The sequence below is a fragment of the Papilio machaon genome, chromosome 19 (assembly GCF_912999745.1).
Source record: "Papilio machaon chromosome 19, ilPapMach1.1, whole genome shotgun sequence".
Classification (NCBI taxonomy): Eukaryota; Metazoa; Arthropoda; class Insecta; order Lepidoptera; family Papilionidae; genus Papilio; species Papilio machaon.
The window spans coordinates 3509685-3621760 of NC_060004.1; the positions used below are offsets into that span (position 1 = coordinate 3509685).

General features: G+C 33.8%; 4 protein-coding genes across 6 annotated transcripts; all 4 read right to left on the minus strand.

The window, feature by feature from the left end:
• Positions 1-1423: 1423 nt before the first annotated feature.
• LOC106715237 (motor neuron and pancreas homeobox protein 1) lies at positions 1424-16187 on the minus strand. Its single transcript, XM_014508474.2, has 5 exons — positions 16003-16187; positions 13546-14113; positions 13036-13257; positions 2654-2811; positions 1424-1835 (listed from the first exon to the last, which is right to left on the minus strand). Exons 2-5 carry the CDS (start codon positions 14072-14074, stop codon positions 1473-1475), a joined length of 1272 nt encoding a protein of 423 aa, XP_014363960.2. The 5' UTR covers positions 14075-14113; positions 16003-16187; the 3' UTR covers positions 1424-1472.
• A 14367-nt stretch (positions 16188-30554) lies between these two features.
• LOC106715143 lies at positions 30555-67875 on the minus strand. Of its 2 annotated transcripts, XM_045682375.1 has the most exons (32): positions 67505-67875; positions 44201-44782; positions 43322-43392; positions 43007-43204; positions 42559-42701; positions 42299-42390; positions 42008-42071; positions 41847-41902; positions 41486-41615; positions 41006-41136; positions 40601-40700; positions 39930-40059; positions 39691-39783; positions 39342-39465; positions 38875-38973; positions 38392-38528; positions 38197-38304; positions 38046-38109; positions 37706-37800; positions 37198-37412; positions 36822-37125; positions 36321-36462; positions 36090-36166; positions 35934-36018; positions 35529-35625; positions 34931-35021; positions 34429-34545; positions 33696-34102; positions 33541-33623; positions 32729-32964; positions 30862-30910; positions 30555-30724 (listed from the first exon to the last, which is right to left on the minus strand). In XM_045682375.1, exons 3-32 carry the CDS (start codon positions 43379-43381, stop codon positions 30672-30674), a joined length of 3780 nt encoding a protein of 1259 aa, XP_045538331.1. In that variant the 5' UTR covers positions 43382-43392; positions 44201-44782; positions 67505-67875; the 3' UTR covers positions 30555-30671. The 2 variants fall into 2 exon arrangements, with proteins under 2 accessions (XP_045538331.1, XP_045538330.1); XM_045682374.1 differs by having other exon boundaries at positions 36822-37412.
• Positions 67876-86753: 18878 nt separating this feature from the next.
• On the minus strand, positions 86754-93472 carry LOC106715216. 2 transcript variants are annotated; one of them, XM_045682453.1, is made up of 4 exons: positions 93104-93472; positions 88740-88909; positions 87173-87311; positions 86754-86929 (listed from the first exon to the last, which is right to left on the minus strand). In XM_045682453.1, the coding sequence occupies exons 1-4, from the start codon at positions 93402-93404 to the stop codon at positions 86805-86807; spliced, it is 735 nt and encodes a 244-aa protein (XP_045538409.1). In that variant the 5' UTR covers positions 93405-93472; the 3' UTR covers positions 86754-86804. The 2 variants fall into 2 exon arrangements, with proteins under 2 accessions (XP_045538409.1, XP_045538410.1); XM_045682454.1 differs by lacking the exon at positions 93104-93472 and adding an exon at positions 89457-89479 and having other exon boundaries at positions 86755-86929.
• Positions 93473-95806: 2334 nt separating this feature from the next.
• LOC106715144 (UBX domain-containing protein 4) lies at positions 95807-101186 on the minus strand. The gene is made up of 11 exons (XM_045682452.1): positions 100925-101186; positions 99946-100083; positions 99621-99746; positions 99241-99438; positions 98844-99013; positions 98361-98471; positions 97779-97874; positions 97478-97634; positions 97043-97170; positions 96690-96858; positions 95807-96339 (listed from the first exon to the last, which is right to left on the minus strand). Exons 1-11 carry the CDS (start codon positions 101004-101006, stop codon positions 96068-96070), a joined length of 1647 nt encoding a protein of 548 aa, XP_045538408.1. The 5' UTR covers positions 101007-101186; the 3' UTR covers positions 95807-96067.
• Between the last annotated feature and the right edge of the window lie 10890 nt (positions 101187-112076).

The following is a 112076-nucleotide window of genomic DNA, read 5'->3' on the forward strand; positions in this document are numbered from 1 at the left end:
TAAAATGTATAATCCCGAAAGTAAAACTGTTGATTTATTAATTTTAATGATATAGGATATAGGTTTAATTCTGAAAACTGAACATTAAAAGAGAAACACTCTGGGATAAAATTAATTACTCTTTATCTTTCAATATATACTAGATTATGGGGGAAAAATAAATGTTGACTATCGTTGTAAGTGTGTAATTCCATTTTTTGTTCATTTCCTCCCACTTACTTCAGACAATACGTACTTTTTGAAAATTATGTTGGTAGGTTCACAACTTCACAAGGGACTAACCCTTGTTTGTATAAAACCTTTTATTCACAAAACATGTTTTTATACCTCCTCCGTTTTTTATGGTTTACTGCAGACTATTTTTTAAAGACTGTCAATATAGGGTGATGATATAAAGTAAAAGAAAACATATTTTTCAACATAGCAACTATAATTTTAATCCATTTGCACATAAATAATTTACAGTTACAATTAAGTGAAGTTAAGTTATTTTATATATCATACAAATACTTCACATATACAACTTAGATGTCTATAATATAGTATGTAGTATACTTAGTCCGTTTCCTTAAATAGATAAGTTATAGTTTTAAAATAATTTTATACTAGTGCAGTAAATAGACAAAAAAAAAAATATGTCTATAAAAAGACCAGATTTTTTCGTACATTGCAGATAATTTTTTATACTTGTTTACATTTTTTGTCATCTGATTTGGTCTATGCGTTATTCAATGTCTTCAGAAATACATATAATTTAGGTCACAAATTCTCCAAAATTACATTATTGCCTATAGTATAAATATTATGCGACGTAATTAATTTCTGCACCTATCATACTTATTTCTACTCTTAAATTAACATTATCTATACTTTCTTTACGTTAAAGCTAAATCAAATTGTTTCCTAGGTGGGAGTGGGACAATCCAAAACATGCTATTCTAAGAAATAATACTGGTTTTAAAGATGCCTTTTTTAGTTTAGGAACAATTTCACTTACATATTTTCACTTTCAAAGAAATGATATTTAAGACTTGTCTAGAAATTTAATGCATATACAATAAAAAGGTTACATTAAATTGACACAAAAACAAATAACAACTGCAATCGAAATATATACCATTCTTATTAAATTACAATTTAAAATATTTACATATATATAATATATATTATTTATTACTAAATTAACACTAAAACATATCATTATGTTGACTAGATAAAGCATATTTGCATGTTATTTTTAAAATAATACCTTCATAAAGAATCTAAAATGATTTATACTAGATTTTGTGCTATTAATAATCTAGTTACATGTTTTTATGTTATACGATACCCTAAGCGTCTGTCATTAAATCAATTAGACAATTTCGAATAATTTTAATGCACATTTATCGTATAAACATTTGTAAATGTACAGACAAATCTTATTATTATAGTATAAAAATAATGAATAACAAATAAAAAGTTTTCTAATTTCATACTACATACGGCCTAAACATGTCCATGCTCGGTCTAGCGCCATCTTGGTTTAGAACGACCAATCCACGTCTATTGTTTTCTAAATTAGAATTGAAATTTGCCGCTGCCATAGCTCTTTCCCTTTCTAACGCTATAATTCTGTCCCTATCGAGCATTTGAGGAGGCTTGACAGCTGTCAAATCTGCCGCCATTTGCTGCTGAGGTTGTTTTTCAGGTTCCGATTGCGGTAGAGGGAGTTCTTTCTGTTTGTTCTTCTCTTCGGCTTGATGACTGACGTGACCATCCTTTGTTTTCGTATCTTGTTGCGCTTTCTTCGATCGTTTCCATTTCATTCTTCTATTTTGGAACCATATTTTTACCTATGAACAAAAATACTTTGATTAAATTAGCACGGAAACAGATTTTTTTAGATATGTTAACAATCTTTTTCAATCTATCTTTTATTCATCAAAAAGTTCTAATCAATCTTCATCATTTCGTAACCATTGTAAATAACATAGTTATTATGTATATAGTTTTTATATAAATATGTTATTCATTAATAAATAAAGAACAATTAATCCATAATTTATGTGTATCATCAAGTCTTCTTTGTTTTTGCGATTTACTTTTTGCGCTGCACCAAACCACTTCGGAGATTACAGCACATCAGCGTAATACATCAAAATGCAAAAACTGTACCCGCGGGTGCGAAGAGATTAATCTTTAAACCCATATGAAACGCCCCACGCAATAAACTTTATGGCTAACATTCTCCTCCCCCATAATCTTGTCAGGACATTTGTAAGCTCAAATCCTGGCCAAAGCATCACTCACACTGACATTTTGCTTGTGTCAAATAGAGGTTGTTTTACGTGTCATGACAAAAACATTTTAAATCGTGTCAACTTTTGTTATAAAATTGGTTGAGCTAATGTTTTTTATTATGAACACATAGTTAGGAATACTAAAAGTATACTTATTCTGATTTTTACTTAAATTACAGATATTTTTAGTTTTTTTTAATTTTTAATTTAGTTTACTTGTTGTTAAATATTACAATTACAATTTACAATCTTTAGGTACGCGGATTAATATATTTGCAATACTTTACGGTACTAAATGCCACCTTATTTCCAACCTTTCAAGTTCTAACCTCTAAAGCAAAACTATTTAAACTCAATATACGTGTTATTACCTGAGTTTCAGTCAGCATAAGACTAGTCGCCACTTCAAATCTCTTGGGCCTAGATAGGTATTTGTTCATGCGGAATTGCTTCTCCAGTTCTAAGAGCTGTTGTGATGTGAACGCGGTGCGAGGTCGCCGTGTCTTACCGAGCAGTGCGTGTGGTGCTCCTGCGAAATAGTCATTGTAGTAAATCGTTGAAATCTTTTATAAGAGTGCGATTTATTTTCATATCCATGTAATTGTTCCTTAACGTTTCAAATTCAAATGACTTTATTTTGTTGAATAAAAATTTGACCTCACTTAATTTGTAAACTAGAGGTTTCTTCAAATTTGTATGTCTTTTTAATTGAGTATACTTAGAATTCAGCATGTTGTGTAAAGACATTTTATAATTTTTGCATTGTTTACGTTTTTATGCATTGAAAATTTGGATTTGAACGACAACGGGGGCGGATTGTCAGTATGTCAAATTCGAACAGATTAACTAAATTCATGTCGAAGCTAGTGCCATGACTTAATAAATAGTTAAAGAGTCAAATAAGTAAATCTCAATAATATCCAATGTAGCACTCAACATTCAAGCGTTTCATTTCAATTGATAAGCAACAGGGAATTGAAATTACAAATCTAATTTATCACACACAAAACGCGCCGCCGCAAAACTAAACCTATAAAAATGATAATTATCAATTAGCTTAACAGGATTGGCCGCGACGCAACATTTGGTTGTGTTTGCACAAGCCGATAAATGCGCGCCCAAATCCACGCATCTGTCAACTTTCGGCGGGAAACTGTCATTGTGACGTATTGATTGGTCTTCTTTACCAAAACGCATATCTATAAAAGCTCTATAGAAGATTATGAATGACTGTTAAAATATTGTGTACAAAAAAGTATTAGAATGTAATTGTTTTTAAATCTAAGAACATTTAATTAGTATAAATAGTTTTGAGCATAGTGAAATATCAAATAAAGAGGTTTTTTTTTATAAGATTTATTTTAACGATTTTCAATCTATTTTAGTGGCAGCAATAACTGCAGTGGCCAATGTCTTTGTTAAACAATTTAAAAGGTTTTAAAAGTTGTCTTTTATTTTAAATGGCGGCGTGTTCTGGCTGGAGTTTAAACATTCAAAATATATTTAAAAATACATTAAACGAAGGAACGCGTCCGAGTTAAGAGAAGATCGTGCTTAAGAGTCCAAATTGAAAATCAACAAATAAAGATTGTCATGTTGACTGTACGTGACTTTTCTTTGAACTGTTAATGGTTGTTTGAAGTGTTCCTGTATTATTATAGTTATAATTCTCTGATACTACATGCTTATTATTATAAAATTCTATGTAATGATGTATGTTTATCTGCTTGTTGTCTTAATGTATTCTTAATTTAAATTTTCTTTTTTTTAATTTATGTTTATCGTATACTCGTATTAAAGTGTTTTCATGAAATGTTTGAGAAATACAGATTTTATTGTACAAAAGATCGGCACAAACGTCGTCGATAAATCCATTGAGCAATAAAAAAGCCCTAACGTCCTCAGATTAAATTCTACGTAATCGCTGGCTTGTATTCCGCTGGCAAACCACCTAAATCTTCTTCCCGCTGAAGTTCAGCGTGCAAGATACTCTACTTTAAAAAACTGTATTAGTTTTAAAGCTAATAGATGAGCAACATAAGACAGAGCAAATGCTAATCTTACTAATATTATAAATGCGAATGTTTATATAGATGGACGGATGGATGGATGGATAGATGAATGTTTGTTATCCACAGAACCGCTAAACGGATCTCTCTGAAATCTAGCGTAAATGTAGTACATAGTCATGAAAGAACACATAGGCTACTAATTATGTTTTTTTTAATTCTGCGTGGACGGAGTCGCCGGCAACAGATAGTTTAATATATAATTGCGTTATAAATAACTCGCAAACGCTATTCTTGAATAGTTACATAACAAATATAATAAACTATAGCCTAGGTCGATTGGTGAGGTTATGGTGAAAAATTACATATTAAGATATATGTGTAATGGCATTACAACTTACAATGCAAAGAAATTATCAATAAAAGTAGTTTGGTGTAACATAACCAAAGTAGAGCATCTTGTATGTCAGCCAATTGGAAGTGTAGAGTCGTGCTCGCGAAAGACATTAATATCGGAAGACGCTACCGATATTGAAGGCAAAGTTTAGACATCACTTGTTCAATGTTTGGTAAAGTAAACGATATGTTGTATTCAGTATACCAAAGTTTTGTTTATAACTAATTAACACCTTAGCTGCGGCAAGTAAAATCTTAAACCTTCGTCTGGTGCGGCGGCGGGCCAAAGTGTGCCCCCAATGATTTTTCCGCCAGTGCGTGGCAGGCCTTTCTCGACCCACCAGCATAAGGTTAGATTAAATCGCTATAACTTTGCGAAAACATAATATAGGTGTGTACTTTTTGGACTGTTAGAAAAACCTTGAACCCACCTTCTTTAGAGTTGATTCGCCCCGGGATCTGCCAAACAGGAAAAGATAATTGAACCAGGGAAAGTGGCGGGTCGATATCGACCAGCACCGCACTAGAAAGTATTTTTAGTAGTGATGGAAAGACAAAAATAAGGAGATATCGAAAATAAAATAGAATTGTAGAAAAGAAATGAGAAATAGTTTATTTAATTATTTATTTATGCTTGTCTTTAAAACATTTCGCACAAAGATTTTGTGTGCACATCCTATTTTTTTTTTCTTGAAGGAAAATATCTATTTTTTTCTTGAAGGAAAATACATATCTATTTTTTTTCTTGAAGGAAAATATTTCCTCACTGCTGTCACTATCACTTTTATCTGCCTCGCGAATTAGTTTATTTTCCAAAATTTGTATTTTTCTTTTGTTTCCTGCCATCGTGCGTCGTTAATTTTACGAAAAGAAAAAACGCGACGTACAGTTCAGTGAGATGGCTCAACACTAACTAGCGAAGCGGGGCGCTCCGTGCGGTATCGGGTCGCCAACCGCCTGTTGGGACGGCGGGCCGCGATAGACCCCTGCCGCACCGAGTTGATATTTTTCACCGTCAGTGCGTGGTAGGCCGATAAAGGCCTGCCGTGATTTTTTATGAGATAATCGTTCCGCACCAGTGAGAAGGACATAGTTTTCTTCGTCCGCACCAGCTGAAATTCCGCGGCAGGTCGATATAGGCCTGATCCGCAGTGAACGTGTTAATAAACATTATCCAACAAACTTTTACTAACATATCAATATAACAGATAAAATGTGAATATATAGATTTGGTAGTATTTTAAGAAATAATTAGTACATAATACGTAAGTTTACGATCATTGTGCGAATGTGAAAAGAGTATAACAAGTTGCCGGCGTTACTGTTTCCGTTCAATTATAAAATGGCTTTCTATAGCTGAGAAAATATTCACTAGATATCTTTCGAATACATAAGATTTCAATTTTTAATTTAATTTTACTTTATAACATTTTCAACATAAAATAATATTTTAGAAACAAAAGTTCGTCCCAAAAATTAACTCTCGACATCTTTTATCTACTAAATAAGCCAGATACCAAGACAATTCGCTTTAGACATACTTCGTAAAATTTCAGCTACTTCAAGCTGATTTCAACATAGAAAAGTAAATATGTAATAACACATGAAGTGGGCTGTTTATATCTTAACTGGGGCTCCCGGCGCCGGCGGCGGGCGGGGGCCGGCAGATAAATCAAATTACGTTGATTGCAAGTCTTGCGCTCAGCGGAGCGTCGTAATTTTATTGTCGTGCGTCTGTGTTTGCTCTAATCTAACTAAGTGATACAGTTATTAATAATTATACGTACAAACGCGGTTGTATAATATAAATTCTATGTATTCTTGAGTGTGACGGTTGACTACGATTGACTTCTTCAATTATTCGACCCGTTCGGTGATCGTTACTTGGAATGTTTACAATATTAATATTATTAATTTACAGTAGTTTGTATATACATGTTTGGCGTAGGATATTTATTTCATATACTTAGCCCAGTTCTAGTTATTCTGAAATGTATAGTTACATCTGAATTTGATTAGAATGAAAGTATGAAACGTAATTAGTACTTAAATGGTAATTTTATGTGAAAAATACTTAAATAGATTTCTGATAAATATCCTATATAGTCCAAAATCCGCCGCGCATGGAGTTTCGAAAATTAAATAGTGTGTTGTAAATCAAGCGTAAAATTAGTGTGACCATCCCCTAACTTGTTAAATGCTAACATGTTGATCGTAAGTTGAACCTTTAATAGAAAAAAATCACCCTCTATAAGGTACCATTTTATTTAGATACTTGCTAGCATTGAAATTACCAACTCGTTTAGTACATTATAATTTGGACGTATTAAGGAGGGGTGGTATTTATTTAATATTTATTGGGGTGATTAGTTTAATGCTCTAAAAGTGAGGGTCGTTTAATTCAGAGCAGGCGCGAAATTTATTTCTGTTTATTGTTCGCTAATTTGTTTGTTTATAATTTCGAACAATTAAGTTCTTCGATGGACGATGTAACACAACTGGTCGAATTTTAATTGTTGCCTTGTTATTATTAAACTCGTTTGAAATAGTAATCGTAACGTTATTTGTGCAAAAGTTCCTAATGTTTTATTAATCTATATATCTATATATATAAAAGAAAGTCGTGTTAGTTACACTATTTATAACTCAAGAACGGCTGAATCGATTTGACTGAAAATTGATGGGGAGGTAGCTTAGAACCAGGAGACGGACATAGGATAATTTTTACCCCGTTTTCTATTTTATTTTTTATTTCGCGCAGACGGAGTCGAAATAAAACATACAATACATAAAGTACATTAAGTTTGGGATGAAAAAAAATATAAAATTGAAAGGTCTAAGGTGTCTCCAAAGATTGTTGTAACGTAATTACAATCCTAAAAAAATCTACATCCTACAAGTAATAAACAAAATTTAATTAAATTTTATAGTAACAGTCAAATTATGTCTTCTAAACTTTTGTCTTTGACTTCGAATTAGTAAGGTCTTTTAGTATATGAAAGCTGTTTACTTATGTTAAGTATAATTCAAAGCGTTAATAACCGGAAAATAATGAATGTCATGGTACAAGGTAGTGCCCCGTACTTCAATATTCCTTACGTTAAGTAATAAATGGAGGCGTCGTTTGTACACCTCTTGAGTACATAGAGGTGACTAGAGGGCGTGAATAAACACATTCGTACTTTATAGTTGTATACCAACTAGAAAAACAATTTAATACCATAATGAAATTTTAAGTTTTCTTTCGTTGAATTATTAAATGGCATTAAACAGCTGCCTACGCTAAGATCTCCCTTAGTGAGCACTTAAAGTATAAGGCAATTATATTTTTATTTTAACAGAACTTAAGTAGTTGTATCTGTATTCCGTTTTATTACATTATTTATATATTGAATTAGTGCTAGTGTGTAGACCACTTTGAATTTTAGTACAAGTTAGCGATGTAAATGTAACTAAAATGAAACTGTTAAGAAAAAGACATCAACGAGTTTCTCAAGGAGGTCATGAAAGCTTTATAAATTATTTCCGTATTATAAAATACGTGTTTACTTATTTGCTTAGTTTATTTACATTAGTTTTATACAAATAATACTTACACATAACAGATATATCTATTCCTAAAATTATTTTGTATGATACAGACTCAGTGCCTAACCCGGGAATGGAACGCGTAATTACATATTATGTATTTAATCCAATGCTGAACATTAGTCCTTTTTCTAGAACTTGGTTAAGGCGTGGTCGGATAAAGGCCTACTTTAAATGAAAAATAATACTTAATACTTATTTTTACTGTTTGTAATATATCGATTTCTTTACACAAAATTCTTTAAGCCCAATATTTTCATTACATGTTCGAGTTCATAAAATACTTCTGGTCAAACATAATGACCGCTTGGCCAGTACTGATTAAATAGATTCCTTACTGAAAATCCACTCTAAATTGTCCCTTTTTCCGACAACTTAACGCTACGCTTCACTAGTGTTGGACTGTTGAATTGTCGATAACATTTTGTAATTGCGTACTTGTCGATAATTTTCATGAAAAAATAATGTTGCAAGTGCTGCCTAGGAAAACTCACTACTAACTAAAATGTTGATTTATATTTACGGTGTTTGAAGAGTTTTATTGAAAGCATAAAAAAGAGACATTATAAATACGAATGTAAAAGAATGAGAAAATAAAGACAATCTGTAATCACTATTAGGTATACCGTAATTATCTTGCTCTTTTAAATTTAATAATCGACTATTACTTAACAACGTATTAAAACGAAATAAAACAATAATCAAGATATCGATAGAATAATGCCACGTTCCTTCGCGTCTCTACACGTGGATCTAATTTGTCAAGGGCCGCACAGACCCTTTGTTTGTGCGAACAAATTGCTGCCTGATAATTGGCTTAGGCTCCCCTGGGGCCGCCGGCGTCGGCCGGATGACGACACACTGCCACTACGAATGCTAAATGCTAATGTATATTACTTATTGTGTTTTTAATCTGTTAAATTTAAAACTGCTTAATTAGCATAACATAAAAACCCCTGATTAATAAAGAAATATTGTAGTAGAAAATATAAAAAAGCGAAGCAAAAGAAATAAGTTTTTGTTGATTCATGTGTTGGTCTATCAACTCGAAACCTACTGAATGAATTTTAATAGAAGTCAAGGGAAAGCTTAGATATATTATAATGAAGTTTTATAAATTAGGGTAAACATAACGCAAAGGGTTAATAGGCTTTATAGAAGATATGCATAACTTTAAGAGGATATATAGATATTAATAAATGTAAATAAAATCTTGAATTATAGTTAATTTAAATAAAGCGCAAAAGTAGAATTTATGAAATGGCAAACACTCTGTCCAGACTTTTGGCGTTCGAAATCCCAAAACCGCGTCACAGGTTAAATTTTAAATCAGATTAAAAAGAGAAATGTTTTAATTAACAAGTCACGGCTTAATTGGGAAGTGATTATTTAATTTTGGACGTTATATATATTATTGATAAGGTTTTAAATCGCCTGATAATTGATAATTTGATTAATTACAATAAAAATACATAATAATTAAATTTAATAAAGTCAATAATCCACATATTAATTTAGATTTTAATAGCTATTAATTTTGTTACAAATATTCAACTTTGGAAGTTACATTCATTAAAATATGTCAATGATTTCATTATTTAAAATTCATTAAAAACATTAAAACTACGAGTACGTACTAAATTCTACCTATTATTGATGTGCATTAAATAAAAATGTTTAAATTTTCAAACTATAATATAATATGAAATGTAATTTAGTAATAAATGTCGGTAAGTAATTTTATTGCTCACTTTAACATTAATGGATCGAAGCCCTAATTTCTGGGGAATAAATCACGCAAGATTTGCACTCAACACCCCGCCAATAAAATGCCATCCAGGGCCCTAAAGCGGTGTCCCGACCCGACATATGTGATAGCTGTAACCATCAAATGGTGCTTTTACTTAATGTTCATTCATAATGATACGTATTTCTACGTCCATAGATAATAGAATATTGAACAATAAAAAAGATAAAAAAGGAAAAAAAAATAGCTCGCACTAACCTAACCTCGATTAGGTTGAAATTAAGTCGATCACAATTTGACAATCGTCGACTTAATTTTAATTATTTATATTCGTTATGAAACGAAAGTTCTTAACCATAGGTAATAGAAATTTTGAGAGCAAAAAGGTAATAAAGGCAGTTTATCATTTTAAACAAAGCGTAGTCTTTTGATTGTACTTCTTATCCTTCCATTCAACAAGTGTAGAATTATCAGATCATTCTTAAAACAATACTTTTATCTCCGGAAATACCCTATTTCATGTCGTAATTTATCAATCAACTCAAGACTGAGAGGCTTAGAGATTTCTGATACAAAAACAAGATACCAAAGATCTTTACAATCTAATCCATCACGCAATTTCCGCTGCTCATACTTCAGCGTTGTACTGGAGATTGTTATTTAGTCAAATAATTTTATTAAGAGTGTTTTCAGCCAGTTAAAATTTTCTTCTTTTTAAAACGCTTTTTTTTACTGTACTACGAGTATAATTATTTTAAAGTTAGAACATAGTAATAAAGAGGTTTCAGTTAATCTAAAAGCAACTGAAATAATTTTCAAACGTCCGAAAATGTTTTTTTTAGCAAATGTTGTTATCTATATAATCTTAATAATACTATAAATGCGAACGCTTAAATGGATGAATGGATGGATGTTTGAAGCTATATCCAGAACGGCTCAATAGATCTCAATGAAATTTGGCATAGGTGTAGAACATAATCTGTAAGAAGACATAGGCACATATTTTGTTTTTTTATATTTCTGCACGGACGGAGTGGAGGGCGACAGCTAGTAATATACAAATATATGTTACCGTTTGCTAAAATATTAGTGTGAAAGTCTATCCATGAAAATTAAAATTACACATAACGTCAAATAACTGTTATAGTTTTGATGTAATTAGAAAAAGAGGCCCAAAGTAAAGAAAATATAATTTTTCGATGAATTTTTGGCGATAGGTGTGACTTTATCATTGTCTAAATATTACCTATTAACCGCATGAGTTCTATTCACCTTATCATTTTATTCTAGCTTTTATTAAGATAAATATATTTCTGTAGGATTCTGTACGTTATCGTGTTACTTGGATTTAATACGTCTTGCGAAGACGTACTCGATTTTAAATGTATATGATTGATGAGACATAGATTAGATTGAAGATATATTTGTGTTTATTACAATTACAGTCATATTATATTTTACATTCTTTGTGACGTTGACATTCTTAAGAGACTTTTACGAAGAATGGAAGAGAAAATTATTCATAAGCTAGGCCATCAAATTTTCTATCTAAAAAATTAAATATTTTGTACATGGAAAAATTTTTCAAACAAAGCTAATATAATTTCAAAAGCAAAACATATGACAAAATCTTCTACGTTTGTCAGATATCTCACGAATGTTTATTATATTCTTATTTATAACCTAAAATATTTCTAGATATAGTTAAATAATAGTATAATCCATTCAGTTGTAATGTTGTAATAATAATTTACCAAAAACCAATAATTTCGTAAACATTTTAATACTTCTCTGTGATTTGTGTCCGACTTGTTTCAGATAAAAACTGTCAATACAGTGAACAGTACCGTTTGTGAGTGTGATCAGTAGATGAAAGGGGTGTCGAATGTGAACAGGTGACATGTGTGGACAGCAAACAGAGCGGCGCGGAGGGTGCGCTCGCAAATACCGACTTAATGCTCTCGCTGATTTACCCACTGTACCAAGCTCGGATAAAGCTCACAAAACCGTATTTATGACATGTCCACAAAATTATTATTCATATTTCCGTTTCTAACATTATTAAATTGTATATAATCTATAAAGCAGACGCCTGATATATCGTTCGAGAGAGATTTAAATATTTACAAGGGTCATATTACAAATTCATTTTTTTCATAGAAATTTTACATAGCTATAAAACGTTCCTATACATTTTTGAATTAGAACACAACCTCTACCTTGTTAGTAGCCATATAAGCCGTAATTTCTAGTAAAAACCCCTAAAACTAACTTACTAAGGTTGGCAAATATTAATACAACTTGCACTCTCAAAGTCATGGCCCAGAATAAAAAGACTAAAGAGTGATAATCCACCTCATATTATTTGCAGTAAAAAAAGAATGTAACTTCTATCCACCCAAACTATTCTTATTCTTGGGAACTCGCAAATAATTTAGAAAGAAAATATTTTGCAAAGCTTCAAAACTACGTTGCTTTCATTTTATAAAAGTATTACGTAATAGGGCTATTACAATGCATAACTATTTATACAAGTCCCATATAAATAAAGATCGTAACCCCTCGGATTTGTGCAGGTTGCTCTGTTTGATGATCAATTAACACTAAAAAGCGCCATGTGCTGCGACGGCTCCCTAGCGACAATCATCGGAAAACCACGTCCAATGTTAGGGGAGAGCTTTGGTAGTGTTAAAAAGTTAAACTAATTATAATCGTTAAAAAAACTTAGACAAAAAAAATGAGTCATGACGTTTGTAAATAGTTTGAAATTATTTTTTTTTGTTATTGCACCGAGTTCTTATTGTTTTCGTTATTCCGTTTGAGGAGCTTATATACTTAATCTATAAGTTTTTAATCAAAATAACTACTTTTTTTGGCAAATTGTTAAGTAACCGGAAGTTTATCAAAACTTTTTAATTGCTGTTATTTCTCCGTTTGTTGTTAAATGAAAAAATACATTAATATTTTTCTACAAACATTACAAACTAAACTAACTAAAACCCCTTCAACTAACCTCCCAATTCCGGTATCCGATGGTAGAACATCCCAGTTCTTGCCAACCACTCGAGCTGCATATGATGTAAGACACGGTCGCCGGGGTGGTGGAAAGCGGACGGTAGAGGTGCCCCCGGAGGCAAAGCCCCGGGTTGCCCCAGCTGCGGGTAGTTGAACAGCGAAGACTGAGCTGCGACCAGTGCGGGATTCTGCGGTAGTAGGCCTGGTTTCGGAATTATACCTGACGGAAAAATGTTTATGTTAGTCACTAGTTCACTTGTCGACGTCAGTATGTCAAAAACAAAAAAGACAAGCATTTCATAGGTCGCGTTCTATAAAGTGTGTGGTGGTTTGATTGCACAATGATTTTTACCACATAATCACATCTGACGTATTGAGGTCTGGTTGAACTCAATTTTTATTTTGCGTGATGAAACGAAATGTAGCATTGAAGCAACGTAAACCAAGTGTCTGAATCTTTTGAATTATACCAATAGTATTTTACTGTATAGATCTCTATGTAACTCACCAGGTCTATATGTTTCATACTCCTCGGCCGCGCCCTCAACTCCCGGGGAAATGGGGGGGCTATAGCTCTCCGATCTGTTCCCGTCGTCCGACCCCGGTGTACCACTCCTAGGACTACTCTGTCCCGACCGCGGACTCTCACTCTCCACTCTATCGAACCCCTGTTCCCCACGATTCTGACATCTATCTATAGTATTCTGTTCTATCTGACTCTCGTAATTCTCATTCTGATATCTCGCTATGTAATTCTTATTCTGTATAAACGATAGATATTTTTGCTGTGCCATTTTGTCCTGTATAGATGTCTCAGGTTCTATATGACGTGATAATAGCGCGTCGATACAAAACGATTTCTTTCCTTGATTTATTATTGTTTTATCTTCGTCGATGTGTTTGTAATATTTCATGTTTTTCGGGCTGTTGGATTGGCTTCTGTCCGGGTTCGAATCCTGGTCTATTTCCAAAGGTTTCTCCTGCATTTCATCGGAGTCGCGCCGGTACATAGCTTGAGGTAGAATTTGCGATGACATGATCTTCAGTTTATGTATTCAATATGTTTCATTACTGTCCTGAAATAGATTAAAACATTGTAACCGTGGATTCACATTGCCGAATCAACTGTACATACAAACTCATCTTGTCACTCTCATTCTCTTAAAAAGAAACAAAGATAACGATATGCTTTTTTTTCAAGTCTTTCGCCAATGAAAACCTACGGTTAATCTAACAATTTTTAAATCTTAACTCTCAACTACATCCTAGCAGTAAACTAGACTATAAACAGTCAAATATATAACTGATAAAAAAGGAAATTATTAATCAGAAAAGCCATACACGTTAAATCGACTAACCATGCCTTAATTTTCCCATACTTTTACCAACAATATCAATTTTATTAAAAAAAGATAAAAAAGTAATAGAGTGGTTAACGCTTAATTAAATTATATCAGAGCTCAACTGGTAATAAAACCATCATCGTATTTTAATATTCTGTTATCGAGTGCAATGGAGACGCGACACGCGACGTCATCAGATACGCGATATTAAAACATATAGTTCAAATTATATACTAAACCCTAATCAAACTACATAAATAATATGAGTATATAATACATAACACAGTGTGATAGAGACTTTTCAGCGATGGAAAAGCTATGAAAAAAGTTTAAATCATTAATGAAGTTTAAACATTAAATAATTTTCCAGAAAAAAACTTCGTGTTTTTTTGAAGTAAGATCACGTAATCACAGATATCACAAAAGGAAACATACATTTAGAGATTGTAATTGACTTTATTTAATGTGTATCAAAATGTTCAAATACAAGCTCGTTGAAACTCTATCCTATGGAGTTAGATCGTAAGTAACATACTCGTAGACATATCAATGAATTCTATGTATAAGGGCCAAAGTAACAAATTGATGATTTTTACTTTTTTGTGTTAAAACTATCTCTTAGTTTAGTTAATGAAGTAAAAGGTCGTATACGCTCTATTTTCCTATATGGTTGAAGCTTTGAGAGCCTCTCCTGAAAAGTAGTCAATTTGCACATCGGCCCTTATTCATAGGAGCCATCGATATATATCCTATAGATACCTAATGCAGAGCATAAAAAAGAGGCGAGACAAAAGGCCTTTGTTGTCCTAAATTTCCTCAGTTTTGTCAATTTCATTACATAATTTACCTATAAGGAAAATTGTATATAATCCCATTTCTTATGTTTATTTTTTGCTTGCTGTTGCCTGCGATTCCAACCGTGCGGAATAAAAAAAAAGACTTAATAAGAAGCCTGTGTACCTATTCTTCTAAACTATGTTCTCCATCTATGCGAAATATCAGCGAGTCCAGCGAGTGTTTGTTAAAAATTTATGGGATTAAATTTGTTTTTAATTAATATGATAACAAAATAAAAATATTTTAGTGTATTTTACATTTCTTTTTTAAAGACTGCATTTTTCCGAATTTGGAAAATAAATCATTACACTGGTATACTTTACGTACGTCACGTAGGTACACTAATGACATTTCGAAATCGCCCCGCGTTTAAACGCTAAATATGTATGGAACTATCCATCTTACTAATATTAGGAATGAGAATGTTTGGATGGATGGATGTTTGTTAGAAGGTATCTCCAGAACGGCTCAACTGATCTGGATGAAATTTGGCATGGATATAGAAATATAGATATATAGTCTGGAAGAATACGTAGACCACTGAATAAGTTTTTTTTATTTCCACGCGGACGGAGTCGCAGGCGACAGCTTGTGGTTTGGTAAGTAAATTAAAAATTGATGCACAAAATTCAAAGGCACCAAGGAAGAAGGTGTTGTTAATTAACATTAGGTTTATTTCACAAAATATTTTTATTGTGTTTAAATTACGGTGGTACAAACTTATCAAAAATATTTTAAAAGCAATTATCTTCTTGAAAAGCAACTATCAAACTACAATATCTTACCTTCGTTAAAAATAAATAGTGAATTAAAACATCTAACAACACACTTTTAAAAACACAACACAAAATGTTCTAAAATTTGTGGATGAAATGGTCCACTTCCTTTTTAAACGATTAAAAATTTAAAAAAAATTAGAACGCGATCTGTCAAAATTGGCGCGCTGCTCTGTCTGAAATCCAGTCCCGAGCACTAGTTACAAACAACTGGATTATTTTATTAAAGCGACTGCTATCGCCCATTATCGTCCCATATTGTACCGTATGTGGACAAAACGACGGGGCGTTACTGTATCGCCAGCTTAACACGACCCATAGACGCCTTAATATATTTGAAGTGCGAAGTTCCTTTGTTGCTGGTAAGTGTTTACGCCCCACCCTTTTTTCGGCTATCTCTTTTGTATTTCGGTCATCTCTTTCACTCTTGAAAGCGATGATGTTTCCGTACGAGTGGCTTCATGACTTAGCTGAGTACTGGTTTTAACCGCGATACTGGATTCCGCATTGTTTGGACTTTGAACACTTTAGAGCTTTCGTTTACCGTTTTAATTGCCATTTGTACGGAAAATAATTGCACGGAAAATTTACTATTATTTGTTACAATAAAACTTAAGTTATTTTGAGTACTTTACGTTTACTTTTTCCTAATAATTATTAAGCTTATGACTTCAACTTTTCATAAAAATCAATTGATATCAAAATGTTCCAGTACTTAATTTAGTTCAAAATTTCAATTCGAGTTCTTTTTAGTTCGGGTTAGAGTTGAGTCGATTATTACAACATTTTACATAAAGGTTTAGTTTTTTTTAAACAAAAGTATGTTTACGAAATATACTTAAGTAAAAGAGTTTTTATACGAATAATAGCTCAGAATACGACAAAGTTAAAATATACAATCAATTGAAAATTAAATATTTTATTACTGATTTTTTTAATTGAATACTGAAACTTTTACAATTTCGGTATACAATTTAAAAAAATCAGTGGCAGATCTGCTATAAACCAGATTTTTTTTAACTAAGATAAGAAATATATTACAAGTCGTATCCCTGAAATATTAAAAGTTATTCCATTTTATAAATCGTAAATTTATATTACCCGCTCAATTCATTAAAGACACACGTATAAATAAATTCAAGATGTAAAATCTCCATAAATCCTTACAAGCTGTTCACAATCAAATTCATACGGCGCTCGCGAATTCTAGTAATCAAATAATTTCATTAGGCGAAGAAATTTCTACTTAAAACAACGTTTGCACACGTTTTCTGAACGCAGCCGGTAGACAGGGATGGGTATATTTTATTTCTTTTTTCTCACTCCATTGTCTCTATAATGAGGGGCGGAACGAGAAGTTTTCAAGCCAATAGCGCCAACGGCAGATAAAGATGGCAGGATACTTTGCTTTACAACAAAGACAGAGAGATGTAGGGTTTTTCTTTGACATATTTATAGGTTTGACTTCCAGCGATGAATAACTTCCGAATGCAGTTGCCGCCGAACGAATTAAATAGATTGCTTTGTACTCGTAGTAACACTTGTTTCTGTAAATATTTTGAACTATTATGTTCATGTTTTATTTAACTTATGACTTTATTATAAGTCTAAGTATTTTATCCTTATAAAGTAAGACCCTTTTGATTATAAATAAAAATTCCAACAATCTCTACTATACCTCGGCGAATAGACTTTGAATTCTTGATTCTTGCGACAGGATTTGTGCCATTCTACTGTAAAATTATAATTGTAGACTGTTTACGTGCATTAGTTATAGTAGAAAAATAATGCTAATAGAGCCTTTACAAATTTATCGAAATCCAGCAACAAAAAGCGTCTTAATGGATGTAAACATCATATGAATTATACCTATATAGGTACCTACGGATCAAGTATTCGTATGTTATATACGCATGAAAAATTATGTAAAAGATAAGGAATACGTCAATTATGAAGAGTTATAGCAGTAACCCTGTATAACGTATCCGATGAAATAAAAAGATAAGTAGACAGTAAAAGCGTGACAGAGTACAGCCTCAGTGGCTCCTAACGCAAAAACAACATGGCGGACGTTATTTATGGACAAAGTTTCGCGCGCAAATTGGACTCTTGACGTTTAAATACGATTATAATGTTTCCCAAATTGCTTGGAGAGGCCCAAATTAATTCTATTCCATTTGTTAGATGAAATAAGTCAGAGGGTGTTGAATAATGTATAAAATTAAATGTGACATTTTTTTAATTTTAATTTTTGATTAAATATAAATTTTGTAATTATCAATACATAGTATAAAACAAAGTCGCTTTCGCTGTATGTCCGTATGTATGCTTAGATCTTTAAAACTACGCAACGGATTTTGACGCGGTTTTTTTTAATAGATAGAGTGATTCTTAAGGAAGGTTTGTATGTATAATAAATGCATAATATAGTAGAGAAACACTGATAAATTTAAAGGTTTCTAATGTGAACGCTGTGAACGTTGTGTATAAAGACATTCTGTAGTAGGTATATTTTGCATTGCACCCAAGTTGCATTGCACCCATATACCAAAGTTAAGTCCTTTAAAAGGGCATGCAATACACGACCCATCTATAATAATTGTCTAATTTTGTTAGATCTTTTCCAACCATATATCGTAAAAAAAATTCGAGTATGCCTGTCCTGAGAGCGTCGGTGGCTCAGGGTTTAAGCACTTGACTTGTAATATGCAAGTCCTGAGTCGAATCCCGCCATGTACCAATGTCCTTTTCGATTTACATATATGTACGTTCTGACGGTAAAGAAAAACATTGTGATGCAACCTGCACATTTCTACGAGGACATTTAAAGATATGTGTGAAGTCAACAAACAGTCACTGGGCCAGTGTGGTTGACTATGGCCTAGTCAATGCTAACTTGAGTAGGCTCCGAGGCTCTCAGTGGAGAAGTATAGTAAGCTGATGATGATGATTCCTGTCCTAAGTGCATTAAAAAGTTATTTACTCTACTCCAGCGTATTTTCGACGGTAATTGAAGACCGGTCCCAGAAAAATAAGTAAAAGAATAATAGATAGTGTCTATTTGTAGTAAGAGAAGTCTAAAGTCTTAGGGAAGTGTTTCTGTTCTTAAAGTATGCACCCTTGTTGCAGTGTTTTTATTTATTATGCGTGGCACAAGGGGAACAAATGTAAGCATTTTTTCTGTAACTTATTCTGATTTGAGATTCGTATACTTACGCGTGTTTAAGAAAAAAATTGGACGCCTATACAAGTTTAATTTCACCACAAACAGAAAAAATACAGATCAAGGGAGAAATGTATGAACACAAAAGCGAATTGGAACAATATAATTTTGAATATATACTTATGGGATTTAACAGGCGTAGAGGCCAGCACCAACAACAACATCTGTTGCACAAATGAGTCGGCTCTCCTGGTGAAATACCACGACTACACAAAGGATAGGCGTGAAGTGGAAGCAATTCCGCGTTTCTTCCGATGAGTGTGGTGCCGGAGCCGTAACTTTAGTCCTCTTTCCCTTCCCACCCTCTTCTTATTACGAAAGGATGGGAAGGGGAAGTGGATTAGACGGGAATGCATAGGTAGGGTAGGGCGGGGTTAGTTGAGCAATTTTTCACTTGAGCGGATGTAGCTCCTCAATGATAAGTCTCAATGAGTTGTAATGCGGCTTGATGGATTAGTCATTTATCCCTTAGCAAAAGTGTTCATAGTAATTTTTTGTAGCAAGTCGATTTTAAGAGCTACAGCTGTTTAAATGCGGAAAGTCAAGTATGCTCAATGTACCCCATAGGTGAGGTAAGTTGAGCAAGGGTATGGGGCAAGTTGAGCACTAAGAATGTCTAACCAAACTATGAGTTCAATGTTAACTAGAGATGAAGTAAAATACGTGTTTGACAATCAGCTCTTTATTAATAGTCTTTTAGTGACAGAACAACAAAAACTTAGAATAATTTTCTTTGGATAATAAACTGAAAATAGAATAAACAAAACATCAACGAATCTTAAGACTAACTTCAGGATTAAATTCAGTATTTTTGTTTAAAATCAGACTTAGATATCTTAAAAAAAATAATAAGATTTTAGCAACTAAATAAGTATGTTAGTATTGCAGCTTTCCTTTCTTCTGTTAGTCTTATCTGCTTCTCTAGAACCAGCCTTTGAGTATGGTCGTACAATTTCCGGGGAAAATACTGGACAAAGGTCGTCTCGTTTCATTATTTGTTGCTTGGACAAGCTTCGGGTTCAGCTTCACTGGTTGAGGCACAGGGAGTGGGACTAGGATCAGTACTGGACACCACAGCTTGCGCTGGATGATCTTTTTCCGACTCGATAGTTTCTGGTTCAGAACGATCGATTACAAATGATGGAGAAAACTCATCCTCAACAAAAACGTTTGCATTATACGGGAAAAAGCCTGTCTTTTGGAAACCGTTAACAATATTTATACTTGTTTGAACAGACGGCAACGAATTAGCCACTATTTATGGTTTATCATAAATAGTGAGGGTTTTCCCCGGGTTGTTTCGTCGTATGGTAAGTTGAGCAACTATAGCTCAACTAACCCCAACCCGGAATTTTAAAATCAAAGCGTCTTTATAAATAAATCGTAAGAATTGTACCCAGAATCTCTTTACATATCAAAAGTACAATAACTCTATAGAAGATTAATACTTACCTGGTTGAAAACATTCAACAATTGACTAATACAGACGAAAAGTTGCGATAAACGACGTATTTACTTTTTGGTCACAAAATAAACAAAACGCTCTGGTGTTTCACGCGTTCGTCCAGCCACCATTAGCGAACGCGTGGTGATTATCCCTCCCGAAACTCTTTCTTTTCGCCATACAAAGCTTATGCGTACAGTGAATAATTTGCGAGATATTTCGATTGCCCAACTTGCCCCTATGCTCAACTAGCCCCGCTCTACCCTACGAGAAATATTCTTTTTCTATGCGTAGGAAGAGAATATATTCGTGAGTAGGGGACCTCTCGATTACAGGTAGGTAACGCATCTGAAATTGCGGATGTCTATGGGCTCGCTCGTTTGCCACCTTATGATAAAAAAGGTACAAGTATTTCAAATTTCTAATAAAATACTAACATTATTTATTGATTATCTAAAATCCCACAAATCTAGGAGATAAGGATTCTTTTAAAAAGCAAATAATTCACACTTAACTGACGTTATCTTTGACAGGTGTCAGATGAACGGACGCCATCTTAGACATGTGTCAAGCGCGTCGATGATTCATAAATTAACGGTGTGATTGTGAACGGTGAGATGGATGTTGTGAGATGGCATTATCTGATGATAACGTAATGTCGCTCTTTACGACATTATTTAACTTGTTGGTGGACATTCGTGTCAGATAAAATGAGGATATGATTATTTGCTCTTTGGTTTTCTGGTTGGCTCGCCATAAGATCTTCATTTATATTTACTAAAATTAAACAAAATATGTAAGTTTTACTGAGTAAAATTTACTCTTAGCATAACTTAGGTCGACAAAGGACTTAAGAGTATTTTATATGGGAAAATTTCATGATTAACTTAATTTAACTTAACAAAACGTACTTGTTTAAAAAAGACTAGGTAGGTACACTCTACACATACAAAGATTTAAGCAATGTGGCACTCTATGAAAATTCCACAAAAACTTTAGTACCATCCTTGATTTTGGTTTACATCCTGCCGGTTATTATACAAATATTTATTACATCTTTTTTCATCCATGTAGGCTATTAACAACGATTAAACGTATTCTGCAGTATAAGTATTTATTATAGTTTCCTCTAAAGAGAACGATGCAAACTTTTCACTCACTTAATATTTGTGTATAGGAATAATTATGAAGTACTTTCCCACAGCAACATAGCTTATCGAAGCCATAATATGTTGACTCTCTGCGTGTTTGTTTGTGTGTTTTGGCAAAATACGGCGATAAAGTCGACCGCGGACGTTCACACGCGACTGGGTAGGAGACGCATCTTCGCTGATAACGTCTCGGATAGTCTGATTTCAAATGAATCAAATCCAAACAAAATATACGCTGATTTACGTTCACTAAATATGTGCATGCATGCTCGTTTAATAGGCAGGAATATAATTAAATTATGAATCAATCTTTTACTATATCTGTTAAATCATTGTATGAGATTTTAAATTATTAGTCACTCTTTTGAGAATTCAAATATTATAGTATCTTGGTGTATTTCAATAAAAATCCAGTCTTATTTGGTTTTGTTGAGTTTGTGCCGTGAAACTGAAGGGGACGTAGACTTCATTCTATTAAATGTTGAATCTAAGTAACCACTCATACTTTTTTATTTCAAAACATAATACTGTTTTAAACAACATTTATTTGTCCCCTAAATATAAGTAATGCTTAAATTCAAATATATTCATATCTATATAATTTTTTAAGTAATGAAATCCTGCGAAGTCCTTGGATACTTACTTTGTTCACCTTGTTAATAAATTTTCTTGTAAAAATTTTAACAAATTAATTTATTAGGACAAGTCTCATATTACAGTTGTCCGTTTGGTCAACACAGTTCAAAGTAAACACATAGATTAATTCTGACAGTAACAGGTTGGTGAATTACAGGCACCTAAAAATCAATATAGCGTTTTAAATGATTTCTAGTGTATTCAAATACAAGCAAATTCATAGTGCAATAATATACGCACTTACTTATCTTGAATAAATATTTAATTATTATTTTTATTGCTATTTCCCACACTTTCAAATTCCGTACAGTAAAGGTTTGATATCAATTGTAAAAACTTCAAGAAAACTTACGATAAAACGTTGTTTATGGGTAATGCAGATATTCCAAACTGCATCGAAATTTAAAATTAATTATTAATTATTAATTGATACATAGATAGATATTTATAAAGACTTTTAATTAATATTTTCTCGTTTTTATAGAGTGTGATCCTCGTTTGCATGTGACATGATAAAAAAATCATCAGTTGCATGATTAGGTACCTGCACAAATTACGCCAACCCGTGTAAATCATTCAATCAAAGTTAGTATCATTATCTTATTATTAGGTATTATTAACTAAATCTGCTGCTGTAGCCAGTAACAACTTAAAAAGTTACCACGTAATCATCGAATATGCGTAAAGTGTACAAAAAATTATATTCACGCAATCAAGTTAACTACGTCTATTGCTTTTCGTATCCGACTGCCACATTCAAAGGTTACTTAAGACATCATGTAGCGTGTATTTTCTCATTTAATAAATCCATACTAAGCAACACACTTAGATATCAATTAAAGAATAAGGTCGAAAGTATTCCAGAAAAATACTTCTGTCTTGAGACATTGCGGTTATTTAAATAACCAACATGGACAGAAACTACATAATACATAAGACTATTATGATTATGTAGTTTCTGTCTATGTATTATTATTAAATTCTGAATATCTAAAAATAATTTCGGTAGTTCTCTAACAGTTGTTTTTTCCGCTTGCGCTTTTAATATTTTATCGCTTTATCAACGTTGCATAATTGACAGTAAGTGACGCTAAGTGAAGGTAAACAGTGGCTACCGCAATGAGATATATTCATAATCTCTTGATATACATATTCGGTATGGCACTGTTTGTTTGTCACGTTCTAGTATTTTTGAACAAAACAAAAAAAACTTTAATTATCAATTACTAGTTGTCGCCCGCTACTCCGTCCGCGCGGAATTAAAAACATGGTCTATTTGTTTTTCCATACTATGTTCTACATCTATGCCAAATTTTAACAAGTTCCGTTCATTCATTCTGGAGATATCTTCAAACAAAAATCCATCCATCCATCTATCCATCTAAACATTCGCATTTATAATATTAGTTAGATGAGGTGTCGCTGATTTAGTTTTAAACTAGTTAATAAATTTTCTGCTCAAGCCTCTGTCTTTTAAAGTCATAAAACCAACTACTGAATGCGTTGCAATGTAGTTTAATTACACTAAAAGTTTAGATTTATACGCTGTTAATCACAAAAAAGTTCATTGTTACAAAAAAGAAACGTTTTGGCAATCGTTACCAGATGCTACAATAGTTAATTTTCGGTTGAAGCTCGATCCAATATAGCGTTGAGTTTATTTCGATATATCTAATACCATATAATGAAGTAAGCCGGGAAATACTATCACACACTAAGTGCTAATGGACACTAAGTGCTACTGTATATCCCAGTAACAGATAACGCGTGTTAGTAAATTGTTTTGATTACGATATTTTGTTACAAAATGATACGATGACGTCATCGACCATATAACAAAAGACGGCATAGTTATCGTCCAGTTGTAAATAATAAAAGACGATTGATCTTTTTACTTGAGAAATGTTCCAGTGTCGATGTAAAAATTCGATACCAGGTCATCATTGAAACTTCACCGACAAAAGATCCTAATGTCTTGACATCAGTTTTTATAGCCGAAAAATTTTTATAAAATATATCGTCATCTCTCAGATTATGTTTAAAAAGATGAGAAAACATGACATGTTTCCATTTATTATACAAGCTGTCGCCGCGACTCCGTCCGCGCGACTTAAAAAAGTAATTAAGCCTATGTGTTCTTCCAGGCTATGTTCTACGTGTGTGCCAAATTTCATCAAGATTCGTTTAGCCGTTTCGGAGATACCTTCCAACCAACATCTATCCATCCATCTTAACATTCTCATTTATAATATTAGTAAGATAATTCATACAAGATAAAGCTCATGAATGCAAAAAAAAATATCAGAGACAGATTAATTTCCTTTGAGTTTTCATTTATAGCAGTAAAGAAGTGAGTAGACGGCAGACCTCAAGATATAAGGGTGCGTACACACTGATGTATATAAAGCGGATCGTACAACAATACATAACGATAGGTAAGTGGGTGCGATTAAAACAATTAGCCGGGGATGAAACTGAGAGAGTTGCCGCCTGGCCTAAGGCATAAGAGCAATGAGGTCCACTAAATTAATAAAGTTTATAAACAAAAATTAAAAAAATATAATGAAACCCTATTGACCTTTTTCTTTAATTAATTCCATATTAAGTTAATACATAATTTGTGTTTAATTAATTTGACTACAAGTTTAGTTAATTTACATCTTCTTTTATACACATTATGAAAGAAAATTATATACTTGATGTTAAGTACCAAAGTTCAATAGTGTAATTTGAAGCGCACTTTCCCATGATACAGCTCATATTGATGGCATGCTTTTGACGCAATAATGCAACCACAATTTGACTCAGCTGCGTGCTGAGTTAAAATAAAAACGGCCAATCTGACAAAAATATCACATTTCTTACGAGACCTCTTTGGACTGTTTCGAAAAGTTTGTTTTTTTTCAAATGTCTTGAGGAAAGCTCGTGACTTGTGACGCTTGGTGTGCTGGGTCGGGGGGAGGTGGGGGGTGGCGCGGGCGGCCGTGGAGCGTAATTCGCCGGGTAATGGCTCCCCCGGCATATCTTTAATCTGATCGCTAATTGGATGGAGTACAGGGCCGAACTCGAAACGAGTAATATTAATTAAATTTTTTTGTTCGTATTTTTATTAATTCTGGTAATTTTATGTCATGTGTTGTAAAGGTAGGCTTCGCTTTTTTGGTTTTGTTATATATTTTTAATTATTGATAACGTAGAGTTTTAATGGTAATACAAAAAAGCTGACGATTTTTACTACATATAAATCATATTTATATCTTATCAGTGGATAGTGGATATTTATAACCAGTGGTTTTACATTCGTTCAACTAATTTAACTTTGTCAATACTTAGTTTCAACATTTAAGTAAACCTATGAATTCTTAAGTTTTATCAAGAAAATTGTATAAGGTTTTCAGTCACTTGTATCTACCGAAATTAAAAAGAAAAACAACTTAAAGATCCCTTTAAAGTGTCTTCACACCCTAAAAGACAGGCGAAGATCCATTTATCAGGCAAAGACTGGCAATTCCGCGCGTCGACTGCAATAAGTGCCCATTTTCACTAATTATTGCAATTAAGCGTCGAGCGACGACGTACTGGAACGGCGCTTATACGTATGTTGCATATAGTCTAAGAGACGTTAAAATGAAATTGACAGTATTTTTCAAAAATTTTTTTTTAATATCTACAGTTGTAAAATTTTCTGTACTAAAAGCAAATTAAAGGTTGATTTTAAAGTGTGAAATATATTAGTGCTGTAGTTGTAAAGGTACAGAAAGTTAGTATGTTGAGTTAGATTTTTACTGAAAGGTTACTAAAGATCAATACTTTATTTTAAACGAAATTTAGATCATCCAAGTAAAGTTTTCAGTAAAATTTCTAACAACCAAATTGCACAGAGAATAGTGACTGCCTTTTTGTTAACATAAAAAACAAAACTTCTTGACTGTACAAGAGACGTCGAGAAGAACTAATTAAAGACGGTGACGCACGCAACATAGTATACTTAAGTATAGGCAATCAGTTTAAATTAGTAGGTGGTCGCGAATACGGTTTCTCTGATGACTGAATTTGAAGTTTAATTAAATTCTACACAGTTAATTTTTAAAGTAACGCTAATTAGACTAAGAATTAATAACTACTCTCTTGATCATTTCACTGAAAACTTTACCGTGCATCTGTTAAAAATCTCATCATTTTTAATAGTTTGAAATGTTGCCAGTATGATCTAGACTAAATGTAAATATGTGGTATACATATTGTTTGTACTATCATTGTAATAACTATCGTAGAATCGAAATGTGAATGTTAAATTATGCGCATTGTAATTGACAAGCTTTTATATACAAAAAGCTCTGGAATTACATTATAATTTAATTAATATATTCATATTGGCATATAAAAACATATTTCGTAAATGGATCCAAGATTTCGCGGCATCAACAATGGCTGCGGTAGAGCTACTGTCGAGTACGTGAGAGATAGACTATTTTCAGTAACGTGAGAGAAAAGGACGGTAGAGTCGGCATCGCTAATCAACTCTCTGTTGTCCTCGATGAGCGGCAAGGGACGTATTGAGAGTGATTTAATTTTTGTTTCCTGTGATTACTTTTTGTTTTATAATTTTTGCAAGTTTCTTTATTTTGCATGCTATAAATTTTAGTATATACGAATTTAAGATGAAGTAAAAAATTAAAAACAAAAAATTCTTATTTCCATTGTCCTTCTGGATTTACGTAAAGATAAATGTACGCCCTTAGGATCATATTCTTGTCGGTTACTAGCATATCGCTTGTTATGTTACTTTTCAAAATATTGTATAAAAATTATAAGATTTTATATCCAGGAAAAAAATTCCGACAAGTTAAATAACCTAAACATCTCATCCCCTGTAGTCTGTGGAGATTTATAGCCTAATCTTGTAATTAAATATGATGACATCGTTAGCTCGCTCAAGAATATAGAAATGGGTAATTAATAGCATTATTAAAGGTTTATATGCGGAGCTTTGACGATATAAAATCTTTTATATCACCGTATTTATGGTTCACTTATTATTTTATCGAGCAAATATGTGACCATAATAGCGTATCTAGCTTGCTATCGCTATTATAAATAGAGAATAGGTTTATTTTAATAGTTTTATTTATGTACTCTTTTTTATAGTTCTTTATATGTTTGTGAATATATTTCCATACCTATACGTACATTTTTCTTTAATAGTGAATAAGACATCATTTGACCACGATCCCACCTGATGTTAAGTGATGATGTGATCGAAAAGATGGCACGTATAGCGTTGCCAGGCGTCCGGATAAAGCCGAACATTCGGTTTCCGGTTTTTGTAAGGCTTTTCACATTTCCCAAACAAGATTGTACCTATTAATATTGAGACAAAATTCTAAATAATATAGGGTGTGTCCGACCTTTCTGCCCAAATGTCCGGCCAAACTGGCTGATCTGTCCGGCTAGTAGGTTTGGCGACCTGGCAACCCTAGGTACGTACAAGATTAGTAACTGCCTATTCACTCTACTCTTGAAGGCCCCCCACGTCAACTGTATATAAAAAATAGTATGATTTGGGGTCTATTTTAATAATACTTGCAAATCTGTACGTCTTTCAATAAACCTTTTAAGAATCTTTATCTTTTCGATATTAGTATTTGAGGACAAAAAAATTATAGATTTTGCTATGTTTAAATAGACATAAACCGTTTAATAATATCTATTTTTATTTTCTTTCAAGGAAGTGAACAACAGTACAAAGGTGTTTAAAATAAAACACATTGTTTATAGGCTAAAATCTTTAATATTAACAACGATATACTCTACAAGTTACAATAAACTTCCATATAAATTATACAATCTAAGGGACATCATCTTGCATTCATGTCACGACTCGGCCAGAAACGGCGCACGTTGTTTACTTGTAAGTACTGACGTCACAACTTTCATTAACATTACAAACACCAATATAAATCAATTAACAATAAAAGAAAACCTCAAGTATAATAACTATCCCATCAAATGTAGTTGACAAGTCAGAGTAATGGTTAGTCAATTTGTCTATGAATTATTTAATTTGAATTTATTCCGGGAAATCGATATTCAAAAATCTACTATTAAAACAAATATTTTGATGTATCTTGGTGTTTGCATATTAATAATAAAAGCCGGATCAGCTCGTACTTCATAAGACAAACATGTAAGACATGAAAGAATCACGATCTCTTGCATAGGTCAATGTTGCGTTTGACACTGACGTTGAGAATGACTAAAGAGTGACATTGACAGTGCCACTGCCACTAATATCTTAAGTTGACTATATGAGCGGGAACTGATTGATATTGTCACAACTCAATATCAATGAATTATGAAAATGTCAACTGATACACATTCAGTGTCAATTATCGACATTAAGACTGTAACTAACATTCAAGGACATGTGACATTGACATAGTGGCACTGTCAATAAGAACAATAGTTACTGTTAGGCATGTTATTAAAACAGACAAACAGTTTTTATTCTGTTCTCAGTGACTAAATCTCTGTAATAAAGAAGATACCAGATGTGGATACATTCATACAAAACACCAAGCAACCGACTACTATGCACGAGTTATTTCTTGTTGTTTTTAAATCAACGTATTGTACCACAGTTGAGGAATAGCGTAAAATATTTTAAGAGTCAATAAAATCAACACTCAACGGCAAAATTAAAAAATCAATACAGTTTTATATATTTATTTTTCATTTTAAAAAGCTATTGTATAATTATTAACACTCAAGAAAAAAATAACTCCTAAAATATTTTAAGTTACACTTACGATTTACGTAAATTTTAAGTTTAACCGAAAAATAAGTATTTTTCAAATAACTTAATTGTACAACGCCGCTTCGTAGTTACCTAAATGATGTTAAAACGCAAATGTTTATCCAAAATTACTTAGAAGATGACAATTTAACCAGTAGTTAATAATTTCTTAAGTAAAGATAAAATTTACATTTGCGATTTAACAAAATTACAAACTATCTTATGTAAGAGATAAACTTAGTTATAAAATAATTAACAAACATTACGAGAATAAGCAACGTGAATTAAAACATTCAATTTAAAAACTAATAATGGTAACACCGCGTGACACCTGTCAAATGTCAGATTTGACAGCCAACTGACATCTACGTCTGTCAAAATACATTAACCTTGTAATCTTGCTTCACCTTATAGTGTTTTAATTCACGTTTTTTAATCTGTAAACCTTATAAAAAAAAGATAGGGAATAATAACAGATCCGATGTCCGTTACAGCGGAAGGAAGCTTGCGGACATCCGAAAACTAAACAATTAAAAAAAAATCACTAAGTCTAATGCTTCGCATTGTGTTTTATTTAAAAAAAAATGACTAGCTCGCGTTTTATGTGAGATCTTGTCATGTCCGAAGATTCCTTCTACTTAATATAAACCTAAGACATATATTTTGTACGGGAGCAGCGAAGAATTTGAAGCCGGAAAGAATCATCTAATCACATCTATATTTATGTTTTCTTTATAATTTTATTTTAATTCTGTAATTTAACACAGTTATGAGTTAACGTATTTAAACGTCCGCCATATTGTTTTCCGTGAGTTTCCACTGCCCAAACAAATTTATAAAAACATGTTATGTCAGATTTTTCAATTACAAACTTAAAAGTTGTGAAAATACAAAGTTATTGTAAGTAACTGAAAAATAAGATTTCCGAATAAAAATTCCGTACAGCGGATTTCACTTAGTAAATAACAAAAATTAGTGTAATAAAAAATACTAGTGTATGTATGGATTTAAGATCGTTAGTTACTATTTAGGAAATTAATCAGTTGTCAAATAAATTAGAAAAAATAAGGTAACAATTTTAATTTATACGACATTTTTAAGGTTTATTTATTACTGTTATATATTACTACTGTGACTAAAACATATAATTACAAGGAAATATATTTTCATATATATATTCATTATTCTACTCAACTACTCTAATTATTGACTTCAAAAATATTTATTTTACGACTATTTATATATAGATATATATTTTGTTTACAATATTGATGTACTTTTTATGTAATATATTTTTTACAATAAGATTGTTTTATATACTTTTATACATATATAATTTGTATTTGTCGTGTACTCCGCTGTACGGGCAAAGATATGTATGTATGGGTTAATTCTATTGTATGTGATTGTCAATTTAAATTGTTTGGTTTAACGTCGGCCATTTCTCGTGTCTGGATGTGGCCGCCTCGGATGTCCTAATACTGGAAATGCCAAAGAAAAATTAAAATGTCAAATATTGATGACAGCGCCATCTATTAGTCCAGCGAGGTCGAGAAAACTTATTTTAAAATGTTTTCGTATTTTGACGATAGATGTCATTAACATGAGATTTATTTACCTGGATGTACCGGACCAGGTGATCGCCTGCACCATGCGCCTGGTGACATCTGATACAATTGAAAAATATAAAATCTAATAGCTTATTGATGAATAATAATTCAATGTATTAAAAGGAAAATAATTGTCTAATAATATAGACTAATAAACAGAGCTGGGCATTAACTCGTTAATCCGTTAATCGTTAATTAACGAAGTTAACATTTTGCTTAACGGATTAACTTTTAAGTTAACTTCAAAAAGTGTTAACGCTTTTGTTAACTTCCGTTAAACTCAACTTCCGTTAATAAAAGTCCGTTAATCGTTAAATTAAAAACTTGGGACGTGCTGTCATTGTGTTTAAATTACGCGCCACGCCACGCTCGTAAGTTCAACTACTGTACTACTGTTGGGCGACTGTCGGCGACTCGAATGGTGAACGAACGAGTTGATAATTGGTATATGTGAAGTTCGTGTGCAAGTGTGATGCATCAGAGCGTCCGGGAAAGACGTGACCAACAGGACAAAATCAAAAGAAGGTTCGAAATAGTATATTTCATAACGAGTATGTAATAGCCCACATTCCGAACGCTCTTCGTCCCTGCAATACGCCACTTTTTGAGCAACTGTAAAACACTTTTTTACTCGTGCTTTTTCGTTAGCTTTTCCAAACTCGTGCGTTCTCTTTCCCAGCTGTCAAAATAATGTCTATTAAAAAGAAAAAACCAACCACGAAGTTTTTACAAAAAAAAAATCATTGAAGTTTTTATGATTCATGCAAATATTTCTAAAAAGAAGCTCCTAATTTGTTGCAATATCAGATTTAATGATTTGATTCAATGAATTAGGTTGGTTTCATTTTATTTCATCTCATTAAATTTCATTTTCATTTCATATCAATAAAAATAATCTACTGAAGACTTCACTGTTTGGGCATAGTTCCCTTTGCCTACCCAGAATGGGTGAAGAAAACAAAAAAAATCTCTGTTTGTATTTTTTTACGGTTGGCGCCATTTTCCAAACATTTTAGTTAGTTGAGTTTATTGTTTTTATTATTATATTAAATTGCTTCATTTTTTCGCAACTGTATTAAAAATAGTTAATTAATACATGGGCGGAACTGTCATTACAACTTGTGCCAACTGTCAACCCTCACCTTCGGCTGCGCCTCGGGTCGGGTAGATATTTGTCGGAACACTTTGCAATGACAGGCTTTCCGCACTCGTAATGAAATTAATGCATTCATACTTGTCTCTAATACTAATGTTTTATAGAATTACGATTAATTTTTATATTAATGAAAATTAATTTTATATTAATTTTTATAAGTAAAATAATCAAATTAATATTTTAAACAAGTGTCGCCGCAATAAGTGTGAAATTAGTATGTACAATTTTGGTATGGTTAACTGTTAACGATTAACTTTAACTTGCGTTAAATTTTCGAGAATTTAACGCTTTAACGATTAACGAAGTTAAATTTTTAATTAACGAATTAACGATTAACGAAGTTAACTTTTCGATTAACTGTGCCCACCTGTGCTAATAAACCTTAGAAGTGTAAGTAGTGACAAGGAAACATTTCTGTGACCTTACTAATATGTTAAATGCGAATGTTTAGATAAATGAATGGATGTTTGTTTGAAGATATCTCGGGAACGGCTGAACGAATCCTAATAAAATTTGGCACAGATGTAGAAATAGTCTGGAAGAACACTTAAGGTACTTATAACGGTTTTGTTTAATTTAGCGCGGACGCAGTCGCGTGCGAAAGCTCGCAAAGGAATAAAAAAAAACGATAGAAAAAAGGTAATTAAATTTGTAAAATATTATGAAGAGTAGTGTGCCTGGGGCTTGGCAATATCCCCGCCGAGACATTCAACTCTCACCTGTCTAAGCAAATACGGCGGCCGGTATTGAAACGGTAGTGGATTGAAGTTCCTATTGCGTGGTATGCCGTCGAATCTCCTCTCTCCATCTGGTTTAGCGTCGAAGGTGTCAGCCTTTTTGAAGACCGGCTTATCCTTGTCATCTCTGTCATGTCTGCGGCCGCGATGTGCGCCATCATGTCTCTCGGTGCGGTATTGAGAACTGTAGTCGAATGTACGACGACCGTCCTGATGATCTGTATATAGATAAAGAATTATAGATAACCCAGTAGAATTATTACTTATTATATATATGAAGTGTCGTTAATTCCTTTTCTTGGCTTTATTTTTTTACATAAATACACAAAGGTTCTAGTGTATTAGTTCACAGTATAATCCCGATAGTATATTGAAATGGGGAGAAAAACTGCCTTCTGCTGTCTACAGATGTCAACAAGATTAAGAGTAAAAGAAGCACTAAATATACCACATATTTACAAAAAAAAACTTTATATACTCTGTGGACTATAGTCATAGCAACGACTTCCATAAAATTTCACTCAAAAAAAAATTAAAAAATAAACAGTTTCATTTGGATAGTCCATTAATTATTTATAAGGAAAAAATTAAAAAAAAAAGAAATATTTTGTAAAAAAAAATTTGCTATAATGAATTATAAGACAATGAACAGACGACTGATGCAGACACTCTTGACAGTAGCGCCATCTACTTAGACCTTTCAGTTTTTCATCCCATTAGGTTGCAGCAATACAATTTAAAATGCATGACTGAACGCTACATACATAGTTATTTAATTAAAGTTAAAAACTCACAATTATTCCTGGCTTGCATACTGCGTATAGAATTAACGATGGCGCGTGCAGCTGAACTCAACTGAGTTTCATCCGCTGGTCGTCTACAAAACAATAATATATAAATATTTGTTTACTAAATTTTATAGTTTTTATTTAGAACAGTGTATACTAACCCCATAACTCTACCATTAAAGTTATTGACAGGATAGTTGCCCAGTATGCCGCTGCCACTATTCCGTCTCTTCCATTCATCTCTTCTAAAACTCCTATCATCTCTTTCCCGTGTATTGAGTTGTGACATTTGCTCTTTAATTTGTTGAATTTTGACTGCAATTTCATTAGAATTCTGTCGACTTAGATTACGAGCTGGTTCTCTATTTTGTGGGTTCTGTATATTTGGTTGGTTTTTATCATCAAAGTCTTTAGGTTTCTCGTCAGGTGTGTTACGCGCGGAACCAGCAATGGAGGTTTGTTTTGACAGTCTGTGGTTGCTGGCAACACTGTTGCGACGGGGAGGTTCACTCGGCTTCTCTATGACTGGGTACATCGGCTGACATATCGGATATGGCTGCTGGAGCACCTGTAAAATATTTAAGATACTAAAGACTCAGTGTGCGAAGTGTTTTATTTAATAAATTATCATTTTTCTTTATTTTAAAGTAAAGTAGGAAAAACTTTTTACACTCAATATAAACATCCATAGAAAAACTTCGAAAATAAGTAATACGGTTCTTCGTCGAAATATTGAGAAATTAAATATCGGGAAAACCTTCATTAATTTAAAATATTTTTTAACATCTTATATTTCCATATAGATAAAGATTACCTGCTTATAATCTGCGTTAAATTTAAGAAATGTTGATATCTTTCAACAAAATCTATATTTCTAGATATTATTATGCTTACCGGTGGATAGACCACATTGTACTGTGGATATACATTGGGGTAGACGAGCGGGTAGACCTCCTGCACCAGCAGCTTGGGCTGCGCTGGCTGCACACCCCACGGCACCGCCTCACCGTACTGCACACAATACATAATAAATATTGCTAATCTCTGTCTCTCTCAAAGAGAGATACACAACAATATTGTTAGGACTGTTGAGGGTAGCCACACAAATGTTAGGACTGTTGAGGGTAGCCACACAAAAAAAAGGATTTATAAGGAAGCGTGCGCTGCTGCTCGAGACAGTCTCTTTCCATCCGGCATTGCGGAACGACTGACATTTTTGTTTATTTACGTTCGGTTTGAGTTTATCCTATTGCGAGGATTATTTAGAAGTAGAGTTAAATTCACTATTTCGCTGTTAATTTATTTCTTTTAAAATACTTTTGCATCAAATATCTAACAATATATTAATACAGTCGTTTCCGTAGTGGAAAGTATTAAGGACGTCTTTGATACATACACCAATAGGATAATGCGGCATCTGTTGTGGTACGAGCACGTTACCGACCGGATACTGCTGCATCTCCACCTGTCCGTACGGCACGTTGTAACTGTGACAAACAATAATCACAATCAATTGAAGTAATTGAGGAACATCCAGTACCCGGAATTTAATTTGACACGTCGATAACATGCGTACTCTCAAACCCGACGTGCCAACTCAAGCGCCTCATAGTATAAGCAACATTATTAGTTTAGTAAATTTGCTAAAAGAACGCCGGTGGCTCAGGGGTTTAGCACTTGACTTGCAATCTGCAGGTCTAGGGTTCGAATCCCGCCATGTACCAATGTGTTTTTTCGATTTTCGATTTACATATGTACATTTATCCGACGTTCTTGCGGTGAAGGAAAACATCGTGATGCAGCCTGCACATATCTGAGAAGAAATTCAATGATATGTGTGAAGTCAACCCGCACTTGGCCAGCGTGGTTGATTATGTCCTAGTCACCCCTAACTTGGGGTACACTCCGAGCCCCTCAGTGGGGACGTATAGTGAGCTGATGATGAAATTTGCTATTACTTAAATTAAGTGCGTAAATATTTTTTTTGAATGTACCCGCGAGGTGGATGTTGCATATTGGGGTCGCAGGCACCTGCGCCTGCGCACGCACCGCACGCTGCACTAAAGTCCGCCGCATACGGGTAACTCGGATCTACATCAGATTAAATTAAATAAATCTAATAAATGAATTTTTAAATCTATATATATAAAAGAAAGTTGTTTAGTTACACTATTTATAACTCAAGATCGGACGAACTGATTTAGCTGAAAATTGGTGGGCAGGTAGCTTAGAACCAGGAATCAGACATAGGATAATTTTTACCCCGTTTTCTATTTTTTTTTATTTCGCGCGGACGGAGTCGCGGGAAAAAGCTAGTTACTAATATTGGTTCAACTTGAAAACTGCCCAAAAGTAAGAAGTTGGACTAATTGATATATTACAACAGAGAAAACACCTACCGATGCGGAAGGTGTTATCGTTAGAGTGCTTCGGCTCCTCTAGCGGAGGCATCAGCTGCGGGTATACCGGCTGCAGCGGCGCCTCCTGACACAAGATAATTCGTGAACATTATTAAATATTACTATCAATAATAGTTAAATCTAATAAAAACTTACCATTCGACATTGATTAACGTAGGGATAACCTTGCGGCATCGGCGACGGATAAACAACATTTGACATCGACATTGGACCTAAAACATAAAGTTACTTGTAAACTTAGATATAACTAGCTAAAGAAGCTTGTTTGTTTTTAACTTGTTTACCGTCAACTTAAAACGAAGGACTCTCTTTTATTTTTTTACCATAAATAAGGTTTTAAAACTACCCTCCTGTGCTAGTACTCACGTATGTTGTGGTCTGGCAGGGGCAGGGGTAGAGGCACAGGCACTGGGGTCAGCTTGTGCTGCATCATGTGCACATTGCTCATGTCCTGCTGCAGGTACGCGGGGCCCATCACCTGCGCCTGCGCCTGCGCCGGTGACGTCACCTGCACGCACATAAATACAAGCTCTCTTATATATATAAAAGAAAGTCGTGTTAGTTACACTATTTATAACTCAAGAACGGCTGAATCGATTTGACTGAAAATTGGTGGGCAGGTAGCTTAGAACCAGGAATCGGACATAGGATAATTTTTACCCCGTTTTCTATTTTTTATTCCGCGCGGACGGAGTCGCGGGTAAAAGCTAGTTAGTAATAGGTGGAACTAAATGATAATTAGTTAAGAAAACTATAAATTGTGAATGATTCCGGTTTGGAATGAGTGAAGTTCACAATTTGCTTATTTATAATATTTCTAGTCAGATTATAAACCAACGAAGCTTACAACCGAAATATAAAATATACCTCATCATTCCGATATCCCTGCATATAGTTCGGGTGATGTAAATATTGAACCATCTCATGTCCATCTTGTGACATTTTATTTGCCAATCTCTGAGCGATTGCTTCATTTCTCTGTGCATTTTCGAAGGCTTTCTGTTGTTCTAGTGACGGTGTCCTATGGCTGGGTGAGCCGTATTGATCATATTGTTTTTGAGGCATTTCGTACGAACGTTGGTTATCGAACATTCGAGAATTTACATTGGGATCATATATTTTTTGTGTCTCGTATGATCGTGGTTGAAATTCTTTTTGCTCGTATTGGTTGATTGGTTGTTGAAATTCTTTCTGCTCGTATTGATTGGTTGGTTGTTGAAATTCTCGTTGCTCGTATTGGTTGGTTGGTTGTTGAAATTCTCGTTGCTCGTATTGGTCGGTTGGCTGTTGAAATTCTTTTTGGTTTTCGTATTCGGTGGTTGGTTGATTGTTTACTATATCGTTTTGCTCATATTCATTGCTATCAATTTGTATATTATCAGTATCAATAGTTTCTTCCTGTCGACTTTTACTCGGGCTAGGAGGGATAGAGTTTGGTTTCTCCTCTTGTGTTGGTGCCTGTAAATTAATATTTTATTTATTTAAGTCTGACGTTTTGATACAAGAATATTATTGTAGCTTTATTCTATTCTCACTCAATCACGAGCGAGTAATAAAATAATTTCATTGGCCTACACTATCCAACATAATGTTATAAAATTCCACGTCAGATCACTTCTGGAATTACTTTCTTTATGTTTTAATTTTTCTGTCGTTTTTTCGAAACCGAGAATTTTCAGATATAATAAATATACCTCAATATTTCAACGTACTGAAAAAATAATGTAATGCATTAAATTGTTGTTACATACCTCATTAGTGTTACTGGCGGTGTCCTGCGCCGCCTGTCGCCTGCACTCACAGCAACACTTGTTGCGACAATCCTCCGCTGATTGACACTCGCCTTCTGTTATAAAATATAATTAATATTTATATACTAGCGGTTGCTCGCGACTTTTCAGCGTTGAATTAAAAAGCAATAGACTTTGTTATTCCCACATACATCAGATTATCTGAAACGTGATTTTTTATACTCTAATTTGATTTCATTTAGTGCGAAACATGACTTTATTCCTAAAACATTTAGTACTCATAATCGGAGTTTATAATAGTGATTCTACAATAAATCTCAATTAAAAACACAGTATTTACCATTATCCATGAAGGAGTGTTGTTTCTCTAACCTGCCTCTTCTCTTCTCGTTGTTTGGATCGATCTGTCAAAAAACACATCCATCAATTACATAACAATTTAATATATCACCTTTTTACTGAGTTATAAATTAAAAAATTACAATATTAACCTTGAATTGATCATTTGGTAAGAAGACGCTGGCATCATGCAGTACTGGAGGGTTGGCGGGGTCGAAGTGGTACAAGCTGCCGTCAGGATTGGTCAGGGGACGGCCCGTCTGAAATATACACAGTATATAGAAAAATAAAACGTTCAACGTCATCATTAATATATAACAATGACATCAAATGTATGTATGTATAACCTGTGGATGTATGACTAGTGCGCCTGGTGGCACCGCGGACAGGTCCGTCACCGCCCACACCAAGGTCCCGCCCTCAGCGGACTCCACGCCCAGAGCGCCCAAAGCGCCCAAAGCACCCGGCTCTGGACTCGCGCCGCCTAGTGACAAACACATCAAAACTTTGACTAAATAACACACAACTATAACTCATTATTATATAAAAAAACTAACTGTCGCCCGCGACTCCGTCCGCGCGCAGTTAAAAAAAAAATGAAAAATAGATGTTGGCCGATTCTCAGACCTACAGAATATGCTCACAAAATTTCATGAGAATCGGTCAAGCCGTTTCGGAGGAGTACGGGAACGAAAACTGTGACACGAGAATTTTATATATTAGATATATAAGGTATAAAAAAAAATTAAAGTTTTTGTACAAGTATTTTGATACACACAACTAAGTTATTATGGTCTTTTACAGAATGTTTTTACGGTGGTATCTTTTACCTGTAGGCGAAGGGGTGACAGAGTCGGTGCTCCTCAAACTGAGAGTCTTGTACCCTGAACTAGAGGGAGACAAGCGCCAACTGCTCGACGCGAGGTCACCTGTAAGCAGTATATTATTTTTATTAAAAAAAGTAAGCAAAAAATCGCATATGTTCTTCAAAACTAGCCAAAGAAAGAGAACAAAAAAATAGAAAGAGAACGGTGAGAAAAGGAACAGAGAAAATTTTAAGCCTACCTCACATTTAGATCAAAACTAATTATTTAGTATTTTTTTATATCAAATTCCAACTAGTCCTTAAATTTTTTTTATAGCATAAATTTTATCCGACGTCCATTGATATCCACAACGCCAGAGAAATCGCAGATGCGTTGCCGACCTTTAAGCGATAAGTACGCTTATTTCTTGAATGCCTCTAAGTCGGTAACTAATTTACACATCAGCTTATATTAAATGGTAGAACTATGACCTTGTTTGCTGAGCAGACGTGTGTTGGGCGGCTCTGCGGCATACCCACCGAAGCTGTGACTCTTGGAGACAGCACCACGAGCCGCACGAGGAGGTTCCCCACCACGACTCTCCAAAGATTGTACCTACATACATTTACAAATTAATAGAAGTAATACAAATCCTATAACGACTGCTTTACAAACATGTTGTCATCACTATGTTACTACATGAGTGCTTTAGCATAAACTTAATTATTTATGGTACAGTGCCACAACCTTAACAATATTTAAATCTATTTCGTGTTAGCAGAGCATAGTTTTTGTTTTTCAAAATATATTACTTTCGTAATTTAAAGAAAAATCGCTTACTTTAATAAGTTTATTGCGTCCTTCGGAGGTCAGAAGTTTGACAGGTCCCGTAGAGAGCCAGGGCCACTGTGTCTCGTCTTGTGTGCAATTGTCCTGAAATAATATACATGTAACTATATTACTTTTAAGGGTCATACAATTTTCTTTATTTAATAATCAATCTGGGTTCAGTGAGTCAGTCTGCATTCAGCTTGTCAGTGTGTACTCAGCTTGTCAGTCTGTACTCAGCGTGGTCTCACCGAGCTGAATATACGTCGTCGCACGCGCTCGTACTCTCGCTCGCGCTGCTCGAGCGACTTGCTGCGCGCCGCCCCGCCCGCCGCGCCGCATGCTTCCTCACCCGCAGCGGAAGAACGCTTCAATATCGACCTAATTACATACAACATAAGATTTAAATTTGTATAACACTGCGATATCTCATTTTTAAATTTTAGTTTATTTTTCCAGTCCAACAAGAAGCTCATTTATTTTTATACATATACCACAAATATTTAGTACTATTTTTTTTGTTGACCAAAAAGTATGGACTTTACTTTTTATTTTATTACTTGTTTTATTTAATTTATTTAAATCCTTACTAATCCTTACTATAATATTATAAATACGAAAGTAACTCTGTCTGTCTGTCTCGCTTTCACGCCAAAACTAATGAACCGATTTAAATGAAATTTGGTACACAGATAGTCTAGAGCCTGAGGAAGGACATAGGCTACATTTTAACGCGAAAAAGGGTTGTAAGGGGTTGAAAGTGGGGGTGAAAGTTTGTATGGAGCTATCGTCATTTTTACAGGTAGAAATTTATGTTTAAGGCTGCTAGCTGAGGCTGATATTTAATGATATAAATGATATATAATGATATCACGCGGACGAAGTCGCGGGCACAGCTAGTAATACAATAGTTATAGAGTACTTGGCGAGTGTATCGTCACGGCGGTGTTGTGGGCTGGCGGGGAACACAGTGGTGCACCACTCCTTGAAACTGGTGCACGGGATGCGGCCGCCACTGGTACCTGACAACCACAACGATACGACATACAATACTTAAAAAGATAAAGTGATAAGAAGAAAGAAAAAGGGAAGTAGGAGAAAGGAATATCTATGTAAATTTGACACAGTTTTCAAATAGTAATACTAAAATCAAGAGACCTACGAAAAAATATAGTAAATTCGATGGTTGCGGTAGTCCATTTTCTAATTAAAGTACGATGTCTCAAAATTCAAGCGACTTAGGACAAGCAGTTGTACAGCAATATAGAATCCAACTAACGTTGTCTTTGCATCAATTTTTAGTGGAACTTGAAGTTAATATACTGACCAGTCTTGGAGACCATGACGCAGGTCTTGTTATTCTGGTCGATGTGGTGCGACAGCTGGAAGAGCGCGGCGCAGCGGTGCACCAACATGCGACCGTATGACGTCATCACCGGAAACCGTACTATGCAACGTCTGTAAAAAAATATGCGCATTTTCATTTATTATGCGAAAAAAGTATTTACTTGAAAGAATTATTTACAACTAGCTGTCGCCCGCGACTCCCTCCGCGCGGAATTAAAAAATAACTTAATTAATAGCATATGTGTTCTTCCAGACTATGTTCTACATCTATGCCAAAATTCATCCAATTTCGTTGATCCGTTTTGGAGATACCTTCTAACTTATATCCATCCATTCATCCGTCCGTAAATGCAAACATTCGCATTTATTTACGAACAATATCGTTAATTTCTTTACAAGTCAATATGAAGTGTCAATTTAAACTGATTATTCAACATGGTTAACTACATTTGGTACTTACCCCGTATCATTGACCAGATTATGCAGCTCCTTCTCAATCTTGAGCAGCGTCAGTCGGTCCCGAGAGTTCTTGTTCAACGTCTCCTTGATGAAGTCCACCAACTCGGGACCGGTGGGCTCCAATTTATCATCTATATTAAAAAAATCACAAAAGTTCTTCAACCGTCCACTTTTTCTACCACTTTCTTTAAAGGGACATAGGGAATGTTTACGACTACGATACGTTACGATACAAGCTTTTTGCCTATTTAATCCAGACAATAAAAATATATGACCAAAAACAAATGCTAGAATATTCTGGAATTTCTTTACATTCATTTATGATTATTAACTTTAATTAAATTTTTACATAAATTACTTACCAGAATCAGTTCTATTTAATATAATAGTCCTAGGTTTCTCTTTTCTCTCTGGACACCTAAAAACAATAAGATTTATAAAAAAAACATGCAAACAATTAAAATTTAGCAATTAATATGAATAATAATAATTATTTATTTTGTTGCAATTTGATGTAACTAACCTGCAATAATAAGTATCGTCTGCCTCGAGACTAACAGATTTCTTCTGAACCTCCTTGGGACTACCTAAGGATTAAGAAAACAATACATATAGTTGAATTCAATGCAAATGCGAAATTATAACAGACCTATCTAAAAAAAAATATCACAGGTTTTTTAAGAACATGTTTCTATCATCAATTTAAACACTGAAATTTTCCAAAATAAATCCACAGACATCTGTATTTCATAGAGAATGAGATGCCAAAGTGTTTTTGTACATTGTGTTTCGGCAGTATAAAGTGGTATGTTACCTGTTTGCTCCGAATCTGAACAGTCCGGGCACTCATCAGAACAGACGATGCCGGAGTCCTGCTTCGGGCACACCGGTTTCCGTCGTCGCCCTCTGGAAGAGTAAAGACATATGTAAAGTTAGTATTTACTACATTACTTATTACTTAGCATTCTTTATTTCACATTGTAACTAACAGTGGACGAGAGTGGAGAGAGAGAGAGAGAGAGTTATTCTTCGTAACGTCTATGTTAACTATTATAAGGATAAATATGTACTTACTTGCAGTGCGGGCAGGCTGCGCAAGCGCCGCAGACGCAGGCAACGCGCGGGTTGTATGAGAGCAGGTCGGGCGCACGGCCCGGCCACAGCTGCGCGCGCTGTCGCTGCTCCAGCTGCTCGCACTCCCACCCACCCCCACTTATCTGATAGGGAAGTTCATTGCGATTCATTTGAATAAAGGATTTCAAAATACCTATTTGAGTGAGTTTTCACGAATTAAGATGCTTTGATTAGCGAAGGTTGACAGTAAGTTCTGACATTTACAAATCACATTGTTTTTTGCAAAAAACTTTGGTGTCCATTTCAAATGATACGTAAAAGTCTCAGTGTAATCTATGAAAAATATTTTATTTCATTGCTTTTAATACGAGTTTAGTTTAGGCCTTTGTCTAGATTAAATTAGGTCTGTTACTACTAGGAACAAACTAAAGTCTTCATTGAGTCTCACCTGTATCTCAACATGTTTCTTCCTATCGTCGTCCCTGCCGAGGTCGCTGGCGGGGCTGGAGGCGTCGCTGGCGTCCCCGCTGGCGCAGGGCGCGCGGCGACCAGCGCGAGCTTGCGCCGCGTGCGCCGGCGAAGTGTGCGGCGGCGACTGAGACTCGCGTATTGCCTGACTACGCACCAGCTGCTTTGTTTTGAAACTCTGCAATATAAAATTAATATAGTATGATGACTGACGATGAAACTAGAACTAAGTAATTCGCCTTAGTGTCACTCGTGTGGACAGATAGACAAATAATAATTATGAAATCATAATTACCCGACTCCTACTAAGCGGTCCATCTTCAAGGCAGATATTTTCTACCTCAGACTTCTCCATTGCTATGTACCCTGAAAAATTTACTATTGAGAACTTGATAATAATTACTAGACTTCGATTGGCAAGCACATAACACAAATCATGTAGCTTGTTCTTGGAACAATTGCGGTTAGTCCCACTACGTTTCTTTGGTGATCTCGGGACTCACACCAGTTGCACTTGATGATACCCACCGAGGGGATTTTATTGAGTCAAGTCTCACATAACCCTATCTTTCCTCCAGAAGGCAGGGCATCTTTTGAAGATTTATTCCCCCCCCCCTCGATCTGCCGTTAAATCTAATTATTCTAATGTAACAAGTATGTGTATGTATGTAGGGATTCATAAATATTTTTGCGTACCTTATAGTCTTTGTCTTATGTCTAGTGAATCAAACAGTTGGTAGCTATCGTTTAATTTACTTGATATATGATATAATCAACATATAACATAATTTTCCTAAGATAGATGATGACATAGTAAAGTGCTTTCACATCGGATTGAAATCGACAAACAGTTGGCGTTGTGCCAATCTTTTGAATGTACTATCGATGTCATGTCATTACTTTTAAAACTCATACTAACAATCGGATACATAAACAATATTCTTCCGTTTTATAAATAACGATATAGAAACAAGATCTACTAACTTACTCGAAACTCATAGATGTAAGCTAATTAATAATCGAGTATTGTAATACAGTCTGGCATACACAGATATCTTCAAGGAATAAAAACCTATCACCATACACGGCACGATAACTTATAACAAACATCTATCCATCCATCTAAAATTTCGCATTCATAATATTAGTAAGATGAATACTAATGGATACTCACCTTTATAATCGTATTCAATATATCACTTCTCTAAAATAATCGTATAATTTCACACATCAATACATTATTCACTGAGAACTATATTAAATTTATACATCAAAGTTGTTGGACCAACGAAGGTATAGACACTACGTACTACGATTAGAAGGCAACTATTTTTTTTTATTTAGAATCTTCGTCCAAAAACACTAGTTAAAGCTTTTGTTCAGAAAAAAAAGATCTAAAACTCCCAGATTTCAACGGGAGAAACTGTGGTCAGTTAAAAAAGTTAGATTGTCCTTAAATTTCGAATTCCGAAGAACACAGGTTCGGAGTAACTGTAATGTTTGTAAGCTCGTCGTTTTTCTTTTTTTTATTTTGATTCGTCAAATTGGAATTCTTTTTAATCTGTGGCTTCACTACCCGGGGGCTCGTGCTAGTATTCGAATCAGATTTCAGTTGCGGTGGACGGCGCTTGACGGAGCACATTGTTCGATATCGTTAGCAGTTATTTTGGATTATTCCAAAACGCTGTAAGACTGGTACGAGTATGTCGGTACTACTTTTATGCGATGCTTCTTCACTATCCTCGAATCCATATATCTGAAACAACCAAAATTACCTTTCAATTATATCTAATGGATATTTTTAATAGGGTAACAGTCAAATGTGACGATTGATGGATTTGGCAATTTATCCACGTAGACATATTAGAAATAAGTTCCGACTTATAACGTTGTGAGCCAGCATCTCAAACCCTTTATTTTAACCTGACGAACAAGCTTGACTAATAGCTACATCATTTGCTAATATACACCGCCGCCGCCAAACTAAACCAATCGCTCATTCTTATCGAGCCATCGCCGGTAATGTTGCCCACGGTTAAACACGTCACGAGATTTTTTTTACTCTGGTGACAAATGATGAATATTTAAAATATTTAATTTATGGTAACATCAAGTATAATGTTTAACGCAGTGATATTATGATATTTTCGCGTGGTATAATAAAAATAAATCCGTCAACAGACAAATCCACGCGCGACTTATAAATTCTACGTTAGGTTCGCACAAAGTGTATCTTGGCACACCAATCAAATTCCTATAACATTTACATTTATTAAGTAACAACTCAATTCGGTAATATCGTAAATCGTTATAATCTTTGATGGTTGTAATATTCCAGTAATATCGCCCACAAACTTTATTGATATTATTTAAAATACTAGGAGATTTTTTGTAAGATGTAGATTTATATATTAACTCTTAAATCTTCAACGGGAAAATCTTCAAAAATGCCCTGCTATTTCAGGAGAAAGACAGAGTTATGTGAGATTCCTACTCACTGAAACCTCCACGGTAGTCATTTTCAAGTGCGACTGAGAAGGTCCTAGTATCTCCAATGGAAAACCGGGATCCTCTACACTGAGCTTCTGCACGACCCCGAGAAAATACTTCCTCGTGCCTTCAAACAAATCGCCAATACGAGACCACGCAATGTTGCCGTCTTATCAGGATTTTGTTACTGAGCCTGAGCGATATTTTTGTCCAATGCGATTGTAATCGAATTAATTTTAGAAGTGGTACAGGTAAATACACGATGACGCCATACGCATCGAACTTAGAATGTGATAGATTTCGACAGAGATTCGATTTTAATAATATAAAATTAAAAAAAAATATCGAGAAGTAGGCGTTAATATTACCTTTTATCATTGATGGCTATATCGAAAAGTTAACAATAAATGTAATTTAATTTCAAACATTTAAAGTTAAGGAAGAATCATTAACAAAATGTACAACGTCAAGGGATAATGGAAACGAACGGTGGCGTCCCTGACCCAATGCCCTTGCCACACAAGCTGTCAAGTTCGTGACTACGCCTATGCGTCAGCCCTGATTCATGGACCTTTAGAAGTCTATTTTGTAAAGTAACGTGATAAAAGAAAGTATAGTACAGGAATGGCGAACCAATGGAACGAGTTACATTAATGTTACATGACACAATATTTTGCACTACGGAAAAAAGTGTGAATTGTGTCATTATAAAATAGTAACCTACTTCACATATTTTTATGAGTAGAAAAGTGAATATCCGTACATTGCGGAATATTCCCAATTATCGCAAAGTTAAATAATTTGATGACACGTCGTTAACCCAATAAATATTTATAAAGAAAACGGCACGTTGATACCTAAAGGTTCGCTATCCCTGGTAATAGTATGATGCTAGGATTTTAAACACACCTTGAGTTGACAAAGGCTGTAATTGTTAAAGGTTTTACAGCACTTTGAAAGTTATAAAGGAGTACTAAGTAAAACAATATGCATCTGATTTGCAAACTGATATGAAGTTTTATTTCCATTATTCGATTTATTAAATGACTAGCTGTCGCTCGCGATTCTGTCAGCACGGCATTAAAAAAAACTTAACAATTAGCCTATGTATTCTTCGAGACTATGTTCTACATCTATGCCAAATTTCATCAAGATCCGTTGATCCGTTCCAGAGATATCTTCAAACAAACAACCATCAATCCATCCATCCACCTATACATTCGCATTTATAATATTAGTAAGAAGTAAGATAAACTACTTGACGTTCTTCTATAAATGTATTAAAATATTTCCTTTCGTATTAATATTACCACCCAATACTGAAACCTGAACTGTCGATAGTCTCACCTTGTCGGGGATGAATCAGCAAAACTTACGATGTCCTTATTTGAGCTTTAGGCGGAAGCTATATGGTTCAATACAATATTCACAAGCACTTCACAGCATTGGTCATACGTTTAACTAATCCGATAGATTTGACCGCTATTTAAATGGCAATAGTACCCCTATTACCATTAGGATTTGTTCCGTAAATATAAAATGTACTAAGTTTGTTGTTAATTGTAACTTAAATGTTTAATGTGCTAAGTGGATCAATATTAAATTTTGCATTTTGCAAAAGGTATTATTCATAAAAACCGTACAGGAAAAGTATAAAACAAGACATATTGCAATAGGCTTTGTTTGTCATAGTTAGAATTTTTATAATTCAATGTAAAGGGCATCAAGACTGTTAATACAATTGACCTTAACAATTTTACTTCTACATTCAACATAAATCATTTTACCCTCAATGGACAAATTGTTACCATGAAATATGACAATAGTTTAGTTTAACATTAAATTCAATAGTTCACTATGCTATTACCTTTCCCTGAGTCATGTTAAAAATGTCAATACCAAAGAACTTGTCACATTTTAATAACACCAGTATAGCGAAAAATTAAATTACAAGTGTATATAAATCTTACTTGATTTTACATTTATGGATTAGGAGTGTTCACTATCGAAAAACATGTAGAAAAACATAAAATTATGTAATATTACCAAAGTAATTACAAAGGACCAAATACGAATTTTTGCGACACGCGCTTTCGTAATGTCATCGAAAATATGTATGAGACTTGTCGCCGTACTTTACGCCTGGCAGGGGCGCTGCACAAATTTTCAAACTTTGTTGACGTGTTACGAAATCGTTCTAAGGAATATTCGTGCTAGACCCTCTATTTCTGCAAACAGTCGTAAATCTGACATTCGGCTGTCGAATTTAGCAATACTAATTCGTTGTGTATTTCAGTTGTTAAAAATTAAGGCAGAGGAAATAGCTGTTCAAATTCATCTCAAAGACGCCCACACCCACCCACATAGAAAGAACGCATAAAGGTTAAAGAAGCGCGTCTTACAAAAGAGTCTATAATATTACGTATTTTCATTTGTTACGATCTTATTACAGTGCTCTTGGTAATGATGTCTGAGAGCTTATTATGTTATCGATCAGTCCGACATACGAATTTCTATTCTTGTACATTCACATTGATTTTTATAACAACCAACGTAACGATGTGGCTTTAGTCACACGACAACACAGATGATAAGTCTATATCGGCTGGAGCAGATATTAAATAATTTATTGTAGTAAAATCTATTCCCTGGCACAGGCTTGTTATAGATCCCTTGTAGGTTGCAGCGCGCGTTGCAATCGGGTGACCTAAATCAGGGTGCGGGCACGGGGGGGAGCCGGGCAGGACCAGGACGCAGCCTCCGCGGCCCGCACCGCTGACCTACTGAACTCAGCTCAATACACAATCATTGTATACACGCTTAACGATCTTCGGATGAGCGGTCGATCAACGTGTTATGATGTTTTGAAACTAAATAATTAAAGCTTTATGGTCATTAAACCTTAATTGCAGCAATGACATCTAAACCAAATCTTTGTAATGCGAAAGTCTGGGTAGATCTAAGGATGTTTTCATTCAGCCGTCCTGGCTGAACGGAACGAAAATAATTTTGAAACAGAGATCATTCGCAGCTATCATTCATAAGTCCCCAATCAATCTTATCGCACATGTAAATTCCCAAGATTACTTGTATGGAAAAGCGATACATTTTTTATGATCTTCCCGCAAATTATTCGGATTTAATTAAACTCAGTCCTAAGCCTAGGCCTTGAGGAGCATGACGGTAAAGCATAGCTGTCAAGGCGCAGTAGGAAGGCCAAGGGCAAGTGATTCATACTGATATGGCTCTGCGGCTAACGATAGTAATCAGGCCTTTCACGGGCTTGCATGTACACTAATTTGTGGTAACATAAGTCTAATTTGATAGGCTATGTGGCCTGTAACTTTACCTATAGAATAATATGCAACGTCTATTTATAAGTGATGCATATTTTACATCCGTAGGTTTCTAAGATCTAAATCTAGGTATAAAACATATCGTCATTTCACTTTATCTTTGACAAAACAAGAGACAAGACAACAATATGCTTTAAACGGAGATTTTGTTCTCAGAAATCCACGTTAAATATCGTAATTGCCACCATGTGTGGAGTTTGACGTGCCTCTGGTTACTTTAAGATTTCAATCGAAACGAAGGACACATGTTTGAGTTTGGCGAAACTGACTTGTTAGAAATGATTACCACTCGCACACATACATCTTGCATTATTTATTTTATAAAGCAAAACACAATTAATTCAACACGAGTAGAGCATTAATATACTGCGCCGGCACTTATTTAGAGGCGATTAGTTCATGTTATTTTAAGACGTGAATAAATTGAGGACGCCTTCCCGGTGCGATAGGTATATTGGCAGAGCAGTTTTCTGCAAAACAACCGCCGTGTTTTGTAAACAAAAAACTAAACGTTGGTTTCTGAGACTACATGGATCTCTGTTTACAACATATCGTCATCCCTGTCATCATCTTTGGTAAAACAGGTAACAATATGTTTTAAAAGGGAATTTTGGCCTCAGAAACCCACGGTAAGATGTGTTTACTTTCTTAATAAATATACCACAGAGAACTCGATGACTATGTACGGGACTGTTATAATAATCAAGAGAGCAAGTTGTTTTTGTGATAATTCGATGCTCACTAATGCAGCAATCAATGGTCACATCATTCCAAATCAGAAATACAAAAAGCAGAAACATTGTTATATATTAGTTTTTTTTTTTTCAAATACAACGGGAGAGACATTTACTTAATTCTTTTCATTCAATATTATGCATTTGTTAAAAAAAATGGTAGGTTAAAAAAACGTGTTCTTTATTACAGTATACGACAGTACAAAGTAAATAAATGACTTAGCTGCCATCATTTAACTGAGAGAAGTTCTAAGCTTGTAAATAAGTGTCCGCAACCCTTATTAAATAACACGCACGGAGGTAAAAACTGTTAACATGCATTCGCCCACCGCGTAGCTAAATGAACAATTTAATATGATTTTCCATAAAGTAATGTAAGAGACAATTCCTTGTACATGAATGCTTTAATAAAAAATTATAATCAAACCTATAAACTAGAGGCGTGGGCATTAAACATTGCATTTGAGTCCTAGCATATAACATCTATGCTTCTATTTTCCACTCATCCATATTCCATGAAGTTACGTGTAAGTTTGTCGGTAAAGCGTATCGACTTTTTTAAGTCTCGTAGTTCTGAAATCTAATTTCATGTGAAAATGGTACCTCAATTTCTAATTAAATCCATAAAAATACTTGTATTTTGTTTCTTTGTTTATATTTATTTAAAAAAAACTATTCTAAAATTAGCTATAAAAACTACACGTTTCTATTTTAAACGTGAAACTAGTATACAAATGTCGTGCAAGGCACACATTAGGTCGCGAGTTGCGTTTCCCGAAGCACAATCTTTATGGTCAGCTCTATGGATAATCTTGATTTGCATGGTCATTGACGTATGAAGCAATTTTGTGGGAAAATGGATGTGGCACACATGATTAGCGCGAATTAAACTAATTACATCGAAAATTCAATTTACTATTTCTAGTAGAGTACTAGTAGTTATTCAATTAGCTAGTCAATTAAAACAAAGGCAATTTTAAACTCTCACTGGATAATATCCCCCATTCATACATACATAACATGTTACCTACAATTAGCTCAACCCTACCCTAAGTACTAAAAATACAAAAGGATCCATCTCTCTGACCCGTTTACGCGCAATATGACCTTAGAGTTGTCGATATGGTTTCTTTATATCTTTATTACTAAACACATAAAGCAGCTCAATTCTTTTCTTGTTCAGAATGACGCACCTGGCCTACGTCAGAAGCTGAACCCTTTTATAGATTGTTCAAAATACACCATAAGTGACCCGAACGCTCTGAGAATAGAGAGCAAAGGTGTATTTTAAAACATTGTCAACTTTAATTTTAGCAACATTATGCGATTTCAACTTTAGCGCAAGCTAAATCAATAAGTCTGAACTTTTTAATCTGTTTCTACATAGTTAACAAAACTTATCACGAATAGCATTTATTATTTGTTATTTTGTATACATGTTAACAGAATTATTATTTAAAAAAAATACTGGCTGGTTGAAATTTGACGAGTTAAACAAAGTATTGATATTGCTTTACTGAAATAGTTCAGCTATTGGTATATTTCCGTTCCTGTTTTATGATACTGACAATGTATCGGGATCTTGACACTGTATATCCTGCTAATAACACGAGATACTTATACAACAAATGTATACATTTATTCTCAATGTCATCAGTTCATATATGTCCCCACCGAGGGGCAAGCCTACCCGAGTTAGTGTTGACTAGGCCATAGTCAACCACATTGGCCTAGTACGGGTAAGTTAACTTCATATCATTGAATTACTTCGCTGATAAGTGCATGTTGCATCACGATGTTTTCCATTGCCATAAGAACGTCAGATAAATGTAGGTACATATAAATTTGAAAATCGAAAAACACATTATTACACGTCGGAAATCGAATCTGAACGTGATTTCTAAAGCGAGCGGTAACAACTGCGCCACCGACGCTCTCAGTACAATTATTCTACAAACGTAATATTCTGCAAAGCTAACTAAAAGCATCTTCAGTATTGTGAAGATTGACTAACGTGAAATAAAGAAAGAAAGTAATAGCATTTATTACCACACAAAGAACATAAAACTTAAACTCACACAAGGCACAAACTTGATAAAATATAAGGTCTAGATTATAGATGGGCAAAGAATAGATCAAAGTGTGGCATTTGTAGCCTATAAATTCTGCCTACCATCTTGTGCCACAGTACATAAATTATGCACTAATATAATTTCATAATAACAGGTTTGTACTAACATGCTTGTCTTGACTAACCAAATATTGTTTAAAGTCGTGCATTAAATAATTTGAAGGGAAAGCTAAATAAAGCTACAATAGACGGTGGGACTTCGATTGCAGGGCGAACCTTGTTCGGCTATTTCCGTGACCCTTCGGGTTTCTCCGGTGCGTCCCGAACGCATCCCGGCCGGTTAGCGGGTCATTGGGGCACCGCACACGCGCCTACAATCCATCCCAAGGGAACGATCCAACAATGCAATAAACACTTTAATACAAGTAGTGTATGGCACATATTAAATTAACACTGTTGCAGAAATTCAATAAAAGCTAACGATGCTCTATTCTACATTATCAGGTATTTAATAAAATCAATTTGGTTCGTGTATTTCATTGTTTCAGTAATGTGTAAAAAGAATTTACATATTGATTGAAGTGTACGACTTCGAATACCACATTTTTGTAAGAGAAAGGTTAGTCGATCCATAAGCAAGAAGTGTACAAATAAGTTAAGGCAGTGTGGATTTAATATTCGGAAAAATTTATTTACTTTATCATTTGAACAAATAACCATCCTTAATTTAACTTCCCAATTAGAGGTCTCGTCATGCCAGAAATCATTATGATAAACTTCTGATTGATTCTAAAATATAAATGGGCGTGCTGCATATTTCCTGTTCCGGATGTTGGGACGGTCGCAGTTTGGCGCGAGGCCAGGGCAGATGCGCGGGAATCGAACCTTACGTCGTATCGAAACATTCGCTCATAACAATATCGTGTTCTTTCCCTTTAAAAATAGATTATAAAGTGTGTCGGAGCGCATTCACGACCTCTTCCTAGTTTGTTTAAATGAATCATCATACGATCAATAAATATTCAATCCTTAATGCAATAGTAGTAAATTGATTTATATATTGATAAATGGGAAATATAAAATAAAATCAATAATAAACAGTTGTTTTTAAAATGCGATACCATGTGAAATTTAAATAAATAAATCAGTTTAGTATTCCGACACTTGTGGTAAATAAATAATGATGTCTAAGCGATCTAAAAAAAACTAATCTACAAATATAATTTGAATATACAAAAAATTCAACACAGGCGTACTACTACCTAATGTTTATAAACCGAATTAACATAATTATTATATAACGACTATATTAGAAAAGCTTTTTGGAGCTTTGAGTATAAACATAAAATTGGTAAATTAACATCAAAGCACTTTCCTGTCTCCTAATCTGTACCACTTATCTGTTCATCCTCACTGTATATCTAATTACATCCCTAAAATCGAACATACCTAAAGTCAGATAGAAAAGATATCTAACACGTTCAGTGCCACCGAATCGTTGGCAAATTCAATTTAATAAGAAAAATTGCAGTCGCATAAAACGTGTTAGAAACCTGTCGGAAATATTGTATCATTTATAAAGTGAAAGAATCAAAAACAAATCAAGATCGATGAACAAATCGAAGCAGCTGATGTACGCTACAAGAGCGAATAAATCTTAACGAATCGCGTGCGCCGGCGCAAAGACGTCAGTGAATTCTAACAGACTAAAAATATCTTTGACGTCGCTCATTCAACGTTCCATAGACGCAACGGCCGATGTATTGCCAGCGAACCGTTGCTATAGACAACGGACGTGCTGTGGCATGCCTGTGGGCGGCCGCAAACATAAACATTTGCATTACTTAAATATTTTATTCATATAAATGCGCCATTGACACCCATCCGGATTCTTAAATCCATCTAATTGTATTTATTTATTTATTTTATTTATTTATTTATTTTATTTATTTAAACTTTGTACATACACATGAAGTATTGTACTGGAAAGCTTAACTCTAAAAGAGTTCTCTTACAGCTTACCATTATATAGAGAGAGGTTGTTTAATGGGTAATTTATTTATTTATTTATATAAATAAATAAATAGTATATAATTGTATTACCAATATTTCATAAAGACAAATCTATTCCGAAGATATGAAAAGGTCATCTGATTTTGCTAGAAAAGCATAACAGAGTACACAAAGCAGAGAAGGTATTCTTTGCTTTATTGCTGGATTCGGACTTAGGACAGTTAGCCCATCAGTGCTGTAATAATTAATGCTTAGTCTCGAGGAAAAGCTTTACTTCGAAAATCTAAAATAAATTTCTTGTAAGCAAATCTGAATCTTATCAACATAAACACTGGTAACATACGTCCGATTTTCGCACGTGATTTGCCTACATCAATATTTTGTAACATACAATTCATATACAACAGGCACTAAATAATAACGGAAACGTGTCTCATCCGACGCCCAACAAAATCCGCTCTTACTCGTGGAGAATATTTATAAGATTTGTAGAATATAAAATTGTAAATTAAACTGTAATCATGCAACAAACGTCTATGCTTATACTCCTATACGGTGAGGAAAATATGTAACCATCAATTAATCAACGTTTGAGATCTGGTTAAAGCAAATAAATAACTAATATCTCAGAAGAAATTGCTAGCATCAAGTGAACCGTTGATATATGATTTTCTTCTATTTCCCTTTATAAAATCAAAACTAACCAGTTGTTAATCATCACACAAAACCGTTCACTGGGTATAAAAAAATACAATAACATGGTGACGTCAGCAAAAGATAATTAACATGTCTTTAAAACTTTCACGTCCTGTCAAGCGGGCGTGTTAAATTTGGCACGGGTATTTATTTATTTATTTATTTATTTAATTCTAGGAAGACCAACAGCCATTTTAACAAAGTAGGTAAGACAGTAATTAATACAAACATAGCCAATAATAGGTCCTCACAAATAGAAACAATTTAAACAATTCTTTTGCGCGAACAGAAATATAAAAATACAAACAAAAAGTCAAAAGAAACTACAAAGATTACTAAAAAGAGAAACTTGATCTAGTTTAATTATTATAGTTTACAGTTTGTTCTTAATGAAAAAGTTTCGATAGAATGCCTGTTTTACAGAATTAGTTGTGGAATTAAAAATATCTAAACTAGAACTTTTAGAGTAACTGTTAATAAGAAAGCCAGCGCGCCACATAAATGAATTTTGACGATAGTTAGAAGATGCCATAGGGAGATGGATAGGAGTGTGGTGACGTGCTGATTTCTTTGGTACAATAAATGATACGTTGGTGAGAAGAGAGGGACAGTCAATATTACCATTTATAATGTTTACCATGAAGGTTATGTCTGCTACTTCGCGTCGAACAACAAGAGGGAGAATATGAAAATTACTACATAAATTTAGATAATCTTGTGAACGATAATTGTAATTTAACCGGAAGCATAAATATTTAATAAACTTTTTTTGAATATTTTCAATGCGGGAGATGTATATATTATATCGCGGGTTCCATACTTGACTGGCGTACTCGAGTATGCTGCGTACATAAGAACAGTACAATATCTTATAGGTCTTCGCTTTCTTGAAGCTATGTGACGTACGCATTACGAATCCTAGAGCGTTATATGCTTTGGATATGATGGCCTCAATATGATCATCGAACAATAATTTGTGGTCGTGAATAACACCTAAATCTCTAACTTGGAGACATCTTTGCAACCTTGTCTGTTTAATTGTGTAATCAAATGAGATCGGGTTAATTTTCCTGCCGTATGTTACAACCATACACTTCGAGGGATTCAAGTCTAATTTATTTTGGATACAGTAATCGCTAAGGCGATTTAGATCAGACTGCAGTGCAATGGCGTCGTCAAATGTTGAAACACAAGAAAATATTTTCATGTCATCTGCGAAACAAAGAAGATGTGAATAATGGAAACATTTATCGATGTCGTTGACAAAGATTAGGAACAGTAGAGGCCCGAGCAAAGAGCCCTGAGCTATACCGCTAGGCAATGGTATCCAGCTAGAAACATAGTTATTTATGACAACGGCCTGCGAGCGATTAGATATATACGACGAAAACCATCTAAGAAGGTCTCCACGTATGCCTATCAGTTGTAGCTTGTATAGCAACACCTTATGGTCAATTCGATCGAAGCATTTGCTGTAATCAGTGTAAACCACATCGACTTGCTTTCCATTGTCCATCGCTCCAGTTATGAAGTCATTAAGGATGACGAGATTGGAGGTGGTGGACCGACCTCGAAGGAACCCATGCTGGACGCTACTAAATGAATGTTTTAAAGCTGCGTATAGCTGATTGTATATTATTTTTTCAAGTACTTTAGCAAGTACACACAATTTTGAAACTGGTCTGTAATTGGTCACATCGGTTCTCGAACCTTTTTTATGAACAGGCGTAACATATGCACGTTTCCACAATGTTGGGAAAGTACATTGAGACAAGGATTTTTGAAACAACAGCGTAACCGGGACAGACAAAGATTCGGCACAGTTGATCAAAAATATCGGCGGCAAATGGTCCGGGCCGGCAGATTTAGTGGTGTCTAACGATTTTAGGTATTTCTTTACCGCAGCGTATTGTACTTCGATAGTAGCGATATCAGACAACGGATCACAAGCAATGTTTTGGCGACGTGCATCAAAACATGCTTGTGGCGCTTGAGAGTATGTTGAATTGAAGTAATTCGAGAATAAGTTACACACTTCGATGCCGTTCGATGCCACTTGGTCGCCATAGTAGACCGACTCGGGGATTCTTGTTTGTGCTTTTTTCGTTTTAACGTATGTCCAAAAGTATTTAGGGTTATTCTTAATAGACTCCTCTACAGTATTGATGTACTTGTCATAACACTCTGTCTCTAATTTCTTTACCCTATCCCTAAGTAGCTTATACGTTTCGTAATCGGACCTGTTATTATATTTTTTAAATTTCATGAAGTATTTGTGTTTCTCTTTAATACATTTTTTAAGTGCCGGGGTGTAATGGGCAGGAAATGATTTACTTTCATGTACAATAGTCTTAGGAATATACTTGTCTATTAAGTTATTAATAATTGAATAAAAGTGATCAAAACATTCGTCTACGTCAGTTGAGTAAAGTTCGTTATACCAATTGACATTTGAGATTTCTTCATTAATAGTGTCGTATTTTCCCTTATTGAATAGATATTTGAATCTTGGGGCAGGCTTTAATATAGGCACATCAATGGTCGGCACGTAGCAAATGATGGCCTTGTGATGAGGATCAATGGGAACTAAAGGTTCGTCACACTCTGCGACCTCAACAAACTGATTTGCTAGGACGAGGTCTAATAATCTTCCGTGCATGTTGTGTACGTGATTGTACTGGGCTACGCCTACCGTACTCATCGTATCGAGCAGGGCGCACTCGTTTGCGCCGCTCGCGTGGCCGGTCAGCAGAGCGCCCTTCTCGCCGTCCTCGCTGCGCCATATAATGCCGCTCAAGTTAAAATCTCCCAAAATAATAAATTTGTTGTTTACGTTATTAAACATAGATTGTTCTAATTTTTCCAAAAAATTATTTAACTGACAAGAAAATGATAGTCCGAAGTTTTGCGAACATAGATACAAAACACAAATATTAATGTTATAACATAGTTTACCGTCCGCATTTTTAATAGGCAATGTTATCCACAAGTCCTCCGCCGACGAAGCATAGTGCGGTTGCAGAGAGGCGGCGAGATCCCTGCGCGCGGCGATGAGCACCCCGCCCCCGCGCGTCTGCCCAGTGATCGCATACTCCCTGTCTCGTCGCCATACTAAGTAACGATTGTCGAAAAGTTCAGAATCACTAACACCGTCGATTAACCATGTCTCCGTTAAGACTATAATATCATAGGTAAATAAACATAGGTTTCTATAAAAAATATGAGTCTTTGAACGAAGTCCACGAACATTTTGATAATAAATATTTAATTTGGCCGCATTATTGTAAACAATCGTTTCATTAGCCATTGTTGCTGTGTGATATTAATGTCACTCCAAGTAGCAATACAAAACGGAGAAAAGGAAAAATATTAATAAAAAGTGATGACAGCGAGACTAGTTCATTTACGAAGTAGCAGCGACTGAGCATTAACTGCAATAGTTGTAAACGAGAGCGGTTAGCAATATAAAAGTTAAACACGGAAGCAAACGAAATGTCTAACCTCTCTTTCTCACGTGATAATTGTATATGTAACATAAAGTTAGTGAGCGAAATGAATGGTAAATACACACAGTGATTGGTTACGTAAAATGATTGAATTTGTAATGCGACGACGCAACGTAAAATTTTAACGAAACATGTTGCCGGTTCGGAATAAATACCCACAAACATAATCGACATTTTTCGTATCTTTAATATGAAGGCAAACAAGACAAATAGAAGAACAACAAGATTTACGACCTTAATACTTATATAATAAGGCATAAAATTACAAGATAGGTTTGAAACAATAATAAGTTGGTAACAAATCAAATTATTTTGTTTAAATCGTTGTCTTTTAGTATAGTAAACACAGGGCAAGTATCGTTCTTTCTGACGTGAATCTTACAGTATTTTACCCAAACGTATTTGTAGCCCTTCTCGAAGCAAAGTCGCTTCGTTTTAGTAAGTAGGGCTTTGTGATGCGGCGTGAGATGGTCATTTATGAAGATCCGTTGTTTATCACCCTCGAAACCGATATCTTTCGCATACAAATCCTTGTTGGCCCGCGCCGCGGCGGCGAACTCCTCTTTAACATAGCGATTCACAAAGGTGACAATAATAGATTTAGCACTCCCAGAGAAAGACGGAACACGGGCAATGTAGTTTATTTGAGATTTATTAAACGAAAAACCGATCTTCTGCTGTATTAATTCAATCAAAGAAAAGAGGTTCTCGTCTTTCTTTAAGGGCACTCCTTTGATTTCGATATTGTTGAGTCGCGACCACTGCTCCTTGTTGGTTAGTTCGGTTTTTAGGTTAGAAATTTCTAACTGGGCTGATTCAAGGGCGACTCGTAATGGCACAAGTTCCGCAACACTCCGCTCGACTACTGTAATCCTGGATTCACATGATGTTATTTTTTCATGATTGAATTCCAATGACAATTTTAAGTCGGCAATATCTTTTTTTATGGTCTTCACGTCGTCCGCGAGGGAATGAATGAATTTAAATTGCGCCTTCAAGTCGCGGATCTCGCTGAGGACTACTTCGATGGACGCAACTCCGATGTTGGTATTTGGCGGCGATGCAGCCAAGGGGGGCGCCGACGAAGCTGAGGCAGGGCTGCGGCACTGAGGACATCTCCAGGCGGCCCTGCGATCGGCGCCCAGCTTCCTGTAGCCCGCCTCAGTGATGCTCGCGCAGCCGAAGCACAGTTCTTTATTGCACCATCCACATTTGACACAGTCACTCACCACCGACTTGCATAGCGAACAGTGCATTATTGGAATAATTTCTTTTCTACGTTTGACTTAGGGTAGTTACGCACGAGCGTATCGTTAGGCGTTTCGCGACTGACTGTATAGATATAGTATTAGAACAATAATAGGACCAGCGCGTCACACATGATTAGTCGCTGGGCGTAGTTACTACAACCATGTACTGCCGGACAGATCAATCATTTTATTTGTTACCTGTACAAATATTGCTATCTCTGTTTTTTTCAAAGAGAATGATAGGGATAACAATATTTTTGTACAGGTGTTTAGACAGTGGAAACTGACGGTAAGTAATTGACTTCTCGCAATGTAAAAGGTTTGTGTAATACGTCACCAGTCGATGACTGCCAAGGTCAATGTCGATTTAATAGAGATGTGAAATTAATAGAAAATATGAAACATCGTAACTCTGTAATACAAGCAAATGTAAATGCAAACGTTCAAATGGAACACTATATAATACATTTTTATCGATATTTTTTTTACAAATTAATCCACGGCATTACCTTAACTGTGGTAAACTAGTGTCGTGTATTCGTAAAATTATGTATAATAGTGACAAAGTAATTCTTTTTAATTAATTCTACTTTATAACAATGTTTACACAAGTGTTTAATAGCTTGCTTAATATCGTAGCAAAATGCTAAAACACTTGCGTAGTTGTTTATTTCACTGTTTCATAATTCCTTTTCCAAGTAAGACAGCACCACCTTAAAAAAGCGAAAAAAACTCACTCTCATTTGTCATATTGGACGCCTTATAAAAAGGTTCCAAAGTAGTTGGCATAAATATTAATATTTCTATCGATATTTTGTAGTCCAGCACTATTTCGTTTACAGCGGATATAGAGTATAACTAAAAATCTAGTCAACACCAGATGTTACTCCGTGGGTGTTGCTGTAAAACACAATTTGACAGAGATAATGCGTAAATAATTCGGAATTTAATATCTTTATTATGAAGATTAGAATGTTGGAAGTTTATTACTTTTTATATTGCAAATATTTACATCCAATAAAGTAAAAGATTAACCTAACATTATTATACTGTAAGATATTTGATGCAAAAGTATTTTAAAAGAATTAAACTAACAGCGAAATAATGAATTTAACTCTACTTCATAATAATCCTCGCTGTAGTATAAACTCAAACCGAACGTAAGTAAACAAAAATGTCAGACGTTCCGCAATGACGGATGGAAAGAGACTGCCTCGAGCAGCAGCGCACGCTTCCTTATAAATCCTTTTATTGTGTGGCTACCCTCAACAGTCCTAACAATACATATATATATATTGCAATATTAATCTAATTTGTTGCTTCCTTGGAAGCGGAGGTGGCGCAGTTGTTAAAACCCCCCAGGTTCGATGTGTACCAGTATTTTTCGAATTTCATATGTACATTTATCCGAAATCGAGAACATGAAGGAATACATCGTGATGCAACCTGTACATATAGGCGAAAAAATTCAAGGATATGTGTGAAGTCAACTAACCCGCACTGGCCAGTGTGGCCTAATCAACCCTAAATCGAGTAGACTCTGATCCCTTCGGTGGGTACGTATAAAAAGCTGGCGATGACTCCTATATATTTGTCTGGTCGTTTAGACAGCAAGATGACCCAATAAAAGGGCCTGAAATAAATATCCGCAATATTATTACTCTATAATCGAATAAACAGTGTAATACGACACGAACAAGAATAACGCTTTCAAAAAGCTTCTTCCTGGCGCAGTAAAATCTAACTTCATAGAAAACAACATCTATCTGAGTAAAGTTCTCACACGATACAATGTCGAATAGATCCGAAATCTTAAATTAGAAAAGAAAATATATAGAAGCTATCGACAAATGTTTATCGTTTACTATAAGCCAAAAAGGATGAGGCTAAATATAAATTAAAGGTGTATTCACACTTGAACAGTGCGAACATTTTAGCTGGTCACAAGTAAAGGAAGTTATGTGAATAGTCAGCTTAAAACAAAAACATAGAAAACAAAGAAAATATTACATTAGATAATACAAGATGTGACGTTGGCTAATATTATCTACATAAATAAATTATAATAATTGCACGTTCATGGAACTTATGCATGTTAAAATAATGCAGCTCATGAAACGTAAAATTATTTTATAATTTGTATTTTCCTCGTTGTCTTTGACATGTTTTTTTTAGTATAAAACACGGCAATAACAAAAACGGTTGCTAATACACGATGTGTTATGACTCCATTGAATTAAATTAAAAATAAATGTTTATAACAGTGTTAATAAGGCTATATCTCATTCGCTTTAATGTAGACACATCTTTATGTACAGACGGCCAGTGCACGCCGTTAAATCTATTTCAGTTTAGATCAAACACTGCGAACTTTATAACAAGTTTTATATACATCTTAGATCATTCCCGTGTGAACTAAACAGAGGAGAACTAAAACTAAATGAGGGGTGCGGGATTTTTCAAGCCAGACGCAAACGCAATTGAACATTTAGCAAAATATCTCGATACTTAGTTTTAATAAAATGCTACACGATATACGATCCAAAATCTCACCAAAAGAATCATATAGATCAATTTATATACACAATGGTGACAACGATACAGGTTACGGTACCTAAAAACTAGATCAGTGATTCACAAAGTTTTGAACGAGAAATATAGCGGTAAAGGCTTCATCATAATCAGTGAAAATGAAACCGCAGTTTACAATTATCAATCCGTAACTCGAATCCAAGACAGACGTGTATTTATGTAATATAACAGAAACCTGACTGCATGGATTTGATGTATTAAAATTAAATAATGGGGTACTCCATCCGTGACTAGGGTAAAGGCGGGATAGATGCCCCACTTTTTGGAATACACTCCTAATTAAAAAAATATTAATTTTATATAAATAGTGTTTATTAATATAGCTAGTTTAATTCTTTATCTTTTACTATGATTTGTCTTTTTGGGCCTATAAATGACAGATTTTGCAGATTTTAGCTTTTTGTGGACCTCGATTTTTGAGGATAGATGCCTACCCGTACGGATAGTTGCCCCACCATGAAAATACTAACAAGGATAGATGCCTGCGGCGCGGGATACATGCCCTTCATACTGTAAAATTATAATATTTATAATGTTTTATTTTTGTCTTTGTCTTTTTTTATTTATAATGAAAAGCATCTTGCAGTTTTTAAAATCTTTTAACTGTCATCTTTACAATTTAATTCTAATTATGAGATCAAATAAAATTCTAACATCATTTGTTCAACAAAAACACAATTTCATGCGATTTTATTTTATTCTAAATTCTTATTATAACTTATTAATTATTAAGTTTCAACACGCATATTCATAAAAGCCTTTACTAAAAAAAAATTAAAATACACAAAAAGATCTTCATCTTGTAATTCTACTGAAATGATACTTAACCGGATAGAACTTTTAGTTTTCCTCATCTTGAGCAATAATTTCTGAAGAATGTACATGTTTCATGTAGCCAGTTTTGACACTCTACACATTGTATCCAGTTTGGATTGAGACTTCGTATATTTATAATTTTCAAATCATTCTGTGCAGTTATCTTTGTTTGTATCTTTAGGCTTATGCTGTTCATCTCTTTTAGTTCTCTTTACCGCCAAACCTTTAGTTTTCTTCCCCTTAATTTGTATTTTTGTCCAATTCCTCGAAAGCTGACTGTAATTGTTCTGTAGTCCAAGAACATACTCGAGCTCGGACTCCTTCCTTTCTTTTGTATTTTCGTGGCATAGTTCTGCTACAATCAGTAAAAAGTCTAAATATAAGTATCCATAAACACATATAAAATATAATAGAACATAAAAATATGTTCAAAGCGCATTCAGTACAACGTGGTGAATGGAGGGATAGATGCCCCTAGGGGCATCTATACCGCAGAAAATCAGGGCAACTATCCTTTTTGATAGGGATAGATGCCCAAGTAGTTTTTAAATAAATAAAAAACAAAAGAGCTACTATTTCCATCTAGATGCATACTTGATGAATCAGTATATTAACGTAATAAAAAATATAACGGAATTAATAACTACTTATAAAGATATACAACAGCAAATACTTACCTTTAAAACTTTGACGTGTTTGTTAAGTTCGCCGCGGACATAAATCCACAAATAAGCGAAATGCATCTTCACCGCACCACGGCCCATTGCTAACTAAGGTGCAGGGTACCTGCGGCTCTTAGTTATACTATTGATTTTTAGTCGCGAGTTTGGGAAGTTAGATTTTATGAAAATGAGGCATCTATCCTACTGAGGCATCTATCTCGCCTTTACCCTAATTCTAGATCGTGACTAGGCTCCGAGATTGTACTTATGGGAGCTCTTTAGAACATAAATTACTTATTTAAATAATAGATATAGAACAAACCTAAGATAGTATGATATAGAAAACGTATTATTCACTTAAAATAATGTAACTTGGCTAGCTAGCTCTCTATAATAATATCTCATTACAAAGGCTAAAACATAAAATACAAATTTCTAATTTGTGCAAGCATCACCCACTTCTTAGAACTCATGTGTAATTTGCGCGCTATAACCTCATTTAATGTTTCCTGAAACGAAATTAGGGCGTGATTACACTGTGACTATGGTATTAAGGGCGGGGGGTGGGTGGTATTGTGTGAATCAACCCTTCGCCTTGCAGTGAGTCACGTCCCTGACATTTGCCACGTGTACACTGTGACAGCACCTCCAGCGTTGTTTCCTTTAGCTGTTTTACGATTGCGGGTCATGCAATGCACGATCGGAGTTTCGCCTAATGTAAAACAACACGAAAATCTCGAGATACGTGAAGAAGTTAAGTCGTTACGTTGAGTAATGAGTTAGTAATTACTTTTTAGATATTAGACGTACTTTTAATACCAAAAATCACACTAGGCATGATCACCTACAATCTATTAAACCACTCTTCGTTATTAGAAATAAAAAAACAGAGATATGTTAATTACATTGTGGCTTCAATATTAATCTTACGAATAATATAATTTTTCGCTGTGTTTTAATCTTAAGAAAATGATTTACTAATATTAATTAAATTAATTTAATATTTTGGAAAGTTATCGCCAACAAAGCAATGTAAATTCTCATACGAATATTAAGATCGTTGTTGCTTAGCGTCCCGTCGCTCGAATTAATTTTCATAGCATTTTTATGGCGTCGATGAAAACGCTAATTGCAAATTCAAGTGCTGATTTACCACGACAAATATTGACGATTTGATTCGAAACATTCGAGTAAAATGAACTTGACTGTGACGCTCTTTAATGTTAAGGCAAATGCGAAAAAAAGATGAGATATAATTCATACAAGAAGAGCATAAAGCGCCCTGTTAACAGACGAGTTTTATTGTCAAATTTAAGTGTTTGTCAAATTACTTTATAGTTTGCGAATCATTTTTTGTCTATATTTAAAATTGATAAAAAACATATCGTTTAGTGAGCGCCTATTGTTCAATGATCACAATCGCTAATAAAAAACACAACATTAGATAAACTGTAGATAAAAAAAGGTCTTGTAAAAGTTTAACATATAAAATCCCATTTCGCTACATTGAAACGTAGCACATGCTATATTAAGATGCGAACGTTTAGTTGTTACCCGATCAATACGATGGTAAGTCCACGTGTACACGGGAAGAGAGGAGACTATGCGAAAAGGATGATCCTACTGTTACGGATTGTATAAAATAAAACATTGCTATCGATAGCTTTAAATTGTAAAATACATCTTACTAATATTATAAACGAATGTTTAAATGGATGTTTGTTTGAAGATTTCGATGAAATTTGGCACAGATGTAGAACAGTCTGGAAAATCACATTGGCTATTAATTTTTTTTTTAAACTGCGCGGACGTAGTCGCGGGCGACAACTAGTAATATATAATGCATAGTAAATTTATAAGCAATAAATATATCGTGCTATTAAAATTAAAAACAGTATAGACAGGCCTTTATAATCCTAATCTGGTGGATAAAATTTCAAGGAGTATGAACTAAAATTATTCCTCGTGGTTCTCTTGTCTATCTTTTCAATTTCGTTCGATCGATCTGTTGGAGTATACTTGTTTTGTTTTTCAGTTGATCGACAAAATCGCAACTATGTATCTACACAGCTTAATGTTGTAAAAAAGAAGTCAAACGTAATAATTTTGCGACTTCGTAGTACATGCTACATCCATTCTCAAATCGGCCGATTTAAGCAATGAACGTTGACAATGTTTAAAAATAGAAAATACAACTAATTATTGCGCTACTGAATTGGATGTAAATATTAAGGTAATATTTATTATTCTTAAAATAAACACTACCAGCACCGTCTCAATCGGTGGAAGAGATGCGGAGCGCCGGGTCTTAGTAGTGCCCGGGCGCCATGCCTTGGAGGACGCCAGCCAAAAGACATACTTTAAGGGGCGTCAGGCTCATTTTCGCATCGGACGCCCAATATAGTTAAGACAGCCCTGAATCAAATACTTCAAGAGTTCAACACACTTACTACACTAAATGATGTTCTACGTACGTATGCTACGGCGTAGCGACAGTATATTAGAAATAACAAACTGAGAAATAACGAGCATCTTATAAACGATAGGCAAGTTTCAGGTAATGAATGTTTTACATCATGCCAGTACAGTATTACAGTAGCCCTCACCTGGCATAGACTGTTTTGGCTCACTGGCGCCAGTAGGTGTTTACATTATGCCAGTTGTATGCCAGTAGTGATTTTAAGTGTTACTGTCCTACTGTAATGGCATTATGTAAAACAGGAATAAAGGATTTTGTCTAACAAGTTTACAATTCCGAATCAAAGAAAATCATGACAAGTTTTTTTTTTTATGACAAGAGTTAGCCTGAAGAGTAAAGAAAGAAATAATTTAAAAGACTTAAAAGGAAATGATATAATCTCTAAATCAGATCTATTGACAAAGACCAATAACCACTATATGATATCAAGAAAATGCAGGCAAAATTACTTATACAATATTTACTCCAACATTATAGTTTATATCAAATAAAACATAAAAACAGTAAAAAAAAACCAAACAGATAAATAACAAACACTTTCACAATATTACAATTAAATAAGCTGTTTACAAATTTACCTATATGTATCACCTAACATTGCCTACGTAAAACTAGATAACAGATGAACAGCATGCAAATGACATGCATTATAATAATTATTTAATGACCCATTTGTGTCATCCCATATAATTATATAACATGAATAATTCTAGAAAGGTGGTAACAATTGTTTTTAAAATAAAAAATAAGAAGAAACTGCTTGTTTTTATCAACGCACAGCTCAAACTAATAGGCCTAGACTTGAAATATGGCACAAAAACATTCGTATCATAGGTGTGTCAAGTCATATCAAGAAAGGGTTTTTATTAAAATTATCAAATAAAACTATGGAAAGATTGTGTGAAAGAAAATAAACATTAGGAGAAAGCATCTTAATTAACTTTGATGATCATATCTATGATAGCTTAAGGAAATATGTGGACGAGTAGTGCTCAGTCGCTTCATAGAGAAAAGGGCAGGAAGATGGTCATGATAAGATTTTTTTTTCTGATAAATCTTGTAATCACAAATCTTACTAATGTTATTAATGTGAATGTTTAGATGGATGGATGGATGTTTTTTTAAAGGTATCTCCGGATCGGGTCAACGGATGTTAATATAATTTAGCACAGATGAAGAACATAGTCTGAAATGTATACATTCTTGTATTTTATTTTGTTCTTCCTAATTGTATGTAATAACCCATTACTTAGTGTTATGATACTATGAGTATAATATGAATCAATAACACCACACATTTAAATATTTACACTAGAAAAGACTAGTAGAAAGGACTAAGTAACTTGATGGGGAGGTGTTTGTCTTTTTTTGTCGGAGACAACAAACAACTCTTATTACATGATAATAATACAAAAATCTATCTTATATTGTTCTTAATTAACAAAAATTAACTATTTTATATTGAAGTTCAAATTTTTAGATCACTGAAGTATGAATTCCAATTGGACAAAATATCCATGTAAAATTATAGAACCTAATTAAAAATATATAAAAATATAGATATTGAGTTATATTAGATAGCTATAAAATAGATTATTGGCAAAAAGAAACATTAAAACCATGAAGTCTCAAATAATACAATGATAATTTAAGTAAATAAAATTCGTTATGGTTATTAAAATCCCTCCACTATGGACCAAAATTATGTCAAGATATTGGTCATGATTTGCTAATGTAAAATTATCTATTTTACGTTGATTATCATAAAATATCAAACAGCATATTAAAATCGGTAAAAAGTGTTTGTACTTACGCAATTTCTACGCCTTCTCTCGAATGTAATTCATCTCAAAAGTACAATATCCCGTTATAAATTTAGCCCCAAATTCAGTCCAAAATAGAAAACCAACCACTGAACACAGCAAAAATATGGACAGTCACATAATGTCCCGTGTGTATCCAATAAAACACATTTTCTCCCTCAATTTTAACACATTAGCAATAAAGTCGAAGAAATCTATAGAAAAATAATATTATTCGAAATTTTGATTACCATACAATAACACTAAATTATTCGTTGCCACTCAATAATCAGTTTTTCAACACAATGGTCCAGAGTACGGAGCTGCACATGTCCAGTGCCACCACCTTTGAATATTTTACACAAAATCAACTCGATTTTAGATTTCACAAAATAAAATGATGTGAATGACATGTATTTTTGACATGCGCACACCGACCGGCCATTGCAAGGAAAAATAGCGACATCTACATTCGTTTTGTGTTAAAATTTTGTTGCTGCGTTATTTTCAAAAGTAGTAATTTAACAAAATAGTTACTAGATGGCTCTATTTAAAATTACCCATGGAACAATTTAACCTCGATAAATCATGTTTTTTTTTAAAAGCTTAAGAAAAAGAGAACTGAAAAAATCAAATATTTTTTGATATAAATGTCATGGGAGGAATAAAGAAATGGAGGAAGAAGAGGCAAAGAAGACAGTTTAATGAAATGACAAAGACACTAGAATGTCCTCTGTCCCAGCCAGATAGAATTAATTTACAGAGTTTCCATCGATTTTCCCTCAAATGCGATGTCTTTACGTATTATTTGTCTCAGTACAATTTTAAAATCTATTGTTAAAATATCATACGTTTTTGATATTATCTTTGTGTCTAACACGAGTCTGAGAGAACGTAAGCGGAGAGCGCACGCGGCGACGATGAATAGGAATCTCATTTGTCTCGAAAATATTGTTGAAATAACCTTGCTCGGTTACAGCGCCACGGATGTGCGAAATGTCTAACTCACGGTGGATATCTTTATATAATTATTGTTTTAATATAGAATTACTACATTATGTGATTACCGTTAGGTTCACAATAATACCAGACAGGCAAGAGGTGGTACCACAAGTATCATAAAACACTTGGCAAAGCAAATTTTTTTAGTTTTTCTATATCTACTCTGATAAGTGCGATACCGCATACCTCATTTTCTTCGCATCTATCCTTCCTTTTCAACGTTCTCTGTACCTACATATAGGCACAAATTGTAATCTTATTAATATTATAAATATGTTTAGATGGATGAATGGATGGATGTTCGTTTGAAGGTATCTCCTGAATGGCTGCATGGATCTCGGTAAAATTTGGCGAAGAGGTAGAGCATAGTCTACAAGAACACATAGAGTACTTAGGTGTATATGTCCTTTAACTAAACTGCTGATGAATTCCAAAGCTTCGCCTAATACAGACAATCAGGGGCGTTGTACATTAAACCTTTTACCTATTTATTGAGTGATATACTCGAAAAGCAAAGCGTACCATCTTCACTTTTCCATAGAATATCCTACTGAGGGTTGTCTATTCTCTAGTGCAAATCGATACCAATAATGAATGCTGTATAATACATAAGTATTATCCAATAATCAAATTACCACATCCATTGTTTTATATCTCGAGTGTCAAGTCTAGCGGTCCTTCTAAGAACGTCGGCAGGTACGTATGACGTCAGTGGTGCTCCGGCGACTCGCCGCGGCCGTCGCAATGTTGCCTCACTTGTCCGACGAGCCGACGACTGCTGCATTACCTGCATCTCCTCTAGCATGACCTCAACGACCTCTCTCAATACAAAGTATAATAAAACATACATTTGATATGCACATACTTGAACGCAGTTCAAGAAATTGTAATAGCGTATTACACGTTACTTCCCCACTTACAGTTGTTAAGTGGTACCCTTAGTGTTTTGTATGAAAATCTACACAAGAGACTTCCCTCAATGACCAATTAAGGACTCCTAATGTGGCAGTTGAAGTGGTAGAATCAAATTTAGGAGGTAGAGTTATTAATTTGGAATATTCCTATATGATCCTGCTGGTATGAAAGATTCAAAGTTGTAAAATAAGCAAAGAAGGGCGTAAAGGAATAACTATAATACTTAATAATAAGATATTATATTGTGATTGATTAAGAACAGTTGATTAGTAAATTCCGTTAGACAACGAGAGTGGTTTCATCATTGGATGACATCATGAGACGGCTCTAGCAACTTTTTGCCGCCAACAGTTGGAACGGCTCCACGCGATCCTAGTCTAAGAGTTAATTTTTAATTTTTATGTTAAGATTTACTTATCTTGACTATTGCTTATTGATTCTCAAACGAATATTTCATTTGAGTATTTAAAACTAATAAATATTTCGTTCTAGCTCATTAAAAACATCGATACACTATTCTAACTTACTTATATGTAATTTTTAATAACTAGCTAACTATTCGTTCTCATACCACATTATTAAGTACAGTTAATAAATGAATGTGTTTTAACTAAATAAAAGACAAATAGTGATTGTTAACGGCTTTAGTAATAATACTTGCTTGTCTCCTAGACTATTTTACATCCGGGTCGCCTCGCCGCCACATGCATTATGTATATGACTTCTCTAACCAGTCAGCTGTTCCCACTTCGTTTCACTATCAATTGTCAATTGTTAAGACGACTAAAATCTCATTAGTATCTTTTAATTCTAGGGAATTGTGTTTATTGCTAAAATCTCATCATCATCATCATCATCATCAGCTCACTATACGTCCCCACCGAGGGGCTCGGAGCCTACCCCAAGTTAGAGGGTGACTAGGCCATAGTCAACCACGCTGGCCAAGTGCGGGTTGGTTGACTTCACACATATCATTGAATTTCTTCTCAGATATGTGCAGGTTGCATCACGATGTTTTCCTTCACCGTAAGAACGTCGGATAAATGTACATATGTAAATCGAAAATCGAAAAACACATTGGTACATGGCGGGATTCGAACCCAAGACCTGCAGATTGCAAGTCAAGTGCTTAACCCCTGAGCCACCGACGCTAAAATCTACAAATTTAAAATTGTCATATAAGTAGCTGTCGTCTGCGACTCCGTCCGTGCGGAATTAAATAAAAAAAACTTAATAGCCTATATGTTCTTCATAGTATGTTCTGCATTTACGCCAAATTTCAGTAAAATACTCGTAGCAGGAGAGTTCAGGAGACACCTAGTAATAATTATGGATATCCATGGAACCAACTAAACTTTCGCATTTATAATATTAATAAGAAAGTAAGAATAGTAACATAGCAAGATAAGATTTTTCACATAAAAAATGATAAAAGGAATAATCATCATCTATCCTTGGTGACATATAGACATTGATTCTTCCGCGACTTGATTTTAGCAAGGCAAAAACTAAATTAAATTCTGAATTTTTGGTTTTCAAATTAACCCTCATTGGGATCGACTTTCAGATTCTCGCAGGACGGCAGTATCTAAGTAATGTAGTGCCAATGTAATCAGCTGTTCTTTTGCCATATTTTTTTTCTTTTAGTGAATTATCGAAGAATTGCAAGGCTGCGCCAGTCACGGCATCGACACATATATTTAATATACTTAATAATTATCTCACCACTAGCCTAGACCACAGTCGGATAGCACTTAAAGGTCACTTGCAATTCTAGGTCATTCAGAAATTACGTGGGCAGGAAACTGCTGGGTCGAGAGAGGCGTATATATGGTATCTTGCTGATAGATCGAAGTTTTTACGTAAAAAAAAAAACGAATAAAATCTAGGTCACATGTCAAAGTGTCTAATCTAGATTTCATGTCCTTTACATTAAAATTAACAGCTAAGTTTGAATATCTTTACATTACTAATGGTAGGCAATTCTAACAGTTGTTATGAAATGTGGCTATACCAGTTGGTATCGAAATGCAGAAAAAAGACATGAACTTCTTATTAATATTATAAATTCAAATGTTTAGATGCATGGATGGATGTTTGTTTAAAGGTAAAAATTAATAAATAGATTTTGTTGTTGTGACTTTCCTTTAAGCTCAAAAATATCAATGTTCTGTGGATTTCCACTGTTAAAATACCCATGCAAAAACATGTTTTATTTCAGTTTTTCAAGTGTTTCAGCCCATGGTTAAAACAACTCTATGTTACATCTGCTACAACATTGTTTCAAGGCGTTGTATTTTATATTATATAGCACCTCATTGACTTTACGCCTACGCAGACAGACACACAATATTTCGGGGCCGCGCCGGATGCGATGGAATACCATTCTGTATTTTAAGGGGCATGGGAACAAAAAAGGAATTTGCATGGCATACCGCACCGTTTGCAAAAAATCTATCTATGCGAGGAATTACACGAAGTACTTATAGCATCGAGAATTTTATTTGGCACGTCGGGAAGATCAGTACTCTTCAGTATGACGTGCCAACTCAAGCGCTAATCACATCGTTTACTAATTGAGGTACCGTTTTATTAATAATACTGCTAATTATTCAATCTGTCAGATAGTGCCCGTGCTCATCAAAAAATGATTCCCTTGTTAGATTAAAATTTAGGGAGTGTATTAAATATAAAATCTACCAGAAAGAACACATGATGTGAGGGAAAACAAACAGTGGTTTACTCTGGCGCTTTTGGACATCTAGAACACAATAGGAATCGCAAATACCTTGCCGGCTTATAAATATCAGATAGACAATAACTTTTGTCTGATATCTGTGTTTCCGGAGGTGTAATTATAGTCTTATTTCCCTTCCCACCCTTTTCTTATAAGATAGAGATGGGAAGGGGAATTGGATTTGTATGGGCAGCGGTCGCATCGCTATTTCGGCAAATCCAAGTGGCTGCTTGGTCGTTTGTCACCTAATAATATAAAAAAAACAATAACTTTTAAGACTTAACGATATTAAAGACTATTACATTTACCTATTAATCGTTATTACATACAAACAGACTTGGGCATTGCTTGAGCAATATAAGTAATAAAAGTTTATTACAATTTACACATATACTAGCTGTCGCCTGCGACTCCGTCCGCGTGGAATTAAAACAAAACTTTATTAGTAGCCTATATTTTATTCCAGACTATTTTCTACATCTACGCCAAATTTAATCGAGATCTATTAAGCCGTACTGGAAATACCTACTAACAAACTTCCATCCATTCATCCATCCAAACATTAGCATTTATAATATTAGTAAGATGATTCAGAACATAAAGGTACATACAGACTCAATGTGTTATAATATACGTTTATTAACGTTTACAAACGTATTAAAGTAAACATTGCCTTTTATTGCGTAAACTTTAAGTGCTAACAATATTAAATTTACATTTTACAGTACAATTTCGAAGATTTCACCTTCAAGATCTCACATAAATATTGACAATATCGCAATAGGTTCATAGTAAAATTCAATTTAACGTCGACTATAAAATCATAAAATTCCAAACGCATGCGAGTAGGTAAGATCTGACCAAATTAGAATCGACGTAGGTATGTTCGTTTCCATATTATATTTGCATTTGACATTTGTTGGGTGTCGCGCTTAGCTTCGCGACCTTGAACAATGACATTTCGGAGAAGGGATTTGAAGATCCGCAAGACGGATCACAAAACGATTCACATCTTCTATCAATTATAATCGGTCAAAGGTAAGATAGGTATCTTTAAAGGTTAACTTTGTCATCGATTTTTTACGTCTTTATCAATGTCACCCACTTATGTAATTCTTTATCATCTCACTAATTCGATCCTGTGTAGGGTCCATACAATAAGTTTTGTTGTCCAAACGTCAAGTGTTAAAGATATCAAATTGCATATTCCTTCCGCATCTTTATGCGAGCCTAAGATTGACCTAAGAAAAAATATAAGATTAAGTCATTTAAAGTTTCGCAATAACATTTCGAAACATTATCATTCGATACGAAGGTCTTCCTGTCAGTCAACTTTACATCGAATTACAAAACCTAATAGGAATCGCCATTCAGAAAACAACATCCTTGAATATTTGGTTTTAAATTGTCGTCTTTACCCAACAAAGCCTATTCAATTTTCTCAAATAAGGCATGCCCTATCATTTTACGCTTATTTTTTTTTTATTAAACCACATTTTTTATTAAAACTAGATAAATGCATAGCGTTCAAAATTCTTAACAAAAACATTCTTAAGAAATATTAAGTGTAAACTGTGTGTAAAATCTTGTACAATATATTATCATAATAGACATATCTACGATTAAATATTACACCTTAAATATTTTTTGTAGTGAAGCTACGAATATAATCATGGTTTTTCAGATTTCTTCAGTTCCCGGTCTACGGCGTAGAGCTTGGCTATGCTTTGGTCGAGATTTTTTACAAAAGCTTATTGCCTTATATACTTAAAGGAGTATCTTCTTCAATCAATCATTAAGTTCAAGTTATATACGGAACTCTACATAAATAAAGGAGTGCCAAAAATTTAACCGCCATACCATAAGCAACCGATCCTTGCTATCGAGCAGTTTTTTTCTTCTTCTTTGTTTTAATATTATTTTTAAATCCGGCAACGGTCTAACGTGGCGCGAGCGGTGAGCGCGCATCCACGAAAATGGCGCCACGGAACTCCGTAACCATTCGACCAGTTTTCGGCGATTATATTTTTTTTTAATCAATCCACCGCGATTTGGAGGACGTGGCAACGAATTGATAGTTCTGCTCGTCTCCGCTGTAATACCTTGTGACGTGCGAATAGGCGCTAATTCAATTCTCAGTTTAGTTTCTGTGTTTGTGCATACAGGACGTGTGTTGCCGCTTTTATTTACATATTAATTTTCTATGTTTTTTTTCTATTTTTATAAATTAGCAGTGTTGCAATATCGATATTGCAAACAGGTACGTTTTTTAAATTAAATTAATTATTTTTCTTTCTTTAATTTACTTCGATTTGTTAAAGGATTTTACAAATATGTACAACGTTCCTATTTCAAGGTGTTCATATATTTGCAGACAAGTTTATATCGTTTCATAATCTTTACATTTTGTGGTGAAGTTTAAAAGTTTTTAGTTGGCGCTTAAATTAATTCTGTTTATTCAAAATCTAACAAAACACTGAACACTGAATCTGTCATACACTTTTAAGGTTTTCAATAATTAAAAAATATACATAACGATCTTTTAGTGTTTTACGATTTTTCTTTTCATTTCTTTAAATACATGTTTTTAAGAATAATTATTAAATCATTATTTGATTTATTACTCATTTATTTATTCTTCACAAGACTTTCTTCGCAGCTTATTTGGTCACTAAATCATGAACACTCAATGTCCTATCGCCGTTACTTTATTCGTCAGTGAAAACTCAAGATAAACGCAATAAAGCACAAACATCTCTAATTCTAAATGTCATAGGTAGAGGTTTCTGACAATATTTTTCACTGCGTAACTGTCATTGGAACTTAACCGATTTTTATAGTTAAGAGAGTGATTTTACCCAGTCTTTTTTGAGTGTAAGTTTTACTACAAGTAACTGCTAATGAACTTAACTTACTGCCGCACTTAGAGTCATTAAGTGATCACTAAAACTCCCTTGGCGATACTTAACTCTCACTCCCCGTAGTTTTAATGTTCCTGTAGCTTTAGATTCCCTGTAAATTTAGGGTCCCCGTAGTTTAGCATAAAAAAATCTACACTGAGCGTATGTTTAAGTAAAGAATAAATTACTCTGATTACGACAATTATGTAAATTAAAATCACAATAGATATAGATGTAGATATATTTTTGTTAATTCAACACGAGATATTGCGAGTAGACTACTCGTATATTCTACGTGGTTTAACTTTAAATGTATTAGTGTAAAGTATAACCCCAAAAATACTGTTACGGCACTGTGTAGTTAAACACGTGTTTTAACCCTTTGACCGCCGTTGGTAGATTATATTGACGTCAACGTTTCACCACAATGCTTTCGGTATAAGTACTTCATTATTTATTGGTAACCTACGCATAATGACGTTTCAATAACCATGATTTGTCAAAAATCCGCGCCGGGCGATAGTCACGGTATAAAAGGGTTGACTTTAAGCTAAAATGTATTTGAAATTCTGTCGTTGAAGTTTTTTATATATTTTTAATGGCACAAAGTATACAACGTTAATGTAAAAAAAATGTATTAAGTTGAAATTAAATAAATAAATAAAACAGATTTTCGAATTTATTTAAATAGCGATGCAATAAATCGTGTGGGCAATAGCTACGTGGCTGGAGTACGATAGGCATCGCTTTGAGCACGAAATATGATCACCGGGCGTTTAATGATCCTTTGTTACCGATTGATATCAAATGAATTACGTTGCCCAATAATTTCTTAATATAAACTTGTACTAATCAATTATAAATTATTTAAGATGTCGAAGTTAACAAAAATATACACACTATTCTAACTTATAGAGGTATTATCTTACTAGTTGTCGCCCGTGACTCCGTCCGCGCGGAATTTAAAAAAAACATAATAAGTAGCCTATATGATCTTCAACGTCTATGCCAAATTTCATCAAGATCCATTGAGCCGTTGCGGAGATACCTTCAAACAAACATCCATTCATCCATCTATCTATCTAAACAGTGGCATTTATAATATTAGTAAGATGTACTTATCCTACATATGGAATTTATTATTCAATAATATTTAATTACTACTTCAGAATATAAACTAGAACTGGAGACAGATTACCTAAGCTTGTAATAGTTTTGAGAAATACTAAAAGAGCTTTTTTAAAAAGAGAAAATATTTGTTTTACAAACAGTCTAATTCTACATCTAATCATTTTTACAACTATAACTAGATTAGATTAGAAGAAGAATTGAATTAACTCGAAAATAAACTACGAATACGAAGTTATTCATTTGAGAAACAAGGAGTTACAAAGCGAATGCAAATCATTTCACACATCGAAATAGAACAAATAGTGACAGTATAGACGGTGACTGGGGAAATTGGTTAACAGTTACAGTTAAAAATATAAACAGTTCCATATTAAATTATAATATTAGAATATTTTTGTTCTTGAATAACTCGAGTCGATAAGGGAAGGTAACAATAACAGCGTTATCAGCATGATCATTGTTTAGGAATGGCCAACGCGCAATAAAATCTTATGTCGCTATACTTACGCCTTATTATTTCTTAACAACTCAGTATTTACGGCACTATTAAAACGTATAATAAACTTAAATCTTACTAATATTCGAATGTATGTTTGTTTGTTAAACGGCTGCATGAATCTCGATGGAATTTGATATAGATATAGAACATCGTCTGGAAGAACACATAGGCAACCAAAGATCCCAGAAATGTGTACAGTTCCCTAGGATACGTTTGATTCATATTGTCTAGTTCACTCCGAAACGGTTGAACACATCTTATTGAAATTTTGCACACATATAGAACATAGTAAGCAGTAACACGATATTTTTACCCTATTTTTTAATTATGTGTAGACGAAATAGGCGGTAAAAGGAAATAGTAGATAAAAATTGCTCTATATTTTATATCATTAAACATTTTTAAATTATACTGTTGAACATCGTCAGTGATCACTTGATAGGGTTATAAACCTGTATTGTGTAATATTTTGTCTTAATTTTTACGACTGGCCGCCTGACTGTTGCCAACCCTATTTGACAACTGTGGGTATCTAATATCTATACAAATTCTGCCGATAAAAAAAACTTTGTGTTTTATACGATAAATTCACGTACCTTTCATGTATTGACCATTATATGTAATTGTATATAACATAATTATAAAATTTAATTATAAATTAAAAATTTAAAAAATAGATAATGACAAAATATAAAGAAAGATATATCTATGTATATCATAAAGTTAAAATAAACATAACTTTGAATACGCAAAAAGGCCACGCCATTTAAATTTCTATGTAAGGTAAAAGAAACAAAATTTAATATATCAAGTCTAAGATCTGTAATTCAAATGAGCTTCAACAGGAGGTTACAAAGATAGAAATTAAATAAATGTCTGACTGACCCTCCGCTAAATATATACCAAAATGTATCAGTATTACAAACGCACGGTACGAAGATACATGTTTCTCAGAAAAATCAAAAAATTACGTGTTTAGAATGGAAAAAACATTAGAGAACCTTGGCTTTGTTGCTATGATAGAAGCAAGAAACCGGTCATGTTGATCTCTCGCTAGTCAACTCCACGCTTGAAAACCCGGCTCTTGTTATATCAGTTATTATTAAAATATGCAAATTTTATAATTTAGAAGCAGACACAGATAGCTTTTAATGTTCCTGCGATGTGCTAATCATATCAATTATCATTTATAATAATTCATTAAAGGCCATACTTCCATTTTATTTGGTAACCGCTCTTAGATTTTATTACCCAGTATTTTTTAGCAATGTCATTTATTTAGTTAAGTCAGAAAATGCATTTACAACAATGTGTCTAATATCTTCAATAGTTTTCAAAATTCATACATCAATAAAAAATTCTTACTCTTACTCTACTATATTATAAATGCGAATGTTTAGTTTAGATGGATGTTTGTTCGAAGGTATCTTCGGAACGCTTCAACGGATCTTGTTGAAATTTGGCATAGACGTAGAGAATAGTCTGGAAGAGCACATAGGCTGCAAATAAAGTTTTTTTTAATTCCGCGCGGACGGAGTTGCGGGCGACAGCTAGTTAAATATATCGATGGATCCTAAGTATAAGTATATGGGGCCAAAAAAAACCAATTAATGACTTCTACTTTTTTGTGTTAAAAGCTACATCTTAGTTTAATTAACAACATGCAACAAACAAAATTTTTGCTGAAGTAAAAGATCCCATGCGGCCTATTTGCACATTCGGAGGAGCCATCGATATATCGGTATTTTAATATATTTTTACACGATACATTAAAATCTTACTAATATTGTAAATGCGAATATTTAGATGGATGTATGGATGTTTGTTAGAAGTTACCTCCAAAATGGCTCAACAGATCTAGATGAAATTTTGAATAAATGTAGAGTCTGGAAGAACACATAGGCTACTAATTAAGTTTTTTCTCATTACACACGAACGGAGTCGCGAGCGACAGCTAATTATTATAATATATAGTTGTAATAATTTTAATGAGATTGATCGTCTTTTCGACGAGATTATTTCTCTTTTTTGTCGGAATTTTTTGAATGTAACGAAAGGTTTTTAAAAACAAAGCATCAAAATATTACGAGAAATACTGTTTAAAAGAAAAAAAAAACAAACATATTTGTATAATAATCTAAAACAAAAACACATCAATTAAAACTGATGTCATTATTAGACAGGTTTTGATTAATTTTATATAAATTATTTTTACTTTGACATTGCAATGCATAACGGGTTCGGGTGGCAGAGGATAAATTCGGAGCAACCGCAGCTTGCCTTTCATTTTACATCCATTTATTTAATATCTCAATATAGTATCTGTAACAAGGTTACACATTGCATAATATTGTAAAATTTTTACGAGGGTTAACTTTCATGTTGAGTGAATAACCTTTTATATGATGCAATTTTTTATTTGTAAATTTAATTCTTTACGAAAAAATGTTAGATTATTATAATCTTTCTACTCCTTTATCGTCAAATCAGTCAGTCATATTCCAACTTTCTTCTTACTCATATTTTCTAGAGTCATCACAATTAAAACTTAGTTATAATAGATAAAGTAAACTTTAATGAACTTTTTCACTTATCCAGATTTGTCTGTAATTTTAAAAGATTTAAGTACTTTGCTTTGTAAGTAAGCGCGTTGAAATCTTTTTAAAGGTGAAAAGTATACTACTAGAACCGTACATATAAATTTAATTTATAATTCAATGTAGACTGTTTAGATGCAGAAAATTTTATAACACAAGATATGTATATCTAAGCAACAAACACGATCTAGGTTTATTCTTTAATTGACCTTGCCATTCTCCGACAGTCGTCGTATAAATTTGAATAAACAGGTTTTTGTGTCCTTTAAACTTTGAATTAAGGAATAAGAATTATTGAAAAATTTATATTCACATTTATATGTAATAATATAGACATACTTTTAAAGGAATTACAAGTTTTGTATCGCAATAATGACTAAATATACCGACGAATTTTGAACTTCGTCATTTTATAATCGGACAAAGATTATTATAAAAATTTAGCAAATTCTGGAGACGACTGTTATTTCAAGATTGTTTATTAATTGTCAAAGTGAAATCTAAAGTTAATTGTAAGCAGATATTTTTGATTGTAACATTCAAAATTACCATTAGTTTATATTATACCTAGTTCGATTACAAAGTGACGATGTACACAAATTTATAAAACAATGTATTCCTATGGCTCCATATTAGAAAAAGAAGTTCTACAGAGTGAAGAAAGAAGTAGAAGATTTAAGAAGATTGACGGGATGTTGACCTAGCCTCTCCTTGGCTTTGTCTGTGTCTTAAAGATGTCTCAGACATAGCCTGATAGAGGTTACGTTTTATCCCTTTAACACGACTACGAGAAAGACTCGAGAGAATCGACTATGCCAAAATTCAAGACAAGAAATCACTCTTCCCTAAAAGGCCGGCAACGCATCTGCGCTTCCTCTTGTGTTATAATTTTATATTCCTCTAGTGTTAAGTCAATTAACATTAGGCGATCCTCCGCTCATTTGTTAGAATAAGAGATATTTGAAGAAACATTGTTTTTATAATTGTAGTCTTGTAAAATTATCTTAAATATAAATCAGTCGTGTGTGGGTTTATTTTTATATATGTATTGTATAAATAATGTTTATCACCTTTACTTTGAAGAATATAAGGCGAGTAATATTTTTTTTTATTTGTAAGTATGATTTGAACTTGTAAAATTCTAAATTAACTTCCATTTAACATCTGTTTTGAATAACACACTGATTAGAAAGGGCAATCAAATTGAGGGAATTTTTAGTTGAATATAGACTGACATATCTATCATGTCTGTCTGTGTGAATTTGATGGAGGAGGGTTCGCATAGGAAGGGTAAATATTCTGCTCTTATGCGTCCCTCCTCTGTCGCGTAAAGGTAGGCGCCGCATCTGCAATTGCGGTTGTCTGTGGACAGCGGTCACTTCGCTATTTCAACGAATTTAGTGCTCAAGTTAGATGGCCGCTTGCTCGTTTACCAACTACCACCGACAGTAGCTACTAAAAAACATTTGCCAAGTAGTCTATTTCACTTTTGAAACATATGGCAACGGAGCTTATTTTTTGTTACATCACAAGACAATACGTTTGTTGCGACATAACATGAGCCAAGCGATAAACTACCACCCACACTCGAAAGACCTATTTGGAAAGATAACTTAAGCTCGTAGCATACCTAGAAGGGTAGGCAGGCTTAAAGATGTCCATTAGTCACGATGTTGGCACATCTCTTTTGTTTCTTTTATATCCATAAGTATGTTATCCTGTTTTAATACATTTTTATAAAGGATATTATGATTGTGAAGAGTCACATCGTGATTTGTGAGACGCGAAATGTCATCGTTAACTTTTAATCAAGGAAGGCAAACGCTTTATGTACAAATGTAATTTAAATGGAAATGTGTAAATGGCTATTCTAATGTCAGTTATGAAGGAAATTCCTTGCGAGTCTCGCCGCGGAGCGCGGATAGTTTTAGAAACTTGTCGTGTGACGTCACAGACCTAGTCGCCCTTGGTCTAACCAGATATGTATACATTATGTATACGAGCTGTGTGTCGCTTAAAGTGGATACATATGATATTTAAAAGCAAAGGTGGGCATTAACTCGTTAATCCGTTAATCGTTAATTAACGAAGTTAACATTTTCCTTAACGGATTAACTTTTAAGTTAAATTCAAAAAGTGTTAACGCTTTTGTTAACTTCCGTTAAATTCTACTTCCGTTAATTTAGTCCGTTAATTGTTACAATAGACACATATTGACGTGTTGTCGTTTTATTTAAATTATGCATCAGGCTACATTCGTAAGTTCGGCTATGTTCGGCGACCGTCGGCGAGTCGAATGGTGAACGAGAACGAGAGAGAACGAGAACGAGCGAGTGTGATGCATGTTATACACCGAGCGGCCGGGATAGACGTGATCAAAAGAGTACCACAGAATCCTTGTTAGAAAATAGTGACGATTTAAACAAACTTACCTCTATCAAATATTGCGAAGTTTAGGCGCTAGACACCTTCAAAGTTTATTAATTATTTCATATTTACACAAATGTCTCGAAAAGTCTTTATTACATTTTATTCACATTAAAACTTTCGTTTTCATTTATTTAACATCACTTTTTTTAGAACAAGACTTTGTTATAAAATCAACATAAGGTTCGAAAACACTTTACTCTTAATACAATAATTGTTATACGTGAGACGCAAAATCTATTAAAAAAGATAAACTCTGCGTTGAATTGCAATCAAAATAATCGAGAGTGCATTACTCTTCAACGTCGTACCTAAAATACAACTAAACTTTGTTGCCGACAAAATGTTTATTTTAATTTTGGAGTTTAAAGACAACAAAAATTATTTAGGTTCATTTGAAAAAGCGTCCAAGTAGGATTTTTTTGTCATTGCGTAGATAAGAAACAAACAATGAAAAATAAATTTTAAAAATTCGAAAGACGAAATGTGCACGCAATAAACGTTCCTCAAAAACAAAAGGGATTTAGGTGTTTATTACCGTCGTTTGTTTTTTTGGGGCTTCTTCATAGTCAACGAAAAATAATTTTACATTTTAAAAATATGAACAAAGGATCAAATGGACAGCCGCACAGAGAATACGATAACGAACTCGATGGATTTATGGCCCCAACCCTTCTAATTGTCGGGGATGCACGTGCGCTGCGCAAAGACAATAGCGAAGATAATTTGTTTGTTTACAAAAAAAGTATACGACAAAACGAGAAAGAATGAGGAAAAAGATAAAATAATTATGTTAGTGAAATAATGTTAAACTGTGTTATACTAAATTTGATATATGAAATGTCGCCACAAGTGACCTTTACAAAAGACATCGATTTTTTTACGTATATCGAAAGTTTATTTTAAAATTAATCGAACGTCGTTGAAAATAATTCAAAACATATTCTTACTAATTAACTATAACGATTATATAGGTGATAAGAAAGAGAGAAGACATCACCCGCGATCGGTTTTTATTTTTTATTTATTTATATTAAACAGGGTACAAAATACAAAGTTATATTAAAAGTGTCTATAAACCCATCGTGGGTTTGTCCAGACACTTTGGTACTACGCTATGAAATGTAACTGAAGGTAAGTTAAGATTATTTTTTTTAAACAGCAACTAAGTGAGATCGCTCATACCGTCATATACAGGGTGCACAACGGGTAATAATTATATAACGCTCAGGATTTAAGATAGTGGTCTTTAAGTATGTTTTTTAAATTTTTGTAGTTTATGTTATTTTTAATTTCAGAAGGTAAATTATTTATTAATGTTGGAATTATATATTCTGATGTACGCATACCATAGATATTGACATTTTCTGGAATTGACAATTTTTTATTTGTTATACTCCTAGTTGTAAGTTTATGATTAATTGGAAGCTGAATTTCAGTCCGAAAATATTGTTCTACTAATAAGTTATATTCTACTTTTTTATGAACTGGAATTACTTTACAATGTTTAAATAGTTTTATAGGGTCTTTAAAATAATTCTGTTTTATTTTCGCTGGTGTTATTAGTTTTAAAATTTTATATTGTATATTATGTATTTGATTTAGGTATGTTTTATAAGTTGTTTTCGTTATGTCGTGTAACTTATGCTCTATACACTGAGAGTAATTTAACTTGATTTAACATATAACACTAGATCGGACGATAGATCATTAGATGATAGAAGTTATCGAAGGCATCTCAGTTGTATAGTTGATGCGTTGAGATGTATCACTGGATTGGTTATATAGTTTATTTATCAATGTTATAATAAGTTTCCTCTGATGTTAGAAGTTTTATTAATAAATCTATATTAATAAATAAAAAGTACGTAAAAAATTATAAGTCTGTTCGTGGGTCCTTAGCTAAAATAGAAAAAATACTACCAAATTATACATAAAATTAAATGTTCAGTTGTTGGAGTATGAGCAAATGAATATCCGGGTGCAAATAGTAACAGATAAATGTAAATACTGCACAAAAGTTTTGTTTTTTTTAAATACTATCACATGTCTTAACTGTTTAATAGAAAATTTGTGTTGTCTAAATTTAGTTAGCTCTCTAATTCCGTGACGTCAGATTGTCCATAAAAAATTTACTGAAAAAGTCAATTGTCCATCATTGTCAGTGTAGTATATAAGTTTGTGTAATTAGTACATGCTATGTCATTATTATGGTACAGGCATTAGTACATCGCTCCTATTGTCTAAATTATATTTTAGTATATTATATAACTAAACTATAGATAGGATTAGCGATCGCCCGAGATTTCGTAAGCGCAGTAAAAAAATAGCCTAAGTTCTATTGAAAGTCTCGACAAAATCGGTCCATACGATTCGGAGATTATTCGTATGGCCATTTCCCGCTTGCGTCTTATACTCGTAATATAAACAAAAATTAACTTTAACTGTTAACTTTAACTTGCGTTAAATTTTCGTAAATTAAACGCTTTAACGATTAACGAAGTTAAATTTTTATTTAACGAATTAACGATTAACGAAGTTAACTTTTTGATTAACTGTGCCCAGCTATGTTTAAAAGTCAAATATCGACTCAATCTCGGCCGCTTGTAGAAGGGCGAATGTTTTTTATTTGTTTTTTATTAGACGTATTTCTTTTTTTTTCTATCTGCATTAGTGTTGTAATAAAACATATTTGTAAATGTACATGTATGTAAATAAATTCTTCATATAAAAAATGTAAATGTGTTTTATTTTTACTTGCATATTTAATACTTTTAGTGACATCGACTTTCCCTAGAAGTTCACGTTAAAACACAAGAACCATAGTGGAACGTGTTAAATTAAAAAAATCACCACTACAGTTATATGACAAAGTACTACAATATTTTAGTTGTTTCAATATTTAAGTCTTGCAAGAAACTCTATTCGCTTGTAAAACAAATTATCGCCCATCGTCATAGTAACGAAACTCAAACTACTCCAGTAATACCTATTTTCTGACTCATAAGTCAAAAATGTACAAGTCAGTCGACTATATCCAGTAATTGGCTTTTCGGGTTTAAGTCTTGTTATGTCTCCGTTACCTCCGGTATTGTGATTGTGTAAACTATGACTTATTTGTTACGTCACCACTATATTTGAAAACCTATTCAGTTATTTAACACGAACCTACGTTAAGTGACCAATGAGTAGTGGCTATTAAGTTTCGAGTACTTGTTTAAAGTTTAAATTGTAGATAGGATCAATAGTTTCTAGTTAGGTCCACGTTAACCTTCTGTAGCTAAATCAAATTCTCGTTGAGGTGACATCCGATTTGTAATGTTTCCCGAAGTGTTACAGGGTTCATTCCAACAGATCAGTCGACCTTTTAATATTGTTTTTTTTAATAAATTGTATAAGTAAATCTCGATAAAGTTTCTAATAAATAAATTTCGTATACAAGGAAAATCTTTTAATAATAACGTTAGGTAATTTTCCTGCTTAGAAGATACGTATGATTTTCCAAACTCAAATTTTATTAGTATATATATATTATTTAGTTATATATTATTTAGTTAACCGTCTTTTGTCTGAATAAATACACCGTCAAGATGTAAACAGTCATTTTATGGTGTCGCAGTTATTGGAATAGTATAGATAAATTCTTCGTTAACAAAGATATTAATTAACTCAGAGAAGGTTAAAATAGCTGTTGTGTCAAGGTTAACCACTCGATTATACCAGTGTTACATTACGAACGGTAATTTTTACAGAAAACATAGGCGAAAGAAATAAATCCGCATGATTAGTTCAAAAATCAATCGATTTTTTTATATTATGAGGTGGCAAACGAGCAAGCGGCCATCTGAAGTCATAGAAACAGCGAAGCGACCGATGCCCATCGATATCTGTAATTGCAGATGCGCTGCCTACCCTTAATCAACGGAGAATGGAACGCACAGAAAGAGGACGTATCCCCTTCCTCTGTGTCCCGTCTAGCGCTAAATCCACTACCCCTTCCCATCATTTCCTAATAAGAAAAGGATCGTGGACGAACGTGGACTAAAATGTGGCCTCCACATTGCACTCTCATCAGACGAAACGCGAAATAGCTTCCACTTCACGTTGTCTTCTGTGTGGTTGTGGTATTGCATCGGTCGACCCGACCAATTCGTGCGATAAAGTTTATTGAATTATTCTAATACAAGTCTATGTAAGTAGTGGCAGACGCCCGCGACTCTGTGCACGCGACATTAAAAATATCTTAATAAGTAGCCTATACGTTCTTTCAGACTATGTTCTACATCGATGCCAAATTTCATCAAGATCCGTTTAGCCGTTCCTGAGATTCCTTCAATCAAACATCGATCCATCTAAACATTCGCATTTATAATATTTATAATATTAGTAAGATGGATAAGAGACTAAAATTAATAGAATACAATACAACTAAGTATTTTCAACCTGAAACAAATTAATGCCATAAAGAATATTTTAATATTATTAATATCAATATCTATTATATATAACGTTGATAACTACATTAAATAAGTTGGTTATGTGCGTAAGATTTAATTTTTAACACATAACTATGCGTACAGAATAACATGAGTAGTTTAACTAGGACGCCATCTAACGTCCACAATAAAAAGGTGCAGACGTTGTTGCTTTGGCGATATAGGAAAATGGAGAAGTTAAGTAAAGGAAAAAGGAATGAAAATTAATTCGATTGGGATTTTACGTTTAGATGGGTTCATGGCTAACATTGGATAGCTAACCAAGTAGGATGGTTAAATGAAACACATTTTTGAAAAATAAAAGATATTAGATATTTGGTTTTTAAACTTAACTAAGTTTTATATGATTCTATGCAATAAATATTTTTGTGTATAATAAATAAAGTACAAAAACGTACAGACTTTGTAATTTTAATTTACTTCAAAGTAAAAACAAAACACTTTTAGGATATGAACGAAACAACCAATAGTTAACTGTATTCAACTATAATTTATTAGTCAATGTTTTGTTCTTTTCACTACATTGTATTGCTGATAATTAATAAATTAAATATAAATTATATTCTAATAATAATACTTTTTCAACTATGGTTACCAATCAATCTAATCAAATTTTTACATAATTTCCATAAGGCGTACTTATCGTTTGAGGTCCAGCGACGTAAGGTTCGTAGACAACGTTCATTGGTTTCGTATCCGACGAACTTTGTGTTCCGTCTCTGCTCCATGACGCTGGAAATAAAAAATAGTACAGCGCCCTCTATGTTACACACAACGTAATAGATGTGAATAAAACTATTTAATGTATCTATTTCCTATAACCAACAAAAGGTGGCGCTAAAGGAAAACCAAATCCCAAACAACTTCAAAATTCAAAACTCGCCATTCTTCTTCGTTGGCGTATCATTCTGATAGCTCTAGACTTTCGCATTTACTCTACTAGTCAAAAGATGGCGTTATTATAAAATTACTTACAAAAGGGTATATGTTCATCAGGGCCACTATGTCCATGTTGACCATTGTGTATGTGCAGATGTATTTCTTTCTGTGGCGTGTGAGGCGGAGGCTCCCAGCCGCTAGAGTGGTGTCCCTTTTGACCGAACAAAGCGCCGATCTGAAATATTAAAATATTAAATGCTTTATTCACTTATCCTTGGACATTCACACATTCACTTTTAACAAAATGACAATAGAAAAAAAACATTCATCTTTATAATTAGAAAAACGTAACACAGAATCGGATCAAAGATAAGTTATGAAATGTGATTGTATCCACACAACAACTAAGCACACCATTCACTTCAATAAATCTGCGTCCTTTTACTGTTGTAGCACTCTTAAATAAAAATTATCACTCTTATTTTCATATCAAAAACCGAGAAAACAATATCTTTTAAATACATATTCAACATTGAATTTTAAGGTCAACATCACTGCGATTATTCTAACAAATTGTATTCACCAAATAGGTATATTAACCTTGAACATTTTACGTCAAACGTGACCGTTTTTTATCTCTTTTTCACCAAAGAATGTAACATCTCACATCCTTGTCAGCCCTATAGAAAGTTACTTTCACTCAATCAGCATACATCGACCAAAGTGACGTCACATAACCAATACGGCTATTCTGACGACAATAGATTTTTTTACTATGAATGTGGATTTCCATTAAGTTAATGCTAGACTTGTGGCAAAGACATTCAAATATAATACTAATTATAGAGCGGACATTACGAGCACTTTCCTTCAAATATTTTACGCAAAATAGTCAAAAGCATGTAGAGTCTCGGTGGGTTCTTGAAATTATACCGGTGGTACATCTTTTTGAGTGTATGATTTTTATGTCCTGTCTTATCCTACATGTTTATTGTTAAATTAATGTCTTTGTGTAGTTCATATACTTTACTATGCCAATCCATTTACATTCAAAGACAATCAAGCAGTAGTTTCTAAAGTAATAAACATTTGTAAGTTGTACAAAGTCGAAAGCAAAAACATATTAGTATAGAAATTGTATTTATCTCGAATCTAGTTTATAGAGTTTCTAGTCATAAGAACTAAATTTCTTTGCTGACGGTAACAAAAGAAAGAACAATCAACATTTTTATTCTAATTGGAATTTTTCTTTCGAAAAACTTGTATTAAAACATATTGTTGTCTGTTTTTGGTAAAGAGAATGAGAGGATAAAAAATATGTTTTTGGAAACATGTGTTTTGACACTGAAAACACGGACACGGGGATGATAACTTACGCGGAAGACGTTGGTCTGATGGTTGTGTATATCAGAGGAAAGCCAATCCTCTTCCACTTTTTATTATTATTTGGAAAATATGTAGAAGGTGGATTTTGCGGGGTAAGGAGAGTAGAGAAAGGAAAAATATCATGTTGTTTCTGAAACCATCATCTGAAACTTTGTTGCAGATACGTTGCCGACCTGACCGCCTGTCAGTAACATACCGTCTATTGGCAGCGGTCACTTTGTTATAGCGAAATTCAGTGGTCATGACTGTGATCTCGTTGTTAACAATAGTGGTGTACCTTGACAGCGCCGGCAATGAGCAGCAGTTTCAAAATGATCAGTGTGACGCCGAGAGTCTTGATGCCGACAAGAGCGGCTACCACGGCCCAGGTCGCCGCCGCGCCCATCTGGAACACCAGCGGTATCAACGCCGCTGCCATTTTCTTGAACGGCCGTCCGAACGTCCGCCCTGTTATCAAAACAACTGAATTTTATTTAACTGTAACCATTCTATCTATACAATAATACATTTTTATCTAAATTTTTCCAAAGAGAGTGATTGGGATGGCAATTTTCATGGACAGACGTTTTGACATTGGAAACCCACTTATTCTAAGAAATAAGTAGGTTACGGACAATCGATGAGAAGTTATAGAGTGGACATAAATCTCGTGCACAACACGGAACCCGAATACAGTTATGTAATATTTTTTGTTTTAAATTTTGATTCTAAACTCAGTGCATAAACCTTGTGTAATATATATAATCTATGATCATACTTTGTTCATCCTTGAAAATGATATATTATTTATTATAATATTTGTTCTCTTTGACCTACGTCAAGTTGTCTACCTTCAACTAATATTGTTTAAATTACAAAGATGTTTTATGTGCACACGACTCTATCATTAGAATATATAGATTTCGTGTACGATTTAAAAAAAATGTATAATATTTTTTAAATATGTATCTGATAGTAATAAGTCATTAAAAATGAAAACACGAAAGTAGTTAACCTCGATGCGTTGTGAAATCTCATCCTAATGTGTGACGAACGACCAGCATCGGACGGACCCACTTCCGAAGTTTTTGCGAGAAACAAACAAGTCATTCGCTGATATTATCGAGGCTTATTCTCCACGTATCAATAAATGACACAAACATATGCTTCATGATTCTATACAAATATTGAACGAGAAATGTAAACATTGCACTTAAAAGTTTTATATGAACGCTGCGACTAGATTTTACTTCTTACTTATCTTATCTTACTAATTTTACTAATATTATAAATGCGAATCTTTAGATGGATGGATGTTTGTTTGAAGGTATCTCCGAAACGACACAACGGATCTCGCTGATATTTGTACAGATGTAGAACATAGTCTGGAAGAACACACAGGCTACTCATTACTTTTTTTTTAAATCCGTGCCGACGGAGTCGCGGGCGACAGCTAGTAATATTATAAATACGAATTATGGACGGAAGTTTGTTAAATGGTATCTCCAGAACGTCTGCATGAATCTCGATGAAATTTGGTTTAGATTTAGAACACAATCTGGAAGAATACATAGGCTACCTATGATCCCTTAAATATCTGCGGCACCCGTGGGATTCGTGTGATTCACATATTTACTTGATAACTCTACAACGCTTCAACACATCTTATTAAAATTAAACATAGATATAGAACAAAGACTCGAGTAACATATGATATACTATTCACCTTTAAACGAAAAAATTGAATAAACGTATAATCTATATATATAAAAGAAAGTCGTGTTAGTTACACTATTTATAACTCAAGAACGGCTGAATCGATTTGACTGAAAATTGTAGCTTAGAACCAGGAAACGGACATAGGATAATTTTTACCCCGTTTTCTATTTTTTTTATTCCGCGCGGACGGAGTTGCGGGTTAAAGCTAGTATAGTATAAAGCTATTACGGCACAACGACAATTAAAAACAAAAAAGCTCGAATGACGAAGCTACAACTATAAGGCATACCGAGGCTTTCCTCGAGTGTGTAGAGCTTTCCTTCTTTAACTAACCAAATGACAACTCATTCTTAAAAGTAATGAAATTGATTACGCTGCAGAAATTATATAATCCACCTTTACCTGCTAGTAATCGGACAGAAAGAATGTAAATCTTAAATTAATATGAGAAAAAAGGAATCAATTTGCCATCGAAACTTCATGAACATTTAAGATACAGAAAAAAATAAGTGTAACATAATATACAATAGGTATTCATTTAAACAAATCCTACTCGTATCATATAAATTTTTGATTGATTAGAAAGTTTGTAACTTTATCATGTGTTCTTTCATATCTAATAAAGTGAAGGTAATTTCACTTCTCGGTGTATTTTTATAGATTCTATTTCGATAACTACAGGCCAAGATCAAGTTACCGTGTGATATTAAATTGATTTTTGTAATTGGAACTATGTCTGTTGCTTCTTTATTGCATAAAACATCTAAGGATAGAGATAAACGTGGGTTTCTGAGACCAAAATCTCCGTTTTTAATATCATGTTAACTCTGTTTTGTCAACGATGACAGGGATGATAATATGGTCTATGAAGATATTTTGGTCTCCGAAACCCACAGTAAAACAAGGCTTATTCGCAACGTAGAAATACTCATGTGCCTAATATGTATTACCGCTATTCTTTCCGTTACTTACACAACAATAAATCATTTTATAACGGTTAAAATCTGACATGCTACGTGTACGTCACGTAAGTACTCCAATAACTTATTTAGTATTTGTTCACTTAAATGTAAAAAAAAAACATTATGACTATAACACAGTAAAAACGGACGAGCAAATTAAAGAACATCTCGTAAATTATGCGCAATTCGTAGACCGGACACGGTAAATGTTGCGAAAACCGCAGACCGCGTGCGTCCTCGATTTCTTTACTTCCAAAGTCAGTTATTTAAATTCTAAAAACGATTATCATCTTAGTCCAAATCAGGGTAAGTACTATTTAAGACGGTAGTACGAAAATAACATCGAAAGACTGATATTAAAACATTTCAAAGGAAACATGTTTAGCAACATAGCAATCATAACATCACAATGTAGTGATATTTTACTGTTACAATGTAGGTATATCTTGTTTTTCATTCTATGACTAAAGACTTATGATTCATGACAAAATTTTAGATAACCGTAAAAAAATATTGGTAGAATTCCCGTAACCGAAAACATTGTTTATCTTACCAATATAAATGCGAAAGTTTAGATTGATGGATGTTTGCTAGAAGGTATCTCCGGAACGGCTCAACGGATCTTGATGAAATTTGGCACAGAAGTAGAACATAGTCTAGAATAACACATAGACTACTCATTAAGTTCTTTTTTTAAATTCAGCGCGGGCCACAGCTATTTGTTTATAGAGTTAAAAAATGAAATAGAAATAAAGTAGTAGTAAAACTTGAAATCGAGCAATCGAGAAGTAATGTTTTGAATCGATTTCTCCTCATTTTCCGGTAATTGTTTCGTTGGTTGCATCCCTAATTAGCTGGCTGTAGCAGTTGACATTCTAAATAACCTTTGTATTTTCTTTTTGTGATGACTTCAGGGTAATTTAACAATTATTTCGCTAACATTTTATTATTATTTCTGCTTCATTTACATATTTTTCACATAACAAATTATTCTTTGCTTTTTATGTTATAATTCGTAAAATTAAAGTCCTTGAAATTCAAAATAATTATCTAAAATCTTCAAATTTTTTTTTTATAAAATTCACACAAAGACTTAAGAAGTTGTTAACATTTAATGGCTCACTGTTTAATGGGAAAATCCATTGAATAAATTTTGAGAATACGAGTAAATTAATTAAAGGTACTTTTTTTATTTGCATTACAAAGTGTTTAGGAAATGGATGAAGCGCCTCTACAATGTTATAGATAATTGCCTAGTCTAGAATTTTACGATGCTGGTTGTAGTAAAGAGAAAGTGAGATGATTGGTACGTGATATAATGTTGATAAACGTAGGTACTACATAACAATTATGTTTGACAATCACGCAAGTTATTTAGAAAATGAACTTACGAGACTTTTAATTGCCTTTTTATGCTTTCTAAAGTTGATAAAAATACTTAATATTGGAAAGTTGCATTTATAACTTTTACTTAAATATTTTTTGTAACCATTTCAACTTAGATCTGTGCTTGTACTAGAATAGGTAGGTATGAAATTTGTGGACTATTTGTCCAATGGCATGCTTTGAACCCACGACCACAAACAGTAACCGCGGTAACAGTTTTATACATTTAAGACTCAACACACTCGAAGACTTCGTACTCTTCCAACCCTTTTCTTGTCCTATCTTTTTTTTCTGTTAACGGATTCTAATTTTGGATAAACACTCGTTTTTATTGATGAACTATCTGTCGCCTGCGACACCGTCCGCGCCAAATTATTGAACTTAATTATTAACCTACGCATTCTTCCAGACTATGTTCTATATCTATGCCAAATTACAGCGAGATCCGTTAAGCCGTTCTGGAGATTCTTTTTCATTCCAACAAACATTCAAACAAACTTTCAAACTTTGGCAATTATAGTATTAAAAAAATTATGATCACAAACACCCTTGACCAATAGAAAAGGGGTAAAGGAAAAAGAAAACAATTACATACCAATAGAATTATCTGATGTAATTGCACGCTGCTCCGCATATTTATTTGAAAAATATTCACTTTGGTTTACTATAGGACTGTTACTATTAATAATTAAATTATTATCATTTTTATTTATGTTATTAAAACTAATTTGTGTGTCACTAATGCTATTTACTTTTGCCCCGTAACCGGGTCGCGTGTTGGAAATTAAAAACAAACACACGAAAGTCAAATAAATATTTGTTCGTCCTGTTTTATTAATTAGCAAAATGTGAAAACAAGGTATAAACCACTTTATTATTTCTTTTAAATCCATCATTTCATTTATTTCACTATACTTTTTATTATTAATCACAAAATTTTAAGTATGAACGAACGTCATCTCTCTTCGAATGTTACCACGAAACTGACATGAAGATGGCGGTAAATGGCTGCCGTGCCATTTCTTCTTTCTCTCGTACTCAGACCTGTGTTCAATTCAGACAAAACTTTCGCTTTTCATTGATATTCATGTTCCGTTTTAGCGCGTTTTAAACTAATTCAGCTAATTATTAAAATAACTTTTCTGTAACTATGTAGGTTTTTAAAAATAGTGAAATTAGAAAAGACTTTACTTTTAAATCACAATATGTATGCAAATTGATTCTACAGGATGTTCAGGTTAAGAATTGTAAAAGAAGTAACTTGTATTGTTATAAAAAAGAAAATTGTGCATTTACATTTTAAATGCATTTCGACTTCTAAAAGATTTATTGTCCTCTATTTTTTCGAAGAGGACTGAATACTTTTTTGTTTGAATATAGTTTTTGACAGTGCAAATCCAATTAAAGGTTAACGCGCACTGTTTAACTCCTCGTCCACGTTAATTCACTGCTGCGACGCGATGTAATTTACGTCAGAGAACAATGGAGCTAGTTAACGGAAAGCAAACTTAACTTACTGTTAGTTAAGTTAGATTAGAAATAATTTAGATTTAACTTATTCTGCAATTGAATATTTTTATTTACCATACTTTCTCTAATGTTCAAAAATTATCTCAAGATTACAATTACAAGTCAAAAATTACAAGTCAATTATATTATCAATACATAGTATAAAACAAAGTCGCTTTCGCTGTATGTCCGTATGTATGCTTAGATCTTTAAAACTACGCAACGGATTTTGACCCGGTTTTTTTAAATAGATAGAGTGATTCTTAAGGAAGGTTTGTATGTATAATAAATGCATAATATAGTAGAGAAACACTGATAAATTTAAAGTTTTCTAATGTGATGTCGTAAATAAGCACGTTTTTTTGCGCTTATATTGCAAACGCTGGCTGAACCCTACGAGATAGACCAAAATAATGTACTACAGTATTGTTCACCTTAAAAAGTTCAACAAAAAAGTCCGCGATGGTATATGTCTATCTCTTAGGGATAACCCAGCATAACCATTTTTATTCTTTTACGAAGTGATTTTAAACAATACAGCATTAATCCTTATCCATTTAAGTACCTTAAATAAATTGTGCATTTATTCTGTAGTAGGTATATTTTGCATTGCACCCGTGCGAAGCCGGAGCGGGTCGCTAGTAGTTAATATTACTAGTAGTCACTCATTGGTCGATATACTATAAATTATGATCAAAGAATTTGTTTACCTATTAATATTTGTACATCCACGAGTCCGCGTTTGTTCCGGGTAATCTCCGGAATGGCTGGACCGATTTTGACAGGACTTTGACGGGAAGGTTGCTGATGCACACGGAGATATATATATATATATATATATATATATATATACTAGCTGTCGCCCGCGACTTCGTCCGCGCGCAGTTAAAAAAAACTTAATAGGGGTATGAAATAGATGTTGTCCGATTCTCAGACCTACTAAATATGCTCACAAAGTTTCATGAGATTCGGTCAAGCCGTTTCGGAGGAGTTCGAACCCCGTGACACGAGAATTTTATATATAAGATATATACTATTTTTTTAAATTTTGCGCCGTATAAATCGCGAGCGATTACTTTAAAAAAAACTTTATGCATTTGATCTTAAATTTCACATTCCTTAAAAAGGGATGCAAAGTTTTCCTTTCATCTATTATTTTAATGATAATAGGTTAATAAAACCAGAAAAATTACATATAATATAATATTTATTTTACATTTATTCACGAATAAACAACGTGAAAATTACAAATAGTTTATAACTATCCTAGAAACATTGATAGGTGCTATTTGTTTTGAAGTGATGATTTTTTTTTTTCACTAAGTCATTGATTTATATAACATGAATATCAATACAAGTTTTTTCGACAACATTTAATGCTAGAAGTTAGACTAGATTTTAAAGTCTACGTCACTTTTAAATAGTTAATTATTCATATGGTTAATATTATTATTATTTATGATTATATATTTTTTTTTTATTATTAGCAAAGGAACTTGGCAAAGCATTCTTTATAAGTAATTATAATTTAGCATTGGTAATATATTATAGTACCCAGTTTTGTTGGCACATCGGAAACAAGGGTATTCTTTTGTATTACGTGCCAACTAAAATACCGGGTACTTTACATCAATTAGTTAAAAAAGTTCTTGAATATTGAGTACTTTTTACTATAGCAGATGAAGTCGCTTCGTGAAATATTTTGCTAATTTAAATAATTCATAATAAATAGACATTTATATATATAATTTAACATTAAAAAAGCATTAGCAAAATAACAAGTGTGTTTGAAAGGAAATAAAAATAATAAAACATGAAGGAAAACAATTTTTACCATGTACAATGCGTGCACAATAACATGATAATCTCGTAGCCAACATCGAATCAAAGCTAAGTCAGAGTGCACAATAGATTGTGAGCCTTATGACAAGCTATGACGTCATATTCATGTTATTCCGTAGTAATTAGGAATGAAATAAAATTATTGGATAAAAATACAACAGGGTCCCGAAACACCTTACAAATAAAATAAATATGAATTAACATCGAGTTACATCTGCTGTGTGGAGTTTCCATTCCAGGTGTTGTTATCATCATCGTTGTTGGTGTCGCCTGCAAGACGGTGTATGTTGCCGCGGCGGCGTACTGCGGGCGCGTGCGGGGGCTGCGGGGGCTGCGGGGGCGCGTGCGGGGGCGCGGGGGCGGGCGCGGGGGTGGTGCGGGCGGGGGGCGGGGCGGCGGGGTAGATGCGCGCGCGCAGCCACATGTACAACTGCTGCGACGGCTCCAGTATCAGCGATGTGAAGAGTTGTGTCAAGAATGCTGTCCAATAAGATGTTTTCATTAATATGTATTGTAAATTTCATAGTATACGATTCATCTGGTATTGCAAATGTCGTTAAATCCCATCTCTTATAAAAAAAACAATAAATAGAAACTCATTGAGGATAAAAATGTTTGATTTAGTAATATATAAGTATACTAGCTGTCGCCCGCGACACCGTCCGCGCGCAGGTAAAAAAAAATGAAAAATAGATGTTGGCCGATTCTCAGACCTACTGAATATGCTCACAAAATTTCATGAGAATCGGTCAAGCCGTTTCGGAAGAGTACGGTGACGAAAACTGTGACACGAAAATTTTATATATTAGATAAATTTGTGCGGTACTGACAGATGATGTTAGAGAATGTTGTGGGCGTGGCGACTGTATCGGGCACGCGGCGCGGCAGTACGAGCAGCGCGGCTGAGGGCGCGAGCCGCAGCTGGCGTAACGTGGACCCTTCCTCCGTCAGCTCCTGGCGCGGGAATGCCGTCCACAGAGAGAACTCCGACTGACGCAACTAGTAATGACAGAAAATATAATATTAAAATTATGTAGTTTTAATACAATTTGGAGAGTACCGAATTGAAGATACCGTTTTTATAAGAAATCTATCTAATAGAGATATAAGCTTTATACAAAATTATGCGTGCCTTGTTTTGCGAAAGGTGTTTTGTATCTTTGCAAGTAGCTTATATAATTACATGTAAGTTAGTGGAGACATATCGCCGCAGTTCGAGCAGCGTAGTGTCGACGTCAAAGTGCGCCGTGTGCGCGTTCCCGTCCGCCATCTTGAACTGCACCCGCGCACGTGACCCGCCATCGCCCACAGCTTAAATATAAATTAAATTACACAATGACCTCTTAGTAAGATATTAATTAATTTAAAAATCAAGACTAACGAATAACGAACAAAAACTAAAAACTTTAAACTTCACCCATTCTCGAATCGATGCAAATTGGTGATACAAAAATTAGTCTAACTGACGCAAAGCAAAAAGTTTTAATAAAGACTTGTATAGTTTTTTTTCGAACGGCATTCTGTCGCATGCAAATAAATGTTACACGCGCCTGACATAAACTTGATAGCAATTCGTAAAACCTGATATATTGCTCTTAAAAGTTAACAAGGCACTAACTCGAGGGCGGAGGCGAAGGCTGTGACGTGTGCGGCGGCTGTGGGGTCTGCGGGGGAGGAATGTCACGCGCGCGCCTCTCTGCGCGATCCTGCGCTATCTGCTCCAAAATACGCTGTCGTGCTAGATTATTCTCCATCTTCTCACGCTTACGCTCCTCCTAAACAATCAAATTAAAATACAAAATAAAATCTCACTGTAAGTAAGGTTAAACACTCAGTTAAATAAATTACGCATTATCAAAGTTAATATAGCTAAGCTATAATTTGCCCTTACTTAAACATACAACTTATTGTCAAAGTACCTGCAATTGTTTCAGTTCTTGTTCTGCTTGCCATTTCTTTAGCTCAGTGACACCCTGGCCGACTGCGCGACGTTCCAACTCTTTCTGTTTCTCCAACTATATTGTAATATATAACTTTATTAACAAACTAGCTGTCGCCCACGACTCCGTCCGCGTGGAAATAATTAAAAAAAACTTAATTGGAAAACATGTTCTTTCAGACTATGTTCTACATCTGTGAACTTCATCGAGATCTGTTGTGCAGTTCTGGAGATACCTTGTAACAAACATCAATCCATCCATCCAAACATTCGTATTTATAATATTAGTAAGATATATCAACAGCTATAGTCCACAATGATCACCTCTGTGTTCCCGCTGCTTGTTTGCCCTTTTTATAAAAAACGTTTATCCTCAATTATTTCCAACAAGGAAAGTTAGTTTGACGCCCCAATTACAAAGGAATGTACATACAAACAAACATACATATACCTGGCAACATTACCCGCCAATTAGTCCGCAGTACAATACAAAAAGATCCATCTCTACCTACCTAATAAGGTTACGGTCGTGAGTATTTTTACGAATGTTTTAGATAACTACCTCTTTCTCCTTTTCCAATTTCTCTTTCTTCACAGCTTCAATGAGCTCTTTGGCTCGCTCCACCTTCTCATCAGAGCTGACAGCACTCACTGGAGTTGGGGCAGGAGTTTCCTGTTGTATAATAAAGTCTCAATACAATGCATAGTAGTTTATAATAGATTAAAAAAAATCTTTCACTGCACAATATTTCCACGAATGAGTGAACATAAATTAATCGACACCTTAATCATCCAAATTTATCAAATTCATGCTTGACAGCTACCAGAGCTGATTGTAACAAAGTAAAACCACAATTCTTAGTGTGATATTTAAAAAAAAAACTATAAACTCATAATGTATTCAATCAGCTGTGTGACTAAAAAAAAAAAACATTATTATAGCTTTTCAAAGTATACACTCCACATCACAAGGCTACATCTATCCAACTAAAAAAAGTTACCTTATTTAAGAGACATCTTTTTTTGAAGATAGAAAAATACTTGCAGGTTTGTTAGCGGGTGTATCTTTTGTGCTGGGTCCAGGCTCCTCCAGCTTTTCCTTGGGCTTCCTCACACACACATCGCCGTCGCACACCACCTCATACTCCTGTCCTGAACGAGTCACCTCATGGAACTCGGTCTTTGGGACCTTTGCTGCAGGACCTGATGAAGTCTCTGGCAAAGATGTATGGATGTAAACAAGAAATGTATGAAAAATTAAAATCACTAATCTCTGCCTACCCCTTTGAATTATAGATTTGAGTGTAATTTGTACATTGGTACTGTTATATTATATATATATATATACCAATAGAAATACTTATATTAATAATTTTATAGCCATCTAACTTATATACCTTTGTGTATATAAAACAAAAATATATGGAATTGCTTACACATACCTGGTTCAACATCAATTGATGATCGTGAAGTTGACGGCGTTGCTGTTTTTGCTTCATTGCTAGTGGTACAGGTTGGTGGCGCTGCAGGTTCCGATTCATTGCCAGGGTTACCTGCTTCTGCTTGTATGAGATTAGCTGTCTGTTGTTTTAGATTCTGTCCAGATGTAGACGGTTGGACAGTTCCCTTCTTATCTTTGTCTGTAACACACATGAAATTTTAGAACAACGTCTTTGGTTTGCTATATTTGTAAAATTACGAACATGGAAGGCATGCCTTGTTGTAGGATTAACTTGGAGTTTAATAAAGGAACAGCTATTATAAATTTATACCTTGATAAGTATCCTAGGTGTTCAGGTTAAATTCATACTTTTACACTTACTATGTTCTTCTATTATCCTATCTATCCTTGTAGCCAGGTTCTGCGCCTCAACACCCGCGCAGACCACCTCCAATGGTGTTCCATTTCTATTGATGAAGAAAAGGGAAGGCACAGGTACAAATTGATCTGTTTTTTAGTTAGGGTATTTATTCTGCTTAGAGTATTTACGTTCTAGAACATACTGTTGCATACAGGCAAACTAACATAAGTGAAAAATGTATATACTACAATAGCTTAGCTATAATGTATATGCTAATAGAAATCTTAAGAAAATATATTATCACTATACCTATCAAAATATTTTGTAACAAAATAAAAAGGATACAAATTTGTGCAAAATGTGTGTAGTTTATTGATCCACTCTTCAACTTGATGGCAAGGAAGTTTTCAGGATCTGACAATCTCTTCTCCACAGCTACATTGTCTATTGTTGAAGACATTTCTGCTGACTGTTCATTATCACCTTATAGAACAAATGTTAATCCTTTAGGGCAGGTCATGAATTAAATAGACAAAAATATTTTTAAAAGAAACACTCAATTACAAAGGTGTGTGAAAAGAAACACTAGTTTTTTTAAGTTAACTTGATACCACTGGTATTATTAGGGTGACCTCATATGGAAATGAACCTAATAGTCATTTTCTTTCTGGCCATATAACTAACAGTCATGTTATGTTGGTGCACAAGTATAATAAACCTTAATGTTTTGACTTAATTTTTATGGACACTCGCCTTCCTATCGCTACCCATACTATTGAAAAAAATATGTAATTATAAACTAAATAATTACATCTAAACACTTCAAAATTACTTCTATAAATATACCAACATATATAAATAGAACAAATCTTTAACTTAATGCAATGTCAGCGATAAATTTTTGCATTATGAAGTTTTTACTATGTATTTTGAGATATATACTTTATAATTTTTGTCATATAAAAGGATATTGCAGCTAATAAATCTAGTTTTGTCGGCATCCGAAATTTCAATGAATCCCCGAGTACTTTATTAGTTAAATTAAAATGTCGTCCTAGCATATTTAATCAAACAATAGTTCTGTACGAATTGAATGAGGCTGAACTAAGGTGATGAATTATCACAATGTTAATAAGAAAAATTACCGAGTTATTAGCTGTGTAATTGCATCATCGAATCCATGATTACGATGATTGTGTACACAATTTCAATAACCTTAGATTTAAAGATGTTACAATTTTGATCAACTTCAAATTTCTTTGTTCAAATTAATTTAAGAATCAACGTCGATAATTTTAAGATTTTACATAAAATGTAACCGTACCTTCAACAAAAACGACGAAAATTGCATTTCTTTGTTTTGATAATGCAACCGCTTCGGCAATACTTCCCCCGTACCAATGCATCGTTAATATTATTAATTTATTGTTTACTGGCACAGTTATAAACTGTTTTTCAGATTTGTATTATATTTTACACAATTTCACAGATGTTGATATGGAACAAAAATAATACAATGAAGACATGACACAACAAATTTTGACAATACTGACGTGTTTGCCATTTTTTGATTCCATTTCATGTAATGTCACTTTTATTCCAAAAATGAATTGGTGCAAAATCCTACTGGTGTATTTGATCCAGTAAGAACAATGTTCATTTTATTTTCCTTTTATTTCACACTTTCAATGCTAATTTTATTACTAATTGAAAAACTACGATCGACGTATAAAACATTTGACACAAAGACCAAAATAAATTCTATTATCAAATGCTTCTTGTCTTTGATTACCTACATGTGACCTTGTACGATTATTTAATGCATGATAATATTAAACTTTGCGTTTTTACTATCCGTCACAAGATGTCGCTAATAGTCCAGAATTACAAAGCTTATAACTTTCTGTGTGTGTATTCTACAAATGTTATACAACGCTTTTATTTTTATTTGTACTGACAGACATTTAGTGATCTGACAAAGGTTACATATTTTATATAGAATAGAAAAGGAAAAAATAGTAACCATAATGTGTCATAGTTCATAGTGTAATATTGAAGGAAAAGCAAGGGAAAATCCATTCAAGTATGTACATTATTCTACATAAGACGAACAATATTTTGAAATTTTTCTCATAACACTACTTTCCCCTTCGTAGAGACACAGTTAACAAAACCGTCACCGCGTGGCTGTGCCGCAATTGTCTATCTGCCATTAGAACTGTAGCATAGTCAAAATCATAATATAATCAGAGCGACCGAAGAGAGCTCTATACTGTCCCACAATGACTACAGTTTTTTTGGTACACTTTACTAAAAAAAATTTACTCTTTCAGATTGGAAGGTACTTTTATTTCTAGATGTTTTATCTATACTAAAATCTTTTTTTATAGTTAAAACATAGAAGATTTAACTTTATTGGAATTTTATTGTATTTTTAACTCCATCTGTTAAATCAAAATTACAAAACCAATAAAAATGTGTAATATCCTACATTACTAATATATACATAAAATACGAGTAAACATTTATTTAATTATATTTTACAAATCTAATTATCATCGGTTATCTTACTAACATTATAAATGGGAAGGTTTAGGTGGAGGAATGAATGAATGGATGGATGTTTGTTAGAAGGTATCTCCGGAACAGTTCAATGGATCTTGATGAAATTTGGAATAGATTTAGAACATAGTCTGGTAGATCACAACATATTTATTAAGTTTTTTAATTCCGCGAAGACGGAGACGCGGCCGACCGTTAGTGCGCCTATAGATGTAGTATTTGTAATTAGAAATAAAGGTGCCATCAAAATAAGTACAAGAAAATACGTCAATGAATGTTTAAAAAAATATTGTCCTCAATAAAATAAACACTTAAATTGTTAACTGGTCCATTTACAATGTTTATATATCGTCAAAATGATTTACACAAAAGAGACTTAGTGCTTCTATAAATAGTCTACACAGCAATTAACCAATTTGTATACGAAGACGTGCAGCTGACAACACTACGCTCGACTAACTCTACTTTATTGCTCTGGCAACATTTTAGTGTGTCTTTGAAAGTGGAAACGAAAATTGCGCCCTAAAACTGAAATGAGGCGCGAAATGCGGTGACGGATTCGCGCCTTTGCGAGAGCTAAAAATGAACACAGTTCGACGGCTGCCGTGCGGGACAAATGGAAGAGTAAAGTTATATTACTTTTATTGTCCATTGAAGTTTGTTTAAACCCACAGCCTGTAAATATAGTCACAATTGAAAAACACTCATTTTTAACCTAACCATTCATCAAGAAATAAAATATTTAGGCAATGTGGTTCTTATTCTGAGTTACAAATAAAGAAGATACAAACTATTGCTACTGCTACGATCGAATTAGTTAAACAGCTTTCGTAAAGTAAAATGTTTTTTACTACATAAAAGCTAGACACAGCTGGAAAAGACGAGGAGAATGAAAGTAACAATTTTTTGTTTTGCTATTTACAAGCAACCATTGCCACCAAATGTTACTCACCGATATTCGAATCAAAATAAATAAAATGTAATTTTTTTTTACGTTAATGTTGTCATACAAACTACAAACACAAAAACCCGCCCATATCGATACGTCAAAGTGACAGCGCGGCTCGACGGAAGCGTTTGCGATCGTCGCTCGTTAGGCATTGATGACTTTGTTAATTGTTATTTAGCTCCGAATTAGATTTAAAGCCGCCACTGACGTGTGAATTGATTGTTTTCGAACGCAGTGTTTCATTTGTGGTATGCTAATTTGAATTCTTCTTCTGTTAACTGCCTGTTAGTTATTTTAATTCTTTTTTTAGCGTTGTCGTTTTTATTTTCCTGTTTATTATTTTCTGTTGCTTTGAATTGTGGTGGAGAGTCTCCAATAAAGAGGAAATGAATTATATATTGCTAAGATAACCACACGCCTATTCGGAGCTGGTATAGTAATGTCAACAATATTTAACAGGTCAAAATCGGATATTTTTTAATGGAACTGACTCAGATATAGTTTTTGATAGCAATTTGTCGATTTTATTGCCAAGAAATCGATCGCATTACCAAAATAAATGACTAAGGTATCATTAAGGGCGGCCGGTTTCATGATGGGGTGACAAACACGCTGGAGTATTTGCCGAGGGGTGGGCAACGGAACCCCAAATTCAATGCTTAAGCACGCTACGGAACCACGTATTAACAAATTATACGTATTATCTGCCTTGAGTGTGTTTAACAGAGTTATGAAAGTTATAGAGGTGTTTATAATTTAATTTACAGTAATAACCACTATAATTTTAAATACATATTCGCACTGTACTTGCTAACATAGTAAATGTATGGTCAAATAACATAGACTTACTTCATGGTACTTTCTCTTAGATAAATGCATCTTTTTACCAGTAATAAAACAAATTACTGATTTCACATTTTGACCGTATATTTTTGACAAATGAATAATACAAGCAGCAGTCTTTAATAGTACCTTGTTCATAAAATTTTATAAATGTATGAAAATTGTAATTTGTCAACTCTATTATTTCTAAACTCAACACGGTATGCATTTATATTGAACTGTAACGTTCAATTAGTAACATATACACTGACAGGAACTACTTATTATATTATTAAACTCTTTCTAATTGAACCTTGTAGTCACGTTGTTTTATTTTATCGAATATTTGAACAAATGCTTTGTCATTACTTTATCTCTACTTTTACCCTAACCTAACCTCAAAACTATTTCTATCTATCTACAGCTAATGCTTTGTATGTTCTTTGACCCAATAAACGATATTATTTAATCCACTATTGTGAAAAAATTACCTTGGCGCAAGCAAAGTATCTCCTTAAATATGCGTCAAATATTAATGATACTCCTATGAAGGCACCTAAATCGGTAATTGATACTTTTAAGCACTGTCTTATAAAATTACGTACATTTTAGTTTCCATCCCTTCAGCGATAATAGTTTGTTCCATCGTTGGATATTGTATTACTGCAATTACGCTTTAATATTTATTCGATAATAGGTTACAAATTGCTTGACGAGTTCAGTTTAATACTTTGTTTGTGAAGTGTACAAATATATTTATTCTATAGTGTTTTTGTTTGTGTTTTTTTGTCAGCAATATGTTTTATGTAATAGTTAGGACAATGGTAAACTTAGATCCAGTCTTAATTTCTTAAATTTTATTCATAAATGAAAGTTGCTTTTCGTGATCTCTGTTTGTCTCAAATGTTCTGGTAAACTATGTAACGGATCAAAATACGGTTTTCACCATCATTTAGGTTATGTATTCCGGATGGTTTATGTATATAGTTCATCCTTATTTAAGTTTATTATACATGAAAAATAGCGTGTTACTCAACTTAAACTGACTAAACCGTTAGACCTAAAAATAAAGTTTGAGAGAATTGTAGATCTCAAAAAGTTCTACAAAAAAGTCAGCAAAGGCATATCGTTATCTTTTACGGTTTTATCACAATAATCACTTTATGCTTTAATAAAAAAAGTTAAAATCGTGTGTTATTTGCGGCGCTATTTTTTCGGGTTCAAGGTTAATTTTCATCAAAATAAATGGAAATTTTATGTAGTTAAGAATTGTCTTTTTTAAGCTCGCGGGCCGGGCGCGCCTGTGGTTACAAGGTTTTACAGGACGAGACATCACGGGGAAGGGCACTACTGATATGACAGAAAAGAGATCAAATGTATCCTTTGCCACCCGGGCGAAGTCGGGGCGGGTCGCAAATTTTTTGAGGTTATGATTCATATTTGAACATTGTATTTTCTAACACAACAAAATGGGTAGGTATAACATTAAAGTAGAAATGTCGCGGATGCCAACAAATCATATTACTTGGGTAAGAAAAGAAATGTGATTCATTTTTCCCAATATGGCAACCACAATTTCGCGTTGTGATGTTGACAGTTCGACGGAAGGGGCGTGGCTTCCGGCCGCGTTCCGTTTTACCTAAATGCACGGCGGAGAGACGACACAATCCATTAAATATAGTCCAGCCAAATGTGAACTTTCAGTAAGTTGCTGTGCCAATCAAAGTGAAATTACCACCCAAAGAAATTTAAAAAGTAATTTTGGTAGCTATATAGAAATAAATATTAGGGTAGGTACTTAGGCCTAAAAAATAATCTTACTATAAAAAATCTTTCAAAATCCCTTTATGGTTTGAAATATGTTGGTATATCCTTATAGTTCATCTTACACTGGCCGTTTTACCTAATGGGGTAATTAATATTGTCAGGATTTATGGCATGGAACCAAAGGACAGGAGACGGAGTATGTAGGGATGCCGGTGTCATTATATTTTATTTTGTGGGTAATGATATCCTTATAAATATGTTTAGTTAATAGCCTGAATTGACGATAACTTACAGCTAGTAATGTATAACTTAGTAGTCTATACTAAGTTATACATAACAAGTAAGTCTTATTTGTAAATAAATAAATAACAAAATAACAATACTAGTAAAAGATAGAAATTTATATATAATACATATTTATCGATACCAATGTATGTATAAGTTTAGTATACATTTCCATCATAGTACAAACAATAATGTTTTTACTACACGAGAAAAACAGCAAAATATACAAAAAGGTTACTTTAAAATTTTACAACTGCCACTAAGTAGGTATGCGTAATATCCGTGTGATATATATTTTTTAAAGCATAATAGTTCGAACAAATCATGTTTAGTATCTGTACCTGCCTCCTGTAATTTCTTTCTTTTTGTAATTAACAAAAAAAAAAAGAAAAAATATATAAGAAACCCAGTATTGTAATTTTAATATAAGGAATATGTGCAAAGAGTACGGGCCAAGAGTCTGTAGATATCATTTGTTCTAATAAAAAAATAAAAGAGTACCTGTAGTTAAGAAACAAGATTTTTTTCGACACTTACAAAATATAATACACTAACTGTCGCTCGACTACGTTTGCGCGAAATTAAAAAAAAAAAACTTGAGAGGTGTCAAGGGACACCCGGATGGAACGAAGTTCCTTTCGATTAATTAGTGAAGGAACCAATGTTTATTCTATGCCTAAAAAACTTAAGTCTTCACAAGAAGTACATTTTTTATTTCTATGAATTATCGTTATATATTGTCACGTCGTTGCCATGGTGATATAGCAAAAAGTGTCGTGACAACTTTTCGTAATAATTTTTTCCGTCTAACCCCCTTTCACAACGCGCGATAAGGAACTTCGTTCCAAAACATAGTAAGTAGCCTATGTGTTCTTCCAGACTATGATCTACATCTATGCCAAATTTCATTGAGATCCGTTGAGCCGTTCTGGAGATACATTCAAACAAACATGCATCCAAACATTCGCATTTATAATATTAGTAAGATGTGATAAATGATGGAGACCGTGGCGGAAACTGTAGCGGGGAAATTTAAGTGGCGTATCGCAGTCCTATAAATCAGTGGTTAGTTTGTCGCGTCTGTAGTAACATTACTAATTTGTTAAAAAGGAAACTAAATCTGTAGTTAAAGTTTACTGTGTGTTACCACTGAGATTAACTGCCGCACACATAGTCGTCTAAGGAGATCCTTAGTGTAATATGCTCCTACTAAAATTACGCTAAGAAAATGCCTTAGTAACTATTAAAGGACTTTGAGTGCAGTAATCAGAGTTGAATTTAGCATAAAATAATGTTGAGCGAAGTATTCAAGTTTAGGGCATCACGTCATAAATGCTTTTCTCAGTGCATCCGGAAGAAAATATTATAAATGCGTAAGCTTAGATATCCATCTAAGCATACGCATTTATAATATTTGTAAGATACAAACAATATAAACCAAGTTGGTATACCTATGATACAAACACTTTTATACTTGTTCTAGATAAACTACTGATTTTTTTTTAGTTTTTGACTAAGCTTAGTGCTATTAACATACTATTGATCCTAGAAAAATCTTTCTTAATAACCGTCTTCCGTTTTAAAAGTCTTTTCCGGGCACCCTGATTGAGTTAGTATACGTATTTAATTACAATAACGGTGGCTGTAATTTGGACAAGTTATTTTTGTTCAACGTTGACAACACCGCGTCTTAATTAGTTGCATGTATAATACACGTATTACGCTGGAGCTTAATTAACGTTAGTAATTGGTTATTGTTTGTTGATGGAAACCTCTTATAATACTCAAAGGCATGGATGTATATGGATGATGATTTTACTTAGTTGTGTATGTTAAATCAAGAAGCAAAAAATACGTATTGACTTTCAAGGGCAATTTTAGTAGTAGAGTTAAGTAAGGGAATACTTATTACAAAATGCTTAAAATTTTACATGAACAAAAAAAAGGAATGAGTTATGCATTTAACTGTTATGAATAAGCAATGACATTAACAAACAAATCACATTAAAAAGCGTTACGGAAGCGCTATTCCAAATTCAAATTCGCCATTCCCCCGTGTCGAGTCCCGCGCAGTCGCGTCACATCACTACTCGAACGCACTTACAGCTCGTGACTAACGCTAATGAATATGACAAACTTATTAATCATCTTTAAACCACTAATTAATCCTTATTTTTAAAGCAAGAGGGAACATTATCGAATGTTTTCCTTTTTTTCATACGCAAAATTGTTCCAAGGGATTCACTACAATATCGCTCTCTCGATTTTGAAATATACGTCGTCTTTTGACATTTCTGACAGCTCTAACTTAGGGCGCGAAAACAATTGTGCTGCCCTTAAATTGTTATGGTTTATTTTTTGTCATAAATTCATAAAATCATTGGGACTTAAATTTTTTGTTTATTCTGATATTTTAGTATACATTTTAAAATGTTTTTGTAGTTTTATAATAGTGCAAGTCTAGATCAGAATACAAAAACAATTTATAGGATAAGTATTACAATAATAAACTTATAATGGGGATAAGACATGCGACACTAACGAAAGACGACACAACGATGTACACATATAAAGACAAACTTTTTCAACAACTTACTTATAGCGTCTTAAATCTGTAACTTCTGAAACATTACCTGAGCCTTTTTATGCTGTTTTGTGTTTCCATAATTTTGATTTTTAAATAGGTAAGTCGTTTGTGGCAATATAATTTAATGATAGGGATTCGCAAAAGACGGTTGGTTGAACGCGCGAAGATCATCGCCTCACATCCTTAATGAACGAAAATTGCTTTCGAAAAAAAAAACAAAACGTCTGCGTTCCCACTTCAAACCGTATAAGAGCGACCAATAAGAGTTCAGTTTCGTGATTACTGGGAGTGACTGTGCTCATTACTTACGTACATACGACACGACAGAAATACATTTATCTCTTTCGTGTTAGCCCTTACAAGTTTCGTGCGAAAGGAATGGAGATGATTTGATTACGAGAAGCAATTTGGCCGGATCGTTGGGCACGCAGCGTTCACAGCGTGTTTTAATATTTAATTTTATGGTCATATTAACGTTGTTATGAATAAGTTGATTCTATTATGCCAGATTTATGCGGGGGTGCGTTAATGGTGCACGTCTATTATGAGATTAATGGCTGGAAATGAGATTTGTTGGGAAATTTATTTATTGTATGTCTAAATTTTGTAAACTCGTTGCAGTTATAGTTTATCTAAATTTTTGGTTTAATTATCTTTTGGCTTTTTGCTTGACAGGGTTGTGATGGTTTTCGTAGATTTATTCTGTGACCATACATAGTCGACAAGTCAACAAGTCTATATTTTGATATTACTTTGACATTTTATTTTTTTCTTCACCTTCAATTTCGGGTTCAACTAGTAGGTACTACAATACGCAGGTACTTAGCATAATAATGCTCGTAGAGTCAATTTCCAAAGCAAACGTGCGTTCTGCCCCATGCCTTCATTTGAATGCCATTCATTACATCCAAATGCAATAATTTAAAATTAAAATAGCACTTTTTTGTATCGAGACCATTACTTATATTGATTAACATAGTCGTAAATTTGTCTTCATATACGTATACGGTAACATAAAATCACTAAAACAGTGAAGTACAAAGTAACTTATAGGTGTCGATACTGACATTTTGACGTATAGAGTTTTTCCTAGTCTAGTCTCGTTCTAAGTTCTCACGTGTCTAAGAATTAGCCTCCCAAATAGACTCCGCGATCGGAATGTCTATTATTTGATGGCAATAAAATAAAAACAATAGATCATTATAAATATAATAGAATTACGAGATCTCGAATGGTCATAGCGCAACTATTGCACAAGTTCCAACTGTATTATTCCCATAGCACAATAGGTAATTAGACAGAATATTAGTAATATGATTAGCAAGTAAGCAAGTAAGCCTGAGTTCGCTAAACTACCGAAGTGACTGCTGCCCATAGACTTCTGCAATTGCAAATGCGTTGCCTATCTTTAATCGACAAATGAGGCGAAGCACAGAGAGGATATATTCACTCCCTATGCGTTCCCTACTCCTATCCATCCTATCTATTTCCCCTTACTATGCTTTCCTTATAAGAAAAGGATGGGAAAGCAGAGAGGACTAAAATTTGGCCTCAGGCACGCACTCATCAGAACGAAACTTATTTCCTCCTTATTTCCACTTCACGCCTATCGTCTGTGTGGTTATTTTCGTCTGTCGTTTTGTGCTTCACTTTCAAAAGAGTAGCTATCTATATCTCTTCACATCTTCATTAAACAGCAAGTGCAATTTTGTCTTATATTATTTGTTTAAGTGTTTATTAAAATGTATATAACTCAGTTTTGAAGTATTCTTTGGTGTGGATTTAGAAACCATGAAATGAATAATAACTTAATTGACCAATCTAACAGTAGCATTAAATATCTACACAACTAGATGTGTCACTGGATCTCTAAAGTTTAGTTCATAAGGACTTTGTGGTTTGCGTTCCGACGGAAATCCCGAAGCCCTCTGGAGTCGCAATCAAAAATGGTCGCGGAATGGTTTGAATGATTGCAATAACTACAGTGAGAAAAACAGCCCCTATTTTATAAACCTACTTTCAATGCTGTATATTTTAGATCGCTTGTTCGAACTTCTTTGTCTATGAACATAGCTTATTGTAAAAATTTAATCTAAAATAATAGCATAGCCTCTTCATAGTCACTAATACTGAAATAAACTATATGCAATGTAATGTATTTTGACTGTATTTGACTGTTTTCATAGTTCATTACAGAACATATCTTGCCGGTCTTGATATGAAGAATCGAATTCCTGATGAAATAACACAAATTACACAAAGTCAAGTTTTGTACACAGAAAAACTTCAAAATGTTGGAGCTATCGTTATAATAAAATTGAACATCAAATATCACATTGGAGATATATTAGCGAGGGAGGAAATAGCTACAATCAATTGAGGCTGGCCCTCGGGCGTCGCTAAGTGATGCCGGGGTGAGGGCCAAATTGTTCTCTAATGACAAAAGACTTCGGATGCCGCGTTCACATCTTCTAGTTTAATGGATAAGTATTTGTTAATTAAAAAAATAAACTAAAAACCCGTCGGACTGTAGCCTATGACACTCAGGCGAAGAATACCAACGTCTTAACACTCAGCAAAGTCGGTTCAGACGTTTAGGTGATAAGATGTCAAAATGGAGTTGATATCCATATAAATCCACATATACATACGTTCAAAGTACTTTACCCTCATGAGTAAGTCGGATGAAAAAGGAAAAAAATTAACCAGGCACATTAATGATAAGTTATTCGTGAACTAGGGTAGTAGGACTTGTACCATTGCTTTTTATGAATATCTGTCTGATCAAAATACTCAGAATTCCTGAAATACTGGCGTCAAATAAGTACGAGTAGGTATTAGTTGCATTTTCCGGCTCTATGCGCCTAACACGAATATTTTTGACAATCACCATCGTATCGTCGCGTCGTCGACAAAATTTGTGCAGCGGCTATCGGGCGTAAAGTACACCAAAAATCTCATACTAATTTTGACATAAGTGGCGATGACGATACGAAGGCGATTGTCACAAATGTTCTTGTTAGGTCCACTGTTTAGGACGAGTGAGATGCCATAACCGACAATTCCTTTTCCATCTCCTCTATTTTTTCCTTTATTGTCTCCCTTCATATTTGATAAGTTTGATGAAGATATGATCTTCCCTTAATTCGGCAAAGTTTTTTTTTATTTTCCATAAGATGTAATTTTAAAAGTCCGTCCAAACGGGGCACGAAGCAATGAATTAGTTACGCTGACACTGGCAAAACTTCTGATCGCCACCAATTATCATGAAACTCTAGTCGTCTACAGCTCTACAGAGATCATTAGTGTGCTCTCCCTCTAACATCAGATTAAAATCTAGCACTGTCCTTGTTGCACATTGCTATCAAGGAACCTTAAAAGCTCTTGCTTTAGTGTTCAAAGGACGTATGACTGTAACAAGTTGAACGAAAAAAATCTTTACCCTTGTAACTTAAAGTAAAAATTGAATCGTACTATTAAAATGAAAAAGAAGAAAGAATTTTT

Coding starts and splice junctions, on each gene's coding strand:
- LOC106715216 (XM_045682453.1), bottom strand. CDS start 93,404: ATGATGGATTTAAAAGAAATAATAAAGTGGTTTATACCTTGTTTTCAC. Junction 87,312..88,739: donor TCATTGCCGGCGCTGTCAAG/GTACACCACTAT, acceptor TTAATATTTCAG/ATCGGCGCTTTGTTCGGTCA. Junction 86,930..87,172: donor TGATGAACATATACCCTTTT/GTAAGTAATTTT, acceptor TTTTATTTCCAG/CGTCATGGAGCAGAGACGGA.
- LOC106715143 (XM_045682374.1), bottom strand. CDS start 43,381: ATGGAGAAGTCTGAGGTAGAAAATATCTGCCTTGAAGATGGACCGCTT. Junction 41,616..41,846: donor ATTAAATAGAACTGATTCTG/GTAAGTAATTTA, acceptor TTTTTAATATAG/ATGATAAATTGGAGCCCACC. Junction 36,167..36,320: donor CCTGCCAGACCACAACATAC/GTGAGTACTAGC, acceptor TTTATGTTTTAG/GTCCAATGTCGATGTCAAAT.
- LOC106715144 (XM_045682452.1), bottom strand. CDS start 101,006: ATGCATTGGTACGGGGGAAGTATTGCCGAAGCGGTTGCATTATCAAAA. Junction 97,635..97,778: donor AAGAACTGAAACAATTGCAG/GTACTTTGACAA, acceptor TTGATTGTTTAG/GAGGAGCGTAAGCGTGAGAA. Junction 96,340..96,689: donor AACATTCTCTAACATCATCT/GTCAGTACCGCA, acceptor CTTATTGGACAG/CATTCTTGACACAACTCTTC.
- LOC106715237 (XM_014508474.2), bottom strand. CDS start 14,074: ATGTCATCGCAAATTCTACCTCAAGCTATGTACCGGCGCGACTCCGAT. Junction 13,258..13,545: donor GTATGAAACATATAGACCTG/GTGAGTTACATA, acceptor TTTTTCCGTCAG/GTATAATTCCGAAACCAGGC. Junction 1,836..2,653: donor TTATGCTGACTGAAACTCAG/GTAATAACACGT, acceptor TTTTGTTCATAG/GTAAAAATATGGTTCCAAAA.